At 44.6% G+C, this 144,179-nt stretch overlaps 3 protein-coding genes across 4 annotated transcripts in view; 1 reads left to right on the forward strand and 2 right to left on the reverse strand.

Moving 5' to 3' along the window:
- Positions 1 to 20,029: 20,029 nt before the first annotated feature.
- SLC37A2 (solute carrier family 37 member 2) lies at positions 20,030 to 68,169 on the reverse strand. The gene is made up of 18 exons (XM_033171839.1): positions 67,754 to 68,169; positions 50,613 to 50,694; positions 48,671 to 48,758; positions 47,007 to 47,085; positions 45,182 to 45,317; positions 39,721 to 39,797; positions 38,461 to 38,627; positions 37,123 to 37,160; positions 34,992 to 35,159; positions 34,260 to 34,350; positions 33,406 to 33,468; positions 30,591 to 30,676; positions 29,205 to 29,253; positions 27,811 to 27,884; positions 26,346 to 26,424; positions 23,255 to 23,352; positions 21,976 to 22,040; positions 20,030 to 20,207 (listed from the first exon to the last, which is right to left on the reverse strand). The coding sequence occupies exons 1-18, from the start codon at positions 67,810 to 67,812 to the stop codon at positions 20,162 to 20,164; spliced, it is 1,545 nt and encodes a 514-aa protein (XP_033027730.1). The 5' UTR covers positions 67,813 to 68,169; the 3' UTR covers positions 20,030 to 20,161.
- A 30,723-nt stretch (positions 68,170 to 98,892) lies between these two features.
- Positions 98,893 to 122,082, reverse strand: CCDC15 (coiled-coil domain containing 15). Of its 2 annotated transcripts, none has more exons than XM_033172129.1 (11): positions 121,826 to 122,082; positions 120,472 to 120,703; positions 119,429 to 119,578; positions 118,246 to 118,452; positions 117,088 to 117,192; positions 115,488 to 115,643; positions 113,890 to 113,994; positions 112,007 to 112,110; positions 109,471 to 109,737; positions 108,499 to 108,647; positions 98,893 to 99,441 (listed from the first exon to the last, which is right to left on the reverse strand). In XM_033172129.1, exons 2-11 carry the CDS (start codon positions 120,655 to 120,657, stop codon positions 99,323 to 99,325), a joined length of 1,548 nt encoding a protein of 515 aa, XP_033028020.1. In that variant the 5' UTR covers positions 120,658 to 120,703; positions 121,826 to 122,082; the 3' UTR covers positions 98,893 to 99,322. The 2 variants fall into 2 exon arrangements, with proteins under 2 accessions (XP_033028020.1, XP_033028021.1); XM_033172130.1 differs by lacking the exon at positions 121,826 to 122,082 and adding an exon at positions 121,626 to 121,645.
- A 3,672-nt stretch (positions 122,083 to 125,754) lies between these two features.
- Positions 125,755 to 144,179, forward strand: part of HEPACAM (hepatic and glial cell adhesion molecule) — a 37,015-nt gene continuing 18,590 nt past the window's right edge. Inside the window, exon 1 of the mRNA XM_033172372.1 lies at positions 125,755 to 126,326. Within this exon, the coding sequence (XP_033028263.1) occupies positions 126,239 to 126,326 (88 nt within the window). The 5' untranslated portion in view covers positions 125,755 to 126,238. The remainder of the gene's footprint in view (positions 126,327 to 144,179) is intronic.

Here is a 144,179-nt window from a genome sequence, read left to right on the forward strand (position 1 = left end):
TGCTGAAGGAGGCCATGCTGATGCGCCTAGGTGAACACGCACATGCAGGCCACACCACCCAGCCATCCGTTTTATCTTGTGCTGCCCCACAGGCAGCTGTCGGAAGTGAACCGAGAGCCAAGACAGGGCATTGGAGCCAAGGACCGCCCAGAGGCACACCAGAGCCGAGAAGGGGCCATTTAGTGCATGACCAGAAGACAGGAAATGCATCATCCAAAAAGAAAAGGAAAAGGGGGGGGGGAGAGACAAAAAAACAAAAGACAAAGATTTGCATCAAACGGGCATATGCTGATTTATATGTGTAGATGCACATTTAGAAATAGTTAACTATAATTTCAATGGAAATACAATGGTGGGTTTCAGAAAACTTGCATGCCTCCAGTCAGCAGAGGGCAGGGTTGAGACTAACAGGTAATCAGGAAAAATACCCTTTATTTTTTCCCCCAAGTTTTTTTATTAAAGGTTTTCTTGATTTACAAAGGTAGTGTAATGTCTCTCTCGTATTTTTTCCATGTAACATTTTTACAAATCAATTTCGTTTGTTGAGACATTAGGAAGAAAAAGGGGGGGAAGAGGTGAGCGGGATGGGGAGATGGGTGGGGTGGGACGGGACGATGTTTCTATTTTACTGAATATATGTAGGGTTTGGTGTCAGCGTTGTTTGTGCAGGTTCTCTGTTGTTCACTTGTGTTCCTTTGGTGGTGAGAGCACAAGGGGAGGAGTAAGCGTGGACCAATGGTACCAAGTAGTATGGGAAACAGCTCTACTAGAAAAACTAACCAGTAAGCTGAAACTGACACGGGGACAAATAGAAGACGCCTTAGGTATGGCTCCCCTTCATCACAAACACAGCCCAACAAGACAATGACAAAAATCTACCGACAGCATAGAAATCAATATGGCTAGCCTGACCAAAAACACTCACCCACCCCAGTCACACAGGAAACCAAAGACCACCACAGCCAACCACATATGAACAATCACACCCTACGCCAACCCCGACCTCTCTCACCACCAAAGGAGCACAAGTGGAAAATACCCTTTCTTGCCAGAATCCCAGCTCCACTTGTTCCTGTTCTTCTTCTTCCTCTCACTCCTCACTCTTCCTCCTCCCCTCCCTCTTCCTCCATCTCTCTCTCTCTCTCTCTCTCTCTCTCTCTCAAGTCGCTTGGAATGGCGTGGAGGAAGAAATACATCACAACTTCTTCTTTAGTGAGCTGCCTTGAGCAACATACTCAGGAAGTATAAAGAGGGACTTTTTTAAAAACCCGGATAAAATCTAACCACCCCTCTATCCCATCAGCGTTTTTTGCATGCAAACATGTGAGCCCCCCATCCTGCAATGGCGTTAATTCTACAGCAGGCTTTTGTTTTTGTTTTTTTCTTTGTCAGTTATCGCTCTGCAACCCTGTAATGATGCAGCAGGTGTTGATCACACACTTATAACCCTGGACTGAGCTGTGGTGGCAGCGGGGGGGGGGGGGAAGTAACCACAAACTTCACCAATCTCCCCCTGTCCAGCTGTGAAACCCTTTCCTCATGAGCAAAACATGTTTTCACCAGCTACCAATAAATGTAAAAAAAAAGTGCAAATAATCCAAGCAGGCATGTCCAACAGGTAGATCATGATCTACCGGTAGATCACTGGACATCTGTGGTAGATCGTGGTAGATCTCTCCCCCCACCAGAAAAAGCTTTGCCTCCCCCAAAAGAAGCTCAACAGCTTTGCCTCCCCTAAAAAGAGCTCAACAACTTTGCCAAAGCTCAACAAATTTGCCTGTCAATAACAATGGGTAGATCACAGCCAGTATTTTTACCCTGTGAGTAGATCACAGTCTCTTGGGAGTTGGACGCACCTGAAGAAGATTTATCATCTGCCTGTATATATATTAGGGATGGTCCAATCTGTCAGTGTGGAGATAACATGAAAGTTGCATTCACACACACACAAACACACAAAATGCATCTGTATTCCAACTATCCACAGTATACCTTTTTTTTTTTTTGCCAAATTACGTCGTGAAAATTAGGGTGCACATTAGATTTGATGGCGCCAGCAAATACTTTTTTGGCTTTCAGGGTTTTGAAAAATGAGGTGTGCTTTAGATTCGATGGCGCATTAGATTCACATACATACGGTATGTAGGCTGGATCTAGACACATCAAAGAAGCGTTTCAGTTAAACGCGTTGCAAACTTTGCATGGGAAATCGGGTAAGCAAAATCGGAACTCCACAGCGCCACCTGGTGTCACAATGTTAGAATGCGTAAACAACGCATATAAAGCGGTTTTTTTCTTTGCCAATGTAGCTGAGTCCGTAGTTTTCCAGATAGCTCACTAAGTGCAAAATCCTGTGCATATTTACTCAAAATTAAGTCCTCTAATTGAGTTCAAGGCCTTGTAACCCAGCAAATCCTAAACCCGCTTACTAGGGAGTAGGCCACATGGATCTCAACTGGATTTACTTTTGAGTAAACATAATTGGGTTTATCTTATTACACCACTGTGCAGGAACAAGTCCCACTGGACCTTGTGGGGCCTGCTTCCGGCATACAGGCTTGTGTTGTAAAAGGATCTCGGAAAAGATATCGTACACTTGGAAAAGTGCAGAGAAGGGCAAGCAACATGAACAGGAGGTTGGCACACCTTCAGCGTAAGGAAAAGCTAAAGTGTTGTGGTTCTTTTAGTTTAGAAGCAAGAGGGCATATAATAAAGTTTTATAACATGGTTCAGGGTATGGAGTAACTGGAAAGAGAAATAACCCCCCCCCTTTCTTTTCTTATTAGCACTTGGAGAGGGTCACCCAATGTCTTTGACTCTCCAGATTCAAGAAAAACAGATATTTGAAAACACTGTTATACACTTGACCATCTTTGAACATCGCAAGATGTTTCACATAGTAGTAGCACCATCTAGTGAGCTGATTTAGAAATACTTAAAAAAAAACCCCAAACATCTAGGTCAGAGCATAGCTGTCAACTTTTCCCTTTTCTTGCAAGGAATCCTATTCGGAATTTCCCTTTAAAAAAAGGGAAAAGTTGACAGCTATGGGTCAGAGCTTTCCAAACTGTATCACAACATGTTAAGTGTGTCAGCTGCAGGGTTATTTTAACCTCCAGTTTGCTAGTAAAACCAAATTACTGTGTTGCGAAATGATGCATGTCTTAAAAAGTGTGTCAGCAACATGAAAAGTTTGGAAAGCTCGGATCTAGAGGAATAGCCGGCCCTTTCCAGTTCTTTTCATGTTACAAAGTAATAACTCAGATTTGAAGCGCAGTAAATTAATATCGCTTCTGACGCAATACAGTTGACTCTTGACTGTTCACACATTCAGCTGAGAGTCGTCAAGTGGGAAGAAATGTTTGGTATAAATGCAAATGGCTGAATCAAAGCACCATGCTACCACTTTAAACAGTCATGGCTTCTCCCAAAGAATTCTGGGAGCTGTAGTTTGTTAAAGGTGCTGGTGGTTGTTAGGAGACCCCTATTCCTCTCCCAGAGTGGTTTGACAGACAGTGCCTCTTCACAAGGAATTCTGGGAACTGTAGCTCCATGAGGGGAATAGCAGGCTCCGAACTGAACAACGCTCAGCACCCTTTACAAACTACAGGCCCCAGAAGTCCCTGCGTCACTGTTTAAAGTGGTATTGTAGTGCTTTAAGCTTATGGTGTGAATGTGGCGTTAGATACCTCTTTTCCCGACTTGGGTGCTGAATGTTGGTTTGTCTCATGCCAAGATTTGAGAACCTTCCTTTTAAAGCAAGCTTCTGTTATAAGTGGCTCAACCAACAAAGTGCAAGAGATGTCGAATGCGTGCTCAGGAGAAAATGGATCAGCCCCTCCACCTTGGCACATCTTCTTTCGTGGCTGAGATTCTTAAAGCCGTCAAGTGATCCTTCTCCAGAGACAACACTGGAGTTGTTTTTGCAATTCAAAGCACGTGCACCAACAGAGTCTTCAAACAGCATGTATTTATCTTGCCCTGTGCATAAAAAAATAAAAAAATAACCCCGTCTCCTTTAAACACACAAACACACTTGCCGTCTCCTTTAAACACACAAACATCATAAATCAAGCAGGATGAAATGTATTTTTGTGCTCCTCCTTTTGGGGCATGTTTGAGAGGCCTTCATTTCAGCTGCTTTGCAAAGTATTTTGAGTGAGGTGAACAGCTGAAAAAGAAGTCAGGGCCCCTGAAATTCCCTCTTCTAAATAGCTATTAAAGGTGCCAGACCTTTCTTTTTGCACCTTTAGGTTTGAGCTACTTCCCTTAAGTTACCGGTAACCACACACACAAAAACAGGGAAGGGGGCTCTGTGGCTCTCCAGATGTTGGTGGATTACAACTCGCATCAACAGTCTTCTTTGCAGCTATTAAAGTTGCAGGATCTCTATCCTTGGTCCCCCCCCCCACCTTCCTTATATGTAAGCTACATTCCTTAGTTACCAATATAGTGCCCCACCCCTAACTCACATACCCTATAAATTAGGGAAGGACCAACCAGATGTTGTTGCAGCCCAACTTCCATCTGTGCCACACAGCCAACGGTCAGCTGCATGGTGGAGTTGTTCTTGAACTCTCATAATACCTATTGCATGTCCCCAATGAATGTCAATGGGACTTACTCCTAATTCCTGACTCCTGGTTATCCTTTCCTTGTGCTTGTTTGCTCAGTAGTAAGACTCATGTTGTGCTCAATGGAGCTCCTTTTCATGTAAGAAGATTGGGTCAAAGGCTCAATTTGTTCAGCATCCTTTCCCCACAGTGGCCCACCAGATGCCTGTGGGAAACCCAGAACAGGACAACACCATCCGCTTGCAGCAAGAGTGGGGAATCTTAGACCCGGGGGCTGAATGCGGCCCTCCAGGCCTCTCTGTCTGGCCCTCAGAATTCTTCCCAGGCCACAGCCCTCAATCGTCTTGCTTGCTTGGTTAGAAGATTGTGTGTGTGTGTCTGTGTGTATAAACCAACCTACTTTACCAAGGTAACATTTGCACTTCTCACTCCATACCCTCCAACATTTGGCGAGCCAGTGTGGTGTAGTGGTTAAGAGCGGTAGACTCGTAATCTGGGGAACCGGATTCGCTTCCCCTCTCCTCCACATGCAGCTGCCGGGTGACCTTGGGCTAGTCACACTTCTTTGAAGTCTCTCAGCTCCACTCACCTCACAGAGTGTTTGTTGTGGGGGAGGAAGGGAAAGCCACTTTGAGACTCCTTCGGGTAGTGATAAAGCGGGATATCAAATCTAAAACTCTTCTTCTCCGATGAAAATGGGGACATTCCATTCCACATCAGGAAGCTTCTCCACTGTTTGATTTACCTCACAGGGTTGTTGTAAAGGAAAATGTGTGAGGGAAGGGATCATGGACAAAACCTTCCACAGATAAATGGAATGAAATAGAATTGTTGCTGTAAGCTGCCTTGAGTCCCTGTCAGGGAAAAAGGTGAAAAATGCTGCTGGTGATGATGATGGAGGAGGAAATTGTGAGAATATCAGGAACAAACCAGAGAGTGAATCCTATTGAACTCAGTGGGACTTACAGTACTTCTTTGTAAAAATGCTTAGGATTGCAGTGTAAGGCTGCACAGTCTTTACCTTTTGCCCGGGAGCCGTGCTTCTTTTTCTGGGGGTACGCATACCTCTAAACATTTTGTGAAGCCTCATTTGGCCTCATTGAAGGGCAGCATTTTAATATGAGTAGGAAAATGAGAGTACCCCTAAACTTTTTTTATATAAAAAAACACTGCCCAGGAGTAATCTCCATTGAATAAAGTGGGACTTACTTCTGAGTAGACACATAAAGGCTTGCTGTGGAAGGCTCTGTGTACAGTAAAGGGATAAACACTCCATGCGTTGATGATGATTCAGAAGCATTGCAATTAAATTTTTTTTAAGTGGATTGGTTACATTTTCCTTTGGAATTATATCAGCTCCATCGTTTCCTTCATATTTGGTGCAGGTATTTTATTTTCAGGGTAAGCAGGACTCCATTTATCCACCTACACACACACCACTTTTAATTGTTCTCTCAGATGGGGAAGGGAGGAAAAAGGAAAACTGGGACATTCCAGGATCAAATCAGAAACTAGGATGGCTTCTGTAATTCCGGGACCATCTCTGGAAATTTGGGACACTTGGGGGAGGGGTATGTTGCTCTGCTCACTTCCGCCTCTGGCTCCACCCACTCTGGCATGTGTCCCCACCCAAAGATCTCCCAGAAGGGAATGTGACTCCCTCTCCCCAGGATAAAAAAAGACTCCTTATTCCTTCCTTGCAATATAACCTGCAGCCTTATGGTGTAATCTTACAAATGTTCAGTGGGATGTAAGTCACATTGTGTTGGATTTATTTCCAAGTTAGCATGCAGAAAATGGTGTCTGCTAATTATGCTAGCGAACCTCATCAGCAGTATTGTCTGTGACATTCCAGGGACCTTTCCGTAACCACATTCGAGGACTGTATTAGGAAAGGCAGAAATATATCTGCATTGGATTTAATTAAATAGGTTTAATTAATTAATCCCATTAATTAATTGGATTTAATTAAATATACCTTGCCTAAGGATTGTATATGGTGTACATCCGTGACTTGATCCGTATGTTAGGAAGTAACCAGTAAAGAAATTTGTTACAAACATTACCATTCAGCCTGTTGCTCTCTATATATTGTAACTATTTCACCTGTGTAACAAGGTATTGCATTGGTTTTGAAAATTGCAGACTTGCAAAAGTTAATTCTCAAGCAAGACCCACTGTTTCCAACGGGGCTTACATCCCAAGTGTGCATAGGATTGCCGTTGATTCCTTGCTCTTAAGAGCATGGTGCAGCACCCAGAAAACTCCCTTACGGATTGCTTTGCATGCAATTTTCTCGCCCCCACTGCCTTTACTGGAGGAATCAGCACTTAATAAAATAACATCAGGCACAGATGTTGCTCAGTGTGTTAAGTTCCAAGGAGGTGAAGTCAATTAGACTTCAGGTTTATACTGTAAATAAACACTGCACTTGGCACCAGTGTGTTTAATAATACCAGTGGAAAGATCTGTTGGGTAATTAGTCTGACTGCCACCTTGGCACATATTTTCCCCGGCGGAGAAAAGACCGGGCTGTCTTCGGCAAAAAGGACCCTTTAAAAGATTAATTTATTTCCAGCATATATTGCCTAAAAAAAATTAAAAAGTACTCACACACAAAACTGCATCTCACATCTGGAGAACAGGTCGGTTATTACACATCTGGTTATATTGTACCTCTTAATGAACAGTCATGGTGGCTCTCGGCTTGCTGAGAGCCAAATGTCTCAGGCTACTCTGCTATTTGGATGGAACGAGAGGCTCTTCCAACAGCCAGGTGGCCCAGAGGCTGGATCCAGTAGAACAGTGTTTTTCAACCTTTTTTGGGCAAAGGCACACTTGTTTCATGAAAAAAATCACGAGGCACACCACCATTAGAAAATGTTAAAAAAAATTAACTCTGTGCCTATATTGACTATATATAAAGTAATTTTTCAATTTTTCCCACGGCACACCAGGCAACATCTCGCGGCACACTAGTGTGCCGCGGAACAGTGGTTGAAAAACACTGCAGTAGAAGTTCTTCAATGCAGTTCTCCTAACAGTACTGCAAATGGGAAATCATATTTATATATTCTATTCACACTGCTTAGTGTGAATAGAATATATACTGTAAATAAGGGTGTTGTTAGCAAGAGGCAATGGAGTCCCAGTGTTTTTTACAATGGGTCCCAGACAAGGATGCCAACTAGAATAAAATATTTTTTTGGGGGGGGGGGGAGGTAATCTCCGCCCTGCATAATCAATCACAATACAGTGATACCTCAGAAGTCGAACAGAATCCGTTCCGGGAGTCCATTTGACTTCCAAAACGTTCGGAAACCAAGGCACAGCTTCCGATTGGCTGCAGGAAGCCGCTGCAGCCAATCGGAAGTTGCGGAAGCCACGTCAGACATTTGGGTTCCAAAGAACGTTTGCCAACCAGAACACTCACTTCCGGGTTTGCGGAGTTCGGGAGCCCAAACATTCGACTCGCAAGGTGTTTGGGATCCAAGGTACGACTGCATGTGCTACACACATACCATTTGAATGGCAATGCCCATCAATTTTGCGGGGCCCAGATTCCTCAAATATTTTATTGGGTGGGGGGCGGCAAAGGGACCTCTGCCCCTAGGTGTAGGCTCCTATGGTCCCAGACATCCTGCACATTTCCCCACTTTTGGGGGGGGGGATGCTTATGTGCTGGTCTGAGTACACTGTAAGCTCACCTACTGTCTTAATTTCCCAGAGGCACCTATGCTTGGAAATCAGCATTGGCAAATTCAATGCAAATTTGGGTCCTGGGCCTGTGCCCCGAGTTCTTTAAGTACCCAGCAGAGTCTCTTGTTGGAAACCACCCTGTGGCAAGTGCAAGGCACTTTAGCTGCAGCAGGACGGTGCTCTGGGGCCACAAAACATGTCGTTGTGAAACGAGGATAGTGTGTGAAGGAAATTCTTGACCCCCGTTGGGTGCCGTTCCCCCAGGGGTTAGAAATCAAGGGCACAGCAGGAAAGAAAGCTGGGAGCTGGATGGCTGGGACTGCCAGGTTGCCACATTATGCCTCTTTCCATATGAACCTACCCAGACCCTGAGATCATCTTCTGAGACCCTTCTTCGTGTGCCTCCTCCTCAAGAGGTCCTGAGGGTGGCAACACGAGAACAGGGCCTTCTCTGCTGTGGCTCCTCATTTGTGGAATGCTCTCCCCAGGGAAGTTCACCTGGCACCTTCATTATACACCTTTAGGCGCCAGGCAAAAACGTTCCTTTTTAACCAGGCCTTTGCCTGACTTGAGCTATATCCTATACCCTTTTAAAATGTGGCTCTTTTTTTGGGGGGGTGTTATTGGGTTATTGTTATTGTTTTGATTTTATATATTGTGCTCTTTTTTGTGAACCGCCTTGAGACCGTCACGTATATGGCGGCATATAAATTTATTATTATTATTATTATTATTATTATTATTATTATTATTATTATTATTAATGCGGCAGATGCTGGGGGGACAGGCAGTGGTGCTGGAGGCCTGTGCGCCACAAAATCTTCCATGGACCTCCTACGGCAGCTTGCTGCCCTCGGGTTCAGTGCAGGGTTCTGCCTTGTTGTCAGTGTCGAAGGAGAATGTCAGTTCTGTCGCCTTCCGTATGGAGAATGGGGGGCAAGTGCCATTTTGTCTTTTTCCACACGCAGCGAAACACTTTGGGTGAGTCCTGGTGAACGCTTTCACCTGCTGGGAACAGGGGTGCATAGCCAACAGAGGGCTCCTTCACACTTCCACTTGTCCTGTGTCTAGAAAGCATGGGTCTGAGTGGTTTTCCGCTTGGCCTGTGCATTCTAGACTTGGGTCTGAGCAGTTATGCCTTTGCTCCCCCCCCCCAAAAAAACCCACATTCTTTAGCACTAAATTGGAGCAAATGGAAAACACCATTGCTGTCCATCCCCATTCAGCGCAAAACCACAGGTTTTCCCAGGACAAAGTGATGGGGCGAATGGAGTTGTGGGCAGTCAAGCTCAGGCCTCCTAACCCCATTGCTTCAATCGCATTGTTCCACAAAGTTTGACCCCACCACCACCCCATCCCACTATTCACTCATCAGCAAAGCTACCTTGGGGCTTTCTGCCTAAACACATATGCTTCATAATGATGAAGGTTTCAATGCTAGATGGTGCCTTTGGGACTATACAGCCTCACTCACTAGCTCTATGCCGGGGCAATCCTGATGAAATAAATCCTAGCTGGTTTTAGTTGCTTGAGGTTTCAGCCAGCTAAATGAATAATGAATTGATTCTTTATCTGGGAGCAAGTTCCGGTGAATTCAGTGGGGCTTACTTCACAACAGAAAGGCATGAAATGGCGCTGTACTTGTGCATGAATTTGCTTATCTCTTCCTTCCCTGTGCATGATTAGAACTCGCCTCCTGTGCATGTCTAGGAGCCTTAGTATGAAAAGGTCCCCATTGCACACTCCACCTGCATTTAGGCTCCCGGCTAGGGGTAATTTTACAGAGTGCAGTTTGCATGAGGACCTTCAGCACCTTTACCCAACAGAAAAGTTGCTAATTTGCTTCAAAGTCTCATTCAGGATTAAATTGGCATATAGAGGCCACCATTTCCGCAAACAGAGGCGCTTTGCCACCCGGAGCGGCAAACGCGGGGGCAACCCCCGGGGGCGGGGTGCTGCTCCGTAGTGCCGTGCATCATGACGCATGCGTGCTACGGAGTGCAGTCCGACTGGGCTGCCAGGCGCGAGCAGCCACTGGACACTTCTGCGCTTTAGGCTTTCCTGCAATTGCTTAAGACTAGGGGTGGAGAAAGTGATCAACTTGTTTCTCATTTTCCTTTTGTTTCTTCACTTTTCCTCATGAGTTTTCTTGCCTGGAGAACTGAACTGCAAAAATTCAGAGAAGTGCAAATTTCAAAGGATGGCTATGTTTCAGTTTGTTTACTGCTTCAGAAAATGGGGATTACCGGTAGGCCTTTTTAATGTGAACTGAAACACATTCCCACCCCCAACCCCTAGACACCCTTCCCCCCACATCTTTGCTATATGCTTGAACAATACACAGCTTCGTAGTATTGCAATCATTGGCTGTTGTTTTAACTGATATTTTAATGTGTTTTCTGTTACTTTGATAGGTATAAACCCTACCCTTAGCTTTGTGGGCGCACCACTCCATGCTGTGGAACATTCTCCCAGCAGAGATTTAACAGACATTCTCGCTTTTCACTCCCAGGTATCCCTAGATGACTCATGCCGGGCGGCTGATGTAGTTGTTCAAAATTTTGTTGAGTTGGCAGCAATTTTGATGGCTGTCCTGCATCGCTTTTGAACTGGGTTTTCCCCCCCTAAGTGTTTGACTATCGCTGCACATGCCACCTTGAAATTTAATGAATGGGTGGTTTATATAAATACCTTTTACAATAAATAAATTCATGGCTAAGGGACTGAAGTCTTCCCCCCTCAAAACCCACTGGGATGTGCACATAATAGCTTTCTGAATCAGGCTGGTGACCCATCTAAGTTGGTTGTCTTGTTTTCAGTGTCACGAACCAGATTCCTAGGAGAAGCCCACATGTAGGACCCGAGCACAGCAGCGCCACTCTCCCTGCCTGCGGTTTCCAGCAGCCGTTATTCCGAAACACAGTGCCTCCGACCTCGCAAGCAGAAAACAGCCATTGCGGCTAATAGTTGCCATTGATAGCCTTCTCCTCTATGAATTTGTCCGGTTATCTTTAGAAGCTGTCCGAGTTGGTGGCGTGAATTGCACAGTTTAACGATGTGCCGTGCGAAGAAGTACTTTGTTCTGAATTTTCCAAAATTCAGCTTCACTGGATGTGACGGCGGAATGCCCCCAAGGACAGGCTCAGGCACCCCTCTCAAGACTCTGAACCTGAGTCCACCTCCCACACAAGCCACGCCACACAAGCCGCTTGCACCCAGGCGACTGAGGGCGTGAGCAGGGCACAACGTGAAATATACAAGTTGGGCCTGCAGCACGCCTCGAGAGCAGCTGCTCTGCTCTTGTGTTTTGCGAGCTGTGAAGAAAAGAGATGCAATGCACAGGCCTCCAGGAGGTATGTGTGTCGATTCTTTGAAGGTGGGTGGCCTTTGCTCCCGCATGCCTGAATTAGGCCTCCGCTACAGACAGCCCCATCGCTAGGGCTGTAATTGCAAGCAGGTGACCGTAGAGCTTTCATGTCTTTTCATTAGCCTTCCAGACCCGGAAAAGCTGCCCATGGGTTTGAATGCACCTTCCAGCTGGAGGCTGGAGCCCTGGCACACAAGGCTAATTCGCCAGGTCACAGGAAGTTTCCTTCGACTGATGCAAAAGGCCTCAGATGTGTCAATGCACTTAACGGACAAACCCTCTCCTCTATCAGGAAGCTGCCTTACCACAAGTTGGACCAGGGCTACGTCAGCCGGAGTATTGTCTCCATCACTTGTGGTGGTAGATCTCTGGCCCAGGGGCCAAATGTGACCTTCCACATCTCTCTGGTCATGCTCCCTGCCAACTCTGCTTTGCACCCTGCCTCGCATCTAGCCTGGCTGCACTTTGTCTTCAGACTCTGACAATGCTTCTTGTTTGGTCTGAATACCGTATTTTTCGTTCTATAAGGCGCACTTTTTTCCTCCTAAAAAGTAAGGGGAAATACCTGTGCGTCTTATGGAGCAAATGGTGGTCCCTGGAGCTGAATTGCACAGGGGCCAAAAGAGGATCATGCTTTTTATTTTACAAAGAGAAAAGGGAGTGTTGAAAGGACCCCGCTCAGCAGCTGATCAGCAAGAGATCGGGAGAGAGATAAGAGTCCCCGGCTGCCTTTCAGCCCCGCCCTCCTTTGTTGAATGTGCTGCAGAGGGAGGTTGTTTGTTTCCCTAGGCCATGTGACTGGCTGATTAGATTATCTGTCTGGAAACAGTAGAAACAGCTCCCTTTCCTTAAGATTTTTCAGAAATGTGAGTTAAACCCCATAAAAATGGGGCTTTTCCTCTTTGCTTTTCCCCCTTTGCAAAAGGAGCTTTGCTTTCCCCCATTTGCCAAAAAAAGCTGCAAAACCTTTAGCTGATCCTAAAAAACAACAACAACCCAGGGCTTTTCCCTTTGCAAAAAGTTGCAAAACTTTTAGCTGATCCTCATAAAAAAGGCCTTTTGCCTTTGCAAAAACAGCTGCAAAACTTTTAGCTGATCCTAAAAAAAAACAAAAAAAAAACAGGGCTGTTAGAGGAGGAAAACCAGAAAAATATGTTTTTTCTTGTTTCCTCCTCTAAAAACGAGGTGCGCCCTATGGTCCAGTGCGTCCTATGGAGCGAAAAATACGGTATGTGGGTTTTTGTGTGTGTGTGTGTGAACTAACTTAGTTTCTAAAGGCAAAATTTACATTTGCTGCCCCACCCACTTTTGTCTCTGGCTCCGCCCACACTAGCATGTGGAACCCCTCCTTCCCCCCCAAGGTGGATGCCTAGAAGGGAAAGCTGAAAAAGTTTCCTCGCCCCTACTTTAAAATATAATCTGAAGCCTGATAGTATACGCTCACTGGGATGTCAATCACACCGGGCTCAACTCATTTACAAGTCAGCATGCACAAGATCGCAGCCTTGCGAGATTGCAGTTGTATAGATCACTGCTCTTTGGCTGGTATGTCGGGACCTGCTAGTGGGTTATGGCCTGATCTAAGGTGGGTTGCAACAGGAGCACTACCAGTCTGCAAATGTAAGATTAAGAAATAGGGCTCCAAATGCTCGGTGGGTTGAAAGTGGGTCCTGAGTCTGAAAAGGCTGATACCTGGCATAGATGTTAACTCAGAACCCAGAGTTTTCAGTAGCACCTTCTGCCTGGTAAGTGTGCATAGGATTTCAGTTGATTTCTTGCAGGAGCATTGTGCAGCACCCAGAAAACTGCCCTTGCGGGTTGCTTTGTAGCCACTCTGAAGGGCTACAGAACTACATGTAAGGTGTACTTTCACTCCCAGTGACAACAGTCAGAAGGGGATGGCTGCCCCCGCTGGGCAACAAACAGGGTGATCCAGCAACACCCATATGGGGAAAGGTTACAAGATATGGGGCTTCCTAGTTGAGAGAAAAAAGGCAACATGGCAAGAGGTGTATAAGGTGTAGAGGAAGCAGTCAGAGAAAAGGTTTTCTGCTTCTCTCGTGATACTAGAACTTGGGGACGTCCTATGAAGCTAAACGTTGGAAGACCCAGGGCCAAAACTTTCTTTAAGAGGCAGTGACGCCCATCAAGCAAGATGCCTTTAAAAGACGATCAGACAAATTCACGGAGGAAGAAGCTATCGGAGCCTACTAGCCACATCTCCACTGTTGGAAGAGATCAGTTGTGTTCAGGTCCTGATTGCAGGCTTCTCAGAGGCCTCTGGTTGGCCACGGGGAGAACAGGATGACGGACTAGGTCCTTCTTATGTTCCCTTCATTCCAGGAGATAGAAAAGTACCGCCGGCGGGTCCTGTGCCATTTTTAATAATAAAAAAATCGCAGTAACAAAAGGGCAATCGATACAAAACAGATGTTTTGGATATGGCACGGATCTCAAACATGCCAGCTTTTTTCCCTCCTTTGGTTCGACGGCATCGTGTTCCCCTGTTCCCTTCCATCAGTTATTATTCTTACTCTTATTTTCTTTTCTTTCTTTTTTTTAAAAAAGTGTGAAGCTGGTGATCAGCTTGACTGGTGTTTGGCAAGAGAGTTCTCTTTGTTTCTGGAGCACATCCCGTTTCAGCTTCATTTATTCCTCCCGCTGTGAACAAGGGGAGCGGGCAACAAAACCAACCGCCTCCGGCAAGGCTCTCCCTGTTGCCTCGATGGTTTCCTCTGGTCGCGTGGGTCTCCATCAAAATTCTTTAAAGCTGCAAGAGCAAAGAGAGCCATTAGAAATGTCATCCTGGTGGACACCCCAATGCAGGCGGGGGGGGGGGTGCCTTTTCAAGGGCCGGCAGTAGCAACGTATACTCCTGATTTGAAGGAAGAGCGATAGAGACAGATTTTTCAGAAGGCTTCCAAGCTAAGGCAGTTCCTATTGCATCCTCTGTGGCTTGGGCAAAGTCTTTGGGCAAGATATATTGGACATCTGGATTTCTTTTGCAGCTGCTGGATTTATTTGGCAATTGGAGGCTGCAGTTTTTGCTTCACAGTTGTACCTTGGATCCCGAACACCTTGCGAGTCGAACGTTTTGGCTCCCGAGCGCTGCAAACCAGGAAGCGAGTGTTCTGGTTTGCGAACCCTCTTTGGAACCCAAACGTCTGACGTGGCTCCTGATTGGCTGCAGGAGCTTCCTGCAGCCAATCGGAAGCCGCGCCTTGGTTTCCGAACGTCTTGGAAGTCGGACGGACTTCCGAGGTACCACTGTATTTTGTTTTAATCTTATTGTTTCATTTTGGTTGTAGGCTGCATATATTTTCACCCTGGTGCCTTTGGGTGAAGGGTGGATTAGAAATGCTTTTTGATAAATAATTTATAAAATTATCATTATAGATCACATGCATCAATAGTGAGCTTCTGCAAGTTGTGATCCTTACATCACAGAATGCATAAAAAGGAAGTATCAGAAGACTTGGGGGAACTGCAACATTTGAAGTAGTAAAAAAAAAAAAAGTAACCAATCCCACTTGAAGCAGGGGGTAGGGTGGGGCACCGAAAAATGGTCCAACAGGAAGTGAGCATCCTCATTGGGTACAGGATGCTGAATATCTGGTGTATGCATGTGTAATACAAATCTGGAGGCTAGTGGTGAAATGGGAAAGGGCATGGCTGGCAGAAGAACAGGTGTTCCTCACACTGCAACAATTTGTTGCAGCTCCTAAAAGTAGTAGCAGCAGCAGCAGCAGCAGCAGTAGTGATGATTATGATGATGATGCTATGATGACCTAGACCAGTGGTTCCCAATTAGCTAATTACAGAGGACCCCCTATTTTTCAAAAGCCAAGCTTTTGACAATTTTGATTACTTTGTGGCAGTTACCCCTGCAAAGCAATTTTACTCCACAAAATGTGGAGTAGCACCTGGTAAGCAAAGGATTTTAGGTTTACTAAAACAGACCTTAAAAGCTGTGATATTCCCATGCAAAAATGACAAAAAGTTAGTTGGGGGGAGGCAAGGGATAAGACTGCAGACCCCCTGGGTGCATTCGATGGATCCCCAGGGGTTCCCAGACCCCCAATTGGGAGCCACTGACCTAGACAGAAAGTTACCCTTAAGGTGCTTCTGGACAGGCATCTATTGTGCATTGATGCCATATGCCAGTCTGTATTTCCCTACCATTTAATCAGAATTTGCATTTTCCATGCTAAGTTTTTTTTTTTTTTACTAAAAAAAGAAACAAGAAACACCTGTTGCCAATGTCCCGTGTGCGAGATCTGAATATGCAATTTGCATTCTGGAAGCACCCTTTGGATGAAAACTGGACTTAAATGCCCACCCACCAAGTTCATCCTGCAATATGAACCTATTGCTGTTCTTTCTGACCAAAGCTGGATGTCACCCAGCAGCAGATGGCTGCTAGGTGCAAATGCATCAGCAGATAATCTTCAGCGGTGCATTTGCACTGCAATGACTTTGCTGCTGCCTTGATCTCCCCCCCCAAAAAAAACCTGGTAAACATAAGTGCTGCAACCGACTGGAGGTCAAAGGAGGAGTGTTGCCCCACCAGACTGCCCATTCCTGACGTCCCCAACTGCACCCACTTGCTCTAAGCCCATTCCTGCGTTTCATGTTTAGAATTCAAGAGGAAGCATGAGGGAAATCCGTCAAGAAGTTGGGCACAGAGGATCTTCAGAGGTGACCACAGAAATGCAGACTCACAAGAAAGAAGTGTGAAAGCCCCCGGAAACTCAAGTGGATTGCTTAGGGCTCTCTTAGCTCCTTCTAAGTTCCCGTGAACACCAGATCCACCACCAGAGTACAACAGCCTTGCTTATTCCAACAGAGGTGGCAGAAGGCCAAGGAAGGAATGATGAAACCTTTGACCATGAGGTCCCCAAGACAGCAGAAAGCAGGAGACGACCTACCAAGTAACACCAGGGGGCTTGAGACGTAGACTTACCATGACTTATGGCCCCAGAACATGCCTACTCAAGACTGATGTCTGACCTGCGAACACAATCGATATATAGTGGTACCAGGGTTCTTGGGAGAGTAGGTGGGAGAGGAAGAGCATGGCTTGATACTTTAAAACAGTGGTCATCGGGGCCTTGCTAGATGTTCCAAGAGATATTTAGCATCTCCCCAGCCATGTAGCACATGAGCTTACCAACTGAAGCCCTGATCTGGGTGCCCCTGCCTCTGTTAGTCGCATGGCCACCAGAAATAGGGCCTTTGTTGTAGTGGCTCCTGATTAGGGAATACCTTTAAGTCAGAAAGTGGGCCTTTGCTGTGGTGGCACCCCAGATGCTTTCAGCTGGTGCATATTGCTCTATCTTTAGGCACTGGCTTAAATCTTCCCCGTTTTTACCAAACATTTCCCTATAATATGGGAAATGCTTTCTTTTTAATGGTTGTCTAATGGTTGTGCTCTTTTTATTTATTATTTTCTTTTGCTCATAAGGTATGTTTTTTTGTTTCGTTTCTAAATCTATTTTTTATATTTTATCCTAGTTTGGTTTTAACATTCACACACCAGTCCCCTTCAAATGTTGGAACTGCAGGGTAGGAATTGTTTGGAAATGTTTTGGTATCAGGCTGGTCGCTCCCTAGAGGGGGGGGGGGGTCCAATGTTAGTCCTACACAGAGTAAACTTACCAAAACGAAGAGACGTGGCTCAGGATACTTCTGGCCACATTCACGCCATATATTTAAAGCAGTATCATACCACTTTTTAACAGTGCTGGCTTTCTACAGAGAACCATAGCTGTCAACTTTCCCTTTTTTTGCAATGGGAAACGGCACTGGAATAAGGGAATTTCCCGCAAAAAAGGGAAAGTTGACAGCTATGCAGAGAACCCTGGGAACTGAGGCTTCTTAAGGGGGCTGTTGACCTGAACGATAATTCCTGCCAGAACGATAATTCCCAGAGCTCTTTAATAATCCATCCCTCTTCACAAGGAACTTTGGGAATTGTGGCTCCATGAGGGGAATACTAATAACAACAACAAAACAACAACAACTATTATTATTATTATTATTATTATTATTATTATTATTATTAATGCCCCGCCCATCTGGCTGGGTTTACCCAGCCACTCTGGGCTGCTTCCAGCAAAATATTAAAATACAATAATTCATCAAACACTGAAAACTTCCCTAAACAGGGCTGCCTTCAGATGTCTTCTAAGTCAGATAGTTGTTTATTTCCTTGACATCTGATGGGAGGGCGTTCCACAGGGCGGGCGCCACTACCGAGAAGGCCCTCTGCCTAGTTCCCTGTAACCTCACTTCTCTCAGGGAGGGAACTGCCAGAAGGCCCTCAGTGCTGGACCTCAGTGTCCAGGCTGAACGATGGGGGTGGAGATGCTCCTTCAGGTATACTGGGTTGAGGCAGCTTAGGCTTTATAGCTGAGCAGCAACACTTTGAATTGTGCTCGGAAACTTACTGGGAGCCAATGTAGGTCTTTCAGGACTGGTGTTATATGGTCTCGGCGGCCACACCCAGTCACCAGTGCCCAGGGTCTCCTAACCCCACTCAACACCCTTGACAAACTACAGCTCACATAATTCATTTAAAGTGGTTTCACAGTGTTTTAAATGTATGCTGTGAATGTGGCCTATGTCTCCCAAGACGGCTGTCTGTGCCTCATTTTGGGGAGCTCATCTTTGAGAACCACTGCTTTGAAATACGGCCATTCTTCTTTCTCAATCATGCACACCCCCAAATCAAAACTCTTGGTGATTTGTTAACAAGGTACAACTGGTTACGGGAGTATTGACAAATTGTGAAGACCAAGGCAATTACGTGGCTGCGCAGATGATTTCCTGGACATGATAGCCAAGATATGATTTTTTTCCCCCAGCTTGAAATTCATTTGTTATAGCATTCAGGGGCATTAGTACAAGAAGTCAAGAGGGGGCATCTGTGGGTCCCATGGCACAACAATGGCTTACAGAAACAGGCACAAAAAGTTTCAGTTCGATATGGGCTAGGTTCGATATGGGCTCTGCAAGTCTTAAATTTGAATATTCGTTTAAAAAATAGCACATATCGATACAGCCAAATTATTGGGGGGGAAATGCTCATCTCTCCAACCAACTTGAACATGAAAACATAAGGAGAGCCCTGCTGGATCTTCTTACAGTGGCTAATCAGATGCCTATGAGAGCAGGACCTGAGTGCAACAACACTCTCCCATCTGGAAGTTTTCCAGAAAATGGTATTCAGAAGCACACTGCCTCTGACCATGAAGGCAAAACATAGCCATCATGGCTGATATCTCCATGTTATTTCAGTGCTGTTTGGGACTCTGTTAGAACATTGTCCCCTTCTAGGCCATAAGCAACTAAGATGATCCACGCTGGATCATAGCAGAATTCTATCTAGCTTAGCATCCTGCTTCCTACAGTGGCCAACTCTGTTACTGTTAGGTTCCACAGCAACTGGTACAGTCAAATCTTGGTTGTTGAACATAATCCGTTCTGGAAGCCTGTCCGGCTTCCAAAATGTTCAACAACTGAGGCGCAGCATCCGCTTGGCTGCAGTAGCTTCCAGCCCACAAACAGAAGCTATGTTGGACATTCAGCTTCCAAGAAACGTTCGAAAACCAGAGCATTTACTTCTGGGTTTTCAGCATTTGGGAGCCAAAACATTCCAAAACGGAGGCGTTCAGGATCCGAGGTTTGACTGTATTCAGATGCACACAGTCTCCAATGATGAAGGCAGCCTATGGCCACCACAACTAGGACAGCCTTCAGATCCTTGAATTCATCTAATCTCCCTTTAAAACCATCCACGTTGATGGCCACCATCATTGTTGTAGTGAACTTTCCAGTTTAACTATGTGCTGTGTGAAAAAAGTACTTTCTTTGATCTGGCCGGGGTCTCCACCACAGCCTCGTTGGGATGGTTCTAGGTCAGGCATGTCCAACAGGTAGATTGTGATCTACCGGTAGATCACTGGAAGTCTGTGGTAGATCACTGGCTCCCCACAAAGAAGCTGAACAGCTGTGGCTCCCCTAAAAAAAGCTCAACATTTAACCTCCTCCCTGAAAAAACTCAACAACTTTGACCTGAACCCCCCAAAAGGGGGTAGATCACTGCCAGTTTTTAACTCTGAGTAGGTTGCAGTCTCTTGGGAGTTGGCAACCCCTGTTCTAGGTCATGCAACTTGTTCATCTTCGTTTCTCACCCTGATCTACGTGTTCAAATCCCACTTGATCCACTTGAGATGATCGTGTTCAACCCAAGTTATAACTGGGTTTCTGATCCAGAAAGCTAGGGCAATGCAGGTGAATTCGTCGTCCTAGACGCATCACACCTTTGCTCTGTTTAGGTGAACTTAAATCTGAAAGATAGGTCACAAAAACTGTGTGTTTTGCTACTGCGTTTTTGCCTCACAGATGCCCCGTGGGGGAAAGAGGGAAATCAAGAGAAAAATCATACCCTGAAATTTGCACGCACACCCTGCTCCACTAGATGGGAAGAGAGAACCAATGGGCATACTCACACTGCAAACTATTTCGTATCCAACGCTACTGGGTCTGTTAATGCCACACAAGAGCTATGAAGGCACATGGGTGAGAAGGTTGCTGTTAGTATTGGTTAAGGATTGGCGGGCATGTGGGAGTGGTGGTGGTAAAGAAATTGGGGTTCATTCTACCATGGCACGATAAGTCAAGATATTAAGCCAGCCTTTCGGCCAGAGAAAGTGATACTAGAAAACAAACCACAAAGTCTTTCATTACCTAAAGTTTCCCATCTCGTCTGAACTGGAGAACTATGGCGAACGCCTTCCAAATAAGCCAGGATATTAAGCTAACCTCAAATCATGGTTTAACATCCTGGGTTCCCCCCCCCCCCAAAAAAAGCAGCTAACCACAGCTTGGTTTGGGTGATCCAGAAAACTACAGTGAAATGGAAGGCTTTATCAGGGACGCGGGTGGCACTGTGGTCTAAACCACTGAGCCTCTTGGGCTTGCCAATCGGAAGGTCGGGGGTTCGAATCCCTGTGGCGGGGTGAGCTCCCGTTGCTTGGTCCCTGCTCCTGCCAACCTAGCAGTTCGAAAACACGTCAAAGTGCAAATAGATAAATAGGTACCGCTCTGGCGGGAAGGTAAATGGCGTTTCCGTGCATTGCTCTGGTTTCGCCAGAAGCGGCTTAGTCATGCTGGCCACATGACCCGGAAAAACTGTCTGCAGACAAACGGCGGCTCCCTCGGCCAATAAGGCAAGATGAGCGCGGCAACCCCAGAGTCGTTCACGACTGGACTTAACTGTCAGGGGTCCTTTACCTTTTTATCTTTTGTTTGCTCTTGCAAAGGGAAGAGCAGCTGAGTTGTTTCCATGTGCAGGCAAAAGCCTTTTTCGTTTATTGGCTTTTTAAGTGGAGATACCATGGTCCAAGCATGGTCAGATCATGTGCTGTCCCGAGAATTCCTGGCTCCTGCATGCATCCTCGGGGCTTCACATGTAGTCTTCCTTAGCAGAAACTCTACTGTTTAATTCCAATGTTTAGTTCCAAAAGCACTTGGGTTGTGGAACATTTGTTGTGGGTGACTAACTGGGAAAAGTTCTGAGAAATCAGTGTGTTTCAAGCTATAATCCTTTGCATGCTTACCTGGGAATAAACCCCATTGAGCATAGCAGAACTTTCCCATGTACCGGACACATACCGATCTACTGAAGATGGGAAGTAATCAATCTGATAACAGGGTGATCTGCAGTGCTGTTAGAGATCTGTTACAGTGCTGGATCCACAACCGCAGCTCTGTATCCACCTGAAATTTCTTTTCTTTTTGCTGCCACCAGAATTTTTTGTGTGTGAGGCTAGATCAGGGCCGCAAACTAGGGGTTAGCCATTCCTGAAGATTGTTAAGCGCTATTTTGAGAAGGAGAATTTTGAGAATGCTTCCAGTCTGTGCATGACAGCCCCATGAGCTGCTGGCGCATGTCAAACACACCCTGTCAACTATGTCTGATAAAAGCCCCACCAAGAATGGAGCATTGCTATCCTGGATTTTCCAAGCATGCTCCGTAGTGTTTACTCCACATATACAGGTAAATCTGACAGCACGTCATGCAATTCCAGCGTAGGAGGTCTCAGTATCACATTTCAGAACAGAACACCATCATCTTGTTTTGCTTTGTGCACACTCAATTGGACCAAGATGGCAGCATGTATTGGCAGGGGAATTCAACAGGGCTTCACTGACAGCCTGGTAAAACTTAAAATTCAAGAGAATCTGGGGGTGGAAATTTTTAAAGCACCAGTGAACCACAGGTAACTGGAGTCATACATTCCAAAATATTCAGCCTCTGCAAACACCTACCCTCGTTTTCTTCTGTAGGAGCCGCACCACCCTCGTATTTCTTTGAACACCACACGTGAAAGGAACTGGAAGGGGAAGATATACTCAGGATTAATGGTGGCAGTGGCTGTTTGGTGCATGCAGACAGCCCACCCAGTGTTTGTCCATGACACTGCAATGATGCCTCTGGGCTAAAGGCACCAGAAGCTGCCTTATACCTATTCAGACCCATTGGTCAATCCCACTCAAGCTTTCATCTGCTGCATGAGGGGACTGCTCCAGGGCTCCTGCTTGCCCCACCAAGCCACAGTTGCTGTCCATACCCATTGTCAGCTCAATGGTCACTATTGCCTACACCAGGCACACCCAAACTCAGCCCTCCAGATATTTTGGGACTACAATTCCCATCATCCCTGACCACTGGTCCTGTTAGCTAGGCATGGTGGGAGTTGTAGTCCCAAAACATCTGGAGGGCTGAGTTTGGGGGTGCCTGGTCTACACAGACTGACAGCAGCGCTCCAGAGTTTCAGATGGGTTTCTTCCAAGTCCCAACTGGAGATGACAGATTGAGCCTGGTACTGAGCTATGATCCTTCTTCAAAATTATACACAGACAAATGCACTTGAAAAGGAAAGACCCCGTGATAAGTTTTCATATAAAGCTACTATTTCTCCATTGGTCTACCTAGACCAGCACTGTCAACTCTTGACAGAGAGCAGTTTTCCAGAGTCTCGTCTGTGGTTCTTTCTCAGGTTGCTGTCCTGAGATCCTTTTGACTGGAGATGATGGCGAATGCAACCTGGGGCCTCCTGCAAGCAAATCGTCTGCTCTATCACTGAGCTGCAGGTGGCTCCCAACTTAGGTCAGGATTGGTGTAGCAATATCAGTTTGCTCAAGGGTTTACTCAACTGAAGTTTAATTTGGTAGGATTTACCCCTTAGCTAACAGCAGGGATAGAGACCTCCGGACATTGTTCATCTCCATTCTCATCAACATCAACTTGCATGGCCAACCATCAGGGATGAGGGGAGTTACAGGTCCCCAAAAAGTCCTACTCAGATGAGACCCCTTGAAATTAATGGACCTAAGTTAGTTGTGGCACAGGACAACTCTTGAGTAGGATTGGCACTGGATATAACCCATAGTCAATCATCATCTGGAAGGCTACCAGTTCCTAATCCCTTAGTTCACCATATCAAAAGTCTGTACAGACAGGGGCAATAAGGAGACATGGACGTCTCACATTATGGTTGGGTTAAAAGAGGAATTGATGTGGAATGCTCTGCAAAAGGAAACTCACTAGGCAAGCCAGGACATCAGCGGCCATCAACATGTAGAAGACATTGTCCCAGCCGGTGCTAGAGATCACACCTGCCAGCAGGGGTCCAAGAGCAGCACCTGCAAAATGAAAAAAGGATGATGCAAAGGATCAGCAAGCAGCCAAGAGCGAAGTCCAGCTCATGGCAATATGGAAGGCAGGCTCCTTCTAGCACAGATGGCACGGAAAACCTATCTCTGCAAATCCTACACGGTGGTGGTGGAGGAAGACTCAGGAAGTTAGAGATGACCAATATGTACTCATGGATAACAACAAAAGACCTGCTGTGCTGGATCACAGCGAAGGTTCTTCTAGCCAGGACTATGCATCTAACAGGGGGGCAGCCATATACCCTGAACTCACAAGAAGCACACAATGGCAAAAGCATTTGGTGATCTCTGAATGTGGGGTTTATGTTCGTAGCTAACGTGGCTGACTGCTGTTGACAGATTGGCCATTTACAGCATGGGTAGGCAAACTAAGGCCCAGGGGCCAGATTTGGACCAATCACCTTCTAAATCCAGCCCGTGGACGGTCCGGGAATCAACGTGTTTTTACATGAGTAGAATGTGTGCTTTTATTTAAAATGCATCTCTGGGTTATTTGTGGGGCATAGGAATTCGTTCTTTTTTTCCCTTCCAAAATATAGTCCGGCCCCACACAAGGTCTGAGGGACAGTGAACCAGCCCCCTGCTGAAAAAGTTTGCTGACCCCTTATTTACAGGTTGATTTCCCACAGAAGTGGGGAAACATGTGTGTGACCAGGGATGTTAAAGAACAATATGGGTTACAGGTAGGTAGCTGTGTTGGTCTGTCGTAGTCAAAACAATTTTTTTTTCTTCCAGTAGCACCTTAGAGACCAACTAAATTTGCAGATGGTGACAGCAGTCATGAAATTAAAAGACAGATGCTTCTTGGGAGAAAAGCAATGACAAACCTAGACAGCATCTTAAAAAGCAGAGACATCACCTTGCTGACAAAGGTCCGTATAGTTAAAGCTATGGTTTTCCCAGTAGTAATGTATAGTGAGAGCTGGACTATAAAGAAGGCTGATCACCAAAGAATTGATGCTTTTGAATTATGGTGCTGGAGGAGACTCTTGAGAGTCCCATGGACTGCAAGAAGATCAAACCTATCCATTCTGAAGGATATCAGCCCTGAGTGCTCACTGGAAGGACAGATCCTGAAGCTGAGGCTCCAATACTTTGGCCACCTCATGAGAAGAGAAGACTCCCTGGAAAAGACCCTGATGTTGGGAAAGATGGAGGGCATAAGGAGAAGGGGACGACGGAGGACGAGATGGTTGGACAGTGTTCTCGAAGCTACCAACATGAGTCTGACCAAACTGCGGGAGGCAGTGCCAGGAGTGCTTGGCGTGGTCTGGTCCATGGGATGACGAAGAGTCGGACACGACTAAACAATAACAACAAGTTTGTTATTGGTATGAGCTTTTGTGTGGTATCTGAAGAAGTGTGCATGCACACGAAAGCTCATACCAATAACAAACTTAGTTGGTCTCTAAGGTGCTACTGGAAAATTTTGTTTGTTTGTTTGTTTGTCTCGAAAGAGCCATATGGATTTGTCTCATACATATAGGAACACAGGAAACGGACTTCTACTGAACCAGCCATTGGCCCATCCAGCTCAGTGGGGTCTACAAGAGCGGGGGGCTACACTTCCCTAACTCTCAGGGTGAGGGCACATGTCGAAGTGGAGAAGGCTGCAGTGTCAAAGTTGGTGTGGGCATCTTTTTAAAAAGAAAAAGTTTACTTTGGGCGGGGGGGTTGTTTGAGGGGGCAACCAAAACCCTTTGGAATTGCAGAATCAAAGTGGGGTAACAATGGGAGCAGTCAGCTTAAAAAGGTATTTTGATGGTGATGATGATGATACTTTAAAAATCACAGATTTGGGGAGCCACAAAAAGTTTTGGGGCATTACGGTATCACAGTGGGTAACCTAAGGAAGCAATCAGTATAGTTCAGCCCAAGGCATGATGGAGAACAGCAAGAACCGGGAAAAGATAGACGTAACATTTTACAAGGACAGGAAGAAACATCACGGACAGAATAATTGTCACACACAGGAAGAACAAAGATATAGTTTGATTGCCTCACTTGTAGTTTTATAAATCATTTAATGTGTCAATACAGATGGAAGTTGTTAATATTGCAGCTGTTGCATAAGGGATTGTTATTTTGACCAGAGTGTAATGGAAGTCATTAAGAATTTGGAACGCATAAATAAAGTAAAACTTCAAACCAACAACTCTAGCATGTAGGGGGCCACCTAAATTATGTAATTTGCTATCTGAATGATTGGTATTGGTAATTGTGTTATAATTTGGCATTGTTATAATGAGGCAATTATTGGATTGTAATTGAAAACTAATTAAAAATACTATCAAATAGAAAAGAAAAGGAAGCAATCAGTATTTACTTTTTTAATGAAGTGGAAATAAATTATTTTGCCATCAGAGGAGCAATGAAATAATCATAATCACAATCATTTAAATATATGTATTTGGGGAAGCCTTGAGGAACCACAAAAACCTCTTTGAGGCAGACGCAGGCTTCTGGCACCAGGATTTCAGGCAAGACTGTTTCCTAACAATACCTGGAGATGCCACAGATTGAACCGGGGACATTATGCTCAAGAAACATGTGCTCTGCCGCTGAAGTACAGAGTTAGTTATGTGTGCGCACTTGCATGCAAATTTGTGTCATATGGGTGAGCAATGCGGCAATTAGCCCCATCCCTTCACAGGGCAGATTCAGAGCTGATATTGGCTGGGTTTGAGACATAAGTGGACCCAAGGTGTGGGACTAGTAGCCAGTTATCACCACATCTCCCTGGATAATGGTATCCTTTGTGGTACAACAAAACACTGGATTAGGCTCAAATTAATTCCTAGGCCAGGCGTGGAGAAACTATGGCCCTCCAGGTGTTGCTGGACTGCAACTCCCATCATCTCTGGCCATTGGCCGTGCTGGCTGGGGCTGATGGGAGTTGTAGTTTATCAACACCTGGAGGGCCAAAAGGTTCCACACTCGACCTAAGCTTCTTAGCTACTGACCGACAGATCCCGTTCCATCAATGATGGCTGTAACGGTGGCAAGGGCCTTTGAGTTTCCTTGGAGACATTCGTGAGTGCCCTGGGGTGGAGAAGAAAGGGGGGGGGGAAGCAAAGAAAGATTACAAGGTTAAAGGAAAATGTCACAAATGAACATTACAAGGTTCCTGTTGCTCTGGAGGGCACGACTGGAACCGGTTATTGGGTGGAAATTTCAGGAAAGCAGATTTTAGCTAGCTATTAGGAGGTTTGGATGACCTGGTAAGCCAAACCATCGCTTAGTTCAACAGAGTAGTAAAATGATAGGAGCCGCATAATAATAACAACAACAACAACAACAACAACAACAACAACAACAACAACAACAACAACAACAATATATTTATACCCCGCCCATCTGGGTGGCTCCCAACATCATCATCATCAAATAAATACAACATTAAAAACTTCCCTAAACAGTGCACGCTTGCACTAAGTCATGGCTTGCTTTAGTATGATGTGTGTGAGCCAGGCCAGAGATCTAGGTTTTAATTGATTGTTCCAAAACGAGTTAGTTTTGCTAAATTGTAAGGCTTTAAAAAGTATTTTTTAAAACCAATTCAAATCATTTTAAAATTGTATGCATTGAAGGAAACATGTTAAATATATATAATTGCAACTAACTTTTTTTGGGGGGGGGAATTTCATTGAAAACGCTTCCCCTAGACAAGCCAACACTCCCTGCAACAAGAGTGCTCTGAGCCAGTATTATTTTCCACTAAAACCATCTTGGCTACATCTTTTTTTTAATTTCTTGTACACTAACAGCTGCCATGAGAGGAGGGATTTGCCGAAGGGACAATTTTACAGCCAATTAAAAAAAAAAAATTCCAGAGTACCTGGAGAATGTGTAACTGATCTGTGCCAGATTAGTTCAGATCTCTTCCAAGTTTTGAAGGCCGTGTGCTGGAATTCAAGAGCTCTCCTCCTCCGGAGGCTCTCTCAGCCAAGGTGTCGTGTTTACACTCCATGGAAAGAATTTCCTATTCTATTGCCCAAAGAAGAAAACTGCTGTGCCGTGTGTCTGCGTGTTGAATCCTGTTCTAGGAATGAGCTCAAGGCCAGAAAGGCTCAAGTCACAGGAATGTCCTTAATTGATGAATATAAGAAATGGTTGCAAGGAACGAGCCTCAGAGAAGACAATGAACCGCTTCAGACAATCGGATCTGGATTATAGCTCAGCAAGGTACAGGTGAGCTATAATCTAATATCCTGGCTTATTCAGAAGCTGGTAAGCATAGTTTCCCAGTTTGGATGAAACAGGAAATTAGAGGCTTCTCGGTTTAAAGCACGGATCCTGACTAGTGTCCAAATGTGGGGCTGCTGAATTGTCTGGGAGCCAACCCGGGTTGTTAGCTCAAAAGGCCTCTGGAGTGAACGGTTTATGTTTCCCAGTGAATAACAAGAACTTCTGGTTGGCAATTCTTACCAAGTCCGCCGACACCGCAGTTGTGATGAGAGCGTAAGGCCCGTTGACCAGGGCGCCGCAGAAAATCAACATCACTGCAGAGAGAAAGAAAGAACAAACACCAGCCATGTAACCTTGCCGTCTTGATTTATTTCCTTCTATTTACGAATCACTTTGCTATGAACAATCCCACAGCAATTTTAAGTCAATGACAAAAGCGCATCGGAAACAATGGCTGTTGCTCACTTGGGGAGCACCTGCTCTGCAGACGCAAGGTCCCAGGTTCAATCCCCACCATCTCCAGGTGGAGAGCTGCTGCCAGTCAGTGTAGACAGTACTGAGCTCGATGGGCAAATGTTCAGACTCAGTAGAAGATGTGGGGTGTGTCTTCACTGAAGCAGTCAAATACAACATTTCCTGTTGCCTAGAGTGGACACACAGGGGAATGTTGCTCCAGCCAGGAGGACTTCCTGTCATACCTGGTCTGGACCATCCTCCCCGTATGTGACCAGGTAGATGGGCATGACCCTAGCAGACTCTATAAAAGGGCTAGTCATGCAGCCATCTTCCTCTTTGACTCTTCGTTGGCTATTTGGCTCTTTTGCTGCTCTTTAAATCTTCTGCTCGCTCTTAGCCAGCAGCACATGGCTCATCCTTACAGAGGATGGAAGCCACGAGGTAAAAAGTCTGGGGCCTATCTCAGACTTTTTTTCCTCTACAAATGTAACTGTAACCACAGGATTAAAGACTCCCTTCAGAATACTACTGTAAACTGAATGCAATTAAACTTTACCATTACTTTTAAAGAAGACTGCCGTGTTGTTATTATTTTTAAGAGGGAAATAAAGGAAAATTTGCCAGGAACAATCCAATCCAGACAAGCCAGACTGGATTGCTCAACTTAAATGATTCTCACGAATCCACCAACTTGCTTCTAGCAATGTGCGAGGGAACATGCTGTGCTCACTATCGTGAGTGAGGAGGGATAATATCTAATCAATATATCCTCTCCTACTTTCCTCAACATTCCCACAGAAGGCAGGTTCTTGTGTTGGCAGTGGGCATGGGCAGCAAGTGCGGCTGGGCAGGGCTAGCAGGATTAGGCCCCCTCATGCAGCAGATGAGTGCTTGAGCGAGATTATATGTCTTCTCCAAGTCTGTGAAGCCATTTGCTAGCTGGAACGCTTTCCCTTGCAGAGTGAAAGGTGACACTCAAATCACTATCGTGCTGCCAGCTCCAGATTGCCTGGTGATATATTCAGAGAACATTTACTTCCCTGCACAAAACTGAATAAAGAACAGCAACAAAGGGACCATCAGGGTATAGTGGTAATGTGAGAACGAGCTCAGAGGTTTCTTGGCGGAAGCCAGTGTACGCCAGTGGTGAAAATCTCCAGAAATCAGTGCAACTTTACCTACTGACGTTGCTAGTCCATTCTGGCCAACATGGTTGTAGACATAGAGCTAGAAGAGAAAGCAAGACAGTAAATGAGCATTTCCAGAGCGGTTCAACAAGCAGTCCCAGGGAACTCTAGGAATTGCAGCTCTGTGAGGGGAATAGGGGTCTTCTAACAGCTCTGAGCGAACTTAACAAAAGCTCCCAGAATCTTTGGGGGAAGCCGTGAGTGTTTAAGGGGTGATTTAAATGTATGGTGTACCGCAATGCACTCTATGTGGGGCTACATTTGAAGGTGACCCAGAAACTACAACTAATCCAGAATGCGGCAGCTAGACTGGTGACTGGAAGTGGCCGACGAGACCACATAACAACGGTCTTGAAAGACCTACATTGGCACCCAGTACGTTTCGGGGCACAATTCAAAGCGTTGGTGCTGACGTTTAAAGCCCTAAACGGCCATGGCCCAGTATACCTGAAGGAGCGTCTCCACCCCCATCGTTCAACCCAGACACTGAGGTCCAGCTTCGAGGGTCTTCTGACGATTCCCTCCCTGTGAGAACTAAGGTTACAGGGAACCAGGCAGAGGGCCTTCTTGGTAGTGGTGCCAGCCCTGTGGAACGCCCTCCCATCAGATGTCATCAGAAATAAACAACTATCTGACTTTCAGAAGACATCTGAAGGCAGCTCTGTTTAGGGAAGTGTTTAATGTTTTGTATTATTATTATTATTATTATTATTATTATTATTATTATTATTCTGATGGGAGTTGCCCAGAGTGGCTGGGGAAACCCAGCCAAATGGGCGGGTATATATAATAATAAATTATCATTATTACTTGTGGGCATGGTCAAGTCATGCATAGGGAGACATGCATAGGAAGGGTGGAAGGCTATCAAACTATGGCCCATTGGGATCTGGCCTTGTCCTCTCTACTTTCCAGCTCAGCCTTTGCCAACCTGGTGCCCTTCAGATGTTTTGGACTACAACTCCCATAAGCCCTAGCCAGCACAGGGTGGTATAGAAAAATGGTGACTAAAGTAAGCAAAGGGCACGTCCAGGTGACTTGTTTATTGAACATTCATCTCAATTTGCTCGCAGGGAACTTAGATGACGTTGGCTCTTTAATGAGCATACGTTTGCGGGGATGTTAGAGGATGTCGTGTCAAAGCAAGTGTTATCCCATCCTTTTCAGTGCATTTCTCCATCACCACTTGAAAAAGGGTCCAATCGTTTGGGGAAGTGGGTTTGTTGCGCAAGACCTCCTTAGCCACCTCTGATTGCACAACCTGAAGCTGCGGGTATGTGACCCAAAAACAGCAACTGTCTAAAAGCGCCTGGACACACAAACTGGTGTTTATCACCTTGCTGCCTCTGAACCTGAAAGTGCAATGGGGAAACTCACCATGGGAGCAGCCAAAATGAGCATCGTACAGCATGTCGTGGCCCTGCCACCTGTGTAGTCAGAGATAAGACCTGCCATGATGCCTCCTGTAGGAAAAACAAAGTCACTGTTCACTTTCAGAAGTTGGGGAAAGGGTGGAGAATGTCAGGTCCGAGAGCCATGAACTCACTCAATGGTCTTCGGCAAGTCAAATAAATATTAGATTTTCTGTTTTACAATTTAAAGCACTCATTTTTACATCCTTAAACTATCAGTGACTCTTCCCTTCTTCTCCTTCCATGGCTCATTTTGCATATCATAAATCCCTGAATATTTTACAAAAACTATACCATTCAGTATTCCATTATTACATCCATCAAAATTTATTTACACTGTTTAATTTATCTTAACGCTGCCAGCGTTTTCAGCTGCAAAGAGTTATTTTCCATATATTCAATAAACGTTTTCCAATCTTCTCTAAACGTATGTTCTTCTTGTTTTCTTATTCTATATGTTAAGTCTGCAAGCTACGCATATTCCATCAGCTTAAGTTGCCTTTCTTCTTTGGTTGGGACCTCGCTCATTTTACATTTTTCAGCTAACAACACAGGCCGCAGTAGTGGCATACATAAACAACCTTTTTTGACACCTGGGAATTTCCGTCTGAATTATCCCCAACAGAAAGGACTCTGGTTTGGGGGGGGGGGAGTGCTTTTGAACATTTCCCCCAATTCAGTATGTATCATTTACCAATACTCTTTTACCCTTTTAGAAGTCTGCCACATATGAAAGAACATTCCCTCAACCTCTTTGCATCGCCAGCTCTTATCTGATTCAGTCTCACACATCTTAGCGAGCCTACTCGGGGTTAAATACCACCTGTCAATCATTTTCAAGCAGTTCTCCTTCAAAGAATAACATGCTGTGGACGTCAAATCATTTTTCCAAAGTTAAGCCAAATAAATCTCCACTGGAATTAATGGAACTCAGGCTGCATGTACAGTTCCCCTAACTGTTCATTTCCACATTATATTTGAGCTTTCCCATGGCGAGAAGGCCATGCTCAGAAATCTCGTGGAATATAGCACATTGTCAGGTCCGTGAAGTGGTTGCTCACGAGTAAAGACAAAATCCGTCTTGTCTTTAACTGTGTTTTTTTTAATTGTGCAAGCTATTTACAGTGCGGAGCTACTGAAAAACATGATAGCCTGGTCGCTAGAAGAATCCGGAAGTGCCTTTCTCCGGCTGCGACCCCAGCATAGGAATTTCGGCATCCTAAAAGGCCGCCTTCCCGGTCTTTTGACCCCTCTGCGCAGTTCAGGCAACGTAAGTGGCATCTCCCCCTCAGAACGGGTCTGCCAGACGGTGCTGGGTCTCTGGGCAACATCCTGGAGCCCTCGCTCCACCTGGCTGCCTGAGGATAACTCCTCCTTCCCAGGGGAGGTGCTGGAGGACTGGCTGTGAGACATATCACTGGCTAGGAGTGGCTGGGGCTGCCTGTACCCACCCAGACTCTGTCTGGCAGTGGAGTGCAGCTCCCTGACACACATGCTTGGTGCGCATTCCCATCTTAAATTGCTTGCAGGAAGGAAATCCATTCGCAGCCCCTTTAACCCAGAAAATTGTGGGGGTAAAGTGACAACATTTGGGGCAGTAGACCAGCATACAGTTCTTTTTCTGCTCTTTTCATGGGGGAGTAGAAGCACTCATGCGCAGAAGGGGTGGGAGAGCAGTGACTGATAGGCATGTCCTTCATGGATTTTGCCTAATTCTCAGGATAGCTCAGTCGCCACAGCACGAGACTCTTAATCTCAGAGTTGTGGGTTCGAGTCCCACGTTGGGCAAAAGATTCCTGCATTGCAGGGGGTTTTGAACTAGATGACCCTCATGGTCCCTTCCAACTCTACAAATCCATGATTCTTCTAAAGGCATCCAAGCTGGTGCGTGGCCATCACTACGTTTTCTGGGATAAAACTCTTGGGTTCAGAATCCTTTCATTCCAAGCTCAAGTCTTTTGTACCAGGCAGTGAATCTTGGGGTTCTTGTGTCAGTAAAAAAGCAGAACTTCCCTCCCCCACTCAGAAACCCCTCACCCCAAGTAGCCACCTCTGCTGTCTACACAGTGTTGTTTTTCGGTCCTATCCCCAGGATAACAAAGAAAGCACAGGTGAAAATAAGAGTCATAGAATTATAGGGTTGGAAGGGAACAAGGGTCATCTAGACCAACCCCCTGCAGTGCAGAAATATTTTTGCCCAACATGGGACTCGAACCCACAACTCTGATATTAAGAGTCTCATCCTCTACTGAATGCGCTATCAATGCAATGTATTTTGAATGTGCCCTAAAGTTGAAGTAATCATGGGCTATACTTTACCCATGGTTCCTCTCATTTTGTTATTTAGAAATGCTAAGGATATTGTATTAATCAATGATAGGGAATTAGTACAATATTTTCTAGCTGCTGTCGGAATGCTCATTTGTCAAAACTGGAAGAAAATGAGGACCCTTTCCATGCTAGAACAGATGACCAGACTAAGAAGATGGACAGCCAGATAACATAAATTTGCAGGGGAAAAATGAGTCTTTTTCTAATTTACTGCAGTAATGCGCTCTAGGATAATGTAAACCCAATGATTTTCAGTTGCCATATCTGACTTTGGTGAAGTTCATTAAAATTTGCTTTGTCTGTTATAAGTTCTGGATATTCATTTTCCTTTGGCTTTGTCTAATCGGAATTCATCCTGTTTTGTTTTGCTTTGGTATCTATGTACACAAATATAATTACACTACTAAAATTAATTTTTTAAAAAGAAAAAGAAAATCGATGCAACAAACCAATTATGCCGCCGACGTCAAAGAGGGTGGACATATCCCCCGCCTTTTTCGCGGTGAAATGAGCTGCAAAAAGAAGAGCAGGAGAAATGGTTGGGTGACCAGAGAGGATCAAAATGTGATGGAATTAAATGGGGGGGTGCAGGGTTTGCATGCAAAGGGGTACACAATCCATTCCACCATCACCAACACCTCCAGTTAAAGAGATCTCAGTTGTGGAAGACCCTCTGTATTTGACCCTGCACAGCTTCTGCCAGTCAGAGTTGACAGAACTGGGTTAGATAAGATCAATGGTCTGACTTGGCTGGAAGCTGTTTTCTGCTTGTTGGCAGGAGATGTAGCTCAGTGGAAGAGGATAAGTTTTGCATGCAAAAAGTCCCTGGCATCTCCTGCATCTGAAACCATAGAGAGACACTTCCAGTCAGTGTAGCCATTATTGAGCTAAATAGGGCCAACAGTCTGGCTCAGTACTTTGAAAATGAAGCCTTTAGCTCTGCTCTTCTAGTCTTTTGTTTTAACTCTGCTGTTCCAATTCTTTAGTTTTAATTCTGCCCTATTTTCTTTTCTTAGAAGCGCTTGTTAGGGCTGAAACGGGAGCATTAAATGATTTTTTTCCCTTACTCAATCAATAAAGTAGAATAAAATAAAATGAGGTCCCCCTGGATTCTTTATTTTAAATTTTTTAAAAAATAAAAATAAATAAAACAGGCCCATCTTTAGGTGTGATGAAGGACATGGACCTAAGCCAGCCTTTGGGAGACTCACAAGTCGTTGGAAAATCCCACCAGCAAAACTTCCTTAAGCAGGTTCTCAGATCACAAATTGGGAGTCTCTGTAACAAGCTCCTTGCAACTCACCCACATTCACAATGTAGAGGGGAAGCCAGTAAAGGAACGTGTAACTGACTAGTTTTGCAAACAGCAGGCAAAAGGAGAACTCTACCACTCCCTGCAGAGAAGAGAAAGAGGAAAAAACCATTAGCAGCTAACAAAAGGCAGTTTTTGCAAAGACAAAGGCCCCAAACAGGACACAGGGGTACGGCTGTCCGTGGGGGTGGGAAGGGGGGTGTTCTCCTTTCGTCGGGCTCGGCCCAGTATACCTGAAGGAGCGTCTCCACCCCCATCGTTCAGCCCAGACACTGAGGTCCAGCTCTGATGGCCTTCTGGCGGTTCCCTCCCTGTGAGAAGTGAGGTTACAGGGAACCAGGCAGAGGGCCTTCTCGGTAGTGGCGCCCTCCCATCAGATGTCAAGGAAATAAACAACTATCTGAATTTCAGAAGACATCTGAAGGCAGCCCTGTTTCAGGAAATGTTTGGTGTTTTATTGTGTTTTTAATATTCTGTTGGGAGCTGCCCAGAAATAAATATGTAAATAATCTTCATACTTAAACAGTAGCTGACAGGTGTGTACCTGCCAGTCTGATCCACACAACAGCACACCTGTCCATTTCAATTTCTCGTCTTTCCAGTCTTCTCTCCCCACCCCGGGATATGTATGTAGAAAACTGAAACAAAGGGATTTCTACCACTGCAACTAGCCTCTTATGAGGCAACCACCCCACCCTCCCTCCCCTATGGGGCCGTACTCACAGGTATCCGTAGGGCATCAATGAAACTAATGGCTTCCCGGTTGTCCGTCGATTCTTTGCTATCTTCCGACATGTCCACAATGTTTTCTCGGCTGTTGCTGGAGACATTTAGGCTCCCGTCGCTGATGGAGTGTCCTGCCTCGAGACCTTTCTCTTCCAAACCGGCAGCCTGAGAGACACACCAAGCAAACAAAGAAACACCTCAGGAGTTTGCATGCAGATACGATGCTTCTATTTGTCAAACCTTCCCTCAGAAGCAGCTGCTCTTTATTGAGTCGGACCACTGGCCTATCCAGCTCTGTTTCTTCTAGAGTGGTTGGCAGCAGCTCTCCGGGGCTTCAAATGGGGGTCTCTCTCAGCCCCTACCACCCCAGAGAAGCCAAGGATTGAACCAGGGGCCTTCTGCGTACGTAGCAGATGTTTTCCCCTGAGATATGGAACTTCCTTCCAAGCCAGGCCCCTTGTGTGGCTGACACAAGTGGGACCTGCATCAAAATGTTTAAAACAATTTTTTCTATAAAAAGAAAAAAAACCCGAAACCTTCCTTTTAAGGACTTCTAGGTGCCAAAATCCCAAGGGAGCAAATAATCCTATTTATGTATGCGACCATGGCTGTGTGGATGTTATTGGTGCAGAGATGGGAAGAAGATAAAAGTCCCTGCCAGAGAAGAATGGCAGATCAAGTTAACAGACTATGCTGAAATGGCGAAATTGACCGGAAGTATCAGAAATCAGGAAGACCAAAAAATTTAATAAGGAATGGAGGAAATTTATAACTTATCTTAAAGACCATTGTAAGCAGTTAAAATCGTTAGTAGGATTGGAATATCACTTGTAGCCTACGGGTGCATTTTGGACACAATGGAGATGTAAAAAGATTTGGATCATCATAAAAGATGTGGGAGGAAATGATTAATAACAGGATCCACAAAGGGGAGAAGAGAGGTCCAGAAGATTCTTTGGAATCCTGTTTTTATGTTGTATGTTGGATATGTGATTGTAAAACTTTAACCTGAGAAACCAAAAAATAAATTTATGGGGGGGGGGAGCGTTGCAATGTTGGGTGCTCCTGTCCAGCATTCTAGCCAGCCATGCCCTTTTTCAGGATGTGCCATTCCTTCTCAGTCAGCATTCAGTGGCTACTGAGCATGCTCAGTCCTCAGCCCTTTAACAGCAGCTCGATGTGCAGCCATTAGCTGGGGAGAAGAGAGCCGGTTAGGTCTCGTCTCAGCTGTGCAGGAGCAGCTCCCATGTGGCTGGGAGGATGCTTCAATGACCCAACTATAACATGGAGAGAGTTGCCAACTACGTGAGGAAGGTATGTCCAGTTGAGCCCTTTGGGAGGAAGGGAGGGGTATAAACGGAATGAATGAATGAACAGAATCATTGTAGAGCTGGAAGGGACCGTGAGGGCCATCCGAATCTAATCCCCTTGCAACGCAGGAATCTTTTGCCCAATGAGTTGGCTTATTTTGGTTTTCCTTCTAGCAGCATGGGAGCTGCTCATAAGGAAGTTGGGAGAGCCTCAGCTCCATCAAACTCCGTCTGCAACGATCAGAGAGGTAAAGAGGGGAGGCTGCAGGGCTGTGCGAGATAATGAGGGTTGCAGCTTGCAAATTCAGATTTAATAATCTACAGTTTTCAGCAAAGGGCTCCCGAAGCAATGCACAAGAAGCTGAAATCTGAAATTATAAATGCTGCGCATGACGCTAGTCCGCTGTAAATAAGCCGCGAAGAAAGGAGATTGACTCTCTCGCCCTCCTTCTCCCTCCCTCCCTCCCCCAGTAGCGCATCATGCTCCATACTGAAAGGAAGAAGAAACAGCTGTTTGCTGTTAGTGGAGGAAAGTCTAAGTCTCATTTAATTATTGGTGCTTGCTCCCCGGTAAATGTGCATACCGTGTTTCTCCTAAAATAGGACACCATCTTATATTTTTTCCCCTCAACAAAACACAGTATGGCTTATTTTCAGGGGATGTCTTATTTTAACCGTGTTGCATAGCCATGCCTCTCCAGGCTGTTTTAAAGGGAGGTGCCGCGTCACTATGGCTTATTTTCGGGGAATGGCTTATTTTAGGAGAAACACGGTAGGATTGAAACATAAGGGGGGGGGATGGGATGTGCAAAACTTACGTGATGGAGAGGAGGGCTGCAGTCGACGTCTTCGGGATCTGAAGTGGAGAGGAGACTATATTACAAAAGCACACCTTTCATTCGGAGCAAGATGACAGCAGCAACTGGGGCGCGTGTTGTTTTTTTTAATCAAATATATTCCAGTTCGGAAATCAGGTAATCTAATCTAGCATCCTATTCTCACAGTGGCCAGCGAGAAGCCTGACAACTGGACACAGCAGCACTTTCCCCATTTGTGGTTCCCTACAACTGGCATTCATTATCGTGAATATCTGTCACTGTGGCTATTTTGATGGACTTCCAGCAAGGAGGGGGAACCTGTGGCCCTCCAGATGTTGTTGGACTCCCGACTCCCATCAGCCCCAAGAAGCATGGCCAATGGGCAGAGATTAGGGGAAATGCAGCCCAGCTACATTCTGTGCTCTGAAGGCACAGAAAGCCTCTCTTGCACGAGGTCACCCTAAGAAAAGCATATCCCTGACAGGGCAGAGGAGAAAGCAGTTATAAGTGCTTTCTACCACTAGGTGGCAACATCTGCTCGTCTACCACTCATGAAATGAAATTCAGGGATGCTCAGAGATGTTCCTTCTCAAGTCCTACATGGGTCAAAGGCAATGCTCCCCAATTTGACACTGACTGGTTCATTGCCGCCTCAGTAATTCTGCTCTGGGTTTCTATTGCACCTTTTAAACACTGCATGGTCCAATAAGCCACATGCATTGCTTATAAACTGCATCCCCTCTCGGGCTAACACCCTGGTCCTAAAGGAGTTTAGTCAGAAGTAAATATCATGGATTTTATAAAAGCAGAATTTACTCCCTTGGGTTTGCACCCAACACTCTCAAAGCAGGAGTATGCAGGTGTGCATATAGGGCCGAGCCAAAAATTATTTTCAGAACTTTTTTTTTGCATCAAAATGGAGGGCTGGGGGTGGGGAGACAAAAAGATTTCACAAAGCTGGCCCCTCCTTGTGTTTTTCTGTTACTGTATCATCCTATGAGTCCGTTGACAGGAGGTCACACTCCTGGGAGTCCTGGCTCTTGCTAGGCACCAGTTGCTTCACCTACCAGGCTCCAGAGTGAGGGCAGAAAGCATTTGCCCTCACTCTGAGTTGGCTTAACAACAACACTCTGAGTTGGCTTAATAACAACAACATGAAGTCAAATCAGAGAGAGGGCAACAATTCCTGAACTCTCTTGGATTTAAGGGAGCATCTTTGCTGCTGCTGCCAATTCTGCATCAGACTTCATTCCTGTTTCTGTCCCTGTGCCCAAGTGCCTCCAACTTTGCCAAGTGTGTTTGTGTGCAAGGAGACATTTTGGCTCAGCCTACACTCACATTCAATGAGGAACAAGAAGCAGATGACGCCCATGCTGGCTATGATGATCCCAGGCACGATGAACGACAGGCCCCAGGCGTTTGAAACCCAGGTACCAGCAATCAGGGATCCTAAAATGTTTCCTACAGATGTGTGCGAATTCCAGATGCCCATGATGAAGCCTCGTCTAGTAAGAGATAAAAGACATGGTTCAGTTCAGACAGCAAATCCAGAGTCTGCACTGATCATAGTTTAGAACCAAAACAACAGCTTGAGTTTCTGAGCATGCAGCTGGCAAACCAGTTTCCCTCCCCATCAGCTTTAAGCTTCAGAAATTCACTCCCAATTCCGTGGCACAACAATCTTTGGAGAAACAGCGCCTTTAGCTACTGTTTGTCCATTAAGAAATCATTCCCAACCATAGCTAGCACAAAGCATGGCTTGCAAAACCCCATTAAACCATGTTTTCTCATTCTGACTGTTATCGCCAATTGTAAACCCTCAGGCTCAGTTCAGAAATGGTGTCTAAACCATGCTTACTAAAGCATAAACTATGGTTTGGTATGATGTCTGAACTCACAAATCATGGTCTGCAAACCCACTTTCAACCATGGTTTCTCATTCTGGTTTGGCCACTGATTGCAAACCATGATTCATGGTTGCTCCTCCCTCAACCCTGCCTACTGCCCATTTGCCCTTTGGTCCTAACTGCTGGGATGACCCATGGCTCCCACTTCTCAGGTCCTGGGCTCACCTCTGTCTGATGTCCACAGCTCAGGCCTGATACCAGAATCGTTCAATGAGCAGAGGGTTGCCAAATTTGGAATTCAGGCAATCTCGGTTCAAATCTCTGCCCAGCCATGAAGCTCATGCAAGTCATTATCGCTCAGCCTAGCCTACCTCACAAGGTTGTTGTGAAGATACTCCGAGCTACTGATTTTATATTACTGGTTTATTAACTGTACTTTCATGCTGCCCCATTACTCTGGATGGAGTACATCAAAAAGCTATTTTTTTGGGGGGGGAACACATCATCAAACTTCTAACATAATTCCTTTCATGAAAAGGCAGGAATGCATATGCGATTTTTGTAAAAAGCCCCATGATGGTGCCATAATCAGGTCACTGCCTCATTTTTCAGCGCAGGGTGACATTTTCAATTTAGGCAAGGGAATAAATCTGGTACTTCCTCCTGGGATGAGGATTAAGCAATTGGCACTTGAAAGCAAAGCAACCACCCACAAGACACAATTAGACAGATATTAGGAAACGAGACTCACTTCCCCTTTCCAAACCAGTTGCCGACACACGTCACTACGGACGGCCATCCCGTTGTTTGTGCCAAGCCATTGAGGACCTAGTGGGTGGGTGGAAGGAGCAGGAGAGGGGGGAAAAAAACACAGCTAGTTAAGCCAAACTTAGCATTATGCACAAAGCCTTATCATTCTAAGAAGAATAATGGGTTGTATCTAATGCTAGGCCCCATCTGCACTATGCATATAAAGCAGTATCATACCGCTTTAAATGGTAATAGCTTTCTCCCAAAAAAATTCTGGGAAATGTTAAGAGTTCTCCTGTTCCCCTCGCAGAGCTGCAATTCCCAGAGTACCCTGGGAAGAAGAAAGCCTCTCTGCAAACTGTAAGGGGAATAGGCGATCGCCTAAGAACTCTCAGCACCCTTTAAAAACTACAGTTCCCAGGATTCTTTGAGGGAATCCATGACTGTCCTACTCGGACCAGACACAACTAACTGAGGTTCATTAATTGCAATACGTCCAACTCTAAGTACAACTTAGTTGGCGACCAACCACTAAAAATCCATAGAGAAATGGAATCTTTTTAAAAATTTCTTACTATATTGGCAAATTTCAAGATGCAATAAATCCATAGACTTTATTGAGTGAAACGGAGCTCTGATTTAAAATCTCAGTAAGACAGAATTATTTTTTTCCTTATTCCTTTATCAAGGCAAAAATATAATGATGGTGATACTAAATATGGCACCGGCAATTTCATTCTCTCTCCCCCCTTCCACCTGTGATGTATTTTAAAAAGCCATGCACACAATTATTGTGTTACAGTGCCTCATCTAGTTTAGCTCCACACCAAGACCATCAGGATAGCTAACCTCAGTCCCCTGGCAACTGATTGCACACATCCCCAAAAGAGCTGTAGGAACAAAGTCTTCCTCACTGCTCATTCCCAAGTAAGCAAGCCAGGGATCCTGATTTTCTGAGTCAACTCAAATTTGGGGGTGTTTCTGGGATGCATCTGTTCATTCTAGACTTCCCGATGAGCAAGACCAGGATGGGATACCACCCAAACCAGTTGTGAAGTTCAATCCATGAAGGAGTGGGAGGAGATTATCATGACTCGTTCCAGAACCAGTTTCAATTGGGAAGGAAGAACAATGGGAAACCTTGTCCAACCGGCTCTATAGGATTTCAGAAAAGCTCCTCTCCGAGCACTATGTAGAGATGCTAAAGAGTGAAGCTTTCTTCCCTCAAAGAAACTACTTTCTTCCCTTGGCTCAAGCTTAGGGGATACCCATGCTGTTTTTCAGGTGCACAGTGTTGATTGGCCAGCCCCTGTGACCTGTCACAAAACCACCAGAGCTCAGAGCTGATTGGTTGGTCCGAGTCTTAATGGCAAAACCTTCTCAAGGCTGCTCAGCATTGATTGGATGGCCCTGGTATCAATGGCACAGCCTGCTCAAGACAAGATTTTAAAGTATAAATTAAGTTGTTTTTTTTTTAAGTGGCAATCAACTATCTGAGAGCAGATAAACATGTGATGTCCTTGAAAACATAAACAATCTTTGTAATGTTTAAGGAATAACATCAGCCTATGGGCCTGATTTCCTGATAAGGTTTCAGCTGTGCTTTTTATGTTAACAGCTAGCAAAGAAAGGACCACACCCATGAAAAAGCATAAACGAGCTCATTATGGAATGATTAACTGGAGTTATATAAGGACGCAGGTATCACTCTGGAAAATTGCTTACTAATGCTTGTATTGGATTCTTCCATCAGTTAATTAATCAATGAATCGCTCAAGTCAAACCAACAGCTTTAGTTAATGGAGCTGTGGGGACAAAGTTGAGTGACATAGATCAAAACTGAAGGGGACAGATGCTAGCTTAATTTTTGAAGCTACTGTTTGAAGCAGTTTGGGGGTCTTATATACAAATGATTACCACAATGTGGATCGGTTTATTACATTCTATGTTATATCTTTAGATCCTGAAGTTGAGGCTCCAGTACTTTGGCCACCTCATGAGAAGAGAAGACTCCCTGGAAAAGACCCTGATGTTTGGAAAGATGGAGGGCACAAGGAGAAGGGGACGACAGAGGATGAGATGGTTGGACAGTGTTCTCGAAGCGACTGGCATGAGTTTGGCCAAACTGCAAGAGGCAGTGGAGGATAGGCGTGCCTGGAGTGCTCTGGTCAATGGGGTCACGAAGAGTCGGACACGACTGAACGACTGAACAACAACAACATATTATATCTTGCTTTGGTCAACAACTTAAAGAAAATGCTTGGTCTGCAATCAATCAGGTGAAAAGCACTCACTCTTCAGATGTAAGTACCCTGAAATTTAAGATATTCCAGGGATGGTCGGTCTTAAAATTCTATCTCATGGGGCAATTGGAGTGACCTCCACAAGGAAAATGCTCTGTTACACCCCAAAGCTCTGAAATTCTCTCCCTTCAGTGGCCTATAGGATATTTTATTATTTTTATAATAATAATAATAATAATAATAATAATAATAATAATAATAATTTATTACCTGATTGCTTTCTTTGGCATAGCCATCCCATGATAATTCACATTTTCTCACAAGGAAATTTGCCACATAATTTCCAAACAACCGTCTGACCAATGAGCAGACGCAATTAAAGGATCTCTTCCTGTTTACTTTTTGTAGCAAGTCAAAGTATTTCTTTCTTTGTAGTTATTAGTTCTAAATTGAGACTCTTCTCAGTCTCTTTATCAGCGTATTATTGTTATAAACGCTCTTACTCACGTAGACAAAGCAAAGAGGTAGCTTGCCTTGACGCCATTATCCCGGAAGTCCCGGGAGCCGCCCAGAGTGGCTGGGGAAACCCAGGCAAATGGGTGGGGTATAATTTTTATTATTATTATTATCATCTTCTTCATCATCAACATCATCAACAACAACAACAGAAAGCAGAGTATCTCTCAGAAATGCCAGGGTACTTAGGTGCAGTGCTTTTAAGGTAATAAAGTGCCAGTACTCAGATATTGAAAAAAGTGTCGGTGAGGACCATCACAAAAGTAATACTGGTTGGGTGGAAACTTACTGAATCATCGATTTTGAAATATGCATAAGCATGGGGCAAAGAGGTTCAGACAAAAACAGAAGCACCACATCCAGGAGTTCCTGCCTCATCAAACACAATAGCCTCTCATTTGACTGCAGTGTGTGTCACTCAGACAAGACAGGCTCAGCCGGGCTGGGAAAATATACTGCATCTTTCTCCAAGTTATTCCGATGGCTAAATATATCGGGTTTCTGTTTGCCCAGACTGCAGTGCAGCATGTGACTATGAGATCCACAGAGCTGAGCATCAGAAACCGTTTTCCCATGAGGAAGCAAATGGAGCGGAGGAGGGGCAAACCACTCACTCAAAAGTCCATCGAGCAAGGAAGATCAGAGTGGGCAAACCTGGCAACTAGGTCCTGCATAAAGGCTGCAGGTACTTGACGATTACACTCTTTATACAGCTCCATCAGTGCACATGGTTATGGTGGAGAGAGGGGCCTGCCCTAAGGAGATCGCAATTTATTTTTGCCAGCGGGGCTGACAAGAGGAGGAGGGAAAGAGGAAGCTGACCTAGGCAAAAGATAATCACGATCTAACAGAAAATTAATGAGAGGAGTCCTAGAAGCCACTTTACATGAAATCAAACCACTGGTTCATTTAGCTCAGTGTCGCCTGCACTGACTGGCAGCTGCTCTCCAGGGTTGCAGGCAGGGGTCTTTTCCAGGGGATTGAACCTGATGCAAAGCAGATGCTCTGTCCTTGAGCTACAGCCCTTTCCCAGATGACAGTGTGCAATAAGGCACTTTATATTAAATCAAGCTAGCGATGCTTCCAAATCCATAGAATAAATCCTCTTTTTTGCAATTGGTTTCAAAGTCAGTTCTGAAGTGGCCCAGGAAGAATCAAGTCCCTGTCCTACTGTCCTTTAACTGGAGACTAGGACCCGTACACAAAGGTGCACACATTCCAGCGTATCAGGAAACTCAGGACAGCTGTCAGGGGGGCAGTGGCAGGCTCCTCTTCCCCCTGATGTGGAACCCAGAACCAAGATGGATCCTCATGCTGTGAGTTGTTCCACCTTGGGAGATGGGCAATCAGTCAGGCTGACAGCCAGGTCCATCTGCCTACCACCTGCTTCAAGAGAAAGTTGTGTCGGCCCTACGGATATGTCCCTCTCATTATCCAAGAGATGATTTTCCCAAGAACCCTCCTCACTTTCTGTGTGAACTACAAAGACCCACAGAACCACAGTTGGCCATCTAGTCTAGGATTCCCCAAACTTAGGTCTCCAGCTGGTTTTGGACTACAATTCCCATCATCCCTGACCACTGATCCTGCGAGCTAGGGCTGATGGGAGTTGTAGTCCAAAAACAGCTGTTCTAGAAAAACCCTTGATAGAATCAAATAAGAGCAGGCCTGCTGCTAGGCCAGGCCAGAAGACCATCTTAGTCCAGCAAGCTGTTCTCACAATGACCAGACAGATGTCTATGGGAAGCCTGCAAACAGGACTGGAGTACAACCATGTTCTCCCCACTTGAGGTTCCCAACAACTGGTAACTGACAAATGCAAGAAATCTGGAACAAGAGCCTCTTCAACTGATGACAGTCCAGCTTCTGCCTGAAGAACTCCAGTGAGAAAGAGACCATCAAGTGATTGGCACCATTGCTGAACCGCTCTTGCTACCAAGAAGCTTCTCATAGTCATCCTGCTCTGGAGGGTAGGACTCAAACCAATGGCTTCAAATTACAAGAAAGGAAGAACTTTCTGACAGCAGATGTTCGAAAGCGGAATGAGTTCCCTCAGGAAATGGTGGACTCTCCTTCATTGGGGATTTTTAAGCAGAGGTTGGTTGGATGGTTGTCTGTCATGGATGCTTTAGCTAAGATTCCTGCATTGCAAGGAGTTGGAATGAATGTCCCTTGGAGTCCCTTTCAACTCTACGATTCTGTGATTCATCTGATATTTATCCTCCTGTAACTCCAGCCCACAAGATCTAGTCCTTCCCTTTGAGGAAGGGGAGAACATTCGTGTGACAGCCCTTCAGGTGTTTAAAGAATGCTATCACCTCCCCTCATAGCTTTTTCATCAGACATCGGGCTGACTTAGTTTGAGGGAGCTATGGCCAAGTGCCTTCTTGAAGGATGCCTCTTTGCCTTCGTGGGCGTCAACAGCAATAGTAGGGCACAGCACCCTCCAGATTTTGAATTTGGCCCTAGACTGATTTTCTGGGCATGGCCTTGGTTTGTTTGGACTCTGTTGCTCCTGCAAATCTGCGTTGGTGGTGAGGACTTTGGGGAGAGGCTCCTACCTCCCGGGCCTTGGACCCTAGCTCCTTGGGAGACCCACCTCCGGAGCACGGCAGATGATACAAGACCTGCTCAGAGACCCCATAGTAGGAAAAGGAAACATCTCTAGAGAACTTATTTGGCAAGCGTGATGAATCTCCGTACCTGTACGAGAACAAAATACCACAGTTCATGGATGTTCCAGTAGTAGCCCAGTCCAAATAAGGCAGTGAACAACCCGCTCAGCAACATTCCTCCAGACAGATAGTAGCGCAATGGGAGGCGCTCGCCAAAGACCCCGCTGTGGGAGACAGGAAGGAAGAGCGCATGAAACACAACAGCCACTTCTCAAGGATCAGTGCCCAACCAGAAATGAATGTGGAAACAGCTTAGGGCCGCTTAAATTAAAGGAGTAACTGTGGTAGTAACGGAAGCCGGTGTTGCTTCTTCCCACAATCTTCTGGGAAACCATCGTCAACAACACAGCTATTTCCCATGTCGCATTTCCCACACCGACAGAGCAGCATCAGAAGCGAAGCCATCGTGGCTGCACTGTGGTTGTGACGCCCTTTGTCTTTGAGGAAGGACACAAATTTTGCAATGCCCTGGCCTGGTCAATTAAGCTGCCCCGTGATGATAAAAATGGCATATACACAGCCCAGGAAATAACCCCATGGAACTGTTTAATAACTACTTAGGAGACAAGAGAGCAAACAGGATCCATCATGTGGACGAGAGTCCTGTTGACGTCTCGAGCCCTCCATTAGCAGATTTCTTATCTGCCTGCAGTTATGACCATGTTTATGGGAATTCTGTATCTCTGATCGGTTTCCTGCGTGGTTTAAGAGGTGAGCTGATTTCTGTCGGGTGCGGCTGGCTCCTGCCATGCCATGCCAAAGTAATCAAACATTATGGATTTGTCCTAAGAGCACCTCTTGGGTCATTTGAGATCTTTTAACAACAGCCGGGATACTGAAGTCCATAAGCCGGTGGTTGATCACAGGCAGGGCCTGTGGATGAGAAACAGGCTGGGGCCATATCTGGCCCCTCAGGCCTCTCTGCCTGGCCCTTGGGGATCTCATCAGGCCACGTCCCCTTCACAAACCACTAGCCCTGCTTTGCATTTTCCTTGAGTGGTTGTTTGTTTGTTTGTTTTTTGCCTAGCTGGACTATGTCCTTGAACTCTGACCATGCTTCTAGCTTGCCAGGATAGAGGAGAGAGAACTGTGCATGTTTGTAAAAACCGTAGCAAAGGTCAACATTCATTGCTCAGCACGCTTTTGTCTTTGGCACTGCCCGCCACTAGAATATGGCCCCCTGAGCTATGGAAAAAGGTCCCCCCACCTGTGGTGTAGGGAAACCAAGACCAAATCTGAATTGCAAATGCTACTGAAGGAGCTGGTGAAATTAAGATCACAAGGATTGCTTTGCTAGATCTGACTCCTATCCCCCCCCCATGGGACACACATTTCTCCTAACAACTCCCATTGCCCTTAACAAACTACAGTTCCCAGGATTCTTTGGGGGAATCCATGGTTCTTTATAGCGGCATGATACTGCTTTAAGTGCACAGTGCAGATGGGGCCTGAATCCCACTGTGTTCAGTGGGAATTACCCCCTATTAAATGTGCACAGGGTTGCAGCACTGAGAAATGCATCCCATTAAACTAACACAGCCTTTCAAGCAGACATGCTTGTGACTTTAACTGTAGATCTATATAAACTCAGTGCACACTAGAGACCCAGGGCGGAGTAATGGTTAGAGAGTGTTGGGAGATCAGGGTTCGAATCCCCACTCAGCCATGAATCTCACTTGGGCCCGTCACCATTTCTTGGCCTAACCTACCTCAAAGGGTTGTTGTGAGGATGAAATGGGGAGAAGGAGATCCATGCACACCGCCTTGAGCTCCTTGGAAGAGCAAGGTGGCATATAAATGAAATAAACAAGTAAATGTGTCCTTTCTTTCCTTCCTGCATTCTGAGTACATACCTGATGTACATTCCTATAGCGTAGGCAACCAGGAATGCATTGTCCAGGGCTCCAAATAGTTCTTTGTAGTTTTCCTGATCTGGAAGAAGCAGCAGTATGGGTTAAGTTCAGCGGCAGCCGTACCCCACTGGGCAAAAGAAATATCAAGCTCATGCAGGTTCCTGTATTGAGGCAGCTGGCTCCCCCCATTCCCCCCCCCTTTTTGCAGTGGGCAGGGAAGAGCAGTTCCTGGCTGCTGATCAGCCACACAAAGTTTTGGAGCAGAATATCACACGTTTGGTCTGTTTTAGTCCTACAAATTTCCTACCTTCAAGGTTTGCAGGTCAACTCCTATATATAGCACAGGCTTTTTAAAAACGTCAACACATATGTGCATTCCATCTCTCTGTTTCTTTTCTGGGTGCAAAGCGCGTGCTCCTAAGTGCCGGCCAATGCAGCCATGCATGCATCAAGGTTGCGGCTGCATAATGGGAACACGGGGAGCCTACCTCGCAGGGCTGTTGTACGGATGAGCCTCCCTCGCAGCCCATTCTCCTTGCTGCATCCTATAAATGGAATTTCTCTTCCAAGCATATAGTTGGCAGCACCTTTCTCCCCTCCTTCAAAATGCACCTTGTCCATGTGGATGTTTGTTTGCCTTTTTAATTCCTCATTCTCAGCTGCAACCTGGGTGCATGCTTGACTGCATTTGCCTGCACTTAAAGACCACATGCTTTGCATCCAGAAAACCTCCCAGTGCTGCAAAAGACCTTGGCCTGAAAGCCTGGAGAGCCACTGTCAGCCGGGTATAGGGCAGTATATAAATTCAAGAAATAATAATATTAGGCAGTACTGGTTCAAATGGGCTCGTGGTGAAAGACAGCTTAAGGCAGTTTCCCAACTCTCCCTCCCTGCCACTGTTCTTTCGCCCATCTCCTGTTCCAAGCTGTAAGCTCCTTGCAGGTGGGGACCTGTGTCTTTTTGCCTAAGCAGGTCGTTTACTCTGAGATTGCACTGTAGAAATATATGTATCTATGTAAAGCTGCGCAGTGGGAACCAACCTGCAACCAATCTGCTAATGAGGCTCCACAACGACATTGCAAACAAACGCAGATAAGATACGCCAAGGTTGCTAATCACATCAGAATAAACTCTTGGCCCACGAGGCATCCCGTTTCGGTTACTGCATACAAATCAGTTGGGATCAGAGAGCCTAAGGTGGCCATAAAGGCTGCCTAGTCACCTGAGGTTTCTAGGAAAGGGACGCTGGATATAGCCCACAACTCAAGCATCTGTGGAAAGCAGGAGGGTCAAACGAACAACACTCCTGCTGTTTTCCAGACGACAACTCTGAAAGCCACATGCGGAAGTCAGAAATAGCTTTGCCATACCCACCATCACAGAAAGTTGTTTTCTACCAAGCTCAGACCATCGAGCTGAATACTGTCTGTACTACACTGACCGACAGTGACTCTTGAAGCTTTGCCAGTCCTACCTGGAGGTGTCAGGATCTGACCCTGCAACCCTTTGCCTGCAAAGCAATTGCTGTGCCATGGACCTATGGTCCTTCCCCACCTTACAGCTACAGAATTTTGCCCTGTCCTCCATCACTTTATGAAGGCCAAGAGAGGGTGTGTGTTTGCTCTTCTGGGGAAAGATACAGCAGAAAACAAATGCAGCCTTACCAAAAGGCTTCCAGTCACACCACGTAGTGCTGTTTGATTCATTGTACGGATTGGGTCCCCGCGAAGAACAGTTATAATGCAGTTCACTCTGGGGGGGGGGGAAACACACACACACAGAGAACAGGAGCATGAGTCAGAGATTCATTATTCATTCATTAAATTTTCATCCTCCCCAAAGAGCCCAGGGTGAGAAAAACAATGGAAAAAATATTCCTGCATTGCAAGGGGGGGGGGGTTGGACCTGATGATCCTCGTGGTCCCTTCCAGCTCTACGGTTCTATGATTCTATGAATTTAAAACAACAGCAAACACAGTTTCAAAGCAATCTCTCCACAGGTGATTTCGGGGCTGCCAGGAGCGGCACGCTTCAGCCACCAAATGTCCGGGTAAATAGGGATGTTTTAAAATATCTCCTGAAAGTCAATAATGAGGGAGACAGATGCACCTCACCAAGGGGGACATTCCAGAAATGGGGTGCCATCACTGAAAAGGCCCTGCCGTGGGTCAACGCCAACTGGGCAGCCTCCAGTGGTGGCACTGCCAACAAGGTTTCACTTGCCAAACATAGCGGTGGCAAATGGTGGGGATGGCACACTTTTAGGTCCTTGGTCCCGGGCCATTAAGGACTTTAAAGATTAGCACAAATGCCTTGAATTTTGGTCCGGTAGCTCACTGACAGCCGGGGCAGAGGCTTTGGGATCAGCAACACACAGCCCCATCGGGCTGCCCCACTTACCAACCTGGCATTTCTATACCGCCTTATTATTCACATTTCTAAGAGGCGTACATAGAAACAATCGGCAGGAAATGGAACAGTGGAAAAATCACCATAGAACTATGCTGCACTAGCTGTATCCTCCAGAATGTCTTCAAGGGCAGCCCTGCCCATTGCAGAAGTCAGAAGGGAGGTCACCGGAGCATGGACAATTGAGGCCAGGAATGGCCCTAGCTAAGCAGCCTCAACTGGGCTTAAGCACTCCTACCTACAAAAGCCACTCCAGACTCTAGTCTAGTGGCAAGCTGGAATCCAGGAGTACGTTGAGACTCTGAACCTGTTCCTTCAAAGGGAATGAAACCCTTTGGACCCCCAATAAAATATTTGAGGGGGCATTGCCTGGTGTTTCCTGCTTGGCAGGGGGTTGGACTGGATGGCCCTTGTGGTCTCTTCCAACTCTATGATTCTATGATTGCCATTCAAATAGCGCGTGCGCATCCTGTGATTATGTGGGGTGGGCTTACCTTCTCCTCTCCCCCCCAATATTTTATTCAACTTGGCACTCTTGGGACAGGCCATACACCCAATAAATTATCTCTACACACCAGGTCTGGGAACAGAGTGCTGGAAGGGATACGCACGTGAAAATGGATTGGCAAAAACAAAGGTGCTGATTGCAAGGAAACAAGAAAGGCCAGCTATGAAAATGGATTAAAATTAACAGAAGGATGAGGAGGCGATTAAAGAAGAAGAATGAAGTAGCAACATCAGGAAGCAATGGACATATGTTTGTAACAGGAGCAGGAAACCAAATTATTATTATTATTTTAAAAAACTGTATTACAGTTAAATAATTTGGATCGACTTGTTAAAATTTGGAAAACTAATAAAAAACTAATATATAAAAGGGGACAGGCCATACACCAAATTCTCAGGCATGGTGGTTTCATATAGCAATTTTAAAGGGCACAAGAGAACTGGTCCCTGCCCCCCAGGGGCTTACAGTCTAGAAAACATTACAGGGATACACCAGAGGAACAGGAGGGAAGTGGATCAAGGGGTGAGTTCAAATATGCCTGCTTACAGCTGAAGCCAGTGAATGTTTACTTGGAAGTGGATCTCACTGCATTCAATGGGCTTCTTCCCAGGGATACCTGTATAGGATTGGGTGCCCACCCCCTTGTGTCCAAAGATAGCCCCTCACCCCTGGAGACCGATGCTACGTACCTTTACTATACTAATGGGCTTCCGTGAGAGATGGAAAGTGGTATAGCACAGGAACGTCAACACAAGAATTAATCCCCGGTACCTAGAAAAGAACACACATATGAAAGATAGAGCAAACAGCAAGAATGATGGAAAACAGTGATAAGCTTTAACTGTTATCTCTGAAGGCTGACGGGTGAAGTCTTGCTTGAGCAATCTGCAGAAAAATAAATGTCTACCACATCCTCTGGGTGGAAGAAAACCAAAGCTGGGAGGTCATTTTACTCCCCAATGTCGTTTAAGCTACAGAAACTGGTATGCTTTAACTCTACATCCAAGGGCACCATATTTCAAAAGAAATTCCTACTGCTTATTTCGTTATTATTAAATTTTTATCCTGCCCTTCTTCCCAAAGGAGCACAGGGCAGCAAATGGCATGTGATGATGATGATGATGATACGAACATATTTAAAACAATTCCAGTGCAGATGCAGACTGAGAACAATTTCAACTTAATGAAAGGTTGTGTGAAAGAGGCAGCTCTTCAAGCAGGCACTGAAAAGACAGCAGAGTTGGTGCCTAACTCTGGGGAAGGCGTTGGAAAAGGGCAGGTGCTATAACCCTAAAAGCCTGTTGTTCTGTTGTTACAACCATCATTTCACGGGCAGGTTCTGGACCCAAAGAGCTTAATGGCATAAGCCAAAGGCTACGTGAAAAAGATCACATGATCTACCACTACTGCAAAAAATAGGGGCCACCTTTCTTCAATCTTTAACCTTCCCCACCCCTTTACAGCTTGCCAAACTGCAGCGTGACAACATCCTTGCAATTTTATTATATCATTAGAAATAGAATTCAAGCACTACAGAGGGAAAAAATAGTTCAATTTCTACCCAGAAGACAACTTTAAAATATGACGGGTTTCCAGGTTAAAATGCAAGTTTCCTTCTTCCCAAACAGTTCAATCAGATTTCCCAAAACAGGCAACTAGTATTAATACCTTAAAATTAAACCAGCAGTATTAAATGCATTTTATGAAAATCAGGGGGATGTTTATATATATATATATATATATATATATATATATATATATATATATATACACACACACACACACACACACACACACACAAAATATATGCATGTTTATCATCCACTTGGGTTGCAACCCTACGCACTTGCAAAGGAATAGGCCCTGTTGAACTCAACAAAATTTACTTCTGAGTAAATGCAGAGGAAGGCATAGTTTGCGAAAGCCAGCCAGCAAGTGGGCAGAGAATTTACATCATCCGTTACCATGGAACAGCATGCCGCAAAGTCCCTCCAGCCTCTGATCTTCTTCACCTTCAAGAGGTGAAACAGAGGTTGGAATAAATTGAGCAAGAGCCAGCAAGGTCACCTGACTCATCCTCGGAGAGCTGGCTGCATAAATCATTCCATCCTTTTTATCATTGCTGGTTGCAGTTCGTTCTTCTGTTGTGAAAAGCGAAGGCCAGTTCGTACTCGCACCTTCACCTCTGGCTGACATCAGGGCAGGAGTTTGTGGCTTGGCCAAAATGGCCTTGGGGTGGGGACCAATTGGAGAACACTGGAGTGTCTAATGAAGCCTAGGGACCAAAAGTTCCCCATCCCCAGAGGAGACAATGCTGGAGTCGGTAACTAATGGTTCCGATTCAGTATAAGGAAAGCTTTAAGGCAGGGGTCAGCAAACTTTTTCAGCAGGGGGCCGGTTCACTGTCCCTCAGACCTTGTGGGGGGCCGGACTATATTTTGAAAAATATATATATATGAATGAATCCCTATGCCCCACAAATAACTCAGAGATACATTTTAAATAAAAGGACACATTCTACTCATGTAAAAACACGCTGAATCCTGGACCGTCCGCGGGCCAGATTGAGAAGGCGATTGGGCCGCATCTGGCCCCCGGGCCTTAGGTTGCCTACCCCTGGTTTAAGGGGTGGGGCTGTAGCTCAGTGGCAGAGTACATGCTTTGAAGGGGTCACCCCCCCCCCGCCCCGTGGCATCTCCAGTTAAAAGAATCAGAGGTCAGGTGATGGGAGAGCTGTTGCCTACTGGCCCTGCATTAGATATGTTCAGTGTGGCTCAGTCAGTAGAACATGAGACTCTTAATCTCAGGGCCATAGGTTCGAGCCCCGCACTGGGCAAAAGATTCCTGCATTGCAGGGGGTTAGACTAGATGGCCCTCAGGGTCCCTTCCAACTCTACAATTCTGTGATTCTATCCCAGCACTAGGGCTAAATGGATAAAGAGGCTGGCTTGGGACAAAGCAGTGGTTGACATTTCCAAGTAAACTGTATTGAATCCATGCAATTGGTTCTGGCCACCACCCCAGTGATGTAGCAACAGCACCTGGATATGTAAGAATTTATTCCAGCCTTTTACAATAATAAAAATTAAAAAACACTTTGACTCAAAACATTCCTGCTTGAAAACAACCCCAGCAAATATTCCAAAGGTCTCATTCAATTTTTTAGACTTGCTCCATCTTCCTTGGCATTTCCCCCTTATCTGCAGCCTTTTTTTTTCAGTGATCAAGACATGTCATCCTTACAGGTAGACTTCTGAGATACAGGAGGTTCCATTGCAGATTTGCTAACATCGTTCTGGAGGCGTCAAATGTGTTTTTCTTTGGGGCAGACATATGCCGTTTGCATAGGGGAATTCCCCTCTGCTTTTAGGATGTAGGAACCGGGGGCTGCCCAGTATCAGCCGCGCCAGCAGAACCTCCCTGCTTTGCCTTGTGGTTTCCTGGGAGAGGGCAGGACAATGTTTTGCATCAAAACACTTCCTTGACTGTTGCTTCCAAGTATTTCATGCAGCACTTAACAAAACTGAGGATGGGAAATACCAAGGGAAGCAGATTCCCTTTACACACCAGCTGCAATATGTGTACTTGTGTATGGTCACAAACAAACATATCACTTGCAATCGCCGCCCTGCTTCTCCAAGCGCTGAGAAGTTGCAGGGATGCAGAAGTTACTGAGCTTTAGTTGCCTTTGGAAGGAGGTCACCAGAGGCTTCCTGGTGTTTTGTAATAATTGCATACAGAAAATTGGCCAAATGTAGGTGGAGGCACAACTGAGACACTCCCAACAGACAACCAAAAGCCACTGCTTCCAAAGCAGATCTCTAGAAAGAGGCCGCAAGCACCCCAATATGCTATTAATCCAAACCTTGGCTCTCTCTGCCTTTTCTCTGTTTGGATTATATCTTCCTTAGCCAAAGTGTTTGCCTCCTTTGCTGATGGTTCTTCCTATTCAGAATATTCCCCCAAATCTCACTACAGTATTTAGTTCCCATGGCAACACATCACCTATATTTGCATGGCAAAGGGGTGTGGCAAACCACGCCCCCCCAATCTAACAACATATGTGTGTGTATGAGAGAGAGAAATTTGATTTAGCTGCCTAAAACTCTGGAGACCTGCTGCCAATCAGTGTAGACAATACTGAGCTAGACGAACCAATGGTGCAATTCAGTATCAAAAAACTGCCTATGTTCCCATATAGAACCTTGAGGACTAGAATCTTCCTTTCAGGAAAGGAATCAAAGCTCAGTGATAAAGTATACGCTGTGCATGCAAAAGGTCCCATTTTTAATCCCCAGCATGTCCAAGTAGGAATGGGAGAGGCCACTGCCTGGAACCCTGGAGAGCTGCTGCTGGTCTGTGTAGGCAATACTGATGGGCTCATGGTCTGACTCCATATGGCAGCTTTCTATGTAGCTGAGTTCAACTGGATTTATTCCTAGCTAAATGCAGCCTAAATAAACTACTAAAGGGATGAGATGAGAAGTGAAGGATTTGAGCCTCAGGTTTAAGAAAATATTAGACATTGTCAGCCAGCCTGCTACTTGCTGTTGGTTCCTCTTTTGTTAATGGAAAGAACATCGGCGTATTTCCATTCTCCAAAAGTGAGTGAGTAGCGATGGGAAAAAGCATGTTTTCATAATCACATGGGATCAGCGGTAGAAACTCAACCATGTGAGGACAGCTCTGCTCAGCCTGCGGTGAGCAACAGAAGCCACAGACAGACTCACTCGTTCTGCCTTTCAAGGAAAGAGGGATCTCAACACCTCAAGATAACCGAGAGGCAGCACTCCAGCCTGCTCAGGGAAGCTATACAAAGAACTACAGGGGGGGGGGGAATGACACGCACACAGGAGCGGGAGGGAGGGTTAGCACAAAGGTCCATTGCCAGATTCTGTAACAAATGCCTTCAAAGCAGAAAGGAGGACAGGAGCTTTCATTCATTCAATGAAGCTGAATGTTTGGAGATCCATGTCAGACAAAAGGAGGGGTTTTCCTCACATAGTGATGACTACTAACTTGGACAGTGAGTTGGCTACATTCATAGAGTGTAAGGTTCCCAATGCCTCCTGCGTCAAAGACTTCCTTCCCATAGATATCTGGCCAGCCATTGTGAGAACAGAAGGCCAGACCAGATAGGTCCTTGCTATGATCCAGTGGGAGTCTTCTTAGGTGCTCGTGAAGTCAAAATAAGGCAGTACCTTCATAATCTGCTCGGTTCACAGAGACCAGTGTGGCGTAAATGGTTAGGGTGTTGGACTAGGGCAGGCTTCCCCAGACTCGGCCCTCCAGATGTTTTGAGACTACAATTCCCATCAACCCTGACCACTGGTCCTGCTAGCCAGGGATCATGGGAGTTGTAGGCCAAAAAACATCTGGAGGGCCGAGTTTGAGGAAGCCTGGACCAGGGCCTGGGAGAGCAAGATTTGAATCCCCACTCGGCCATGAAGCTCACTGGGTGGCCTTGGAGTCAGTCGCCATCTCTTAGCCTAACCTACCTCGCAGGGTTGTTTGTGGGGATGAAATGGGGAGGAGGAGAACAGGGCTGTCTTAAGCATATCCGGCGCTAGGGTACAAAGATCCACCCGGCGCCCCCCTCTCCCCCCCGGTTGCCCAGTCCCAGGTGCGCAGGAGGGCAGAGCTTGCCGGCCGCTTCAGCGTCTCACTGGCTCGGTTGGCCCCGAACTCACAGAAGAGCCCGCCATGGTGCTCCAACCAACTGGCGGTCTCTTCCACGGACTCAACTCTCGGGCCTCGGATTCTTGGCCTGGTGCCCCTGAGAGCCCGCACCCCTAGCGCCTATGGGTAAGACGGCCCTGGAGGAGAACCAAGGCACACCACCTTGAGATCCTTGGACGATGAAGGTGGTATATAATGGTAGCAAACGAATGAATAAATAAATAGCACAGGGATGGGGAATCTGAGGCCCTCCAGACCTTGCTGGACTGCAACTCCCCCCATCCCTAACCATTGTCCATGGGACTGATGGGAACTGGAGTCTATCTCAGAAGGGCTACAGTTTCCCCACCTCTGGTGTAACAGCATGCTGCCAAAGGATTCTGAAGAAACATATTTGGTGGTTTCCGTTCACTACTCAGTATTTTCACTTAGTAATAGGCAAATAGACATCTCAAGCCCCCTCCAAGGATTTTTCTTTTCTTTTCCCCATCTATATGTTTTGCTTTTAAAATCAGCGGATCATGGAGTTCTCCTATCCTTGTTCCTGTTCTGTCTATCCTAGACAAAATAGGCTGTGTGGCGATTGTTGACAAAGCTAGACTCCCTGCATGCGCAGAGTGCCACGCTGCTGCTATTTCATCCTCCTCAGGAAATAATGAAACTACTTCTATTTTTTTTCTCCTTTCTTTTCGCGGCCAGTTTCACTTCTGCTTTAAAATCAACCAAAATTGAACAAAGGCAGAAAGGAGCTGAAAGAGACAGAAAAAGAGAAGCAACAAAGAGCAGGAGAATGTTGTTATGCTCTGGTTTTACCTTCTGATTTTATCCTGTTAACTTTCCTGAAACCTGCAGGTATAGGGCGGTATATAAATTAAATTAAATATTTATAATATGGTTTGTTTATATAAAGCCCCCCAAAAAAGAAATAAGTGTACACAGCACCAGCAGGTGTCAAGGTGGGGTTGGAGCTGCTTACCTGACCTCCTGGCTGCTAACCAGGAGGGGGATAGGTGATTTGGACGTGAGACCTGCCTGGTCTCTAGAAACATTAGAGGAGCCCATCTGGGCTTCCTGCTAGTGCATTTGCACTGCTCCCAGTAAGCAGCAGCAACTCACCTGCCAGGAGGCCAGGTAAGCACCACCTCCCCACCACAAAAGGACAGTAAAAAAAAGTACAATAAACGTGACCAGCCAAACTTACATAAAGCAGCGCAATCAGCAAACACCCACAACGACATTCTTGCTCTCACAACACAGAGGCCGCTTTGTAGCATTCAGTCTCTCATTGGGGAGCTGCATTTACTCACATCGGTACCCCACCCCCAATCGCTCACCTAGCAGCCTGCTAGCCTATCCAAAGCTAACTGCCCTCATAAATAAACCCCAATGGAGGGCATGTAGTTGGTGGTACGTTAGCCAGGGCACCTGGGTATCACTAGCGCTAATACGCCCAGGAACCTCACCAAAATGCTGGAGAGGATACACCTCCACAGACATATACCTCCAGATGTGGTGGGAGTGCCTCCCAATCCAACGATTCTGGACATCAGTCATACAAGAAATATGCAAAATAACAAAGCAAGTATAAACCCCAAGGGAGCAACCTCCTCTGTTTGGCATCACCCCCAACAGGACTGCATATTGGCAAGGTGAGGAGAAAGCAAGGGGTGTGTAGTAATTGCCATTCTTATAATAAATTCTAAGTAAAGGTAAAGGTCCAGTCGCGGATGACTCTGGGGTTGCGGTGCACATCTCGCTCTATAGGCCAAGGAAGCCGGCGTTTGTCCACAGACAGCTTCTGGGTCATGTGGCCAGTATGACTAAGCTGCTTCTGGTGAACCAGAGCAGCGCATTGAAACGCCATTTACCTTCCCGCCGGAGCGGTTCCTATTTATCTACTTGCACTTTTGATGCACCATCACCCTTCCGACAAAGGTCCGTATAGTTAAAGCTATGGTTTTCCCAGTAGTAATGTACGGAAGTGAGAGCTGGACCATAAAGAAGGCTGATCACCGAAGAATTGATGCTTCTGAATTATGGTGCTGGAGGAGACTCTTGAGAGTCCCATGGACTGCAAGAAGATCAAACCTATGCATTCTTAAAGAAATCAGCCTTGAGTGCTCACTAGAAGGACAGATCCTGAAGTTGAGGCTCCAGTACTTCGGCCACCTCATGAGAAGAGAAGACTCCCTGGAAAAGACCCTGATGTTGGGAAAGATGGAGGGCACAAGGAGAAGGGGACGACAGAGGATGAGATGGTTGGACAGTGTTCTCGAAGCGACTAACATGAGTTTGGCCAAACTGCGAGAGGCAGTGAAGGATAGGCGTGCCTGGCGTGCTCTGGTCCATGGGGTCACGAAGAGTCGGACCCGACTGAACGACTGAACAACAACAACTTCTGATGCGCTTTCGAACCACTAGGTGGGCAGGAGCTGGGACTAAACAACAGGAGTTCACCCCGTCGCGGGGATTTGAACCACCGACCTTTTGATCGGCAAGTCCTAGGCTCTGTGGTTTAACCCACAGCGCCACACCAGTCCAGTGCAGCCCTGCACAGGCTGTTTCAATGCTGAGTTAACATTGGGGGTGGTGGGGGAGGGGGAGAGGTTGCTGCTGAGCCCCAGCTGCATTTCCTGTCCGGCTGCAGCAGTAACAGCTTAGAAGAGTGCTGTGAACCTAACTGTAGCTGAGCATGATTGAGCATGATCATATTGACTGCGAAACATTCCCTCCTCACCTTGCCAACTGGTTCGTGTAGCTCAGCACATTACCTTTCCCAGCAGCGGTTCTCTCAGTGTTTAGGTCTCCCTCTTCCCTCCATGGAGATGCCGCTGGCTGAACAAGGGACCTTGCACATTGCAAACCACTGAGGAATGTGCTCCTTCCTTCCTTCCTTCCACGCTAGAGGCCGACCAGAACTTGACATTTCCCTATGCTTATCAAGGGATCAACAGGGAGCATCAGAATAAGCAAGATAAGCAGCAGAAAGAAGGCATGCTTAACCCAACGGTTGACAGCACGGGAGAAAAAGGCACAGTGCGATCTGCTCTAAGGAACATTCCTGCACATCCTTGTCAGTCACCCTACCTGTACTTTCCCCCATCACCACCCAACTATAAAGACTTATCCATCGTATTGGTTTTTCTGTAACTGCATGTTGGACTGCTGACCTTACAGGGAACCAGAAATGAGCAATAAGTAGGAGGAGATAAGACACACACAGAGAGTTTGGAGCAGCGATGGGGAAGTTGTGGTCCTCCAGGTGTTGCTGGACTCCAGCTGCCATCATTCTTGGCCAACGATGGCTGGGGCTGATGAGAGTGGGAGATGCACAACATCTGGAGAAACACAGGTTCCCTGTTCCTGTGTGTGAGCCTTCCTTGGAAAGGGACTCCCCGCACACATTCAGAGGCTGACAAATCGCTGGGGATTAAGGGAGAGCAATAAGTCTGTGGATGTTTAACCAAGAAGCGTCACAGATACTGATAGTCAAAGGGGAGTGAAGTGGGAAAAGCTCTTCTGCTTTTGAAGTCAACAAACTTTGGAGGACCCTCAGCCAGGGTGGATTTGATCAAGTCAGTAAGACTTGATTTAAATCTTCTTCTTCTTCTTTACAGAAAGGCATTCCTGCTGGTGTAATCTTAATATTTAAAACCAGATGAAGGTTTCATTTTTGAAATAATAAATTTTCAGAGCATTTTTTACAGTTATAACAAAAATTACTGATTTGGTTATATTATTAGAAATACATAGACAGATAATTATGAAATTATTGTGAGGTTTTATAAGTTAACTGTTTATATTTGGACAACTTTTCTGCTGTACTTTATTGGAAGGAGAAAAACGATCATTTCCTTAATAACAATTTAAACAATTTATTTAACTAAAACAATAACAATATAGCATCTGTATCCATGTTTGTTAACTGATGTGGTTAAACATTAAAAAAACAAAAACAAAAAACCTTAGACTGATTTTCAGCACACATGAAAAACTTAAAACAAATCTTTATTTCCTGATGGCCTTTGGACTACTGCATAATGTAACTTAAATAGAAAACTATCTTTAGAAATATATTTTCCTCCAAAAGCATTTTATTTTAAAAATCCATTTTAAATAGGAAAAAAATCTGATTTTTAAATTTAAAAATCTGATTATTATTTTTAAATCTCACAAAATAGTCCTCCTCTCCTCCAGCATCATTTGCAAAAAAACAACACCCAATGCATAACATAATTCTGCCCCGCCCCCCCCCCCCAAAAATGCTTTTTGATTGCGACTCATCAAGAGCCCAGCTTCAGTAAGAACATGGAAATGTTGTCAACTTATCCAGCTGTGACTATTTCTTTGGAAGCTCTGTGCCTGTGATTAAGTGAGGAATTTCCATTTCTAAAATTGCTTCGTCAGACACTGCGTTACAGGTAAGAGTGGGGGAGAAATCTGATTCAGTTCACATTTAAATGGGAAGCTATCTAAATGGCCTGCGGACCTCCAGATCTCAGGGAACCTGCATCAGTCCCAGCCAACAAGGTGGTCAGTGGTCAGGGATGATGGGAGCTGCAGCCAGGAGGGCCACAGATTTCCCACCCCTGGTTTAAACAAACAAAATAAATAAGTTTTCCTAACAGAAACACTTTCTCCAAGCTGCTGTGAGCCACAGTATGGAGTTTGTTTGTTTGTTTGTAAAACAACCACCTAGGTACAATCTGGATACCTGCCTTTCCCCCCTCCACAGCTAATAAGACCTTCAGAGGAGGAGGAAATCAAAGTGAGGACTATCACAGGGAGAGTTAATCTCCCCTCCTCTAGCAGCAAATCCCCAAATCCAATGCCCCCTCTTCAAAGTCCTGGAGGTTGCTTTTAAAGAAGAGAGAAGCCACTGGAGATCTGATTATGGACCGACCCCAACATCACGTCTAGTTTAGCCACAATGTTCTTAGGGCCTTGAGTGAACTGGTCTGCTGCCAGCAGGTGCCTATTAAAGTCATCCCCAGATGACAGGTTGCACCTACCAAGCCACAAAACCTCTCCTGTACAAAACGAAACCTCTTGTGTACCCAGCTGCTAAAAGGAAGCAGGCCTGTCCTCTTTTGTGCCTGCTTCCTTGTAGGAAGTGGCATAATTAGGCTCATAATTAGGCAGATGCGTGGGCCCTTAAGGAACCAAGCTAACTGCATCACACTCAAGGCTTCCTTCCCTCTAATTAGGGCAGTAGGTTAATGGGAAGATGCAGGGCAGGTCAGCTCTCCAAGGAGCCACAGCCTAGGATAACTGAGAAGGTCTGGACTGGGAAAAGCAAAGCTGGCCATACGTGATAAACTGTAGAGAAATAGAGCCAAGATAGTCAGCCACCAAAACTACTGGTCCATTTCATTCCTCAGCATTAAAGCAAATTCTTTCTTTCTCATATACAATTGGAGAAATTCTCTGGTGGTGAACCCAACTCTGAGCAACCATTGCCTGTCCAGCTGCTTTAAAACAGAGGTGGGAAACCTTATTTCAGTCCAAGGGCTACATGCCAATGGCAAGAGGTAAAGGTAAAGGGACCCCTGACCATTAGGCCCAGTCATGGATGACTCTGGGGTTGCGGCACTCATCTCGCTTTACTGGCTGAGGGAGCCGGTGTACAGCTTCCAGGTCATGACTAACCCACTTCTGGCGAACCAGAGCAGTACACGGAAACGCCGTTTACCTTCCCGCCAGAGCGATACCTATTTATCTACTTGCACTTTGACGTGCTTTCGAACTGCTAGGTTGGCAGGAGCAGGGATCAAACAACCGGAGCTCACCCCGTCACGGGGATTTGAACCGCCGACCTTCTGATCAGCAAGCCCTAGGCTCTGTGGTTTAACCCACAGCGCCACCCACCTCCTGCCAAGGGCTACATGCCAATGGTGGGAGGAGCTGGAGGTAAATGTGGGCAGACCGATGCATGTATGTTTTTACCTTTGTACAGTAGGGTCGTTTACACACACACACACACACACCTCCCTGTCCTCCGTGCAGAGCAAGAGGCAATATGGGAGGTTAAGGACACATTCTAGCCAGGCCAACGCATTGGGGGTGCAATGAAGGCTTTGCCCTGAAGGATGTGCTCGGTCCCTGGATCTGGATCCCATCACCACTGCTTTAAAATGAACCAACCGATCATCCGGAGGATGTCCTTACAAATCACTTTAAAGGATTCTGAAACGAAGGAGTGGCAGACAAGGAAGAGAGCGGCTGCAAAGTAATCTCAGCTGTTTGGTCATGTGTACAGGCAAAGAATGCCGGAAGGGAACAAAGTCTTGGAAAGCACTGCTTGGCAAGGAAGAGGTCATGGCACAAAACATCTGCAAGATGATCTTCATTTGTAAAGCTACCTGGGGGGGAGAACGTGTGTGTTTGCATGTATGTGTTAATAATGCGTTTGGACTTTGTGGAATTCTGTGCTTGTCAGTTCTCTGCCCGTCAGCCTTTAGACACCAGAAAAAAGCAAACAGTGGCTACTGGGCATGATGGCAATGTGCTTTTTCCAGGACTGGGGGGTGAACCATGCTTCTGAATAACCACAGTAGAATCCAACCAAAAGGTCAAGGTAAAGGATCTCTGGATGGTTAGATCCAGTCAAAAATGACTATGGGGTTGCAGCGCTCATCTCGCTTTCAGGCTGAGGGAGCTGGCGTTTATCCACAGACAGCTTTCTGGGTCATGTGGCCAGCATGACTAAACCGCTTCTGGCACAAGAGAATACCATGACAGAAACCAGAGTGCACAGAAATGCCGTTTACCTTCCCACCGGAGCAGTACCTATTTATCTACTTGCACTTTGATGTGCTTTCGAACTGCTAGGTTGACAGGAGCAGGGACCAAACAACGGGTGCTCACCCCATTGCGGGGATTCGACCTTCTGATTCGACCTTCTGATCGGCAAGCCCTAGGCTCTGTGGTTTTTTGTTTTTCTTACTTCCCTCTAGAATTTCTGCTTGAATTGCATTTTTTCCCTTTTCTTCTCAAGAGTTGCCTTCCTCCATATAAGCTTCATCGGCAATTTCACTCGCCATCGCAGGCCCTGAGAAAGATTTCTCTGCTGCCAGAACCATGGTGGGTGAAGCACCTAAGATTTGGAATAGCTTTACTTTTGCAAAGGCAGCAGAGATTTACTTAAGGGAATCTTTGACTGATACCCCCTCTTAACTTGATTGTTTCTACCAATGCCTTTTTTAAAAAAGAATCGTTTAGTGTTGGTGGGGGAAGAGCAATGGGAGCTCACTCCATCGCAGGGATTTGAACCGCCGACCTTCCGATCAACAAGCCCAAGACGCTCAGTGGTTTAGACCACAGCGCCACCTGCGTCCCCTCACTAGCCAGGATGGCTCTGCTCTGCCTCCACAGTCCACCCTAAATCTGATATCAAGAATCACAAGACAGAGAAACCAGTAGGAGAACACTTCAATCTCCCAGGACATTCTATAAAAGATCTCAAAGTAGCTGTCTTAATACAAAGAAATTTCAGAAATAGCCTGGAAAGAGAAGTGGCTGAATTGCAACTAATCACCAAACTTAAAACCATGGAGAAACCTGGTCTGAACAAAGACACTGGATTCTTATCTCATTATACATAACAAAGCTATCTTTAGCCATCTCACCCCTTGCCTTTCCCTGCAAGACTAATTGCAGCTGTTAAGAGTCGTCAACAGGTTTTCCACACCTATCAGCTGATCACCCATTCCCACCACCCTTCTGAGTAATACCCCTCCCCACTCCCTCACTATATTTAAGGATCTGGTGACTTCTGTTTCAGTCTATCTGAAGAAGTGTGCATGCACATGAAAGCTTATACCAAGAACAAACTCAGTTGGTCTCTAAGGTGCTACTGGAAATAATTTTCTATTTTGTTTCCACAGTCAGAGGCAGCAATGCTTCTGAATGCCAGTTGTTGGGAGGCACAAGATGGGAGAGGGCTCTTGTGCTTGAATCCTGCAGGCATCTGGTTGGCCACTGTGAGGAAAGGATGCCAAATTAGATGGGCCACTGGCCTGATCCAACAAGCTCTTCTTGTGTTCTTAACCAACAGGAAGACTGATGGAATCAACCACAAGTATAGTTCAGCGCATGGGCGGCTGCTTTTACATTGCTGAACAAGAGGGGAAAGAGGGCACTGATTTCCATAAAATCTGCACATGCTAATGTGTACACATAGATGCAAATTTAGAGAGGAATAATCTGAATCGAAAAGCAGGGGAGGCTGGGATCAGGTGATCCACGTGCCTACTCAGTCTGGTGTCCAGCTGCCGATAGTGGATGAGCAATTTAAAGGGCCCATCCTCCTTGGGATGCGTTATCTTTAAACCAGATGAGGACCTGGTGGCAATTCAAATAGAGGACTTCCCTCTAACAGCCCTTCAGATAAAGGACTATCCTCTGTAAGGTAAGGCACAGGGCCACCCCAGCTGGGGGGCTAGCATTCGAAAGCAACACAAGCACAACTTGCTCTCTTGCAGATTAGTGTGCAAAAAAAAAAAAAACCCTCAGAAAAGCAGTGTCTGATATGGAATAGATCGATTTGGGTGTGTTTCACCTGCAGAGATTCGTTCACAAATGCTTTGACCCTGCAAACATCAAGAAATGACTATTCATGGGGAAATTAGAAGAAAGTTAAAGGTAAAGGTAAAGGGACCCCTGACCATCAGGTCCAGTCGTGTCCGACTCTGGGGTTGCGGCGCTCATCTCGCTCTATAGGCCGAGGGAGCCGGCGTTTGTCCGCAGACAGCTTCCGGGTCATGTGGCCAGCATGACAAAGCCGCTTCTGGCGAACCAGAGCAGCGCATGGAAACACCGTTTACCTTCCCGCCGGAGCGGTCCCTATTTATCTACTTGCACTTTGATGTGCTTTCGAACTGCTAGGTGGGCAGGAGCTGGGACCGAGCAACGGGAGCTCACCCCGTGGCAGGGATTCGAACTGCTGACCTTCTGATCAGCAAGCCCTAGGCTCTGTGGTTTAACCCACAGCGCCACCTGGGTCCCTAAGAAGAAAGTTACGTAATTACAAAAAAGAAAAAACCCCAAAAGGATGCAAAATGCCTTGGCTAGTCCCAAAGTGTTCTGCTTGTGTATATTCATTGCAAAAACGGCACTGCAGTGAGATGACCTGATTACTGAACAATGGCATACAGAAACATGTGGGGGTGGAACTATTCAGTGTTGCAAACACACGACTGAAAACTGAATCATGTGGGTCACACAGTGTAGCAATTGGACCTCAAAAGATCGAAGTGTAAGTTCAGCAAGGAAATGTCTGCAACAGCTTGCCAAGGGAGGCAGTATAACCCCTGTGGCTTGGAGTAATTAAACTGAGATTTAGATAGTCTTTTGCAGGTGATGTGATATCCTCTTAAGATTAAGTGAAGCCAGGTAAACACAAGAGCCTCTTCCAGTCCCCTACAATCAACCTGAACTTATTTTCCTTTCAACACCTGCATGAGCAAGATAAAATGTAGCTGACTCAAGCACAGCAGGCAAAGTTTACTTTGCCTCAGCTCCTTCAGTTCTGGGCCCAACTTAAAAGTGGTGATGGTTCAAAGCTCCAAACCAGGAACAGAGAACCTGTGGCTCTCCAGATGTGGTTGGACTCTTAACTTCCATTAGCCCCAGTAAGCATTACCAATGGTTGGTGATGAAAGTGAGTTGTAGTCTAACAACATCAGGACAACCACAGGTTCCCCAACCCTTCCTTAAAATACTTGAAGGACTATTTGTATAAACCTGCCCGAGTCTTAGGTTTTGCCTCTGAGGCCCTGTTTGTTGGTTTAACACCAAGAAGTATTATAATGGCTGCCACAGAAGACAGGGCCTTTTTCGTGATTGCCCCATGCCCATGGAACTCCCTGCTTAAGATTTTTTTTTAAAACCAAACTGCTTTAAATACATTTTAATGTTGGTATTTTTCTGTTTGTTTGCTTTTACACTTGTATTATTTGAGTCTACTGATAATTGTTTTTTTATAATATTGCTTTGAGGATTGTTAGGTTTGTTGTTGTATTTTTTATTGTTATGTTTTTATTACTTAGATTGTTTTTAACATGCTGGGAGCTACCGTGAGAGGGGCAGCCTCAAAGGGCCATCTATAAATACAGAAAATAAAATACGAAAAAGTGAAAATGCAAGCCCTGAGTACTCCGTATAAACTAGCAATGAGAGGCTTTGACAAAGTACTTCCGAAACCAGCAAGAAGCTGATACTACACGAACCAATCTGCAAAATGATAACTTTGAAATGTAAATGGATGGAGTAACAACAGCATACCACTCAGTTTTAAGGCGGATGCGAGTTGAGAGAAGAATAATTTAGGATTGTGGATCTCGATGCTTCCAAAATTAACTCTGTCACAACTCTGGGCTGGTTCCAATGTTACATTTTGCATCTACTTTAGAAAAAATTCTATGGAGAAATATATCTGGGAAAATGTTGCAGAGGAATGGAAAACCTGTTTGGATTGCAAATAGAAAACCCTCAAACAGAAGCCTTCCAGATTTTAGTATCTTGATAGCAGATCTTTCCTACAAAGCCAGTCTAACATGTTGGGGAACCTGGGACTTGCTAGACTACAACTCCCATCATGTCTAGCCTGCATAGCTAGTGGTCAGGGATGGTGGGAGTTATAGTCCAACAACATCGGGGGGGGGGCACAGGTTTCCTACCTCTCTGCCCACAAATCATTTATATTTATACCCCAGGGAGCTGAAGGCAGCATACAGGGTGCTCCTTCTCTCCAGCAACGTTGTGAGGCAGGTGAGAGCCTTAGTGGCTGTTACTCACCCACTTTAGCAGCCCACTTTACAGAACAAATAAATGTGCCACCAAATGCACTGCAACCTTGCTTTTAGCACTGTGGCACCAGTTCTCCAAAATTCTCTTTCTAGAAAGAATGCAAGCCCCAACATTATGTTTTTGCCGTTGGTTGAAAACACTTCTTTCCCCAAGTTATTACAAAACAAAATCGAAAATTCTTTCTAGTAGCACCTTAGAGACCAACTGAGTTTGTTCCTGGTATGAGCTTTCGTGTGCATGCACACTTCTTCAGTGGTATCTGAAGAAGTGTGCATGCACACGAAAGCTCATACCAGGAACAAACTCAGTTGGTCTCTAAGGTGCTACTAGAAAGAATTTTCGATTTTGTTTTGACTATGGCAGACCAACACGGCTACCCACCTGTAACTCAAGTTATTACAGTAGCTCATTTTATTCCTGCAGTTTTTTTTTAATTCCTGCCAGTTTCATGTTCTTAACATAATGTTCTTAACATTATCTTCTATTTCCTTACACTGCTCTCTCTCTCTCTTTCTCTTTCCACTTACTTAATGCAGAGCTGTTCAAATTCTGGAACGAACAAAATACAATAAAAACAGATAGGTAAACCATATCGCCAGCATCATTGCGACTCTGTGCGCGGTAAAATGCAGCGCCCAGAATTCTTTGAGGGAATAGTGAGGCTTCAAAGGGCTTTGTGTGTCTGCAACTGAACCCAGCCAGGCCCCATCTCTCTCGCTATTGTCTGCACCGCCTGTCTTTTCCAACCCTACCTGGAGATGCTGGCGCTGGACCCTGGAGCATTTTTGCATGCAGGGCACGTGCTGCGTGCCGCTGAGCTGCAGCCAGACAGAAGCCTCTCTGCGGCATTTCTCTACACACAGCTGGGCTTTGTTTCTCTGAGTCAGCGTGCTCTTTTTCCCACCACTTAGAGATAAACTACCACCACACACACACACAGGAAAAAAGAAAGAAAGAAAACAAAACCAGACCCCTGAATCAGGACGAGGATGCAGCTGGCATCAGAGCTGGGGCGCCGCAAACACTCTTTCGCTCTCTCCAGGCCGGCTCGATTCCAAGCCTAAAGCCAGATCCCCAAACCCACCCAGGGCGGGGGTTGTCACTCCAGCTGCAAAATAAAGCCCCCCCCCCCTCTCTCCACCACCACTCTCTCCACCCTCTGTCGCTGAGTCAATCGAGGGAGGCAAGAGAGGATCAGGGAATGCGCCCTCGCCGGCGCCGAAAAGGGACCTCTCCAAGCCCAGCCGCCCAGGCACGCCGCTCCGCGCCGCGCCGCCGGCCCCGAGGACGCCCCAAGCAGCAGCCGGCCCGGCGAGGCGAGGCCTGGATCGCCCTTTCTTACCAGCTGTCCCTGGAGAAAGAGCGCAGGAATCGGATCCCGGGCGCGGGGATGGCTCTCATGGCGAGCGGCCTCGGCGAAAGCGCACAGCGCGGCGAGGGATGGGAAGCAGGACCCGGGCGAGGAGCGCGCAATCGTCTCTCTCCGGGCGAGATGGATCAGGCCGGGCGTCTGCTTCGGGCCGGCGGCGGAGATGGTGGCGGAGGCTGGCGTTGCTCCGGGCCCGGCGCCCGCTGGCATTTAAATGCCCCGCTGGAGCCCGGGCATCGGGCACATGATGCCCGTGATTCAGGCAGCCTCCCCGCCCCGACGCGGGGAGGGCTAAGCGGGAGAAGGAAGAGGCCGGCCCGGCAGCCCCTCCCCTGGCTCCGGCCGGCCCGGAATCACATGCTGCGTGCCCGAGCGCAGAGCCAACGCGGGGAGGCGGCAGCTGCGCCCCCGGGAATGGCTGTCAGGTTTTCACGCTGCTCGGATGCTTTTGAGCACCACCAGCCGCCTTGCCTTGGAAAAGCTAAAGCCTTTTTGGGGGGGTTATCCTCAGCAGGGCCGTCTTAAGCCTACCTGGCGCCGTGGTTCAACGATCCCTCCGGCGCCCCCCACACGCACGCAGCAGCGCCCCATGGCACAAAGATCCCCGCCCGCCATATGGATACGACTGGGGAGCAAAGGGAAGGAGAAGCAAAGCAAATTAAGCAGGGCTCTGATCTGCTTGGGTTGCCACCTGCCCCAAAATGCACCCTGCATCTTAAATTGCTTTGGCGTTGCTTACACACGCACACACATCTCCCGGTGCCATTTCGGCTCCCTAAAATCAGCCCCTTACACATGCACACACACACCCACCATTCTTTTCCTCTTTTATTTATCCCTGCAAAAACCCACCACTACTCTTTTGGACGCCCCCTTTGCAATTTCCCATAGTCTCCCCCTCCCCTTTCCCCCTGGCAGGTCCCCTCCCCCTTTTAAGTCCTTGGCTCATTTCTCTTTCTTTTTCTTCAGACTCATTTATTTCTCTTTTAAAGCTTGGGGATCCGACTTGAAGAAATAAAATAAAATGAACCAACACCCCACTTTTTTAAAAAATATTATTATTCCTTTTGGATGCAGGAAAAGAGGAACATTGCCCTTCTGTTTGCAAATTCTGACTTGTTTGCTCGTGGATTGTTTCTCTCTTCGCTGCAAATTCTGCTTTTTCTAGAATTCAGATTGCCGGAATAGAGACGTGATTGCCGTGTGTGTGTGTGTGTGAGAGAGAGAGAGAGAGAGAGAGGCCACAACAAGAGTGGACGGACCCCCTCCCCCGTCCGGTTGCAATCCCACCCAGAACTTTTCTCATGTGCAGATCTCGCCAGGAACGCCGGCCCAGTCCACCCGCAAGTGGCACAGGTCAGCCATGCAGGCTGCGTGCCCACGTGGTTCTCAAGCCCTTTTCCTGCGCGTGTTTCCTCGGAAGTAAAAGACCCCCCCCTTTGATCTCCAGAGTTCAGCAGAGCCTCCTTCCCAGGAAAAGGCTCCCGCACCCTCCACTCTCACCTCGCCACCAGCCGGTGGGCGGGGGCACTGTCCCAGCTACATCCCCGGCGCCCCTCCCTGCCTTCAAGACAGCTTTGTCGGAGGCGCAGCAATCTGCGCCCCGAGGAGCGCACGGGGTCAGGCAGATGGGCTGGCTGAGCGGGTACTGTCCTCCCCTCCCTGGCTCGTGCGCTCAGCCCTCAGAGAGCAACAGGGTCCTAGCTGGAGTGCTGGAAGGGCGCGCAAAGCCCCGCGCCGCTCCAGCGCTCCAGCTGGGGCTCCGAGAGGCGAGGACGGCCGGCTTGCAGCCCTCCCGCCCGCCGGCGCGCGAGTGCCCGCCCGCTCGCCCGTGGGGGCGGGGGCGGGTTGGGGAGGGGAGGGGAGCGCGGGGGCGCCCCTGGGGGGCCCGGCGCCCTGGCGCGGCGCGCCACCAGCCCCTATGGATGAGACGGCTCGTCCAAAAGCGACCCTGGCAACTTTTATTCCTTGCTTCATTTGTTAAGCAATCTAATTTTGTCTGCAGCGCAACACGCATTTTCTCGTTTTGTTTGCTTAGGAATTTGTTCACAGGATCATAGAATTGTAGAGTTGGAAGGGACCCCCAAGGGTCATCATGTCGAGCCCCCTACAGCAGTGTCGGACCTTAGCATCTCAAATTTCAGTGGCACCCTGGGCAATGCAAACATCCAGTGTCCCCCCCCCCTATCTTCCATTGGACTTCATAGTTGCGGTGCTTGCCCCAGCACCCCAGAAGATCTCTACCTAGGGTGACCGAATTGGTTACGCTTCCCTAGATCCACCTTTGCAGATGGTCACCCAACCTCCAGTGAAGGAGAATCCACCACTTCCCGAGGAAGTCCATTCCACTCTCTTGGGAGAGCATTCCACAGATGGGCAGCAACCACAGAAAAGGCCTGTTCTCATGATCTCTGCAAGCTGCATCCATGGATAGAACATTGCACCTAAATATTTCCATTCTGCACAACGCGCAGCATCAGAGGGAATGGACATGCCTCTTTGTCAATTTGAGCATAGTTGTGCTCCATGGGTGACAACGTTTGGGAATAGAAAGAGATGGGCTTGGCCTGGGCAGGCTGCAGGCCTGGGCAGGCCGGGTCGTCCTCTTATATATCTGCTGGGATTGACAAGTCATCTGACCCGCACCCTCACCTGAATCTCATAGCTCTCCGGTAGCTGCCTCTGATCAATTATCATTCATAGAAATCGTGTATATATGCATGCATGTATATATGAAGACCACTATAAAATCACCAGTAGAATATATTTGCAAATATAATGTATTGTGCATATGTCAAGTGAGAACTTATTTTACTGATTTATTATTATAGTACAGGTAAGCAATGTGTAACATTCAAGCAAATAATTCCTGATTCGCAATGTTGTCATATCAGAATATTGTAATTATTTGCTGGCTTTACCTCCCCGCCCCCCATAACGATAGACATAAATTTAAGAATTATTTGTTCTAGATTCAGAGATCCATAATAGTTCATCCAACTTTATATCCTCGAGAATGAATGTCACTGGAGCTGCTGTACTTTATGTGCAGCTTTGGGAGATAGCCATGCTGCTGCCACCCATCTTGAACCCTTTTTTGAAAATAATTGCTTAGGTATTCTATTTCTTTTCCAGTATTTATATCCTTAATTCACATGCTTCTTCCAGTGTCCTGACATCTTCTCTGTTATACCAATAGACATCCCATTTGAATCTTGATAACATTATCTAAAGATAAAACGGGTGCTCTCCATTCTGTTCTTGATAAGCTATCTGCAAATATTTGTCCTGTTCTGTAGGAAGGTGGGAATAAAGGACAGTTGTTGACACTTGCTCCATGGCCACCTTAGAGGACCTGCAGGTTGCAGCTGAAAGAGGTCTATGCTGCTGCACAGAGATCACCAAACAAATATGCATGTTTTGAATGGTGGTACCCCATTTTGATAATCAGTGTGGATGGTGAAGACAATGGAAGAGATTTGGTGTGTCTTATATTTGCTAGCACTGGATAGGGTGACCATGCACCCGACTTAATAGATAGCATTCTTTGTTTGAAGAGTGTTGGAGAACAGTCCTGCTTGGACTACTGCAATGAACTCTACGTGGGGCTACCTTTGAAGGTGACCCAGAAACTACAATTAATTCAGAATGTGGCAGCTAGACTGGTGACTGGGAGTGACCGCCGAAACCATATAACACTGGTCCTGAAAGACCTACATTGGCTCCCAGTATGTTTCCGAGCACAATTCAAAGTATTGGTGCTGACCTTTGAAGCCCTAAACAGCATAGCTGCCAACCTTTCCCTTTTTTTGCGGGAAATTCCCTTATTATAGCATTGGGAAACAGCAGGGAGGGTTGACAGCTATGTATATAGCAGTGGGGAACATCAGGGAGGGTTGACAGCTATGCTAAACAGCCTCGGCCCAGAATACCTGAAGGAGCATCTCCACCCCCATCATTCAACCCGGACACTGAGGTCCAGCGCCGAGGGCCTTCTGGCGGTTCCCTCACTGTGAGAAATGAAGTTACAGGGAACCAGGCAGAGGGCCTTCTCGATAGTGGCGCCCACCCTGTGTAACACCCTCCCACCAGATGTCAAGGAAATAAACAACTATCTGACTTTTTGAAGACATCTGGAGGCAGCCCTGTTTAGGGAAGTTTTTAATGTTTGATGTTTTATCGCGTTTTTAATATTCTGTTGGGAGCTGCCCAGAGTGGCTGGGGAAACCCAGCCAGATGGGCGGGGTATAAATAAAAAAATGTTGTTGTTGTTGTTGAACAGTTGCCTGATCTAAGTCTCATTTAAAGATACAGAACCATTGAAAGGATCAGCAGAGGCCCTGAAGTTGCTCACCGGCGGATAGTAGATAGGGGAGGCACAGAAGCAACCTGCTCATGGTCTTCACCCCTATGTTGAGATGAATGCCAATTTAAATTATAGCATTTCTCAGTTTGCCACCATACATGTAAATTAGCATGTGCAGATTGTATGCAAAACGGTGCTTTCTTTCTTTTTTTCTTGACAGATCCCTGCTCTATCAGATGCTGAAATCAGCTTTTCCTTGGCTGGTCTCAGGTGTATGGAAGTACAGAGGTTCCCCACCTTTGCACTGTGGGAGAGGAAACTGGTTGCGACTGGGATTGCTATGCAAGGTTAACGCAGCACAGCAGAGTTAGGAACTCAAGTACTGTGGCTGTGAATGGCCACTAGTTTACCTTAAACACACCTGATCCTTAGACACACATGCCCTGCTTTGCAGAAGTCTGTCCCAGGCTGTGAGGTGTCCTGTGCTTGTGGGCTGTCTAGACCAAGTCTGGTTTAATAATAAGGAACCACAAAAAGGGAAAGCAGAAACCTTGCAAGTGGCTCATCAGTTGTTAGCAGTACCTGCTCAGCTGACTGAGCAGGCAAACATCTCACAAGCTGTCTTCCCTGTTATGGGGAGATGTATTGAATTTATACTGTATTTAGATTATGGTAATTTTTTATAAATTTGTACACATATGCTGTTTTTATGGAACTTTTTATGGAAATTGGGGGGTACGCTTTTCTCTTTGTAGGGTGCAAATCCTATTTTGTGCCATGCATATCATAGCTGTCAAGTTTCGGATTTGAAAATAAGGGATCAGCAGTCTCACCTATCCCGGGGACAGTCACATGTCGGTGGTGGGCGGAGCCAGAAGCAAAAGTGGGCGGAGCAGCAATGTAAACTCCAAGCGGGCTCAGGCTCGGGCTCGGAGCGGAGCAAAGAGGAGGGCAGCCAGCAAAGAGGAGGGCAGCCATGTGCTCCATGCGATTGAGCCCCATCGTCTTCTTGTCTGATCCCATCAAAACAGGACAGGAAGCAGCAGCTGCTCAAAGGCAGCCAGGCTCCACCCGCCAGCTAACCCTATTGGCCAGCTGAGGGGCTCGGTGGCAACGGATAGGGGCTGATGCAGGGGGAGGAATACACCCCCCCTGTAAGCGCGGGAAACAGCTCCCACTTGCTTTGAGGGCTGAGGCTTTTCTCTCCAAGTAGGCGAGGTCTTCCCACCCAGTCCCTGGCCAGCAGGGGAGGAGCTGTTTCCATTAAAAACGGGAAATTTAAGGGAAATAAAAAAATAAGGGAGAGCAGCGGGAAACTGCTCGAAATAAGGGAGAATCCTGGGGAAAACGAGATACTTGACAGCACTGATGCATATACTAGCAAAGCTAATGTACAAGAATTCATTCAGCTGGGGGAAATTGCTTGCAACAACACATATATTTGTCAAAGTTTCATTACAAATGTGTTTATTAGGAGAAAATCATTCCGAAATGTGGAGGTCTCAATTTAAGATAGGAAAAATGAGAAACCAAGAGGACCAAAACTGACAGATCCACTGATTCCTATGTTTATGTCTGTGTCCTCTTCGGAGGTAGGTATAACATACAAAGACTTCCTGTGGATTTAAAATATCCATACATTTTGATGTGTGCATGTCTGTTGCAGTTTTAAAGATCATTAAATTGCTTGTCAGAGGTTGATACAATAATACTTATAAAACCATGAGAAAGCAAAGGCATATACAGTAATCTGAGAGCAGTTCTGCAATGGAAGTGATGAGCTGGAGAGGTGGCAGACTGTCCCTCACTGGAAGTTTTAAAGCACACGCAGGACAACAAACTGTTGGGAGTCCTCTTGCTTCGGGTTGCCTGCATCAAGCGGCGTGTGTGTGTGTGTGTGTGTGAGAGAGAGAGAGAGAGAGATATTGACAGACAGACAGACAGACAGACAGACAGACAGAGACATACAAGGACCCCTCCAACTCTGTGACACCCTCCAAGCCATGGCATGTGTCAGGCGGCCAAGGAACCAACCCCCACGGCAGGTTGCCAGGAACGGATAAGACAAGGAAAAGTCCTTACCAACTGTTCTTATTCAATATTTGCTGAGAGAGGCTTGGGAATACAGCCTTTGGGAATAATGACATTTATGTCTCCCTTCCTCTTCTCTCCCACCTCATCATTTGTCATCCCTTCTACTGATGGCACTGAGGGCTCTTTGCTCTCCTACTTTTGAGGCTTGCCGGGTTCTGGGAGATGGTGGGCCTGGAATGTTTTCTAGTGATAATGTGTCAGCCAGCTGCTCCGGCTCTGCCTCCTCCTCCTCTCCCATTACTTCCCAACTTTCCCTCTCATCTTCCTCTGAGCTGTGACCTCCCTCAAACCCCTGTTGTCATTCTGAACTGTCTTCTTCTTCTCTGGAAGGGTCAGGCTGGGGAGGCTGTCTCCACCATTCCTCCTCTGCCCCATCCCTGACATCACATATGTAAAGGAGAAAACTGAACTAGCATGCTAGCTGATCCAAGTCTTGCACTTTCATCATAGGCTGGCTTAACAACGTGCATTTGAAGGCAACTTGAGTGCCTTTGGGATAGGAACTGGCTCATGTCCAGCAGGACTGGTAGCTGCCTTTTATCAGCACTTCCTCAAGTACTGCCATAACATAGTAGGATTTTTATTATTTTTTAAGTGCCGGTATTGCTCAATCGAATGGGCTGGGTTGGAAAGAAACTTCTCACACAGGGTTAAAGTTATGTAACCACTATTAAAAGCTGTTTAGTAGAACCACAGGATGTATTTTTGACTCAAGCTTCTCTGCTGATTCTGCTCCAAACTACAGGTGGAACAAAAAAACTGTGGGAGAAGAGAAAGTGTGCATGTCTTCACAAAAAACAACAACGGGTCATGCCCCACAGGTGTGGTGGCATTGCATTTGCTTGTGTGTCCAGTGTCCCAACCCGCCCATGGGTGTGGGCCTGGGGCAGACCCTGTCTCCTGTTATTGTTAAAACAGAAAAAGACAATTAGAAAATATAGATAGATGAAAAAAAATCTGGCAAGATGAACCTAGCAAATGAATTTTACAGGCAGAGTCCCTTGGGAGCGTGGAAGGAGGCTAGGACATTGCCCCTGTCCTTTTACTTATGTGCCTTGTTTCCCACAAGTAAATCTGCGCTCAGAGCTGTTCACACAAACATCAAAGGCCAAATACAGTTCATACGATAACAATGCAAAATAAGATATATAACATCACTGCAGCAGAACACAAAAAATCAATAAATAACAGTTAAGGGTTCATTAAATGTACACAGACATTTAAGTCAGCATATAGATTACCAAGAGGTCATTCGAGAGCCTCTATGGACATGATGTTCTCCTACTTCTAACCGGACCTCTTTTTTCTAGAGAAAGAGGTGCTGGAACTCACCACGATCATCTCTCTTGTTCTCTTAGAATGGCAATGGAGCCCACGTGAGAGGTGCCAGAACCGAGTTCCAGTGATTTCCAGCTGAAAAAAAAAAAATCCCTGCCTCTAACCATGGCTATATGTTTAGCATCTTCTTGGTGAGGTGCGAGAGACAGGAGCTTGATGACAAGGTGAGAACCAAACGTGGACAGAAACAAGTTGAGAGCTGGAGGAAAAGCCTGCATCAGGATGGGTATTTGCTGGGCATCTGATGAGGTCACCACCCAAGGAGGGGGTCCACTACTAACTCCCAGAGCCCGGCCCTGTGGTCACAGCCTATTTATGACTTAAATAGGGGTGGCTTACAAATGGATTAGAGATATCCCTAGAGGATAGGGCTATTGATGGCTATCATGAATGATAGCTATATATATATTTTCCAGCAACCAAGACTGTCTTCCTCTGAATACTAGTTGCTATTGCATGCATATCCTGCTTGTGGCATTTGGTTGGCCCCTTTGGGAACAAGGAAACTGGACCTGATAGGCTTTAACATGCCCCTAGTTTACTCCCAAAAGCTTTTGATAAGAATACTCATAAAAAAGAACCCTATTAAGTAACTATGGGGCAAAGAGCAGAGTTCAATTACAGAGCAAAGGGTTGTTAAGCAATAGGAACATTGCTGCAACAGGCATGGCTTGAAGTCTCCTCCTGTCTTCAGCTGTGCCTCACGTGCTTTTGCACTCCTGCCTTTACAAGGACGTAAAGTTAGTCCCAGCCCTTAAAGTAGTGCTTACAAATCTAATTTAACAAAATTTAGGTGCTGGAGATGGAGGGCCAGAAGTTCGTTTGCACGTCAAATAACTATTTTCATCTAAACTCTCCCTGCAGGTAGATCACAGTTCTCTCTTCTCCCCAACCCCTTACAATTCTGTAAGGCTGAAAGCGGTGGCAACTGGCCGAATATTTGACAGTGAACTTCATAGCCGAGTGAGGATTTGAATCCAGGTCTGCCAGGTCCTAACACAAACTACTACACACCATGTTGGCTTGCTAATAATGACCCTCACTTAATCTAAACTAGTTTTCTGGGGTGGCCCTGACGAAAGGTCACTTTCTTAGCACAGGAGGCCCCTCAAGGATATTTCAGGTCCCTTTTCCCCGAGTTTCCAGGAAAGAGAACGAGAATCACCAGCCCTTATATTTGTGAAGATGTAAGGAAATCTGTGCAGAACATATTATGCCCAAACGTTCAATAGGAAGGAAAAGTTTTCCTGTCTTCCAGAGTATTGGTTGATGCATTTAAAAGCACTGGGGAGTGGACAAGCCCAAAGAAAAAATAGTTTGGTTGTCTCAGTAATGGAATGGAATAAAGTAACATTATAAACATAAAAGGCTGCCTTCATTTTAGTCATTCTGCACCAATTCTTCTTACCATGGTGTACTCGTAAGAGGCTTCCTCGCTACCAACCTGTCTCCTGGATAGCCTTTTTGAGAACCTCTTGTAGAAAACACACACGGGCTGCAAAGAGATTGCATTGGCAATTAGAAATTGGGCAAATAGTGATTTATTTATTTTTTAAGGAAGAAGAAGAAGAAGAAGAAGAAGAAGAAGAAGAAGAAGAAGAAGAAGAAGAAGAGTTTGGATTTGATCTCCCGCTTTATCACTACCTGAAGGAGTCTCAAAGCAGCTAACATTCTCCTTTCCCTTCCTCCTCCCCACAACAAACTCTCTGTGAGGTGAGTTAGGCTGAGAGACTTCAGAGAAATGTGACTAGCCCAAGGTCACCCAGCAGCTACAGGTGGAGCAGTGGAGATGCGAACCCGGTTCACCAGATTATGAGTCCACTGCTCTTAACCACTACCCCAAGTACAGTGGGGTGGGGTGGATCATTGAAGGGAAAGCTCCCATTCATATTGGTATTTACTCCCTGTTTCTTGGATTTGTTGCTGAGGTTGTTTCTCTCTTTTTCTTAGAAATCCTCTATTGTTCAGTTTCGGTACAGAACACAGTGGAGTTTGCAGTCCATTTAGTTGCTTCCATTTACTCATACCTATTCTCTGTTGCTGCTGTGCACATAGACTACACACATCAAAAACAAAAATACTGATCTCATATAACAGTTTTATGATGGAAACGCGACGAAGGGAGCAGGAAGCAAGAGGCCGAGCCCTGGGAGCGTCCTGCTTAAGTGCAGCAGGCACGCCCAAAGCCGCCGCGCCGATTGGCCGGCGGCCTGGGCACCGCGCCCAGGGCTCGGCCAATCTGTGCCAGGGGATGACCCCATCCCCTGAGCACGTGCTGGGCTCGTGTTTCCTGCCTGCAACCCCCCCTCCTTCTTATGGGCGGAAGGGGCATTGGCAGGATTAATGTAATAAGCTGCAGTTTCATAAGCGTATATATTCAAAGAAGATGAATAAAAGAATAAGTTAAGTTACCGTAATTTAGAATATGCAGGAAACATAAAAATAAATTTAAGGAACCACAGAAAGAGGAGGAAGGAAGTCGAGTTGTGAAATGTTAGAATGATTGTAAAACTATTGAAATGTACATAACTGAAAATCATAATTATTATTTTTTAATTATTTGTTGTGGTACATTAATTTGCATTTGTGTTAGTTGATAATATTGCGCAAAAAAATAAACTTTTTGACTGCATCAAGATTCTTTCTATGTGATTTTTTAAAAAACTCAATAAACACAAATGCAAATCATTCCAATGCTGCCTGAAAACAATGGCAATTTGTTTCTTCTTTTTACTCATTTATTTTAAAATTTTATACCCACACTCCACTTCCCCAAGGCAGGCAGCTAGCAAAACAACATACTGTATAACAAAAGCACTGCCACCCAATTAACCCACCTACCCGCTCACGTGTGCTATCAAGATTGCTTTCTGGACACCGTTTTACCAATGAACACAAATGCACCTTGGGACATGCATTGGGAATGGGGGGGGGAATTAAAATGATGTGAGTAAAAGCTGTAGGAGATAGCTCGTGTTCCCAATTCCCGAAAGACCTTGCGAAATTCTTCAAGTTACGCAGGAATTCCGGAAGTGGTGATTACAGAGCAAAACCTCAGAATAATAATAATTGAATAGAACAGCAAGCAGGGTGTGATTCAGTATGCTGTAGAGTTCAGTATCATGCTTACAACTGCACTTTAAGGCACCAATAGAAAAGAAGTCTGTTTGATAAGATAGGAGCTATAATTTCATTGATAGAGGAGCAGACTCCCAACATTCCATGTTAAACAACAAGGAAGCCAGGACAACTTCATTGCAACAGGAATGAACGATAAGCACACGAAATAAGACTGGCAATATCTGTTTACTCCAGTCAGTGAATTTAAGTAACTTGATTTCAATAGATTTACTCCGAGCTTGACTTAGCTGGATGCCAACCAATGTGTTTACATTTCCCCTAATGTACTTGAATAGGCAGAACAAGGGCTTTGTGGAACCAGAATCTTTTTTCAGGGAAATTAATGGAGGAGGAAAGATGGCATCAGGGTGGATTGAAACTCTCAAAGGCATGGAGAGAAACGACATTTATTATAGAAAGGCAGGGAACATGGCAGGAGCTGCTGCAAACACAGCAGATAACCCTGGCTCTGGAAGTAGATGTACACTGTTGTTGTTCAGTCATTCAGTCATGTCCGACTCTTCGTGACCCCATGGACCAGAGCACACCAGGCACGCCTATCTTTCACTGCCTCCCGCAGTTTGGCCAAACTCATGCTAGTCGCTTCAAGAACACTGTCCAACCATCTCATCCTCTGTCGTCCCCTTCTCCTTGTGCCCTCCATCTTTCCCAACATCAGGGTCTTTTCTAGGGAGTCTTCTCTTCTCATGAGGTGGCCAAAGTACTGGAGCCTCAACTTCAGGATCTGTCCTTCCATTGAGCACTCAGGGCTGATTTCTTTAAGGATGGATAAGTTTGATCTTTTTGCAGTCCATGGGACTCTCAAGAGTCTCCTCCAGCACCATAATTCAAAAGCATCAGATGTACACTACAGGACCCCAAACGTACCCTCAATAGAGGAGGGATGAAGAACTTGGGAGCCCAGTGACACCTGTAGGGCCCCAACTCCCACCAGCCAATGGTCAGGGATGATGGGAGTTATCCCAGTATAGCCAATGGTCCTTACTGTCTTAGCAAATATCTCTGGATGCCCATGGGTGATTGGATCATACAGGGGCTATACTTTCTGAAACTTGCTTAAGGATATGGGGTTTTTTTCTCCACCACCCCAACCTGGAATTATTGTAACAATTAAATACTTTATTTTATAGGGACATGGGTGGCGCTGTGGTCTAAACCACTGAGCCTCTGTGGCTTGCCGATCAGAAGGTCGACAGTTGGAATCCCTGCTCCCGTTGCTGTGTCCCAGCTCCTGCCAACCTAGCAGTTCAAAAGCACGCCTGTACAAGTAGATAAATAGGTACCGCTGCGGCAGGAAGGTAAATGGCATTTCCATGCACTCTGGTTTCCGTTGTGCCCGAAGCGGTTAAGTCAGGCTGGCCACATGACCTGGAAAGCTGTCTGTGGACAAACGCCATCTCCCTCGGCCTGAAAGCAAGATGAGTGCCGCAACCCCATAGTCACCTTTGACTGGACTTGACCATCCAGGGGTCCTTTACTTTTTACCTTTAGGATTTATGTACCACTTAATAATAAAACACCCCCAAGCCATTTACACAAAACAACATGAAGTATTTTTCACGAATCTATAAAACAAAATAAACCAAGTTGACCTAAAAGTTATCAAAATATAAGTGAAATCAGCAATATAAATATATGTATATAATTTCAGGGTGTTCCGGAGAGGAGTGCCAGCTTCAGTCAGTGCAGAGTTAGGTTTATACAGAAAACAATCTAATTCTCATATCTCAAGCCACCGAGAACATTCAGACAAATCGTTAAGCAACAATAAAATTTTATGGCCATGTTGTTTCTTTAAACAAGAAAATAAATCTGAAGAAGTGTGCATGCACACAAAAGCTCATACCAAGAACAAACTTAGTTGGTCTCTAAGGTGCTATTTTTTATATTTTTTATTTTGTTTTGACTATGGCAACCCAACACGGCTACCTACCTGTAACAAGAAAATAAACGTAGAACATAAAGTTGTCCTTATTGGACTGCAGGAGCATTTGCCAGGGTGGCGCTTGGCCTTCAGTGAGGCAGTGGCATGCCAATTTTCCAGTCCCAATAGCACACCTATGTGCATTGCTGCCAAAGCACCCCAACAGAAAGGTCCTATACTGCAACTCTGTCCCAGCATAGCTACTCATTCAAGGCCACACAATGCAGGTTGTAGCAAAACCGCTGCCACTATGTTTGATTCTAGCTTCTGCTGACCAAACCAAAGGAGCACTACATGTGTTTCTGGATTAGGGTGCCTTCTGATGAGACACTCATTTTGTCAGTTTCAAAATTTATTTTTATTGAAACTTTTCAGCATAGAATACTATAAAAGCAGACTAATCTAAATGAAAAAAGGAAATAACATGGGGGGGGGGGGAATAAAAGGGGGGGAGAGGAGGAAAAAGGGAAAAGATGCAAAGCCCTCTGTCAGAGGTAGATTGTCTCCCACACAAGGATGTGGACCCTTCCGGCTCTCATCTGGGAGCTTCCCTTTCTTCTCTCAGCCTCCCACCCTGGGAGATCTTCTCTTCCCTGCCTCTCATGAAGGGTCTTTCACCTTCCATTCATCCTCTTCCTGTATGTACCCTCCTTAAGCCAGAATAGGTAGAGGTAAAGGTACGCCTGACCAGGTCGGCGGTTCGAATCCCCATGACGGGGTGAGCTCCTGTTGTTTGGTCCCAGCTTCTGCCCACCTAGCAGTTCGAAAGTACGTCAAAGTACAAGTAGATAAATAGGTACTGCTCCGGCGGGAAGGTAAACGGCATTTCTGTGTGCTGCTCTGGTTCGGCAGAAGCGGCTTAGTCATGCTGGCCACATGACCCAGAAGCTGTCTGAGGACAAATGCCGGCTCCCTCGGCCTATAGAGCAAGATGAGCGCCGCAACCCCAGAGTCGGACATGACTGGACCTAACGGTCAGGGGTACCTTTACCTTTATGAATGGAAAGTGCCTTATTTTTAGGCCGCAGTATTTGATGTTTTAACACTCTTGGCTGTGCATTGATGCACAGAAGCATGTACAGTGGTACCTCTGGATGCGAATGGGATCTGTTCCGGAGCCCCATTCGCATCATGAGCAGTCCGCATACTGAGTGCTGCATCTGCGCATGCTCGCCGTGCGATTCGGTGCTTCTGCGCATGTGCGTGAATAATTTGATGTGTCTGCGCATGCGCGAACCGCCAAACCCGGAAGTAACCCGTTCCGGTACTTCCGGGTTTGGCGGGTTCGTAACCCGTGACGAACGCAACGCGCAGCGTTCGTAACACGAGGTACAACTGTAGCTGGATTTCAGCAGGATTTGCAGCAATGATGTTTCCCTAAAAGAAGAAGAAGAAGAAGAAGAAGAAGAAGAAGAAGAAGAAGAAGAAGAAGAAGAAGAGGAAGAAGAGTTTGGATTTGGTTAAGAGCGGTAGACTCGTAATCTGGTGAACCGGGTTTGCGTCTCTGCTCCTCCACATGCAGCTGCTGGGTGACCTTGGGCTAGTCACACTTCTCTGAAGTCTCTCAGCCCCACTCACCTCACAGAGTGTTTGTTGTGGGGGAGGAAGGGAAAGGAGAATGTTAGCTGCTTTGAGACTCCTTTGGTTAGTGAAAAGCGGGATATCAAATCCAAACTCTTCTTCTTCTTCCCATGTTTTAGACTGGCTCAAATAATGGGGTCACTAGCCAGATCTGGAAAGGAGGGTTTGGCATGATGCCTCTTTGGAAGTCAGGTGGGCAGATGCTGAGAGGCAGAGACCTTATACTCTTAAGTGGGCATCCTGGAGCATCAGGTTTGCTGAGTTCTGTGGACTGTGAATTGCATCCTGTAGGGTGGATCTTCACGGGAACTTCTGGTACTAGAGGAGAGCTCTTTTTTTTTTTTTTTTGCAACCCTCTCTTTGCCATGTGGCTCTTGTTAAGCGATGCCTCCTGGTGGCTACTTGATATAAAATATTCTGCCTCATGGGGTTGCACAGGGGAGGGGGCCTGTTTGCTGGAGGAGAACGCCGCAACTGAATGTTCTTTTCCCATGTGGAATGTATGAAATTTGAGCCAGCAATACACGACTCCTTGTGAATACAAACCATACATCCCAGCCACCAGAGGCCACTAACAGTGACTCTCTCAAATATCTTAGCGGTCAAGCGGGGAAGTAAGGGATCAGGTGGTTTCTGAGGTATTCCGAACCCGTTTTTAAGGGCCTTATAAATTAACACAAGAACCTCAAACAATTACAGAGAAGGAGGGTGACCTTGCTTTTCTCCAGCGGTAGGAGCTGAATTGTGTAGCTATTGGGCACACTCTAGGAAAAGAAATTTGGCAGTCACTACAAGCAGAAGAGGGGATGTGGGTGGCGCTGTGGTCTAAACCACTGAGCCTCTTGAGCTTGCCAATCAGAAGGTCAGAGGTTCGAATCCCCGCGACAAGGTGAGCTCCCGTTGCTCGGTCCCAGTTCCTGCCAACCTAGCATTTAGAAAGCATGCCAGTGCAAGTAGATAAATAGGTACCACTCCGGCAGGGAGGTATATGACATTTCTGTGCGCTGCTCTGGTTTCGCCAGAAATGGCTTAGTCCTGCTGGCCACATGAGCCGGAAGAACTGTGCGGACAAACACCAGCTCCCTCGGCCAGTAAAGCGAGATGAGCGCCGCAACCCCAGAGTCGTCCACGACTGGACTTAACTGTCAGGGGTCCTTTACAAGCAGAAGAAAGCATACCCTCCAAGTCTCCTGATTTTCCAAGGACAGTCCTGGAATTACAAAAGACACACTGCTTTCTGATTTGGTCCTGGAACATCCCTATTTCACCTGCCACTGCCGCTGAGCTCAGGGAGGAGGATGAACAGGCACTTGTCCTGAGCAATGATGATGGGAGCAGCTGCTGCTGCTGTGACGGAACCTCCTGTTGTATCTCCATGGCCGCCACTGCCAGCCTCCTCCCTTGGGCAGCTCATCGTGGCTGCTGGAGAGCAGGCAAAGAGGTGGAGAGGCTGCCACTGCTGATGTCCAGCCCCTCGTGGTGCAACAGCTCTGAGGGGCAGGCAGAGGGAAGGCCCACCCTGGGTGGGCAGAAGCAAAGCACAAGCAGTCCCAATTAAAAATAAAATAAAATGCTTTGTGTGTCTGCATCCAGGGCCGGATTTAGGTTTGATGAGACCCTAAGCTGCTAAAGGTATATGTCCAGCTGTCCTTTGTCAACAACAAATTGTCGCTGTTTTTTGTGTTGAATATATGCTATATGGTAATTTATGGTCCTAATAGGTATCTAAAGCCATTTTCACTTAACAAAATATTTATTTTATCAAAATAATTGTTGAACTGAAATACAACTAAGAAGTATATTAATAGTGAAATACAATTAAGAAGTATCTTAATAGTGAAATAATTTTTTAGCTCTAACTGTATGTAGGTTTTATTTTATTGGGTTTTTATCTTATATTTTGGAAATGTACATCCAGGTTCTTTTCCTTTATTTTTTTTTGGGGGGGGGGGCCTCCAAGAGAGTGGGGCCCTAAGCTATAGCTTGTTTAGTTTATACATAAATCTGGCACTGTCCGGGTCTAATCTTGCCCCTTTCTAAAATGTATTTGTTGGTGTCTGTTTTGCTTTTTGTAAATCTACCAAAAAATAAAATAAAATTGGGATTAATGGGTTTTCTCAGGACAGTGGAGGGCACATGAGCTGATAGGAAATGCTCGTGGTGGGAGGGATATAAATTGGGGGGGGGGGTCAAGGTGGGTCAATGGGGTAGGGGAGTGAGAAATTTCCTTATTTCCATCTGAGGAACATTGGCGGGTATGAGAAAGTCCAGATGCAGACCAGTATATGAGAAAGAATCAATCGGAATCTTAATTAGTGAATACTGAAACAAACATTGTTGCCACAATTTTATTTTATTTATTTCGTACACAATTTTATACACAATTCCATATTAAAGGAAGCAGTTTATACACAATTCCATATTAAAGGAAGCAGTTTGCAAAATGATAACATAATAAAATCATGACCACACTTTAAAATATTAAAACAGATCAAAATTACCTCAGCTTTCTAAGCATCATGGTAGGCTTGTCTAAACAAGAGTGTTTTTAGGAGACCCTGAAAATAGTACAGTGAAGGTACCTGCTTGATCTTCAATAGGCAGGGAGTTCCAAAGTGCAGGTGCTGCCAGACAGATAGCAGAACAACTGTGTTCTTTAATAACATGAATTTCAAAAATAGCACCACAAAAAACAATATTATTATTATTATTATTATTATTATTATTATTATTATTATTATTATTTTATGTATTGAATTTATATACTGCCCTATACTCACAGTTCTCAGGGCGGTTCACAGAATAAAATCAGAATATAAAACCACAAAATACATAATCAAAATAAAAAGAACAATGACCCAATACCCCCCCCCCAAAAAAAACACATTTTAAAAGGGCATAGGGTGTCAATCAAATCAACCAAAGGCCTGGTTAAAAAGGAATGTTTTTGCCTGGCACCTAAAGGTGTATAAAGAAGGTGAAGTTCCCTGGGGAGAGCATTCACACACACAGAATATATATATCTCTAAATAAGTAGGACAAAGGACAATACATTGGTTTCTGAAAATGGAGTGTTGGGGTGGAAATCCTTTGGTGCTTGTGTGATATTGTCAACGTCTCCTCAGGGGCAAAGGTCTTGAAAATTTTACGCTGATGGATCATCTAAACATCCCATTGTAACAAGTAAAGTAAGAGTACTTGTGTATTATCATAACAGCCACTCTGCCCCACGCCTTCCATAACTCAGAATTTACTAGCTCTCCTGGAAGCAAAAAGTGGTGAAACGTGACTGTGTTTCTGTCCAGCGAAGGCCAAATGAGACCGCACTCATAAAACGTCTGCACAAGCAGCTCCAAGTGTGTTTCGGTAGCTTGGCAATGTGCTTTCCTTCCTACTCTCTCATATATTCTGCAGAAGTTCGACACATGTGAGGCATCACACGGTCTTCACCCTATGGACAGTTGGTTGTTGTCGTTCCCCGCTTCTGCACCTGCTCTAGATCAAAAGTGTAGGGAAACATAGCAGTATACGGTTGCATATGTCCACTCCTTGTATATTAAGAGTGTACCTCTGCTGGCAAAGCGTGCAAGAAACAGCTGAGCCATCTAAAACTAGGGAAGATACATATGCGATAGGGAAAACCTCCTCCTTTCACCCATGTGGCCCACCAGAACTGTACTGGACTGATTAGCAAGAAGTGCCTGGCAGCCGTGCCAAATGGAAGAAAATATTGGGGGTGGGGCAGGAAAGCCCCTCCCTACATAATCAATCACATGACATTGCACACACATGCCATTTGAATGGCAATGCCCATCAACCTGGGGGGGGTGTCGAAGGGACCTTGGCCCCTAGGGACCTTGGCCCAGTCGGAAGCTGCGGAAGCCCCACCGGACGTTCGGCTTCCGAAGGAACGTTCGGAAAAAAGAACACTCACTTCCGGTTTTTCGATTGTTCGGGAGCCAAAACGTTCGACTCCCAAGGTATTCGGGATCCGAGGTACAACTGTACCTCTATTTTTAAACAGCCCTTTATTCTGATTGGTTAAGTGAGTTGTTGTTGTTAGCATCTGCCTATCTCAATGGAGTGTGCCTTCAGGGGTGAAGTCAACTGCTGCGTTGGCAGCACTGGAGTGACTTCCCTGGGGTACAAGCCTGGGCAGGGTGTATGGAGGTCCTGGGCTGCCCAGACAACCAGACCCCGCCCCCTTAGACCGCTGGTGTGGTCCAGTGGAAAGTAGAGCAATTCATTTGGCGCCAGCTTGGCTGCAGGAGTTGCTGGAAGGACGCCATCCAACCACCTTAGGGACTCCACTCCCGATTTGTGTGGGCTTTACTCCTGAGTAAAGATACCCCACAAGACAGTGGAGGTTTAGGATCAGAATGAATGAACGAATCTTTATTTGCACCAGCCACCGGCCCTAGCAATAAAACAACAATACGACATACAAAGAATAAAGATAAAAAAGTCAATTATATAAAATACATTTCAGGGTTTTGAATCAATAGTCAAATAGTGGATCTTATTCTAATTGCCCCGGCTAAAAACTTTGCAACCTTTGCTGTCACCTGCTTTATAAAGAGGTTAAGACCAGAGTTTTCCATCTCCTAAATGGGCTACCATCCCAGGTTGGCAAACCCCTCACTTCCCTCTACAGCATGTGCAGAAACTGTCTTCTTGACTGTTGGACCCACAATTGGCCTCGTCCACTCAATCCACTGGAGCCTGCCTTTGCATTCAGGGGAAGTCCATGTAACTAAAAGTACAGTATGCAGTTATTGCGCAAAATTCATCCAGATGCTCTTTTAACTTCATCAAAGATATGTGATGAAGGTTCAGTAAACAGCTTGATGTATGCATGTGGGATTTATGGAGTTCAGAAGGTGCAAATGATTCAAAGACTGAGACATTTTACAGCACTGTGAATCCTATGTCTGGCTGCAATAATATTTGTAGACGGTGTAGACCTTCCAGAGCCAAGCATGAAACAAACAAGCAAAAAGAAAAAGAAAAAGAAAAGAAAAGAAAAAGAAAAAGAAAAAGAAAGGTTAAGCCAGAGTTTCTAGAGAAACTTCCCACCAAGATGCAATTGCTGTAGGAGTAAATTCTTCCAGAATGCAGTGTTTCCAACCTTTTCCCTTCTGTTTCAGCTGGCTTTTGTTGAAAGGGCCCGGTTTCCTGTAGTGATGCGGTGGCTTACGGTAATTATCTGTACGGAGAAGGAGGGAGATCTTGGTTTTCTCCAGCTTTTCCCTTCCTGCTGGTGCACTCTGGGAAAAAATAATGTCAGCCACTACAAGCAGAAGAAAGTCAAGCTGCATACCAATGTGAGGAAGAATCAATCAGAATCTTAGTTAATGAATTAGGGTTGCCATATCCCCCAAAGAAAAAACTGGAACAAAGTTGTTGAGTTGTGTTTTTTTATTTTTATTTTTTGGGCTTTGGGAGGATGTATTCGGGAAAACCCAAATGTATTGCAGCCCTAAGTGAATACTGAAACAAACACGATTTCCACAATTATTTATTTCCTAAGATTTATACACCATTTGATTCTGAAAAAACATCAAAGTTAAGACAGAACAATAAAACCGAGAAAAATTCACATAGTTTAAAACATACGAAAGTTAAAATATAAAAGCAGCTTGCAGTTACCTCAGATTTCTAAGCATCTTGTCAGAAAACAAGGCGTCTGCTTGATCTCAATAGTTGGGAGTTATGAAGTGAAGATGCTGCCAAACAGACAACAGAGTGATTGCGAACAACAAGAACAACAACAACGGCAGAAAATATTTCAACATTTCTCTAAACAAATAGGATAAAGGATAATAAATTGTTTTTTGAAAATGGAGTTGAGAAAAAAAACTTTTGGTGCTTATGCGATATTGTCAGATGGTGGAAAATCTCCTCAGAGGCAAAGGCCTTGAAAATTTAAAGAGCTGATTTAAACATCCCATTGCAACAATGTCTACTCTGTAAAGTTTATTATCTTAACAGCCACTCTTTGCCCCATGCTTTCTGTAACCCAGAACTTACTAGCTCTCACGGTAGCAAAAAGTTGTAAAACGTGACTGGGTCATGGGGAATGCAATGTTTTTCTGCACATCGCCCCCTTGTATGTATTCATTTTGGTAGTCAATACAAGTACAGCTTCTTTGGGACGCTAGAGCCAAACATTAATTTTTCAGCCTGTTCAATCCTGGTATCCTTTGTCTGCTGTTAGGCAGGCAATCCCTAGCCGGTTCTCTTCAGCCATTACCCGGCAACTGTCTGTCCATGCTTCATTCTTTCCCGGTGACTTGTGCTTCGGTCTCGTTTCTTCCCATGTTTAAGACTGGCTCAAATAATGGGGTCACTAGCCAGATCTGGAAAGGAGGGTTTGGCATGATGTCTCTTTGGAAGTCAGGTGGGCAGATGCTGAGAGGCAGAGACCTTATACTCTTAAGTGGGCATCCTGGAGCATCAGGTTTGGTGAGTTCTGTGGACTGTGAATTGTATTTGTAGGGTGGATTTTCCCTGGCACCTCTGGTCCAGGATTAAGGCATTCTTATTTTCATTTTTGCTGCGGCAGCTCCATCACCCATCAGCCTCAACCAGCACGGCCAATCGCCTGGGATGATGGAAGTTGAAGTCCAACAATATGTGTTGGGCAATGGTTGCCTGGCAACCATATTGGCTACCCTCATGACATCATATAGTGGTAACATCCACTGTTTGTACTTTCCAGGAACAATTGAAGACACACTTGTTCCAACAAACTTTTCACGGGTGTTTGCTTCCATTGCTCGGAAACCTATATTTAATTGTTTCTATTGTATGATTGGGACGCGGGTCGCACTGTGGTCTAAACCACAGAGCCTAGGGCTTGCCGATCAGAAGGTCGGCGGTTCAGATCCGCACGACGGGGTGAGCTCCCATTGCTTGGTCCCAGCTCCTGCCAACCTAGCAGTTCGAAAGCACGTCAAAGTGCAAGTAGATAAATAGGTACCGCTCTGGCAGGAAGGTAAACGGCGTTTCCGTGCGCTGCTCTGGTTTGCCAGAAGCGGCTTAGTCATGCTGGCCACATGACCCGGAAGCTGTCTGCAGACAAACACCGGCTCCCTCGGCCTATAGAGCGAGATGGGTGCGCAATCCCAGAGTTGTCCACAACTGGACCTAACGGTCAGGGGTACCTTTACCTTTTTGTATGATTGACAATCACCTTGACACTTCTATGAAAGGCGATTCATTAATATCCTCCTCATCCTTATTAAAAACAACCATAATAAATTAAATAACTACTGGTGGCCCCCAGTAACACCATACATTATATTGGTATCAAACAGTCATGGTGTCCCCAAAGAATGCTGGTGCTCGTAACTTCTTAAGGGTGCTAAGAGTTGTTAGGAGCCCCTCCCCCCAAGAGCTACAATGCCCAGAATGGTTTAACAATCAATCCCTCTTCCTAGAGAATTCTGGGAATGGTAGCTCTGCAAGAGGAATTGGGGGGGGTCTCCAAGCACTCTCAGCACCCTAAAGACACTTGCAGCCCCCAGAGATCTTTGGGGGGAAGCAGGGGCGTCGCTGGGGAGGGGCGGTAGGGGCGGTACACCCCCAGTGACAGGGTGACAAGCGGCGGGTGGGGGTGACAAGCGGCGGCCCCTCCCACCACTCCCACGCGCCGCCGCTCCCTCCGTCACCCGGGGGTGAAAGGACAGGGACAGGCCAGCGAGGGGAATGACACCCCCCTCGCTGGCCCAACCCCTCTCCTTTCCCTGGGACGGCTCCGCTCACGGAGCGCAGCGGGAGAGGGGCGGGCCAACTGGCTCGCGCGGAGGCGTTGTTCCGTGCGCATGCGTCATGACGTCATGCGCACGGAGCGACGCCCCGCCCCCGGCAGCCCAGCGGCTAGCTATGCCCCTGGGGGGAAGTCATGACAGTTTAAAGTAGTATCATAGCACTTTAAATGATACAATGCAAGCGTACTGATTTGTCCCCATGATCGCGCATGCCCTACGGCATGCTGACGTCATTTGCGCACAATGGGGCATGCGCTGATGTGTTGTGCGCACACGCTGGGGCTTGTGTGCATGATGCAAGCATTTTCTGCAGCACGCGTGCACAGCTTCCATGGAATTTTAAGCAGGCCCTGCCCCCTCCTTGAAAATTTTGGAAGGCCCTGTTCCCCTGCTCCCCCCCCCATGGTGCCCTTGGTAGAATGATAAAATCATAGAGTTGGAAGGGACTGCGAGGAGCGTCTAGTCCATGTGTAGGCAAACTAAGGCCCAGGGGCCGGATCCGGCCCAATCGCCTACTAAATCCAGCTGGTGGACGGTCCGGGAATCAATGTGTTTTTACATGAGTAGAATGTGTTCTTTTATTTAAAATGCATCTCTGGGTTATTTGTGGGGCCTGCCTGTTGTTTTTACATGAGTAGAATGTGTGCTTTTATTTAAAATGCATCGCTGTGTTATTTGTGGGCCATAGGAATTCGTTCATCCCCCCCCCCCGCCCCGCCACCCAATATAGTCCGGCCCCCCACAAGGTCTGAGGGACAGTGGACCGGCCCTCTGCTGAAAAAGTTTGCTGACCCCTGCTCTAGTCCCACTCCCTGAAATGCAGGAATATGCACTCATACAGGGATCAAACCCACAACCTTGGCGTTATGAGCACCATGTTCTGACCAACTGAGCTAACTGGCAGGTTATGGTGTGAGTGTGGTCCCTATGTTCTTGGACTCCCAACTCCTCATCAGCCCAGCCAGCATGGTCAGTGATCAGGGTCTGGATGACGAGGAACAAGGTGATAACAGGTTCTTCCAAGCGCAGCAAAACAATGCAACCAAATCCAGGCCACACCCAGTTCATATCCCTTGCATGGAGAAATGGTGAACTAGAGAAGTCAAAGAGACTGGGCAAGGATTTGCTAAAACATAACTTGGAACTTGGCAAGTTCTTAAAGAAATGGGAGTGCCTGATCACCTCATTTGTCTCCTGAGAAATCTCTATGTGGGACAAGAAGCTACAGTTAGAACTGGATATGGAATAACTGATTGGTTCAAAATTGGGAAAGGAGTACGACAAGGCTGTATATTGTCTCCCTGCTTATTTAACTTATATGCAGAATTCATCATGCGAAAGGCTGGACTGGATGAATCCCAAACCGGAATTAAGATTGCCGGGAAAAATATCAACAACCTCAGATATGCTGATGATACTACCTTGATGGCAGAAAGTGAGGAGGAATTAAAGAACCTTTTAATGAGGGTGAAAGAGGAGAGCGCAAAATATGGTCTGAAGCTCAACATCAAAAAAACTAAGATCATGGCCACTGGTCCCATCACCTCCTGGCAAATAGAAGGGGAAGAAATGGAGGCAGTGAGAGATTTCACTTTCTTGGGTTCCATGATCACTGCAGATGGTGACAGCAGTCATGAAATTAGAAGACGCCTGCTTCTTAGGAGAAAAGCAATGACAAACCTAGACAGCATCTTAAAAAGCAAAGACATCACCTTGCCGACAAAGGTCCGTATAGTTAAAGCTATGGTTTTCCTAGTAGTAATGTACGGAAGTGAGAGCTGGACCACCAAGAAAGCTGATCGCCGAAGAATTGATGCTTTTGAATTATGGTGCTGGAGGAGACTCCTGAGAGTCCCATGGACTGCAAGAAGATCAAACCTATCCATTCTCAAAGAAATCAGCCCTGAGTGCTCACTAGAAGGACAGATCCTGAAGTTGAGGCTCCAGTACTTTGGCCACCTCATGAGAAGAGAAGACTCCTTAGAAAAGACCCTGATGTTGGGAAAGATGGAGGGCACAAGGAGAAGGGGAAGACAGAGGATGAGATGGTTGGACAGTGTTCTCGAAGCGACTGGCATGAGTTTGGCCAAACTGCGGGAGGCAGTGGAGGATAGGGGTGCCTGGCGTGCTCTGGTCCATGGGGTCACGAAGAGTCGGACATGACTGAACGACTGAACAAAAACAACAAACTTGGAACTCCATAGATAAGACTAGTGGCTTCCTTTCTCCGTGAAGTTGTGAAATTAAAGAAAGAAAGAAAAGCATTTAGTTTTCTTCTGGTGAGATTCAAAGAACAGAGGCAGCTTAAAGCGAAGCTATGTACCCATTGCAAGGAGAAGGAACCCTTTGTCATTTTGCTCTTGTTAAGTGATGCCTCCTGGTGGCTGCTTGGATGACTGGTATAAAACAAACACAAATGCCACCTGGGGAGATATTTTAAAAGTTATTTGTTTATTTTTTAAAATAAAAAAAAATCTCATATCCTGCTTCCCTCCCCCTCCCGAGGAAAAGCTGCTCAAAGTGGCAAGAACCACAAGAACAAAAGCCACCCACCATTAAAACAATCAAGTTATCACAATGAGTTTTGACTGAGTGGCTTAATGTGAGCAAGATCTTCCCCACAAGGGCCCGTTAAGATGAAGCAGAGAATCATAAGAGTTGGAAGGGGACCAAGGGTCATCTAGTCCAACCCCCTGCAATGCAGGAATCTCAGCTAAATCATCCATGACATACCAAGAACAAACTTAGCTGGTCTCTAAGGTGCTACCAGAAGGAATTTTTTTAAATGTTTGTTTCATCCATGAAAGATGGCCATCCAACCTCTGCTTAGCAGCAATACTTTTATGTTTGAAATTCGTTTTCAGCAGAGGTGCTTCTATGTACTTCAAAAGACTTGCATATAAATTGCATACGCTAATTTATATATACCGGTAGATATTACAATGTTAGCTCCCTGAGCAAATTAAAGATGGTTGGTGGCTGGGATCCATCTAGCCCTGAGCTTCCCAGAATGGCATAGTGATAATAATTGTTGTTTAAAAGAAAATTGAAAGGGGATGGAGAATGCAGGAGATCTGGGGTCCAGCAGAAAAGACCTGGGGCTCAGAAAGGGGGGAAGGACCATGGCTCAGTGGCAGAGCATCTGCTTTGCATGCAGAAGGTCCCAGGTTCAATCCCTGGCATCTCCAGACAGGGATGGGAGAGATCCATGTCTGAAATCCTAGAGGGCCAGTCAGTGTAGACAATACTGACAAAGGGCTCATCCACACTTGTGTTTGACATGTGCAGGGCCATACTTAGTTTTGATGAGGCCCTAAGCTACTGAAGGTAATGAGACCCTTTATATGTCCCAGCTGTCCTTTGTCAACAACAAAATGTCGCTGTTTTTTGTGTTGAATATATGCTATATGGTAATTTACGGACCTAATAGGTATCTAAAGCCATTTGCACATAACAAAATATGTATTTTATCAAAATAATTGTTGAACTGAAATACAATTAAGAAGTAATTAAGAAGTGTTGTTGTTGTTGTTTAGTCGTTCAGTCGTGTCCGACTCTTCGTGACCTCAAGACCAGAGCACGCCAGGCACTCCTGTCTTCCATTGCCTCCCGCAGTTTGGTCAGACTCACGTTGGAAGTAGTATATTAATAGTTCTGAAGAAGTGTGCATGCACACGAAAGCTCATACCAAGAACAAACTTAGTTGGTCTCTAAGGTGCTACTGGAAGGATTTTTTTTTTTGATTTTTTTTTTGTTTCGACTACGGCAGACCAACACGGTTACCTACCTGTATATTAATAGTGAAATACAATTAAGAAGAAGTATATTAATAGTGAAATAATTATTAAGCTCTAACTTAAAACATTTTTTTATTCATAACAAACTTAATAATGCAAACACATTGGCATTTGACAATAACAAAAGTTCCTTTAGAAACCCAACTTACAAAGACTCATAATCTAGTCTCTAGAAACTTGCTATAATATGAAATAATAATAGCAAACCAGTAATATTTTAGGGTGCAGACTAGCAGGTGGGGCCCATTACTTACATCATAGGAGCCTACTGTTGCTGTATGTAGGTTTTATTTTATTTCTTTTCTATCTTACATTTTGGAAATGTAATTGAGTTTTTTTCCCTTTAAATTTTTTTTGGGCCCCCAAAAGAATGGGGCCCTAAGCTATAGCTTGTTTAGCTTATACGTAAATCTGGCACTGAACTTCTGTTTGCCCCATGATTTCTAGGCATGGGTCTGAGAGGTTGCCGCTGCTCATTGCTGAATCGGAACAAACGACAGTCTGCAGAAAACCCAATGGGCATTTGCTCCGACTGAGCTCTAGAGAGCGGCTTTTCCTGGGGGGAAAGAAGCAGCACAAGAGGAACTGTCGATAAAACCTGAGCCACTCACAAACACCCCTAGTTCTATGCAGAAAAACTCTGGGAACTGTAACACGGGTGACCTTGTCAGTACCTCTCTTTAAAACCCGATCCAGCTGGGAACTAAAGTTCATTTCTTTGTTATCTTGTGATTGTGGGGGAGAGTGACTTGGTAGCATAGCCCCCACATTTTTTTAAAAAAAGTACCCTCTCTGCACGTCTTACGCACTTTATTAGCAATTTGTTGCTCTTGCTGACGCAAATCGCTCAAGAGTTATCGGCTAATAAATGGCACCCACAGCCCTATTAAAGAGATAAATGATTTGTTGGTTAGCGTCGGGCAGAACACACGGGAGCAGAGCGACAGAAAATCAAACTTAAGAAAGTGCTACGAGAAAATATTGCATCTTGATTAGTGTCAAAGAATCTATACCACCCCTCTGGACTCTTAATAATGGTGCCTTGGAAAGTCCCTCTGAGCGAGTTTCTCCCCCTTCTCCCATTTTTAAGCAAGGAGAAAACCACCATTGAGAAAAGTGGGATTCTTTTGATCTTAGCAACATTTATATACTGCTTGGTTGTGCAAAAACCCGTTAACCGTTTTCAGACTTATAAAAAGGTTAACATAATTGATAAAAACAGTTAAAAGACGGGCATTTAAATATATTCAAAAGATGATTAAAATCAACAGTAGCTAAAAAGAAATGAAACACATGTAACTTAAACAAAAATGGTTTAAGCAGGCAACAAAAGGAATACAGCAAACTTGCTTGCCTGGCGACAATAGGCAGGAAGTTCTGAAGTGTTGCTGCCACACTGGAAGAACGACAACTAGAATTATGACGAGGCCAATGATTCGTGGTAGCTATCGTATTCTGAGTGCTCACTAGAAGGACAGATCCTGAAGTTGAGGCTCCAGTACTTTGGCCACCTCATGAGAAGAGAAGACTCTCTGGAAAAGACCCTGATGTTGGGAAAGATGGAGGGCACAAGGAGAAGGGGACGACAGAGGATGAGATGGTTGGACAGTGTTCTCGAAGCTACTAACATGAGTTTGGCCAAACTGCGAGGGGCAGTGAAGGATAGGCGTGCCTGGCGTGCTCTGGTCCATGGGGTCACGAAGAGTTGGACACGACTGAACGACTGAACAACAACAACAACAAGCTATTGTATTTATCTTTGAAACAAAATAGGAAATTCTTTCCAGTAGCACCTTAGAGACCAACTGAGTTTGTTCTTGGTATGAGCTTTCGTGTGCATGCACACTTCTTCAGATACCACTATTTATCTTCGTAATCCAATTTCCACCTCACCTTTCTTCCCCACAGTGGAAACTTAGGGTGGCCAAATGTACCAAGTTCAACCCAGTTACAGGAAGGCATTAAAAAAACTTGTTAGAGCCTGCTGACATAGCTTTCCGGCTGCCTCTTGGTGCTTGCTGAAACTATTAGAAGTGGCATTTGAAAGAGGATACTGGAAAGACTTCGCTTTCCCCCACAGCCTGCCAGATGACTGCTTATTCTTGGTCATCTCAGCTTCTCCATCTTTCTGCCTTGTGTGTAAAATAAGATTAAAAAATATTTCTTTATTGTTCCACTCCCCATTTCTCCCCATAACTAAAACAAAACCATCGTTTAAGCAGAGAAAGCAGGTGCTAGTTTGTAAATGTTTGTCGCAATAAATGTGCTTTAGCAGTTATCCCTCAGTTTTGGATTTCACACCCCCAAAATTACAGGCATCCTTTGTTGGGGGGGCCTCATGGCTCAGCCCAGTCATTTAACTTTTTGCTTCACTGTTTCAAAATAAGAACCCAGACCTACAGATGTAGCAGGAGGAAATAAAACAACAGTGATACTGTACTATATGCTTGAATGTCAAAACTTATGTGTCTGAGAGACGGTCCCTGAAGTTTTAAGAGCACAGGAAGCTGCCTGGGTTCAGACAGCTCAGTACTGTCTGCAACAATTGGTAGTGTCTCTCCTGGATTTCATTCAGAGGTATTACCAGTCCGACGTGGAGATGTCAAGGATTGAATCTGGGACCTTTGGCATGCAAATCAGATGCTCTGCCTCCCCAAGCTCTATAGTAGCCGAACACTTCTTTGGTGTTTTGTGACATATTCAACAGCTTCCAATGTAATGTGAGTTTCATAGCAATACAGTTTGACTTCCAAAACGTTCAATAACCAAATCACAGCTCCTGCAGCCAATGAGAAGCCGCGGAAGCCCCGCCGGACGTTCGGGTTCCCAAAGAACGCTTGCAAACCGGAACAATCGCTTCCCGGTTTGCGGCGTTTGGGAGCCAAAACGTCCAACTTCCAGGGCGTTCAGGATCCAAGGTACGACTGTAGTTTCTGTCCCCCAGTTGTGGCTTGGAATGATTCACTCCCCAATGTTTTAACAGTCTAGTCTATTTGTTCCCAGCTCATGTCCTCCTTCAGCTGTTTGCCACATATACTGTTTCCTGCAAATCATTAAAAAATAACAAAAAACATATACCAGCTTGCTAACTTGAAAACACATTTTAATGTAACAGAGGGGAAGGGGAGATAGGAGTCTATTCTTAGGGGCCATGGGGGCTCTGGCCCCCACAATATTTTTTTGAGGGGGCTGCTCCCCCACAAAGTTGATGGGCATTCAAATGGGGTGTGTGCACTGCATCATGTGATTGATTATGCAGGGCAGGGCTTACCTGGGCCCCCACAATATTTTATTCAAGTTGGCACTCCTAGAAGGGGAAATTGAGTTGGACCTACATTGAATTGTTTTGACAAACTTTTCCTACTGGATGAACAGCTTTAAAATGGGGTTAAGTTGGGCCTGGAAACAGACTGGGAGCTACAGAAACAGATATAAACAGCATGTGCCAAACCCCTGCCCTCTGTCTCTGGTCAGAGCTCACAGTGTGGAAGGTTCTGAACACTTTTCAGGAGGTGGCCCCATGTAAAGTAAGCAACAGAACTCCAATCAAGATGTAACTAGAGCTTTATAGTCAAATTTGGGCCCTTCAAGAATGACTGCAAGTTAAATCGCTAGGATAAGCTGTGCAAACGCCCTGCTGGTCGCGGCTGCCGCCATCCACAAACACTCCAAAAAGGTAAACCTAAATTGGTTCCACCAGCACTTTTTGCCATTTCTCTGAACCACTTTTATTGTGGTTGGTTGCAACAGACACAGAGGACGATCCAACGAGAGCTGTAGGATTCAAAACAATTGCCTCCTTACCGAAAACAACTATTGGATTTGCTGCATAATTGGAGAACTCTCACCAGCAGTTTAAGGTCTGACTTTTAATAGTGTCAACTACGTGCAAATCAAGCGACCATCTACACAGATGGAGAAAAACACAGGCCCCACCCAGGAAAGTTATCTCAGGTAAGCCGAGACAGAGGAGAGGCTAATTTCTTGGAAAAACCATGCTCGGGCAATAAATCCCACACCCTGTAGCACGAACTTTCCATATACCTCAATCCTAAACATTTATGAACCCTTATTTGCTGGCAGTGCAGGTTATTAGACGGCTCATTGCGCTATGCAGGCACATCCTATGCGCCGTCTGTTGCCGTGTAGTCTTTTTAGTACATCTATCTGATAGTCTTCACCTGGTTTAACCGACGCGGTCCCCATGTCCTCAGGGTAACTTTGATTTTCCTACACCTATCATTTTAGCGTAGCTATCAAGAAATACTCAACCAGAATCTAAGTATTTTACCATGGGCCAAGGTTAACGATGGCCACATCTGAATCCAGACTTTGGATTCAGCTAGATCCTGAAGTGCCACAGGTAAAACAGGAATGGGGAACCTGTGGTCTTCCAAATGCTGTTGAAGTTTGTTGCCCAGATCCCCGCCAGTTTGGTGATGCTGGTTGGGGCTCATGCATCCCAATATCTGCAGGACTACAAAATCTCCTTTCCCCCACTCTGTTGACGAAGTGGGCACAGAAGACCAGGCTCCGACCATTTAATCATAATCATAGCATTGTACATTCATATTCTTTTCTGACCCAATCACATCAGCCACGGCAACTCTCAGCCAGGTTGAGTCTGTCTCAGACACCACAATCTATTTCATATTACTGATGAGAATATTAAAAAGATGTAGTAAATGGAAGGCTCCATCTCTCACCTACAGTGGTACCTCGGGTTACATACGCTTCAGGTTACATACGCTTCAGGTTAAGCACAGAAATTGTCCTCTGGCGGTGCAGCGGCAGCAGAAGGCCTCATTAGCGAAAGCACGCCTCAGATTAAAAACAGTTTCAGGTTAAGAACAGACCTCCAGAACGAATTAACTTCTTAACCCGAGGTACCACTGTATTTTCTTTTTTTTAAAAAAAAATCCAAGATAATTCAAATCTGGTATAACAGCAACTTCAGAAACATGTTGAATCACATACTTTCACAAAATTCACATTTGCAGAAATTCTTTATTCATCAGATCTAAACATCACTAAGCACCATCGTTACCAGCACCAACTATCCTTTTGGAACAATCACCTTCTCTTGGAAACTTTCTGCATATTGCAGTTCCACTATATGAATTCTGAAAGCCTGGAGTTTTTCTTTAAAAAAGAAAAGAAAAGAAAAAGCAAGAAAGAAGAGGCAAGCCTTGTAAAATGGACAGAAAACAGATACAGCTGCTCCTTAGAGCCTCTCACTCAGCATCAAAAGCAAAGCTTGAACCATGGAGTGCAATAAGTTTCCCTTGCATATGCTTGTATGCAGGTCTGGGTTTGGCTGATCCAAGTCCTCTTTCCACGCATTATAGGTTCCATGCATGAGGTTTTAGTGTTTCACAATATTAGTAACTTGTAGGACGAGATAAACACATAGTATTGGCACGAGAACGGAAAGGAGGTACCTTGGGGAAGGACTCCTTTCCCATTTATTTCTATTAGGACCTGGGGCACACTCCAGGAGGCGGCGAGACTTGCATGCCAATCACCTACTTGCAGACAACTTGACTGAACTGTTACGGAGTTGGGGAGAACCAATTCCAAAGTCCTCTTTCAGGAATTCTTAGCACGAGCATGTACGGTAGCAAATGTATGAACAGCAAGTCTTGTGTTTGAACCCCCATCAATAACATTGCAAGATGAGATGACAGATTGCAGAACCTGAGCATAAGCTGAAAAAACAATGGAACAAAATTAGCTTTTGTTATAAGCTTGGGAAAAAGAAAGAAGAGGTGGGGAGGAGGTGATGGAGAAAGCACGACAAGAGGTTTCTAAAATTATATGTAGTGTGATGGTAGATACTGTATTTTTTGTGTGCATAAGACTATATTTTTACCTAAATTTTTCAAGTTTAAAATAAGGGGTCATCTTATACACCAGTGTTTTTCAACCACTGTTCCGCGGCACACTAGTGTGCCACGAGATGTTCCCTGGTGTGCCGTAGGAAAATTACTTTATATATAGTCAATATAGGCACAGAGTTAATTTTTTTAACATTTTCTAATGGTGGTGTGCCTCGTGATTTTTTTCATGAAACAAGTGTGCCTTTGCCCAAAAAAGGTTGAAAAACACTGTTATACACAGATAGTTCATAGTGCATTTTCTTAATTTTGAGTCCCAAACAATAGGGGGCGTCTTATACACGGGGGCATCTTATACATGGAAAAATACGGTAACTTCTATACCCTCTCCCGCAATATAGGACAGGGATTCAGTACCTACATAAATATTTTTTCATGCAATCCACGATTTGAGGAGTTCATTGCCACAAGATGTGACCTATCAAGGGCTTAAGGTAAGTTCATGGAGGGTAGGTCTGGAAATAATGGCTATACTAAATGCCACTAGATAGATACCAGTCGCTAGCAGGCAACTGTGAAGAAGGGTTGTGGCCTCCATATCCTGCTTGTGGTTAAACAGATACAGCTGTTAGGCACTGTGAAGAACAGGATGCTAAAGAGACCTTTGCTCTAATTCTCCAGGGCTGCTCTTATGTAAATGTTGTTAACTTGGATACTGTTAACTCAGAATCGGTATTGTTCTACAGCTACTTGCTGAATCAGGAACTGAGCAAAGAAGACAACCCCTTGCTTTTGACCAAGATGTGCCTCCCAACGTAAAAAACATTCACAGGATCCATGGGAACTGCCGCAGCACCACTGAACCGCTAAGAGATGCAGTTGCTAGGAAGACAAAAGCTTGGGGAAATAGTTTAAAGTTTCAGAACAAGCTAAAAGGCATACACAAGTGCTGCTACATTGCAACCTTGGTAGAAGAGTCTTGGCTTAGAATGCATATTTGCGGATCCAGTACAGTGGTTTTTGAACGTAATCCGTTCTGGAAGACCGTTTGAGTTCCGAAACTTTCGAAAACTGAAGCATTTATTAACGGAAAACTCAATATGGAAGCCATGTGGCATGTTCGATTTCTGAAAAGTGTTTGAAAACTGAAGCATTTTTTACGGTGTTCAAAAACCGAAATGTTTGTCAATGGAGATGTTTGAAAACCAAGGTACCACTGTATATGTCCAACTACAGGCTTACTAGTAAAAACAATCTGAATGGCAGCCTAGTCTCTTTTTTTTTTTTTTAATTTTATTAAATTTTATTATACAGCAAAATCATACACATAACTCAACAGAATACATAACAATTTCAAAACACACACAGAAAGGAAACACACACACCTCTATATACAACCCGTACATAATTTAACAATATTAAAAGAATAATCCTAAAAAGAGGGTCAAAAGACAAACGAAAAAGGATAAAAAAAGAGTGGGATTAGGAGGGGATGGGAAAAAGGAAGGGGGGGAGGAAGAAAGAAAAAAAAGGGGAAGAAGCAAAAGGGGAAAGGGAAAAAAGAAAAGAAAAGGAATAAAAAAAACTACATTAATTTTACAACTTACAACACTAATACAATATACAATATACCAATACATAAATTGGACTTCCGTTCGTGCTCTTTGTTTCTTTATCTTAACCTTTTTTTTTCTCACACAGGTCTTGTTACATCCAGTCTAGTCTTCTATTTCTTTCTAATGATATGTTGATATTCAGTACCTACGCAGATTTCACCTTCCTATTGCCAGGAGATTTTGATGTTACTGTACTGGTTTAAATAATCAATAAAAACTTCCCATTCTTTTTGTGTTTTTTGTTTGAATTGACCTCTCATTCTTCCCGTCATTGCCGCTAACTGCATATATTCTGTCATTAAAGCTTGCCAATCACATATTGTGGGGATACTCTCTCCCTTCCAGTTTCTCGCTAGAAGAATTCTGGCCGCTGTGAGGGCATACATTGTTAATGATCTTTTTTCTGTCTTAATTTCTGGAGGTAGTATTCCCAGGAGAAAGGTTTCTGGCTTTTTCTTTATAGAGATTTTCAGAAGTTTTTTTAATTCATTATGAACCTTTCCCCAGTACTCCTTAACTTTCTCACATTCCCACCACATGTGGAAGTACGTTCCCAAACTACTTTTACATTTCCAACACAGGGGCGACTGATTTTTAAACATTTTTGATAATTTGACTGGGCTATAGTGCCACCTGTATATCATTTTCATGACATTTTCCCTTAAATTAATACAGGCTGTAAATCTGATGTCATCTTTCCACAGTTTCTCCCATTGCGTCATGAAAATATTGTGCCCAATATCTTGAGCCCACTTTATCATGGCACTTTTTACCAGTTCTTCTTTGGTTTCCCATTCTAGTACAAGATCGTACATTTTGGAAATGTATTTTCCTTTAGATTGAATTAACTGCGCCTCAAATTTAGATGTTTCATTGGCTATTCCCTCCTTTTTATCTGTCTTGAACCTTTCATTTAACTGGAAGTACTGTAACCATCCTGTCAGTTGATTACTTATCTCTTTGTACTCTTTTAATACAATATTTCCATTCTCCTCCTTTATTAATGTTCTATATCTTGCCCATTTGCCCTGCATATTCTTCCTCCTCACTGTGATTGTTTCTATTGGCGATGTCCATAATGGGATTTTTGGCTCCAGCATCCATCTATATTTTGTCCAGATTTTAAACAGGGACTTTCTTATAATGTGGTTCAAGAAACCTTTATGGGCGCTTACCTTCCCGTATAACAGGTAGGAGTGCCACCCAAAGCGGTTATCAAACCCCTCCAAATCTAATGTTTCGGGATTTTCCAGATCTATCCAATCTTTTAACCATGTTAAGGCAGCAGCTGTATGATATATCTCTAATTCTGGAAGGGCAAAGCCACCTCTCTCTTTTTTATCTATAAGGATCTGATGCTTTATCCTGGGTTTTCTCCCGCTCCAGATAAATTTAGATATGTCTTTCCTCCATTTTTTAAAGCAGTCCATCCCTCCTAATATAGGGATGGTCTGGAATAAATAACACATCTTAGGCAAAATATTCATTTTCACCACAGCTATCCTTCCTGTTAGCGAGAGGTACAACTTATTCCATGTTTCCATATTACTTTTTATTTCATTCCATGCCTTGGTGTAGTTGTCCTGGTACAGATTGATGCACTTTGCTGTGATCCACACACCCAGGTATTTAACTTTGTTTTTGATTTCCAGGCCAGTTATCAATTGTAATTTTTTAGCTTCTTCTATTTCCATATTTTTAATTAAAAGATTTGTTTTTTTCCCATTCAGCTTGAATCCAGCTAGGTTCCCAAAAGTATTAATCATTTCCAGTGCTGCTGGGATACTGTTTTGAGGTTCCTCAGTAGTGATTATTATATCATCCGCGAATGCCCGGATCTTATGGGATGTTGCTCCTATTTTGATTCCTCTAATTCTTTCATTATTCCTAATTGAATTTAGCAGAGTTTCCAATACCAAAATGAATAGTAATGGAGAGAGGGGACACCCCTGTCTCGTGCCCTTCTCAATTGCAATTCTTTCCGTAATATTTCCGTTGATTATTAAGTTTGCACTTTGTTTATTATAAATTGCTCCAATCCCTCTCTCAAACTCCTTTCCTAATTTCATTAATTGTATTTGTTTCTTCATAAACTCCCATGAAATGTTGTCGAACGCTTTTTCCGCGTCGATCAACATTAGGGCTGCTGGTTTATCATGATTAAATTCCAGGTATTCTAGGATATTGATAATATTTCTAGTATTGTTCTGGATGTACCTTCCCGGCAAGAAACCCGCTTGATTATGATGTATTATGTCCTTCAAAATCTCTTTTAGCCTATTTGCCAATATTGTTGTAAAAAGTTTGTAATCGCTGTTTAATAGCGATATTGGCCTATAGTTTGTCATCTGTTCAGGGTCCCCACCTTGTTTCGGTATTAATGTAATAAATCCTTCTGTCCATGAGCTCGGTACATCACCCTTTTCCATAACCTCATTGAATAGTTCTTTTAGTTGTTTACATATTGTATCCTCTATCTTTTTATAGAATTCAGCTGGTAATCCATCAGGGCCTGGTGTTTTCCCTGCTTTAGATTTCTTTATTGCGTCTTTAATATCCATTATTGTTATCGGAGCATTCAATATTTTTATTTTATCTTCTGTAATAATTGGTAGTTTGTGATTAATTAAATATTGTTCCATATCTTCTATATTCTGTTTTCCTTTTTTGTACAGATTTCCATAATATTTTACAAAATTTTGTATTATTAATTTCGGGTCATCAATATAATTTTCTTCAATTTTTAATCTTGTAATTAGCCTCTCGTTTTGTTTTTTCTTCAACTGCCACGCTAAGAATTTGCCTGGCTTATTCGCAAATTCAAAGCAGCGTTGTTTCATTACTTTTAAATTCCATTCTAATTCTTGATCTATTACATTAGAATATTCAATTTTTAATAACCTAATTTCTTGTTTCAATTTCTCATTTTTTTGATCCTTATTCAATTCTTTCTCCTTCTTTTTTAATTCCTCCATTATTTTATTCTTTTTCTCCTCTTTCTTTTTTCTACTTATAACATTTTGTTGAATGAAGTAGCCCCTGATAACTGATTTTCCTGCATCCCACGTTATCTGTCTGTTGACCTCTTTATTCCAATTATGCTCAAAATATTCCATCATTACTTTTTTGGCCCCAGTTACTACGTTTTCATCATTTAGTAGGGTAGTATTTAATCTCCACCTTCTCCTTCCTTGCTGGACTTTCCCCCTTAATGTCAATGAGACTGGGTTGTGGTCTGATATCGTTCTAGGTGAAATCTCTGTTTTCCCTATCCTTTCAATTAGTTCTTTCGTCATCCAAATGGCATCAATCCTACTGGCCGAATTGTTTGGTTCTGAAAAGTACGTAAAGTCCTTTTCAGACCTATGCTTGAATCTCCATACGTCCACCAAGTCCATGGTTTTGACCAACTCAAAGAAGCTCCGAGGTAGCTTCCCCTCCTTTTTCCCTTTTTTACTTGTAGATCTGTCTATCTCTGGATCAATAACTCCATTAAAGTCACCCATGAGTATCATTTTCCTCCCAACGTACTCCAACATTTTCCCCTCCAGTCCTCTAAAAAATTCTGCCTTTCCTTCGTTAGGAGCATATATTCCAATTACAATTATTTCCTCTCCTTGATTTTTAATTTTGATTATTAATATCCTGCCAATATCATCTTTGTATTGTAATTCCGGTTCGAGATTTGGCTTAATGTACATTACCACCCCCCTCTTTTTGACTTTATCTGATGCCACAAAAGTTGATCCCAATTTTGGATTTATCAGAATTCTCCTATGATCTTTTTTTACATGTGTTTCTTGGAGGCATGTAATGTCTAATTTTTTTCTTGCCAATATATGCTCAATCTTGTTTCTTTTTTTCTTTTCATTTAATCCATTAACATTCCACGATAGGATGGACAAGCTCATTCTTTATTTATATAAATTCAACGTTTGTTAATTTCAGCAATATAAAGTATAGAATGGGGAAGAGAAAAAGAGAAAAAAGGGAGGGAGAAAAAATAAAAAGGGAGGGAGGGGAAGAGGGGGGAAGGGAGTGAAGGAAGGGGGGAAAAGGGGGGGAGGGAGGGAAAAGATAGGATAGGTGGGGAGTAAAAAAGTTTAAAAGTATCAATAAATGTTAGCAGCTAAAATGGACTGCAAGTTTAAGGTTAACTATAGATTACACTTTGTACACTGAAAAGATTTGGGAGTTTTGAATTAAGGTTTTTACTCGCTCTCAAGTTCATTTTCCGGAGCCACAGATTCACCATCTATTCCTGGTCCTTTTCCTCCTAATGGTTTCCAGTATTTCCTCCAAAATATTTTGGCGTCTTCACGTGTTTCCATTCTCCTCCTTTTTCCTTTATATGTAAAAGAAATTCCCTGTGGGAATTCCCATTTAAAGAAAATTGAATTTGCCTTAAGTACTTTAGTTAAAAATTGGAAGTTGTCTCTTTTTTTCAATAGGCGTGGTGGGATTTCTTTCAGTATAATGACTTCTTGTTCCTCTATTTTTAATTTTTTCTTTCCTTGCGTTTGTAATATTAGATTTTTCATTTTGTTCGTAGTAAATGTTATCAGGCAATCTCCAGGCCAATTGTTTGATTTTGCTTTTTTGGAGTTTACTCTAAATGCACTTTCTACATTTTGTGATACTTCTACTTCTTCCATATCAAGCCAAGCTGCTAGTTCTTTAATAATTTTTATTTGTACATTTTCCTCCGCATTTTCTGGTATCCCCCTCATTCTCAAAATCCTCTCCTTTGACTGCATCTGAAGGATTGCCATTGCATCCCATGTGGCTTCTTGGGTTATTTTGAATTCCTCATTGTCCTTTTTTATTCTTTCACATTCTTTCCTATTGTCTCTAGATTCTTTTGATAATTTTTTATTTATTTCCTCTAAATTTTGGACTTTAATTTGGAGTTCTTTTATTATCTTTATTGTTTCCTCATTTTTCCCTTCTACTTGTTTTATTTTTTGGTTTAACTCCACAATTGATTTGGAGTTTTCCTCTATTTTCCCTCCCATGTTGTCCAATTTATCATTAATATCTCTCACTTTCCCAGTCAGTTCTGTCTTTAATTCATTGAACTCCTTTTTCATGTCTCCAATATCACTTTTTAAACTCCAAATTAAGTCCTTCAAATCCATTTCCGGATCTGCACCAGAATTCCTCCTTACCTGTTGGGTAAGTGAGGTAAGTGGGTTATTTTTCTTTGTAGCAGCCATAATCCCCCAAACTCTTTTTCTTTCCTTCTTTTGTCACTGCTCCTTAAAGCCTCCCACTCCCTGAAGTCTCCCAAATCACTTGTTAGCAGAGACCCACCTAATCAAATCCAATTCAGAAACATCCACTTCAGAATCCAATTCAGAAACATCCACTTCCCCTTATGTCCTTTTTGAGTATTTCGCCTTTGGGTTCTTCAATAATGCTGCAGTTATATTTTCAGCCTGTAGGTTGTAGTGCTGCAGTTATATTTTCAGCCTGTAGGTTGTAGTGCTGCAATTGTATTTTCAGTCCCCCAGATCCCTTATCACTTTTCTTTTTCTTTATCCTTGGATTTAAACCTTTACTCCGTTTCTTGCAGCAAAGACCCACCTAGCCAATATCCAGTTCAAAAACACTCACTACTAGTATTGATCTTAGCATTCATAAACAGTTCAATTTGTTTCCCTTCCAGCCACCCTCAGTTTATAACTTCCCTTCAGCTGAATCTTTTACATCCAGTGTTCTTCAGCAGCAGTTCTTTCACCATCAGTCATCAGTATTTTTATTCTTGTTGTATCCTTTCTCCTCTTCTTCTTGTTGTATCCTTTCTACTCTTCTTATGCCCCTTTTAAGTCTTTTTTAAGTTTTTCACCATTAAATTCTTTAGTAGTGCTGCAATTATATCTTCAGCCTGTAGGTGTCACTGTTGTTCAAGAAACCGTCCTTCCTCTATTCGACGCCTCTTTGTTACCTTTTATTTCTGTGGCTTCCGGGTTTTTGTTTTAACTCATCCCCTCCGCTGGCCACGCTGCGCCATTTTCCCGCTGTTCCCTTCCACTGCTCCCCGCCGGTAGCCCTCCAAAACACGTCCGTGCAGAGCGATCAGCCTGCCAGCTCCCCTTCGTCTCCCTCCTTCAAAAGCTCCCAAGCTCAGTCCAGGTATTAATTCGATTTCCTTTCTTTTTCCTCTAGTTACAGTCCTGATACCCAAATCCTTCCTTCTTCAGGTCATTCAAATGTAGCGATTTTTCCTTTTAATATCTCTCCTTTATTTCCCAGTTCAATAACAAAGGCTATGCATAAAAGTCTGTAAATAGCGTAACCAAATCAATTCAAAGTTTAGATGAATCTTGAATTAAACTGCTGTGCTAGCGTCTCCACAAAGAGCACAAACTCCGCTATACTTCTCTGTTAGTCTCTTTCAATTATCGATCTAGTTCTTTTCTGCTTGGCTTATTTTTTTCCAGTTATTCTGCGTTTTGGGTCTTGTATTTTGCAGTTCCTATGGGTTATTTCTCCTGCCCCTCCAGTTTTTGTCCCCTCCAGTTCTGCTGGCGTTTTCCCCACTCAGCTTTGCTTTACTTTACTTTGCTTTATTTTGCTTGTAATTCGAGGGGGGGGAGGGTCATTTCTCTCCCTTATCTTTGGAGTGGCGTGCCTTTTACCTCACTGCCAAAGCAGTATTTTATAGAGTCTAAAACTGGAAATCTTTACCGCAATCTACCGTTCCGGGTCTTAGGCTTCTTGTTGAGGGTTGGTTCTCTCCTTGCGCTTGGACTCCTCTCCTCCACCGTTTGTCGATAGAGAAAAGGGGAAATCCTTCTCTGCGCTGCTGGAACCTCTTCAGCACTGAGTCACCCCCAGTGCTTTTTTTGGGGTCGCGTAGCCTTCACGTCGCCCCAATAGCCCTCAGCAACCGCTCGAGCCTCCAAGAGCTCGCAAAGCGCACCCGTCTCGGTCGCGGCAAAAACCGGAACTCCAAAAACCGGAATGGCAGCCTAGTCTCAAAGCCCTTCTACTCACAGATGTTCTGTAGTTTTAGCAGGGCTAATGGAATACCCCAAAGTATTCCATATATGGAAACTACAAAGAGAAAAGGATGGTTGAAAAGAAAATGCCATGGGATGGATGTTTAAGCAGAGTCCTTCAGAATAAATTCCAGCTGGTATCTGATTAAAAATCCACTGCCATTTCTGTCTTTCATGAGACTGCAACCTACTCTGCTAGGCACTAGGTGTTTCAAAATACGCTGGTATCCTCTTCGACATGAGGAATGCTAAACAGCTGCTGGGAAGAGGAGCAGATGCCAGTGAAAGAATGTCAGAAAACCTTATACCTTTGTGATTTTTGTAGAACACACAATTGTTGGCGCAGCTATCAGGATGAGAGTCCCAGAAATCTGTCCCACAGAAGCACAGCAGAGGCAAGCTGATATTATACATTTTGATCTTCTCTCGCATCTGGGCTCGTAATGCTTCTACATATCTGAAACAAAATGCACACAAAGACACCCTTACTTCCGTCCATTAAAAACAGATGGATACTAACTTTTGGCCCTGAAAAGGGCCCCCAAAGTGGTTTACCAACACAAAGCAAAGCCAGTTTAAACAATAACAGGATCGATGCATTAAAGAAAAAGAGCCGAGTCAAAACACTCAATCTTTAATGAAGAACTGTAATAAAAATGCTTTCACTGCCTGCCTAAGAGTATTCAGGGATGAGGGTAGCCTAACCCCCAATGGGTGTTTTGTGTGTGTGTTGGTGACTGATGGCATACGAATGAATCTCTTATGGACTGGCCAATTATTAGGCCTTGCGATCAGGTTGCCCAAATGAATATGGGGAGCAGGCACCTGGGTTCATTGCAGTCCTTGAGCACTGCATTGACTCACATGGCCACATAGCCCTGTAACCACCACTAACGTTGGGGGTTGGCTGTGATTGGCTGCAGCCGTTGCAGTGGCTTTGCTGGCTGCCAAGAGCTGCTGCAATTGCTCTGATGACTTGCAGGGATGTTGGCTGATGTTGCAGTGTGACTGACTGCATAGTACCTAGCTCTCAGGAACACCTGGGGTCTACTGGAGTTCAGCTATCTTTGCTGGTGGTGGTCCCTGCCAGTACGGCCTCCCTCTGAATATAGCTGCCGGGGACAAAACAAGGGAGGGGAAGGGCTCTTGTCAGTTTGCCATTGTGGGAAAAGAGATGCTGAACTAGATGGGCATTTGGTCTGTAGAATGTGCTCTCAGTTGCTGCAGCTGGGATTTCAGGAAGAGAAACAAAGCCCCCCCCCTCGAATATTTCAGCTCACCTAGAATATTCTTTATTTCTCTGTTGCCTTTCCGCTACCTTTTTCTTCTCCAGCATATCCCCTAGTTTAAGATGTTCCAGTTCTTCATAAGCTTTTCCTTTGGCATTAGCATCTCCTTGGGAGGCCCTCTCTTGAATCTTCAGTTCCCCTGCCTGGTATGTCTCCTGTATCCTCGGTTCATTTTCATAGTGCCTTTCTTGCACCCTCTGCCTCTCCTGCATCCTCTGTTCCTCTGCATGGCGCCAAAGCTCCTTTTCCTTCTTTATTCTATGGGCAGGAGTGTAATTCTATTTATTCTTTCACAAGATCACATGCTATATAGCACAAGCATAAGAATTAGAACAGACACCTCCAAACTCGGCCCTCCAGATGTTTTGGGACTACAACTCCCATCATCCATCACCACTGGTCCTGTTAGCTAGGGATGATAGGCGTTGTAGTCCCAAAACATCTTGGGGGGGGCAAGTTTGGGGGATGCCTGAATTAGAACAACATTCTCAGTTCTGCTGTTACATTCCTGTGTGGAATAATTTGAAGATGGTTAAAATTCAATCAGATTTTCCTTTGGCTCCAGCATGGTCCAGGCTTGGTAAACTCTAAAAAAATTAATTGTCCCTAATGTGTTTCTGTACTGTGAGCTGCATGACACATTACATGATACTACCATCTTCTTACTTCACCTGTCTACATTCAACCTCTACCAGGTGTGCTCCAGAGCAAAAACATGGGCCATGTATGGTAGCATCCAGGAGTGACCAAGTCCTTGCTTCAAAACTTAGCTATGAACTCACTAGGCGGTCTTAGGAAAGACACGCACACACACAGCATCTGCAAAATAGGAAAACTATTGGTCTAACCCAGGGTTTCCCAAACTTGGGTCTCTAGCTGTTTTTGTCCCTGGCCACTGGTCCTGCTAGCTATGGATGATGTTAGTTGGAGTCCAAAAACAGCTAGAGACCTAAGTTTGGGAAACTCTGGCCTAACCTTACAGGACTGCTTTAAGGTTGACTGTGATGTTTTTGAATCCTAAGAAAGAGCAATAAGCAAGTAATATTAATAAACCTGCACAAGTCGATTTTTAAACAAATTATTTGTTTAATTCATAAATAACATTTATATTATGCATATCTTCAATAAATCACCAGTGACAAATAACCATAAAAAACCTATGCGAACATAGAAAAAAAATTCAAGGATCAGGAACCCCCCCCCAAAAGGTGACTGAAAAACAAACATTTTCAATCAAGCTGGATTACTGGCAAACAGGGAACCAATGTAATCTCCCATGGCAGAGAGTTCTGTATAGGAGCTGCTACTTCTTTATTCGACCCAGGTGGCGCTGTGGGTTAAACCACAGAGCCTAGGGCTTGCCAATCAGAAGGTCGGCGGTTCGAATCCCTGCGACGGGGTGAGCTCCCGTTGTTCGGTCCCAGCTCCTGCCCACCTAGCAGTTCGAAAGCACGTTGAAGTGCAAGTAGATAAATAGGGACCGCTCCGGCGGGAAGGTAAACGGTGTTTCTGTGCGCTGCTCTGGTTCGCCAGAAAGCGGCTTTGTCATGCTGGCCACATGATCCGGATACTGTCTGCGGGCAAACACCGGCTCCCTTGGCCTATAGAGCGAGATGAGCGCCGCAACCCCAGAGTCGGACACGACTGGACCTAATGGTCAGGGCCCCCTTTACCCTTACTTCTTTATTCACTTTAAATTATAAACGGCTTTAAAAGCTCCATCAAAGCAGTTATTAGCCATAAGTGCTAAATTGAACTTCCACATTCAGAAGCAGTATGCTGGGGACAAGTGGATGAGGCCTAAAGCCTTCCTTGTGGACTTCCCAGAGACACCTGGATGGTGACTGAAAACAGCAGGCTGAACTATATGGACCTTTATCTGAATGAGCAGGGTTCCTCCAATGAACTGCGCAATACGGATTTGTTGCAACCGCTGCCAACTCGCTAAATCAAAGCTATTCAAACAGAGAGGAAAGGCACAAGAAAGTAAAAATATTTACTTAACAAAGTCATGCTGCTGAAGGAAAATAATCTCATTTGACACTTCTCTTCCCCCTGCAGCAATTTCCTTAATATTCAATATTTGAACAAACTTTACTGCATCACAGTAAAATTTTCATCTATAAAAGCCATGGGAGTAACAGCAGGCCAACCTTATCCTAAATAATTATAAAAAGATAACTAACTCCTCCCCACCCAGCTAGTAAACTGAAACAAATAAGCATAAATCTGTTGTGGAAGTACAAGATTCTTCACGTGTTATTGGGGAAAAAACACAGCTGCCTCAAGGTGCATTTTCCTTGGGTGATCTCTGTACTATGAGGAAACTGAAGGAATCCACCTGGATGCATTTGATGTTATGCTGAAGAGGCTCTAATTAATTATAATTTTTTTTTATCTTTTGGCACTTTCACCCTTTTTATCTTAACAGCAAAAATGTGTTTATGGTTTTCAGTGACTTCATGGCTGCCATGATATGGCCCTAATAAACTATGAGCAAAAAGATGGTCATGTGTAGAACACATACTTCTCCATTTTTCTCTGCCACTCCTTCTGCCTTTGCTGCTCCTTTACTTGTTCTCTTTCAATATCCATGAAGAGGCGCCTGTATCTCAGGTACTGGCCTTGGCGCTACAGAAAAAAGATGCATTTTAGAGCAGCAGTGGACACGGCACACTTACCATGCTCCGGATGATATACAGAGAACTATTAGCAACCATTCCACCTGGCTGCAACAAAGAGAGAGGCTTGGACTCACTGCCACCTAGCTCCCTCTCTGCCTGAATTCTCTCCGTCAGTAGCTATTCCGTCTACTCACCGGACCTTTACATCAGTGAAGAATTCGTTCTTTTTAATGCACTAATTTCCACAGTGTCCTCCCTTTCTCCCTTTCTACTAGATTGCCCATCTGTTAGCGGGAACTGTGTTTGTTCCTTCATTTTTGCAGTGACAAGGAAGCACTGGGTACTTTATAATTACTTTAACAAACAAAACCACAAAACCGAGATTCCAGAAAGCAGGGATTCACTTTTTCTGGATTAAATAATCTAGAATTTAGGAGTACATGTTGCAAATACCCCAGGATCTTAAAAGTGCAAAATGCCAATCTACAGAAGCAGCTGCCAGGGCTCTTCCTGTACAAGATCTATCATACCACATACACTCATTGTTTAATAAGAATTTTTTGGTGTTTGTCCCCACAAGTGTATTTACAGAGCTAAATAAAGTGGCAGCATTCTGCAACTACAGTCATGGTATTACAATTTATTGAAGCGGTTCAGTTACAAGACACAAAGACCTCCTGAACCAGGTTTCCCTCTGCTGGCCAGCATTTAAATCACAACTCTGTATTTTGCTGTGACTCCCTATTTATGAAAGTGGAACATTCTAATGCTTGGTTTATTCTCAAGTTTACCCCTGGGTTTTAAAGAACTCACACTCTGCCAGTTGCTCATATCTCACTCAAAGTCCAAAACCAGAAATGCATCTCTAATTATTTATATTGCCTGCTCTGGAGATGTTTTATAAAAGAGGTAGTACCAAAACTGCCTTTTAAAAGGTTGTGGTACGTTAAGTACAGGAGGCAGCACTTAAACAACTCCATGTTTGAATTCTAGCAGCACTAGAGATTTATTAATAGTGACTCCAGCTAGGAAATTTTACCATTTGTCCACTAACCAGCTGCTAGAAAATAGCATAAGTGTGAACTGTCTTTGCCCCTCCCCTTTCCCCTACTTACAGCTCTTTAGCACCATCCTAGGCCTAAGTCCCAGTAATTTAGGATGTGGCAGCAGGGCTTAATGAAGCAACACAGCCACATCATCACCCAAAGCCCACTGATAGGAAGGCTGGGGGAGGGAGAGGAAAGAAAGGGGGGTGTCTCTTTGCTAAGCCAGCTCCCAGGCTGGTGCAGCAAAGAGGCACCGATTGGGCTGTCTACCATCACCTGAGAGCAGCTGGAACATTTCTGAATCCAGCAGAACATGTGTTGGCCCAGATCTGCTCCATCACCTCCCCCAAAACACCCCATTTCAGTGCTTTTCGCTTGCTACTGCAGCAACAAGCTTCTGCCTTTGGGGCGGGTGCAATGGGACTCTTCCCTGCCATGAATAGAACTCCCCTGCCGAAGAAGGCAAGCAGAGGGATACCTCCATCTCCTCCCAGTACAGTAAATGGGGGGCTGGATTTCTCTGCCCAGCTATTATAGCCAGTGGCAGTCATATTTTTATAATGATGGCACATGTGTGTGTGCATGTGCACACGCACACAATTGACTCTCAGCATTAAAATGTCCCATATCCCTTAAAACGTAAGCAGAGAGGCAGAGGATCACAACTGGCATCACCACAGCCTTGCATTGTTTCCTCATGATAATTCATTTGCAAGTTGAATTAATACAATACTATATACCTGCTTCTTTGATTCTTCTTTCTCTGTTCCAGACCAGAGTACCCTGGCATCTCGAGGTTCATTGCCAACTGTGGGACAGGTACTTTTCAGTATCTCATTATTAACCTACAAGGAAATCAGAGCAAGTAGCAAGCTTCTCATCTTTTGACACACATCATTATAAAAGGCTTCCTCTGAAGTTTTAATATATAGCCCTTCTCCTCTTTTAGACTTTGTATTTATACAGATATTGATACAAAACCCAGCAGTGGACATGATCCAGCCACAGGAAAGCAGTTTTTTGTTTCACTGGTGTTCACTGGAAAGGTTCATGCATCTGCTTAATTTTCTCATGGATGTCAGTGGGACTTTAAACTGTTCAGCTTTGGGAAAAAAACATATCCCATGTTTGATGTAACATTCTAAATTTCTAGTGCAATATTTTAGGTTTATGTAGTCTGGAAGCAGGCATGAATCTTATTGGTCCATTTTATGAGAAACCCATAAAAGAATGGGGCATTAATATAATAAACATACTTTAGTAGACTGTAAATGTTTAAAGAACCATTGCAATATATCAAGTATATGTGGGAATGTTAAGGAAGGTGGGAGAGGAAATATTGTTTCGATATTATCCCTCCTCACTCACCCTAGTGAGTAAACAGCAGAGCACATTCCCTTTGCAACTTATTGGAAGCAAGTTGATGATTCGCTAGAATCATTAAATTAAGCAATTCAGTCTGGCTTGTTCCTGGTAAGTTTCCCCTTCTAGCTCCCTCTTAAAATAATAACAACACAACAGAGTCTTCTTTAAAAGTAAGAATAAAGTTTTGCTCATATTCAGTTCACAGCAGTAATCTGAAGGCAGGCTTTATCTTGTGGTTACAGTGAAAAGAAGTCTGAGCTCCATCCTATGTGAAGGTTGAGCCATGCGCTGGCTGAGAGTCTAAGAGTAAGAGAGTAAGAGTCCAAGAGAGAAATGGTTGCGTGGCCAGCCCTTTTATCTGGTCAGCTAAGGTCACACCTATCTACCTGGTCACACACAGGGAGAAGAAGCTCCAGAGCAGGTATGACAGGAAGTCATCCCTGTCTGGAGCCACATTCCCCTGTGTGTCCATTCTAGGCAGCAAGAAAATGTTGTACTTGACTGCTCTAGTAATAATACACCCCACAGTATATACCCAACCCAATATTCCACGGTTTTTATTGTTAGACTGTCCAATAAAGCAGGGGTGAGAAACTTGTGTCCTCCAGACATTGTTGGACTCCAACCTCCAGCATCCCTTTCTATGAGCCATGCTGGCTGGGGCTGATGGGAGTTGGACTCAAGCTACACCTGGATGGCCACAGGTTCCTCATCCCTGCAATAAAGAGCGGTTCAAAATTAGTTTAGCAAACTATAGGAAAGCAAGCACCTTTTTGCAGCTAGGAAGACATAGGAAGTCTCATGCAAGCCAGGAGAAGAGTTCAATTGTATTCCTCTCCTTCAATGTCACAGCCTCTCACACAAGGAATAGGAGAACAGCAAGGGCAATATTCTCCCAAAGCAAGTGTCTCTTCTGAACACAGAACTAGTACAGCTAACATCAGCTGCAAGACCGGTATTGGAGAAATCTTACTTTCTGAAACTGTACTGTATAGTATGAGTCTTTGTTCTGCTGTCCTTGTGCCTGCCCTTGAAGTTCAGCTGGAAGGTCATGGTGTCCCACAAGAAGAAACTCGCCACTGTCACCCTCTTCTGCATTGCCTGGAATTGTCTTGGGAGATGCTGGCTTCTAAACAAAGTTGAAGACATTATTTCAACTGTTACATGAGCCTGCCGAGACTGAATAGCTTTACTGAAACTTGTAAGTCATTTTGCACTGCATTAGCCACTTAAGAGTGCTTTAATGTGAAAATTGGTACATGTAATATTCAAAATAAATACACAAACCAAACAGGAGAGATGGTTTCCTCTTCAGAAATCCTGCCCCAGTCTTGAAACACAGTAGCCTGGTCCACATGTCACACTGAATCATAGTGTAGTGAGCGAGCAGCATGCTCAAAACATTCCAACAGTACTCTCCCCTGCTCCTGCTGTGCCACAGACGAAGCAAACCAGAGTCCAAGGAAACCAACCACTAATTCCAATTCAGATGAACCAACAAGCCAGACTGGCTTGCTTTGTTTAATGTGGTATGTGAACTGGACCGGGATATTGGCAGATCCATGTGTCAGGATCAGGTAATCTGCAAATTCCTATGAAAGGGATAGGTAAATCATTTGCCCCGCCTCCAAAAATCCCCCTGCAAAACAGTCTTAAGAGAACAAAGTCCCCCCACCCCAGCTGAGTTCTGAAGGGGAAATAATGCTACAGGAGACATCTGCTATTAAAAAACATGCTTGCTGGTAAAAAATATGGTTGGAGGAAGGGTTTAGTTCACCTTTTTTGCCCATGGTGTGCCTTAAATCACAGATGAATTTCCCTTCTGTTTCATAGGGATTTGGCAGTGCCTAAGTTGGGTCATGCCACTGCCACACAGACATTTGCAAAAATGGCAAAACATCACTCTTAACAGGGCAAGTTGCCCACATAGGAGCTACAACTTTCACCTGATTGCTTGATGTTGCAAACAGCTGGATAGGCTATCATGTTCTCATCACTTCAAGCAATTACCTAATAGGAGATAATGCTAAACACACATTTGGTATCACATTAAGTGGACTGTGTGAACTCACCTAGCTAAAGTCACCCAATAGCAAACTTTAAATACATCTCTTGGTCTGAATGAAAACCTGCACTCCTTGTCCTCTGGGCTGGTATTACTTTGAGATTATGAACAATTATGTTTTTAAACAGAAAGTTGATTAGTGTTAGGAAAGCTACATAAGGTTTTAGAAATACTGGCCCTATGATCTGAATGCATAGTTATGCTAAAGATTCAGAAGTGGTAGAATCCAACTCCTATTTCATTTATCACAAAATCAGCTTTCTCTATTTCTATGTCTGAGAGCACTGGAGAAGATTAGCATGGCAGAAAACCCAGAAGCACAGCGCAAGAGCTGAAAATAAAACTGGTAAGTTGAAACTCAGAGATTTCCTATACTTGTCTATTTACAATTACTCCCAGGTAATTGTATAAAGGACTGCAGCCTCAATCATGCTTCACAGCTAGCAAAGTAGGTAAAGACAATATTGCAAAATGTTACAAAATAGAGATAATTTTCTTTAGTTGTCACCTGTATGCTTGGACGGCTCTCCCAAACACCTCCTGGAAATTCTGGAGCAGACACAGATTTCCGGGAAGCCAGCCTGCGGCGGACCTGTTGCACAGTTTTTCTTACCTATGAAACAGAAAATATATAAAATACTACTCACATAATTGAGAATTATAAGCAGGCTGATACTTGACTGCTCTTTTATTTTTATCTTATTCAAAAACAGGTGGCCTAATAATAGAAAGTATTGATTTTTGGAACTGCTTTTCGTTTTTTCAACAGCCTAATGAAGATTTAGTATTTTGTTTTGTTAAGTCAAGAAGAGCTAGATAGAAAATATGTACTTGCAGATTTGAGCCAGCTGTGCAGCTTGGAAGGTCTGTGTAAAAAATGGTGGCTAGGGGACAGAGCATTAAAATAATTCTGGAACAGACTCAAGCAGGCCTCTCTGAGCAGCATGCTACAAGTATTAAAGTCCGCAACCAAGGACCCCATGTTCTACTCCCTAAGGGATCTTTGTCTTGCAATGAACTGCAGAGCCCCAATAACATGCTATGAAAGCACTGATAAGGCTTTCTTCTCATGGTGCATTATCAGTGCTACACAATATGTATTGGCTCATGTAAATGTGCTCATCAATGGGTCAATACACACACATGGAGTAAGTAGCATAGTACGTACGCATGTGAATCTCTGCTTAGGGTTATCTCTACCAAAACTTTCATTTCATTTTGAATGTTTTCAATCATGTAGCCTGTAGCCACAAAAGCCAAGATCCTGCATTTCATGTGTCTGTAGCAAGTATGAATTGTCTTCCCTGAGCAATACAAGTATTTCTGCATATATCTCACATTCTGGGCAAAAGTCAGAACAAACATGATATTTTAAAGGACTGATTTTTTTATGTTTTTAGATATGTTGTAAGCCACCTAGAGTGGCTGGGGAAATCCAGCCAGATGGGCATTGTATAAATAATAAAATTAATTAATTAATCAATTTATTATTATTATTATCCAGGTGAAAATAAAAGTTTTGTATATATCAGTTTTGCATTAGTAAAATACATTTGCTGACTATTTATTGGATACTTAAGGACTGAGGCATCATAGGAGACTTAAGGTTAAAATGCCCACAAAACTTGACAGAGTGAAAGGTTGCTACAGGGAAAAAAACACTCACAGTTTTAGCTTGCTCTGAAAACTGAACATTTAGCACCTTTTCTTCCACGTCCACCTCGTAATCAGGATGCTGCATAGAGGTGATTTTATTACCAGAACTACAGATAGCAGAATCGGTGTTATGTCTGTACAGACACGTGTTTTTCTTGGGGGTCAATTGTAATGCAGAATCTGAAAGCCCTATCACAACAGAGCTTTCTTTAAGAGCCTGCAGAAGAACAAGGTAAAGAACAACAGAGTGATAAGAAGACGGTAGACACATCCTAGCATACTGCTGTTATGAGGAATGATAGTCATACCTCTTTATCTTTTTTATTTACAGTGGATTCTAGTGATTCTAAGACTGATATCAAATTGTTATTTTCCTATCTGGTGATAAAGTAAGATGGGAAAACAGAAGTGAGCATACTTGAGAGACGTTCCAAGATGTGATCTGAAAGCAAATGAGGCCACAAAAATGCTAAAGCTAAGCAGGTCTGCACAGGGGCAACCTGTGCTCTCCAAACTATTTTTATGTGGTCTCCAATACCCACTGAAGCTGTCCCATTATTTCATGCCATAAAAATCCGTTCCTTCCTGTTTGCTCCTTATTTTTCTCGACATTTAAAAATGTTTTCCACCTCCTCCTATGTTGTTTTGGAACAATTTGGAAGGACAGCACTTTATTTTATTTATTTTCTATAAGTTATTTATATTTAACTTTGTACTGACCACATGGCTTGGTGGAGAAAAAATTGTCTGGAATTCAGAAAGAAATTACTTCTACTTGCTTTCCTGACAAGTAGCTGTATTAGTTTACTGTACTTTTATAAAAATCCTCCTTGTGCTTATTTATGAATGATTCCATTCAGGGTAGTCTTTATTCTGGATTATTTAATCCAGAACACTTTTGTCTCTGGCTCCTCTCATCAGCAATGTCATGCAGCCCTCGACAGATGACACCTGAGGGAACACTGTCCTTGACAGGAAAAAAGGTTGCACTCCCCTGATGTCAGGGGTTATGGGTCCTAGATTAATGGAATACCACAGCTTGGAACATCACGATGCAAGTTATCACCACAAATCCTAAAACCAAATTAATACTCTTTTCCATTGCACATGGGCTTCTACTTATAAAACAATGTTACTTGCAAGGAAAGAGCCTACATGTGTAGTTAACAAAAAGAAGCAGATATAAGTCTTACTGCTTCATAGGACTTCTGAAGCTGGTGTTTTCTCCTCATCTTGATGTGCTGGTTCACCCTGTGCTTCACCTCCTCTTGAAAGCGTTTCAGAAGCCTCTCTTTTTCTTTTCTTTGTTCTTTGTATGCTTCTTCAATTTGAGCTGCTGCAGACTAAAGAAGATTGAAGACTGTTGAAACCAAGTGGGTGGAAGGTAAACTAAAGTTCATCCGTGAACCACTAGCCAATTTTTAATAGAGCATCTAGTTGGATGGATTCTTGCAAATAATGCTGAACTAGATAAAAATTGGTCTGATCCCACAATGCACATCTTACTGTTTTAACAAAAAATGCAGTCTTGGTTTCACCTTGTACAGATTAGGTATTCCTTAAATGTTACTAGATCCCAAGTATTCAGTCTTCCTTGGAAATTTTTTAATACACTGGCCCAGATCCCATGTTAATGCTAAGGCAATCTATGGCTTAGCTGCAGGCAGCATGGCCAGGGAAAGAGTGAAGCAGTCACAATTTTTACTCTTGCTTGTTCATACTAAGCAATAGTTTGGTTTAGGATTACGTGTAAACAAGGCCACTGGCAGACAGTAGGGTTTGTGTGTGTTTTTTTAATGGGAGACCAAGATCACCCAAGACTCAAATATACCTGCTTGTGGTTTTAAGAAAGTTATTCAGAAAGAGAATGGCATATCACCAACAACATAGGATACACAAGTTATGCAAGAATAGAAGCTGGGTTTGTAACATAATTGTATAACCTGGATTTCAAGAAAAGTTTTTTTTTTAAACAAACAAACAAACACAGACATTATAAATTATATTACAAATATGAGGCTTTGTTAACATTCTCAGATAGCAAATACAATCCTAACAATCTGTAGTTCCTCATTCAACACCCTCACCACCAGCAGCTCTAGAGAGTTTGCCAGCTGGAGAAGACAGCATTGTGGACCACCGATCCTGCTCGGTAGAAAATATGGTATTTCAGAAAATTATGCTTTGGAGAGTTCAAAAATACTGTAGCATATGGGGTTTCCTTTCTTGTACTTACAAAAACCGTGTTCTCTTCTTGCTCTGCATCATCTTGTGCACTCTCCACCCAAGCCCCAACAGCTACCACACACTGCGTCCTTTCTGCTAACACGTTCCAGTTCACTGCTGCTGACTGAGGCCTCACTTTTTCCTCAGTAGATCTCCAAGGATGCTGCTGCTGCTGCTGCTTCTTGGAAGGTAGCATCTCAGCAACAGAGTAACTTCAAATCAGGGACGTCTGGAAGGAGTCTCTGTTGAAATACAAGATTGGGCTCAAAATCAGCTTCTAGTTGCACAAACACACCACTACCAAGTCAAACTTAAGATGTTCAAATAGGGCAGGGGAGATAAACCTGTAGCCCTCCGTATGTTGTTGGACTTTTAACTACCACCAAACCCAGAGACCATGGCAGTTTTATACAAGCAACTCCCCATTTGTATGGGAGGGGTGGTCACGTCCCGGGTCACACATTGAAAAAGCCTGCAAACACCCCATTCCATTCCTGCCCTGCCCCTTTTGTGACATATTGGACGTGCCTAAAATGGTCTAGAAGGCCATGCATTCCGCACCCCTCAACTGGGGTCACCAACTGGCATAAAAAAACCCCAGCCTAGCCCAGCTTGTGTTTCTTTAACAGAGTTTTGATCTTCAAAAAATCCACTGGCGAAGCTTCTCCAGATTTTCATTTAAGCAATTTATATGCAATTGTTTATGAACAATGTATAAGTTTATAAACAATTTAACTATCACTAAGCAATGTGGGGTCTAGATCACCTGCTCCTTACTGAAGATAAAACTGCTGTTAAAGGAAGAGCTTATAGGAGCAAGCACAAGAAGTGGACAACTCTCCCTAAGAGACAAGGTAATTTTTCTACCTTAAACAACAACAACAAAAAACCCTATTCCTTTTAATAACCTCATTTTGTGCACACTTATGCTTAAACCTCCTTGTATAGAATCCTGCTTTTTACGTGTTTGTTTAGCTTCCTCTCTCTTTAAAATATCAAAACAAAAAAGGAGTTGGTTTCTTCTCCCACAAAAAGTTCCCAAGAGATTTTTCGTGATGACAGGCAACCTTAGAGGTAAGGCTTTCTGCAGCTAGGGGTTGACAACTAGCTAGATTACAAAAGGGAAAAGACGGAAATGGGAGGGGGAAAGGCACCTTAGTTTACTCCTGCTTCCTTTGGCGGAGGCTTCATCAACACTAGGAGCTTTCCACAGAATGGAACTGAAACAGGGTCCTTATGTCTACCAGGGTTAAGCCTATGCTTTCAATATTTTTATATACAAAACTGCTTTAACTTTTCTTTAAAAAATAAAATAAAAAATAAGAAGCTTTAAGCACTTCCAATCGCCTAGGAAATCGCGTTACCAGAACTTCCCCCGGGGACCGAGGCTGCTTGCAAGACGTTTTGCGCCCCTCCGCTTCTCCCCACAGCATCCCGGAAAACTGCCTCCGCCGTTGTCATAGCAACTCCCTCCGTCCCCACCCGCGTACTTGCCCTCACGGACGCCCGCCGCGACGGGTGGCGGCTGTCGCCATGGCAACCGCTTCAGGCATCGTCTCTCCTTCCGGCCGGCCCCGAGCAAAACTCTTCCCCAACCGGAAGCGGGTTGCCAGAACCCCGTGCCCTCTTCCTCTTCCCCTCCCAAACCGTCGTTTTTTAAAAACGCCGCTTCCGCCCCGGCAGCGTTCTGGCCCCGCCTGCTCCTTTTACAGGCAACCAATCCGGAAGCAGAAGCGGCTTCGACGTCATGGTCGCGACGCGCCCCCTTTTAGAACTTTTAGAATTTCGACTCGCCTCTTTAGAATTGGCCACGCCCCTTAAGGGATGGTCACCTTCGTCTGGCATTTGGTCCTTCGGTGTGAGGTGCTTGTTGCTTGGTGGAGGGAAGTTGGCACGGGCTGTTACGTTTTCAGGACGCCTTACCATACCAATACATTATTTTATTTTATTTTATTTTATTTTATTTTATTTTATTTTATGTTATTTTATTTTATTTTAAAATTATAATTTAATTTATATGCCGCCCTATACCCAAAGGTCTCAGGGCAGTTCATAAAATAATAAAACGGGTTGGGGTGGAGAAGCCAGTACATTGTTTGTAAACTCCAGGACTTCTTTCTTCAATCTCAACCACTCCCCAAGGGATTATGTGGAAATTCCAAACTAAGGAATATTGAAGGAATGTTATTGTGGCCCAAGGGCCAGCATACTAAATTAAGGCATATCGAACCCCTCAGTTAACAGGGTACCAAATTTTATCAGTCGAATGCACATAAAAGAGATGTTAAGATACCTTGCCATTTTTTAATTGCTGGACTCTGCCAGGAAGAAGCCTGGTTTTCTAGTGGTGGACATGTTGTGAACTGCCCTGTAATCGATGGGTATAGGGTGGTATACAAATTTAATAAATAATAATAATAAATTTTAGGAGCCTGATAGAAAAGAAGTTTGCACGTTCTCAGAGGCACTTTTGTTATTGGAGCAGAGCTTTATGTGTTACACTTGTGGGCTTCAGGTTGAGATTGCCATTGCTAAAGCCACCCAGTGAACTCTATGGAAGAGAGAGAATTTGAACTTTGGTTTCCCCAGTCCTAGTCCCTTGCTACACTTACACCACATTAGCTCTCCTAACACTTGAAAAGAGTGTTCTGGGTCTTGGCTCTGGTTCAAATTATATTTAAATGTGGGTAGAATCAATGCATGGAGGGTAGGGCTGAGTCATTGGTTCTATCCTCCATTTATTTGCTTATTTCATTTTATGTATATCTTGCTTTTCAGCCAAGTTTTGCTGTCGAAACAGCTCACAACAATTCAGGAAAAAGATATTAGGCATGAGGGGTGCAGGGACTTCCCTATACATGTAGGAGGGACCAGGACTGTGGCTACTGGCAACTCTCCCCAGTGCTGATGCCCAGTGGCTATGCTTAATGAAAAAATATGCTATACGTGTGCAGGTGAGCATTAATGCTTCCAGAGAGGTGTGGCCAGCAGGCACATTTGCTCTTACTAGGTTTGGGGTTAGCTATTATTCTCCATGCATCAGGATGTCTTGAAGTATCTATAAAAGGCTCCAAAATAATCATCCAAACTCATCTGACCATATCACCAACACATGCCATTGAAAGGGTAAACAGGCTCTGAAAGATTTGAGTTTTGCTATGAATCGCTTGCATTTCTAATTAAAAGCTACAGGCTGAATTTCAGCTGGCTAACTTTTTTTTGCTAAGGCTCAATGTGTTTTACAAGTAGAAGCTATCCAGTCACCATTAAGTTCTATGGAGCCTACTAGTCCCAGGAAAGTATGCATAAGGTTGCAGTCATGCTGATCCTATTAAACTGGGTATTGTGTTATTTACTACTGTTCTTTTGTGTGGGTGTGTGATAATGGATCAACACAGCTGCCTGAATTTTTGGGCTCTCCTTTGGGGGCTGTCAGAATGGATTCCTTCACATCAACATTTACCACTACACCTCTGCCACAAGGATGCATCACAGTTACAGTATTTCTGATGGTCCTTCTCATCTCTGGTAGCAGGCTGGGCATCATGAGGGTTTTATCTGACTATATAATCAAAACGTCACCAAAAGGGTAGACAGGCCAGCTGGAACGAAGGCCTGCAGCATTCAGCAATATATTGGCTTGCCTTGCTGAAAACAAAGCTTTTGTTTGTGACTTTGCACTGTGCGGAGGCCAAGAACTCCAGCAGCAGAAAAGAGTGTGGAGAGATTAGCTGTTTCAATTTAAAAACAGAACGGGAAAACTTATAGGAGGGGGGGAAAAAACCACCCCCCTCCTCGGGAAAAAAATATTTGACAGGAATAGCTCAAAACACACTGAAATGCACTCACCAGCCTCCCAAGTCCCTGACTCTGTAGATAGATTCAAAGCAAAGGGTTTTAATTGCTAGCATTGGGAAGACACAGACAATAAACAGGATCAAATGAGCATTTCGGAGACCACCACTTCTTACTTTAATCAGCCTTTCTGGAACAATTGGCATGTTCCACTTGATAGTAAATAATGATTTTTATCGAGAGCTGCAATGAAAGTGTTTAGTTAATTTCTGCTCTTGGCTGTGCCTGGTGACTGTGTCTGAGGCTCTGTACCAGCTTAAAACGCAGCTACGTAGGTTGCTATTTTTCTCAGTTTGGATGGAGTGTGGTTTGGAAGGGAGGGGGCACAATAGAAATGATAGGATAGACACATTGTGACCAACATTCTGTAGATATAGATTGTGGCTAAGACCCTTGACAAACTAGCAGTGGGGGCGCACAGGATACTGAGCAAAGGGGAATGTGTACACAGCCTTGTTCAGAAGATTTGGGATGACAAAAGGAGACTAATTGGCACTTGAGGCCTGGAATGCTGGCCTAGTTAGGAGGGTGTAGGGAGGACAGCAGAGCTAGGGCTGAAGTTCAAAGTAGCAAAACTCAATAACCGTGGAAGCTTAACATGGTCACAATCGTTATTGTTTCTGTTCCACTACATTGTTTCTGCTAAAATCTACCTTATTTGTCTTGCTATAGACTATGGCTGAAACGTATGTAATCAGTTACCTAATTCATTTCAATGCATTTCAGTAGAAGAGAAATGTGTTGTTGTTTTTAAATGCAGAAAATAACACAGTTATTTATGTAACTTTGCAGACTAAAACAGCAACACTAGCAAACACAACTCGTATTCACTTGCGTGATTTCTGTTCCTGATATGTTGGACGAACATGCAGATTGTGGGGGTTTCTGCTACCCATTTTTGTTTCTGGTATAATTTTCTGACAGCCTTGTGCTCGATCATTCTACTATGGCCCAGCCTCTTGAGAATCATTTGACTGAAAGGTGGAGTAGAAATCTTCAGAATAAACACATTCATTGGCCAGGGTTAAGGGTTGCTAGGCTGTGTGGGTTTCGGTTTGGGGTATGTGGTATTTTTGACATGTGTGTTTTATTACAATCTAAGCCACCATGAACATCATTCAGTTGAAAGGTGGAACTTATGTCTTACCAATAAATGAATAATCAATGTTTTTGAACTAAGGGTAGCTCCCTGATTTGGACAGGTCAAAGACTATTGGTCTAACAAGCCTTTGCTGGATCCATTGTTGGGAAGCTATCCTGCCTGCAAATGTCACAACCTCTCCAGAAATCCTCCCTCCTCCCTGCCAACTGATGCAACTCCCTGGGGCAGATTTGCCAGCTAATAGCCAAAGCCCAGGAAGCTACATAGAACTTTTGCCACAAGGAGCACAAACTCACAGAGTACCTTTTCAAGGCCAGGGCATGCAAATGGCTCCCAGAATTCCCTTCTGTTGCCTGCCAGAACGTGCATTTCAGAGAGTTGTGGGTACAGCATGGCATGTGTCAAGTTCCCTAGGAACTGTGGGAGTGAGGCTGCAGACAGTGATCTGGAATTCTGAGCCACCTCCTTGTTCCAAGAAACTCTGAAAAACAAATCAGGCTTTTGCTGCGATATTATCTTTGCAAGTTTGGGAATATTGGTCATGTGTTGTTGTTTTTTAAATGCATGGTCATCTAATCCCTTGAAACCGAGGATGTAAGGCTCACGAAACTGGAAAACATCAGGTCTGACCAAAAGAGAAGAAAAGGGGGAGAGGGGGGAGAAACCAACACCCCACAACAACACACAGAGGCTCTGTCTATTGAAAGGACTTGGCAGAGTTCAGTGGTGGCAGAACAACTCCAAGCGGTACTAAGGGACGTGCCCAGAGTGGACAAATCATGCTAATTGTGTGCGAGAAGAACCTAAAACCAAACCCAAAATGAAGAGAGAAAGAGAAGTCTTGTCCAGAGTTCTCAGCGTGTCGGGTTTTGTGCACGTAGCTTGCCTTCTTATAATCAACTACACAGGTAGGAGAGCAGCACTCTTGAAAGCCTTTGGGGGAAAGGGCTGTGCGGTTTGGCAGATGCTCTTGTGAGGGGGATGAGGGTTTGGTTCAGAGGTGCTGAATGCCCAGGCACAGAGGTGAGAGTCAGTCAACACCTTTTTGTTGCCTCACATAACAGGGTCTCTGGCACTGGGGGGAACGATTTCTTCCCTCGCATTTCAGTGTCGTGAGAAAAGACTTCATCAAAGCGTTCTTTACAGAGGAGATTACTGAACTGTGCATCTCTAAAATTGGGGCACCACTTTGAACCATGTGCCCTCTGAAATGGAGGAGTTTTATTTATTTTTAAGCAGCAACAACAACAACTTTGCTGTGGCATGTTTGTGGCAGAGAGAACCCGGTTCCAACAGTGCTTCTCTGAAAAACACTGTGATGCTCAGACAAAATGTCATTGAGAGCCTATGCTTTGAACTCTCCATCCTCAATTTTATCTCAGGCTAAATATATTGTGTGGGCTCAGAAAGCAAATTGTGTCTGTGGTTTTTAAAAAAAATGCTTTTCCAGATATGCTGTGGACCTTATTTAACTTCCATTTATGCAACAACAACAAAATCAGCAGAACTGGTGTGATGTATGGAGGATCCATGCCATACATTTAAATGCATATTTCAAGCACATGACTTCCCCCCAAATAATCTTGGGAACTGTAGTTTCCCCCTTACGGAGCAGCAATTCCCAGTACCCTTAACCAACTACAGTTCCAGCATTATTTGAAGGAAGTAATGTATTTTAAACGTGCATACTTAAAATGCATGGTGTGGATCTTGCCATAGTGACAAAGAGACTGTAGCTACAAACTAGGAAGTCCTCAGTTCGAAATTAAGCACTGCTATGAACTCAACAGGTGATTCACTCAGTTTTACTCCTCTCCCCCATATCTGCAATTCAGGGGAAATAACTGACTTGCCTTTTGAGGTTATTGGGAGTATTGGAAGGAAATACCTGTATGTGTTAATTGTTTTACAACCTCTCAATCAGTAAATAAATGCCGTGATAAGATGTTAATTTCCATTACCCTGATCCTAAACATACGGGGCACATTTCAATAAGTTAGTTCTGATATCATAGTATTGGAGAGTTGGAAGGAATCATGAGGGTCCTTTATTCCAACCCCCTGCAATGCAGGAATCTTTTGACCATTTCATTAAGTTAGTTCTGATGTTGTTGCCATTGTAAACCATGGAGTGGGACTTAGCTATGTTACTGTCGTAACAATACAAGCCTATGCATGTTTGCATTCAAGTAAGGGGCACACAGAATTGGAACCTTAACTTCCATTTATTCCACTGTGACTTCAGCTGCAATCCTATACAATTGTACTTGAGTGTAAGGGTTATTGAACTCCTTTAGATCTGCTTCTGACTCAGCATGTATAGTATTATATTGTTAGCTGTGACCTCTTGCTACCTTATGCCCAGAATGTAATATGTCCTGTTCACACTGTTAAGTGATGGGGTGCCTGCATGCCTTCCAGTTGTGCAGTGGTTTAAATACACATTTCACCTGTATGGAACTGAATGAAGCCTTATTTCTTCCAAGTGATATGCTCTGAACTTGAATGTATGAAGCTTACATGTAGATTGCACACCTCCAGTAGAGTTAGTGAGGTTCCGCCCAGGCAGCTGTGGAGCTTCATGCTCCGGCACCGGGGGTGGTGGTGGTGGAGAGCAGGTAGGGGCGGGGCTGGCGTGTGTTCTGGGGGCAGGGCACGCCGCCTGGAGAGGTGTAGCATGCGTCCTGGGGGCATGGTGCACGTCCTGGGGGAGGGGCATGCTGCCTGTAGGGGCATGGCGCCCAGCACGGGTGGGGGGACAGCCCCGATGGCACCCTACAGGGATCGCACTGCTGGGGGCGGTGTGCTCCCCCCGCACTCCTCTTCCTCCGCCAGTACTCCCAGGTTGCCATTGCCATGATTATGATTTAGGAAGCGGTCCTGTTGTTTTCACTGCTGCTTGTGCCATGGGCTCTTATACTAACTAGACCATTGGTTAATGCATCCTTCATGTGAACCATATCCTCCCAGTATATCTGCTTGAATGGGTGCCAGATGGGTTTTGAATTTTAAACCTAATTTTCACACAGATTGTCTAATTGTATATTTAGTGACTGGTGAAACGCCAGCCTTCTTGTTTTGTTACTGGATCAATGTTCCTATTATACATAGAACTTGGTAATTCTTCAGCTAGCATGGCTTGAGTGCAAAAAATTAGTTTCCCCTCCCTCATGCCAATCAAATGATTTTTAATCATCTCCTGTGATTTATTCCCCCCCCCCATCTCCTTTCACACATAACTTCTAAACATCTTGGCCTACCAGGACTGTAAACCTTTTAAAACTTGAGCCTGATTTGTGATCCTTTTCATATCCCTCTCATCTCCTCACCCGATAAGGTCCTTTTTTATTCCTACCATAGCCCCACTGTGATTTTTCCTACCTACATCCTTCTGAAATCCCATTAGCTAACACTGGCTACAAACATGTTATACAACACATGAGCAACAGCACATATTAGATGCCCCTCTTGAGCTAACAGAACAAAGAGCTTCCTAAAAGATGCAATATAAACAAAGATATTTCCTCAAAAACCAGACTATGAAAGAAAAACACACGTCACCTGTCAACTTTCAGAAGTCAACTGTCACACATTTAACTCATTCAAATATAAATAATTTCCTTTCCATTCTATCCAGATTTCGGCATCGAGCGTCCCGAAACCCACCTCTTTTACACTGCCAAGTTTCATATAATTTTGTAGGGTCGGAAGGGACCCCAAGGGTCATCCGGTCCAACTTCTATCAAATCAGTCTGTTGGGCCATTTTCAGACTACAAGCCAGAAGTGGAGAACCTCTGACCCATGGGCCAAACTGTGCTGGAGAGGCAGTTCTCTCCAAACCATGCCCACCTGTCCTACAGGTACAGGGGTGGGTACGGCTGTGGCTTCAAAGCAACAAATGGAAGCTTAAAGTGAGCACTCAATTGCTCCTTTGCTTGTAGCAAGGTGCCCTCTCATCACCCATCAACTGGGGGTGTGTGTGCCTTGCTCAGAAGTGGATTCCATTGAAATCACTTCTAAATCAGAGGTTCTCCTCCACTGAAACTGCTGCTCAAACCTCTGGAAACTGCTCCTGAATAAGACGTGCTCTGGGCAGTGAGGGCCTACCTTGCTCTGGGAGCATTTTGCCAGCCTTGGTTGGATGAAGGAGAATTCCCTCATGCAGATGATGCCTGCCAAAATCAGGTTTCATTTCCCTCCGCTCCATCCTTCAGTGCCCAAAACGCATCCCTCTTCTATAAACCACCATAGAGCAGGCTTCTTCAACCTCTGCCCTCCAGATGTTTTTGGCCTACAACTCCCATGATCCCTAGCTAGCAGGACCAGTGGTCAGGGATGATGGGAATTGTAGTCTCAAAACATCTGGAGGGCCGAGGTTGAGGAAGCCTGCCATAGAATATAAGCGGGGAACCCCCACCCCCCCAGCACAAGCCCCAGTTTGGCCCAACAAGGCCATTTCCCTCAAACCACGGCCACCTGCCCCACGACGGACATCATATATGACGTCAGGTGTGGAGCAGATAAGGATGTGGCTATAAAGGACCCATTGGGAGCTTCAAATGAGCTCCTAATTGTTCCTTTGCTAGCAGGGCTCGCTAATACCACCTGTCAACAAGCGCTACTCGGGTCACCTACAGCAGTGACGGTTGCAGGGGTTTGCAATCAGCACTGGTCACCTTCAAAGCTAAGCTTTCCTTGGATTCAAGGTGCACATGGAAACAGAATTCAAAACACCTTGTCGTACCAGTTACAACATATTGGCAGTTACAGAAAGCCCCTTTTAACAATGTCAGGTGGATAAGTAGGCCCACCTGTGAAAGGTGGCCCGTGGGGAGTAGGGGAATTAATTCGCTATCCCTGCCATCCTGGCTCCCACCCTAGTTCCTAATTATACCGGCAAGATGAGATTCAGTGCTACAATTGTGGCCTTACAATAAATATTATTATCCAGGGAAACAGAGAGAGTATGATGAAATTCATATATTGCTCAGAGCCTGGGGTATGTCCCCCTCTTTCCACCCACTCATTTAATTTACTTTTGAAGGTGCTACTCTTAGAACTATGTAACACTTGTGCTATTTCCCCCCTTGCTGCTTAAGACTGTATGCACCCCCCCCTTCATCAGTTGTGCTGCAAGCATACTTGGAACACTGTGTCCCGGGCTTTGAAGCTGGACAAAGCTGAATGAAGAAGTGTTTCTCTAGAGCACGCAAGACTTTCATGCCTGCTTTGATCTGAAAGTGGCTCTAAATGCACACTTACTCAGGGGGGCCGTGTTAACATAGTTCAGAATTCCTACGCAGATGGTGCTTCTGTACAGAACAGTTGAGAAATCTGCAGGTCGATTGTAACGTGTCCATCACATGGTGGTGGTGTGTCTGTTTACATGCCCTGCAATGCTGCGACTTGGGTGAGGCAGTTTGCTAGTGTGTACACAGTATAAAATGCAGTCATCATATACACGCTAATCTGAAAGCTGGTATCGTGTTCGTTTTTACACCGAAGTGTAATGTGTGCAGGAATTTTGTAGTATGTCAGGCAGCATTCGCACCAAATGCAATACATCAATAGCTCAAGCAGTGTTTTCCTTCACAGCTCTTCCTGTGCATACCAAACGGCATCTGAGAGCTGGTTCTGCTATTATTTATTTATTTATTTATATAAGAATTTTATTAAATTTTCCATACAAACAACATAAAAACAGAGAAAAAACAATATAAAACAATATAAAAGAAAAACATAAAAAACACATTACACAAAAACAATCAAATAAAACACAAAAACCTATCAATCTACTTCTTATAACCTCATTTCTTATCTTATTTGGGGGACCTCCCCCGTTCCCTCTTCTGCGTACATTTCTAATTTACTTTAGTAACTTCCTGACTATTTTAATAAACATTTACCAATATTCTGCATCTTAACCTTAACTCATCTTATCCCTATCACTATTCCTTAATCTTATCACATTAATCTTAACATCTTATATTTCTATCTTATACTATTTTTAAATTACCTTCAATCTTCACTTCTTATATAATACTTCAACCTAACATTTTATAGCTATTGCCTATTATTTACACTGATTTCACTTCAAATATTCAATTTTTCACGTTGTTTCAGATAGTCTTTAAATTTCTTCCAATCTTCTTGCACCGTCTCCTCCCTCTGATCTCGGAGCTTCGTGGTCAGTTCTGTGAGTTCCATGTAGTCAATTAACTTCATCTGCCATTCTTCAACTGTTGGGAGCTCCTCACCTTTCCAGTATTTAGCAATCAAAATTCTAGCAGCGGTAGTGGCGTACATAAAGAACACTATATCTTTCCTATGTATCTCATGATTGGATATGCCCAATAGGAAGGCCTCTGGTTTCTTAGAAAAGGTGTATTTAAAAACTTTCTTAAGCTCGTTATATATCTTCTCCCAGAAGTCCTTAACCTTTGGACACGTCCACCACATGTGATAGAAGGTACCTTCTACTTTCTTGCATTTCCAGCATTCATTACTCAATCCATGGTACATCTTTGCTAACTTAACTGGTGTTAAATACCATCTATAAATCATCTTCATCATATTCTCCTTTAAAACATTACAAGCAGTAAATTTGGTACCTTCCCTCCACAACCTCTCCCACTCTGCAAACATAATATTATGTCCCACATCTTTCGCCCAGTCAATCATTACAGATTTAACCATCTCATCTTTCGTATGCCACTCCAACAACAAATTATACATCCTAGAAAGGTTTTTTGGAGTTTGTATCTATCAGTTCTGTTTTCAGCTTGGTTCTGCTATTACTTTTATCCATGCAAGGACTAGCAAGTTTGACGTGAGACGTGGGTTCAAGTCCTACCAGTGCTATTTTTCTAGAGGTGCCGGAACTCACCATGAACACCTCCCTCGTCCTCTTAGAATGGCAGTGGCACCCACCTAAGAGGTGCTGGAACTGAGTTCCTGTGAGTTTCACCTGGGGGGGGGGAGCCCTGAGTCATACCACTACCCATTGTTTGAGCTTGGGCAATCTGAAATGAGTGACCAACCTTCGACCCTACAAATGTTGTTGAACTCCAATCCCCATCAGTCCCAGCCGGCATAGAGTATATACCATTTTTAATTCCCTCTTTAAAAAAAAAAACCTCTTTCACAAAATAAAATAATCTAGTTGAACCCGTGTCTACTGTGCTCGTTCCCTAGTTGCTGGGAATTCTTTTTCTTCTAGAATCAAAGGGAGGCATAACCTGACTTCTGCCACCAGGCAGGACACTGAGAGGTTGCACTCCCTGCTTTGCAGGAAGATCGCCAGGACACAGAGGAGACCAGCTTGACCCCATTCATTAGTTCCTGAAGGACCAGCTTCTCTAATATTTGCTTTCCCATTCTCTCCTCATTTCATCCCTCCCTCTCTTGCCTATCATATTGCAAGCTGGCAGGCAGGGACTGTCATAGCTTTTTAAATATGTGCAGTACCATTCAACCCTAAGTCATACCATTCAACCCAGTGTGAATTAATTCATAATCGCAACCTATTTTTTCCTAATTTGATTCGCAAACATATTGCAGATTTCAACTCACGCTCAGTAGTCTCCACTTCAATATTCCCTTCAAACTTGTTTGATAACTGCAGATGGACGCCTCTGTTTCAGGACTTGTCAATCAGTCAATCATTTCCCCTTTCTAAGCTCAGCTGTATGCTGTTTTCCAAAACCTGTTTATGATATGTTCCGCCTTCCAGAGCTTATTGTTACCTAGGTAACGCCTGGCCATTTGCTATTCAAGGTGCTAGCCTTGCTTGTTTGTTCCCATGAAGTCATGAATAGGTGCGGCTGGATGCGTTATGGCTGCCACTCAGTATTAAGAACCCTTGGACCCGTGGTAAAGACATATGCAATGGAATGCCTCCTTGCTGAATAGAGCCATTCATCCACTGGGGTGGCAGTTCGTTGCACACAGATTTGGAAAACAGACGTGTGCCATCATCTAATTTGCAGCTCATGGATTATATTTATGGAGGGCATTTGGTGGAAGAGTTGAGGCTGGGAAATGTTAAGGCAAGACTCCAATTTGATTGCACATGCATTTTAAGAACTGTGGGGCTGTGCTTCTGGTGCAATTATTTAATCAACCTAGAAAACAAATTCTGGCCTTCAGCCAGATGGCTTCCAGGGTGTTTCATGATGATTGACAGTCATTAAGTCCAGGCAAGAAAAGGAATACAGCAAAGCAAGTCAGTCTTAATACACCTTAGGTGGTGACCAGAGAGAGAGACTTTTTGGTGGTTGCAAACCCTACCTTACAGAACTCTCTTTCCTGGAAAGCTTGCCTGATGCCTACAAAGGCACCCAGAGGTTGATATATATGGGATTTTAAAATGCACTCACAACTTGAGAAATAGCATAACTGATACCCATGGGAGATTTCCTCCCAATGCAAAATCAACTTTGGAGGAACAATGTTTAAAGCATTCATTCATCCTAATTTGCTCATGAAAAGCTTACTCAGTGGCTGGGTTATGCCCAGTCTTTGCTTATGGGCAGTGCCGGATTTACGTATAAGCTAAACAAGCTATAGCTTAGAGCCCCACTCTCTTGGGGCCCCCAAACAAATTTAAAGGGGGGGAAAACCCTGGATGTAGGCTACATTTCCAAAATATAAGATAAAAAACAAATAAAATAAAACCTACATACAGCAACAGTGTTTTGTGTTGTGTAGGCTCCTATGATGTAAGTAATAGCCTGCTCCCTAAAATATCACTTTTTTTTAGACTTCCGGCGAGGTCGCCATCACGGGTGGTCGTGGGTTGCCTCGGCAGCGAGGCGACCCAGTCCAGCCCGGGGGTTGGAGCCCCGCCACCGCTACGCGGGGCTCCGGTGAGGCGCGGGAAGAGCGTCCCGCGCCTCGGGCTCCCCGGCGGTCCCGCTAGGCTCCGCACCCTTCCCTCGTTCCCCCTGTAAAGGGGGAGTGGGGGTGAAGGGAGCGCGGAGCTGGGCCATTAGGGGAAATGCCCCAACCGGGCGGAAAAGCGGCGAGTACTGGCCGTGACGAGCGACGACGTTCTCCCTGAGAGATGAAAGGAAAAGAAGCCCGGAGGTCGTGAGTACTTGATTGGATTAATTGCTGAACTTAAAGACTTAACGATCCGGGAGGCTTTAGACAAAGGAAGTCTGCCTCCCTCCCTTCGGTGGCAAGAAAATAACGGTCTGTGATACTGTTGCTACTGGATGGCTACATTGTTAAGATTTTTTCATAAGTGAGACCTTATAGATCTCCCTTTGGGGAGGAAGAGGATGGAGAATATTCCTTTTGAAAGTTATGGTCTTAGCACCCCGGTTTCAGAGAAAATGGCTGCGAAAAGTCTGAGTTGAAGTGGAAAATTACTGTTACAAGATGGACAACATTGAAATAGAAACTGAAACTTGATACCTATGCCCGTCCTCACCATGTTGGGCTTTGTTTTCGAAATTGTTTTGAACTCTGGATTAACTGACGAACAAAGGATTATTATTCTGAAACTGGAACTGCTTAATCAGAAATTGAAGGTTTTGAGTGGGGATATGAAGAAAAATCTATTTCCCACAGAGGAGACCTTTCAGGTATTCGATACTATGGAAGAGAGCCTTGGCAAAGAGCTGAAGGGGATGATTGGAATACTGAGAGAGATGGCTTGGCGACTCCCGGAAAAAGAAACGTCCTTCGGTGGTGGCAGCCCGGGGACGGCGAGGAATGTTATATCCAGCCCCCGAGGTGAGAGCTCGGGAGCGAAAGGCAAGAAATTAAGATTTTTACAAATAGAAGAAGAATGCAGCATAGAATGGGAGAAGCCGAAAGAAGATGAGCAGTGCACCCTGATGTTCGAAGCAAGGTCTGTTGGAGACTGTCTGGTTCTGTGGATGTTCAAGAAAAGAGGACAATTTGAGGAGTGGTTCCGGTGTAAGATGGAGAAGGACATTGGACAGAGGGGGGATAGGGTGAAATGTGTTAAGTGCAGAATATAAATGGTTTGCTATGGTAATCTGAAATCGGAGGGATGAGACATTAAGTTTTATTTTATTTTTTAACAAGAAAAGGGATATTTTAAATTTCTATGTTACTAGCAGCAGTTTAAGGGAAAGAAGAATAGTTTAGATTTGATGTAAGAATGAGATGTTAAGATATAAAGTTATGTTACCAACTATTATGGATTAAGATGTTTGTTTAAATTTGAATTTAATCTCTTTTTTTGAGAGATGAAGTTATTAAAGTAGAATCTGGATTTGGAACCGAAGGAGAGAAGGCGGGGGAAGTCAATTGTAAAGATTTGAAACTAGAATTTTTTTCATTGTGTGTGTAAAAAAGAAGAAGAATTGTGGTTATGTTTGTCTTTGTTTTGTATAAATGTGGGTGGGTGATGGTATTCTTTGTTATGGAAAAAACCAATAAATTCTTTATAAAAAAAATATCACATTTTTTTATGTGCAAATGGCTTTAGATACCTATTAGGTCCATAAATTACCATATGGGGCCTTCTCGGTAGTGGCATCTGCCCTGTGGAATGCCCTCCCACCAGATGGCAAAGAGAAAAACAACTACCAGACTTTTAGAAGACATCTAAAGGCAGCCCTGTTTAGGGAAGCTTTTAATGTTTAATAGATTTTAATGCTCTGTTGGAAGCTGCCCAGAGTGGCTGGGGAAACCCGGCCAGATGGGCGGGGTATAAATAATAAATTATTATTATTATATTATTATATAGCATACATTTTTTGGAGTAAGAAGTGTGCATGCACACGAAAGCTCATACCAAGAACAAACTTAGTTGGTCTCTAAGGTGCTACTGGAAGGAATTTTTTTTATTTTTTATTTTGTTTTGACTATGGCAGACCAACACGGCTACCTACCTGTAACTGGACCTACAGATTTTGTTAGTTAGTTTTCAATACCTGAAGGAACTTGTCCTTCTGGATGCCAAGATCCTTGGATGAGGCCCCACAGGTTGTGCTGCCACTTGCTCACAACAAGCAGGGCGAGGGCCTTTTCCACTGTGGTGCCCAGCTTATGGAACTGCCTGCTCCAAAATAAGGCAAGCGTCAACACTGATGTGTTCTCTATGTTTGCTAAAGACCCATCAGTCCACCTAGGCCAGGCATGTCCAAACCCTGCTTGGGGGGCCCTGTGGCAGTTTATTTATTGGGGTCAAAAGCCTTAAAAAAGCTACAACAACCTCAATCCTAAAAAAGCACATTAAATTTGGGGGGAAACTCCCAAAAAAGCTCAACAACTCTGGTTGGCCCTCACACATGTTCACTTCATCAAATCTGGCCCTCTTTGAAAAAAGTTTTGGCACCCCTGAGGCATTTGTAGGTTTGGCACTGTGGTCTAAACCACAGAGCCTAGGGCTTGCTGATCAGAAGGTCGGTGGTTCGGATCCTTGCGACGGGGTGAGTACCCGTTGCTCGGTCCCTGCTCCTGCCAACCTAGCAGTTCGAAAGCACATCAAAGTGCAAGTAGATAAATAGGTACCACTCTGGCGGGAAGGTAAATGGCGTTTCCATGCGCTGCTCTGGTTCGCCAGAAGTGGCGTAGTCCTGCCAATAAAGCAAGATGAGTGCCACAACCCCAGAGTTGTCCGCGACTGGACCTAACGGTTAGGGGTCCCTTTACCCTCTAATACTGTATATGGGTAGTTTATCCAGCTGTTCTCCTGTGAATATGCTGATATACCTCCTTGCCAAGGACGCAAGGGACCCTAGGTAGGGTGGCTCCGCCTCTTTTTCATCTTAGGCTCCCAGGGATACTTCATCAGGTATCAACCTGGAGGGTGGATCCTCACCATTGCCATTCAAATTGTTTGTGTGCACTGCATCATGTGATTGATTATGTGGGACGGGGCTCCCCCCATATTTTATTCAACTTGGCACCTCTGTGCATGACAAGACTAGGCAAAACTGCATACAAAAACGAGGAGAAATGTGCACCGAAACACTGGCAAATTTTCAGGAGGGCTTAGAAAGAAAATCACAGAGCGATGTGGCAATGTGGAGCGCTGAATTTAAGGTAGGCAACATGAGAAAGGAAAAGAAACCAGAATTGATCCTCCATTCCTCCTTGTCCAGAGGGCTTTTTGCCCCCTCATTCCCCTCTGGCACCACATCCGCAGGGGGATATCAACTTGAGGGTCCGAGACGGTGCGTTAAGTGGCCCCGAGAGTCCAAAAATGCTTTGAACTCGTTCAATTGCCTCCCTTGCTGAGAAGGGGGGATAAAAGAAAAAAGCAAAGCAAATCAGGTGCGTTTCTAAGGAGAAGGCCATAATGAAGGTCTCTTCTGGGGTTTCCTCAGGCTGTGCCAGACAAGAAGTGCCGCTATCGGGGGGCTGGGGAGACTCAGCTGTCTCTGCTGCCTTTGTCTAGTTGCTGATTATTACATTTGCCAGGTCCTTGATGCAGCCTAGTGAATCACAAATGCTGATCTTCCTTACACTGCAGGCTTTTAAACTTGGGCCAGGAAGGAACTAAAGCCCAACAACCACAAGCTTTGTATTCGGCTCCTGGCAGCCTCATTTCTGCCCCCCCCATAAGCTGGAGCTGGTGCCTAGGAGACCAGCATGCCCCCACCTTCCCTCTTCCTGCAGGGAGTTACTATGCTCACGATACAAAATGTACTGGAAGAAGAAGCCAGCCTTCCAAAACAGTCATCCTAAATCCTTTGCCAACACTTATTCCCTCACTCCCTCGGTTTAAAGGAAATAATACATCGGATTCTGTCCCCAGTATCCAAGCAGTTGGAAGAGTTCCCCAAAAGAACATCTAGTCTAACCCACCTGCTGTGTGAGACAAGACCACCCAGCCACTTCTTCCCTCATCATCAACCTGAGGAGTCGAAGCAGGATTCGCACCAGCATCTGGCGCCTTTGGGCAGCTGCTGGGGCTGATGCACTTTCCCATGCACTTCCCCTTCACTTTCCTTATCACAAGAAAGTCTGATCTTTTGAGGAGGTGGGTTTGTTTCATGACGCCTAATCAGCTCCAGTTGTGCAACCTGAATTTACTGGTATGTGATTTGACGCCACGCCAAAACACTGACATTCTAGAAGATCATTAAATGGATATTATTTTTGCGTTTAGGAAAGGTAGCTTCTCTGGAATAGGAAAAAAAATGTCAGTTCTGTTAAGCATTCCATGTTCAGTCTCTAAAGAATATGAACTGGGTGTTTCATTTATTTTCGTTGTACAGTAGCTGGTTTCCACTGTGTCTTTTCTCCATCAAGTGTTAGCTCTGAATGTGTTAGTTGGGTAGTTCTGAATGCAAACTGCACAGATTACAGAAGTGTTCATAACCTCTTGGTAATCTGAAACAGCAGTGTTTTCCAGACCAGGCCACTTTGGAATGAACGTTTTTCTCCAGGGTTGAAATGCATGTTCTGGTTTGTCTTCTTGGCTATATTCAGTGGTGTTGATGAGTCGCTTAAAAGTGCACCATGTGGGTTATTCTGCCTCAGTATTTTCTTAGGAGGGTATCCTTCTCTTTTGGCTTCCCTGATTACTTGGGGGCAGTGATATAGTCATGTGGGGACAGGTGTAAGATATATGGAATGACTGGGATTCTGCTAACCTAAATTAGGTCCACTGTCATTCTTGAGTTCACCTGGAATGTGAAAGCAAACAAATGCATTCTTCAGTTGAGCAAATGCAATAGGCAATATCAGGCAAGAAGGATATCTCCCTGTGGGATTTGGCATCTTTCCGCAGGGCCTGCAAGACGGAGCTGTTTCACCTAGCCTTTGGGTTGGTTTCAGTTTAACCCTGATGTTTCGTTCTTTTGGGGTGATTGGTGGGCTGTTTAAAAATGAGGCTGAAGTTTAGATTTAGTTTTAAATTGTATTTTAATCTGTATTTTAATGAACTGTTTTATGTTTTTGTTGTGATTTTATTGGTGTTAGCCGGCCTGAGCCCGGTTTGGCGGGGAAGGACCGGGTATAAATAAAATTTTTATTATTGATTATTATTATTATTTATTATATTGGTTTGCTTGCACTGGCTCAGCCTCTCCTGCATCGAACACTTTCCTTTCAATATGCCCATTTTTCATTGGATGTCAGGACTGGGCATCCGTCTCCCATCCATTCAGATCAGATAAGATATTTAAAGAGCTTCTCTCTGTGAGCAAGCATAGTGATGGCTAATATAGGAGATTCCCCCCCCCCAACTGTGGATGGGGCATGGCTATACCATTATGTGGTCCTGTCCCCCTTTTCCCCCTCTTTAAGACTTACCAGTCATTTTGTGTTAAGTCACACCTCCATGGCAGCCATTTTGTGACTGGCAGCCATGACACTTTCTCAAAATTCCAAATGCCCCCAAAATGTTTGCAACTCCTGATCTGTTGGGTAAAGACGTAGCGGTTAGAGGTGTCTTCCAATTGGCAATACCCTATATCAGTCTTACTCAGACCAGAGCCATTAAAATCAATGGATTTAAGGAACTTAATACCATTTATTTCAATTGGTTTATTCTGTGTATCATTTTGTTGAAAATAACCCATTCAGTTGATCTGTTTCTTCTGCCGTTGTCACAGTATAAGAGTTTGCTCTTTATGTCATTTCCAATGCTGCTCAGGTCCATCAATTTCAAAGTGTCTGCTCTGAATAGAAGTTAATTTGATATAACCCAAGAGTGTCTGCTTGGCTTATTTGCTGGATTTCATTTGAACTTCATGTTCTTGGTGGATACAGTCTTGGATTTCCATCCTCATGGACTGTGGTGCAACAATAAACTTCCCTTTTGTTATTAGATCTTCCAGTTCACTGAGTTGTTCATGGTCAGTAAAATATTTTTACTCTTCACTGAAGCATTTCTATATCCCAGTATGATATTCTGTATATCCTGTTCTGCTAATGGACAGAAATCAGGACCATGGAAAGCTCTCAGTCAACCTTGTGGGCTGTTGTTCTCCCAGCTATTACACATAATGAAGATATATTGTCTCAGCAGAGAACTAACTCTGGGGATGCTGCTGGGGGAAGGTCCAGTTTTAGGCAATTCCCCCATCTCCCAATAGCCACCATTGTTCAGGAAGGACCCTGACCCTTCAGAGAAGCCCTTCGGGCACTGGTAGGAAAGGAGGACAGGAAACATTCCTTCCATGAACTTCTAAAAGTTACCTTAGGGCCCAAGTCAATATATTTTAAGTAATTAATTTAAGGTTCATGACACCATCCTTCCCCTCAGGCTTGTTGTTTTTACCTCACATATGCAGCAAGTAGATCTTGGAAACTGTTTTTTCCCCTAGGAAGTAAAAGCTAGAATTTACAACTGAAACCAATGCATGGCATTGTTTAAATATCATGTCCACTTTGATAAATTAGATCTGGCCACGGACACTCTGTGCCTGCTCTGCTGGGGAAACTGAATGCAGTTTCTTCATAGCCACTGCCAACACTGCCATAATAGGGGTGGGAAGAGCTTTTAAAAAAACACAAAAACAAACCCAGTGCCTGAGACTAAGGGACTCGCCAGAGTGCAAGCTGCATTAATGCAGACTGTGAAGGGGGTACATTAACAGCTGAAAAGGAAGATTGAGAGGTAATTCCATTGCAGTCTATAGATCCTCTGACCTTTTGCAGAAGTAAATGGATACATTTGCTGCAACATCTCATGCAACAATAAAAGAAGTACAGAGTTCTTCCATTGATTTCAATAGGCCTGCCTTCGAAAGACCTTACCAGGCAATAAGAGTAGAGAGCCCATTGTCTTCAAACCCTGATTCTGCAGCTTATTGGCCAATGTGGAAACATGATTCTGGAAAAAGATCAACCTTTGCTTTGGTGGTACACGAAAAACTCCTCTCGTGTGGCTTGCATGCACAGCATTTACTCACAATGGGCCTATCCAAGGCAAAAAGCCTCATAAACCAGCGCCTGAAGAGTATCAAACAGCAAAATAACCTGGCCATCATTAAGAAATTCAGTGCATGGTACATTCATCTTCCCCCCTCCTACCTGGACTCCCAGGCGGCATACCTGTCCAATCTAACTATTCCAAAATATAGACGAGCTTTTACGTTGGCCAGATTAGATATGCTACCTTCCACTGTTCTTGAAGGCCGATTCTCAAAAACACCATTCCAGAATCGACTCTGCCCCTGTGGAGTCGGTAATGTGGAGACTGTATCACATGTACTCCTGTCTTGCCCCTTATATAAAGACTTGAGGGAAGAGATCGTCATGCCGCTTATACTCGCCATTCCGGGCCGCTCGTCCGAGGACATACTGTTTTTCCTCCTGGCAGACCAGAATACCCAGACAACGGCAAAGGTAGCCAGATTTGTTGAGAGGGCCATGAAATTTAGGGCTGCCAGCTGAATGATAACAGTGCCCCCTCATAATTAAGATCTCATTTATTCTTGTTTTAATTGTGCCGAATCCCGATTCAGCTCATTTTATTGGTTATATATGGTTTTTATCAGTATCTGTAATATGTGTCTTTTTGATGCAGTGCCCTGTAGGCTATGCAAATAAAGTTTGTTGTTGCTGTTGTTGCTTTGGTGAAGCAGGTCTCTTCCTAAGTCCTGAACTTATTTATTACATTTATATCCCGCCTTTCTGCCAAGGAGCTTCAGACAATGGAGATTGTTTTTTCCTGTTTAATACTTACAGCAACACTGTGAGCTTATTTAGGCTGAAAGTGATGATTGACCCAAAGTCACCCAGAGACTTTCATAGTTGATCTGCCACACTTTCATCCAAAAACACAACACCAGCAGCACTTGTTTTGAAAGTAAGGACAAGATATTTACCGGTATTCAGGCTAATAGCAGTGCAAGCACAAGGTCCAGAAATCAAGATTCCTATGAGTGAAGCAAGAGATTAATAGCCAAATGGAAGCTACAAAGATGTCCCAACAGCTGGGGCACCTCTCCCGCCAAGCTTTTAAATTCAAGGTGGAGTCCTCTTGCCCATCCGATGATGTCATCAGTGATGTCACCTGATAGGCGGGTTGTTGTGGTTTCAGGGAAATGGCCTTGTAGGCCAAGATTTGCCTGCAGGCCAGAGGGTCTCCAACCCTGCATTCCTTGAACATCTCTTCCCAAAAGCCCAGGTAAAGTGATTCCTTCTTATTATGAACAGGATCTGTCAGCCACAAAGGGCTCTCTTCCCATCCTGGTGTTTTCCTTATATGCAAGCTTGGGGGAGGGGGAGAGATTGGAGTTTTTGCAGACATGCCGCCTGCAGTTCTGTTTGACTCCGTGTTTCCATATCACTCACAAGAAGACCTGGATTCAATTTGGAGCAATTCTCATGGAGCCCACTTCCTGAATCAACCCAGTTTGACTTGAGATTCTTCTGAATCCAGTGCACACCTCTGGTTTGTTCTACTACCAGTGTGCCATGTCCCTGTATTCAGGGGTGGGGATTTCTCCTGGCAAACCAGCCCTGCAAAATGGTCCTTTACCATAAAGCATCAAAAATTGGTTATGGAAGAATGGGCTGAAATACATGATGGTGGCAAAAAGAAGCAAATCAGTCCCCCGTCACCATATTGTAGAAGGCATTTGTGGGTTATTTTACCTAGCCCTTCTCCAGCTGTGATACTGCAAAAGAAACCATAACGAGTCCAACTGCATGTAATTGGAGGTGGAATAGTTCAGCGGCATGTGAGCACCGTGTGTGGCTGGCTGAATCTGCCTGGCTCTGCATGTTGATGGTGTACCTCTACGTCCTCCAAAAGCAAAACAAAGATGCACTCTCTGCAGGTGATCAGAGATCACAATGGTTGCTTGGCAGACATTCCCTGGAAGCCCTCCATACAAAACATCCTGGTGCCCAGTATACCACATTCCCTTGGCATTGCTACTGTTCTCACACTTTCTTTGTATATGGTGCTGGGAGGTGAATACAGGGCCAACGTTTGCCTAGCTACAAATTAGACAGGGAATGGAGAGTTCAGTGTCTCTTTAACCCAGTGATTTATATCTTTTTAAGGAAAAGCAGCCTTGGAAGGGCTGAGCTTGGTAGCAGAGAAACTGTTTAAAGCAATAGGATGCTGCATTAATTGTATAGTGCAAATGTTTCCGCCAATTGCATCCCAACTCACTGGGGGGTGGGGAGCAAAGAAATGGCAGGAAGGATTAAGCAGCCTTCACCCACTCTCAGCGTTCAAAATTAGCCAGGTGCCAGGCACATTTTGCACCTGGCTATTGGCCACTTGCGACCAAGAGAAGAAGTTGCCCAGGCACCAGGATGGCGCCTGATGTCTCCATCATCTGGAGGTGCATGTTTTCACACACTAGTAACCAGTGCTATTTTTTCCTAGAAAAAGAGGTGCCAGAACTGACAATGAACACCTACCTCCCTCCGGTTGAATAACGCCCCCCCTGCTAGCAACACATCCTGTAGAATTCTGTCCATTATATTTTATCTGCCCGATCAGAATGAATTTCGGGAACCCAAAAGTCGTATTGAAAAAAATGACTTTTGAGCCGCTTGGCCTCAAAATAGCAGCTAGGCATTCTGCTTCAGTGACTCATCCTTGTTTAAGGAGCCATTTGGTGCCTAACTTATATATCTGAGTTTTTAACACTGCCCACTCTCACTGAGCTACAATTCCCAGAGTTCCCTGAGAAAGACGGGTGGACTGTGAAATTGCAGCTCTGTGTAGGGAACAGAGGTCTCTGCACAACTCTAACCACGCCCTTAATAAACTGCAGTCCTCAGGATGCTTTGGCGGAAGCCCTAAGTGTTAAAGTGGTATGATATTGGTTTAAATGTATAGTGCAGATGGGACCTTATTT

The sequence above is a fragment of the Lacerta agilis genome, chromosome 15 (assembly GCF_009819535.1).
Source record: "Lacerta agilis isolate rLacAgi1 chromosome 15, rLacAgi1.pri, whole genome shotgun sequence".
Lineage (NCBI taxonomy): Eukaryota > Metazoa > Chordata > Lepidosauria > Squamata > Lacertidae > Lacerta > Lacerta agilis.

Excerpts from the sequence above, each read along its gene's own strand:
- SLC37A2 (XM_033171839.1), bottom strand. The coding sequence starts at position 67,812 with ATGAGAGCCATCCCCGCGCCCGGGATCCGATTCCTGCGCTCTTTCTCC. Across the intron at positions 47,086-48,670 it reads GTGTGACTGGAAGCCTTTTG|ATCAGGAAAACTACAAAGAA; the intron begins GTAAGGCTGCAT and ends TGCTTCTTCCAG. Across the intron at positions 26,425-27,810 it reads CTGCGGTGTCGGCGGACTTG|GGCACTCACGAATGTCTCCA; the intron begins GTAAGAATTGCC and ends TCTCCACCCCAG.
- CCDC15 (XM_033172129.1), bottom strand. The coding sequence starts at position 120,657 with ATGCTACCTTCCAAGAAGCAGCAGCAGCAGCAGCATCCTTGGAGATCT. Across the intron at positions 118,453-119,428 it reads TTCAGAAGTCCTATGAAGCA|GCTCTTAAAGAAAGCTCTGT; the intron begins GTAAGACTTATA and ends GTTCTTCTGCAG. Across the intron at positions 108,648-109,470 it reads AGAAATAAAGAATATTCTAG|ATATGTAGAAGCATTACGAG; the intron begins GTGAGCTGAAAT and ends ATTTTGTTTCAG.